General features: G+C 35.2%; 15 protein-coding genes across 24 annotated transcripts; 11 read left to right on the top strand and 4 right to left on the bottom strand.

The window, feature by feature from the left end:
• The first annotated feature begins 3122 nt into the window (after positions 1-3122).
• Positions 3123-5265, top strand: LOC120250114 (thaumatin-like protein 1). The gene is made up of 3 exons (XM_039258894.1): positions 3123-3433; positions 3525-4227; positions 4587-5265. Exons 1-3 carry the CDS (start codon positions 3379-3381, stop codon positions 4756-4758), a joined length of 930 nt encoding a protein of 309 aa, XP_039114828.1. The 5' UTR covers positions 3123-3378; the 3' UTR covers positions 4759-5265.
• A 7832-nt stretch (positions 5266-13097) lies between these two features.
• On the top strand, positions 13098-16097 carry LOC120249263 (receptor-like protein EIX2). Its single transcript, XM_039257771.1, has 2 exons — positions 13098-13393; positions 13538-16097. Exons 1-2 carry the CDS (start codon positions 13098-13100, stop codon positions 16095-16097), a joined length of 2856 nt encoding a protein of 951 aa, XP_039113705.1.
• Positions 16098-19646: 3549 nt separating this feature from the next.
• LOC120283471 (thaumatin-like protein 1) lies at positions 19647-21473 on the top strand. Its single transcript, XM_039290164.1, has 3 exons — positions 19647-19748; positions 19888-20575; positions 21019-21473. Exons 1-3 carry the CDS (start codon positions 19700-19702, stop codon positions 21194-21196), a joined length of 915 nt encoding a protein of 304 aa, XP_039146098.1. The 5' UTR covers positions 19647-19699; the 3' UTR covers positions 21197-21473.
• A 6062-nt stretch (positions 21474-27535) lies between these two features.
• On the top strand, positions 27536-33506 carry LOC120283470 (acyl-CoA-binding domain-containing protein 3-like). Of its 2 annotated transcripts, XM_039290163.1 has the most exons (5): positions 27541-28920; positions 29918-30023; positions 30121-30239; positions 30349-30410; positions 33029-33506. In XM_039290163.1, exons 1-5 carry the CDS (start codon positions 27671-27673, stop codon positions 33073-33075), a joined length of 1584 nt encoding a protein of 527 aa, XP_039146097.1. In that variant the 5' UTR covers positions 27541-27670; the 3' UTR covers positions 33076-33506. The 2 variants fall into 2 exon arrangements, 1 of the variants encoding a protein (XP_039146097.1); XR_005543283.1 differs by lacking the exons at positions 30349-30410; positions 33029-33506 and having other exon boundaries at positions 27536-28920; positions 29864-30023; positions 30121-30163.
• A 448-nt stretch (positions 33507-33954) lies between these two features.
• LOC120250158 (20S-pre-rRNA D-site endonuclease nob1) lies at positions 33955-37442 on the bottom strand. The gene is made up of 5 exons (XM_039258942.1): positions 37005-37442; positions 35344-36220; positions 34867-35035; positions 34580-34699; positions 33955-34352 (listed from the first exon to the last, which is right to left on the bottom strand). Exons 1-5 carry the CDS (start codon positions 37330-37332, stop codon positions 34206-34208), a joined length of 1641 nt encoding a protein of 546 aa, XP_039114876.1. The 5' UTR covers positions 37333-37442; the 3' UTR covers positions 33955-34205.
• Positions 37443-59342: 21900 nt separating this feature from the next.
• Positions 59343-63260, top strand: LOC120250459 (vacuolar cation/proton exchanger 1a-like). The gene is made up of 12 exons (XM_039259278.1): positions 59343-59893; positions 59989-60056; positions 60144-60172; positions 60265-60461; positions 60560-60778; positions 61278-61406; positions 61979-62095; positions 62181-62234; positions 62331-62447; positions 62541-62634; positions 62725-62793; positions 62901-63260. Exons 1-11 carry the CDS (start codon positions 59549-59551, stop codon positions 62784-62786), a joined length of 1431 nt encoding a protein of 476 aa, XP_039115212.1. The 5' UTR covers positions 59343-59548; the 3' UTR covers positions 62787-62793; positions 62901-63260.
• Positions 63261-67679: 4419 nt separating this feature from the next.
• On the top strand, positions 67680-70173 carry LOC120250295 (protein STRICTOSIDINE SYNTHASE-LIKE 3). Its single transcript, XM_039259094.1, has 4 exons — positions 67680-68077; positions 68151-68426; positions 69263-69430; positions 69570-70173. The coding sequence occupies exons 1-4, from the start codon at positions 67743-67745 to the stop codon at positions 69970-69972; spliced, it is 1182 nt and encodes a 393-aa protein (XP_039115028.1). The 5' UTR covers positions 67680-67742; the 3' UTR covers positions 69973-70173.
• A 753-nt stretch (positions 70174-70926) lies between these two features.
• On the top strand, positions 70927-72835 carry LOC120249824. The gene is made up of 3 exons (XM_039258493.1): positions 70927-71332; positions 72007-72148; positions 72583-72835. Exons 1-3 carry the CDS (start codon positions 71043-71045, stop codon positions 72664-72666), a joined length of 516 nt encoding a protein of 171 aa, XP_039114427.1. The 5' UTR covers positions 70927-71042; the 3' UTR covers positions 72667-72835.
• Positions 72492-74479, bottom strand: LOC120249823 (protein AUXIN RESPONSE 4). The gene is made up of 3 exons (XM_039258492.1): positions 73291-74479; positions 72851-73184; positions 72492-72730 (listed from the first exon to the last, which is right to left on the bottom strand). Exons 1-2 carry the CDS (start codon positions 74395-74397, stop codon positions 72915-72917), a joined length of 1377 nt encoding a protein of 458 aa, XP_039114426.1. The 5' UTR covers positions 74398-74479; the 3' UTR covers positions 72492-72730; positions 72851-72914.
• A 15060-nt stretch (positions 74480-89539) lies between these two features.
• Positions 89540-96255, top strand: LOC120249842 (protein TIME FOR COFFEE-like). 3 transcript variants are annotated; one of them, XM_039258516.1, is made up of 13 exons: positions 89540-89934; positions 90040-90408; positions 90516-90688; positions 90801-91089; positions 91202-91592; positions 91674-91725; positions 91800-91889; positions 91980-92193; positions 92279-92357; positions 92453-92528; positions 92628-92987; positions 93083-95504; positions 95643-96255. In XM_039258516.1, exons 1-13 carry the CDS (start codon positions 89835-89837, stop codon positions 95684-95686), a joined length of 4659 nt encoding a protein of 1552 aa, XP_039114450.1. In that variant the 5' UTR covers positions 89540-89834; the 3' UTR covers positions 95687-96255. The 3 variants fall into 3 exon arrangements, with proteins under 3 accessions (XP_039114450.1, XP_039114451.1, XP_039114449.1); XM_039258517.1 differs by having other exon boundaries at positions 92628-93002; positions 95672-96255; XM_039258515.1 differs by having other exon boundaries at positions 92628-93002.
• Positions 96256-99028: 2773 nt separating this feature from the next.
• On the bottom strand, positions 99029-103096 carry LOC120283658 (ribosome-recycling factor, chloroplastic). 2 transcript variants are annotated; one of them, XM_039290367.1, is made up of 11 exons: positions 102982-103096; positions 102761-102911; positions 102608-102677; positions 102430-102525; positions 102072-102169; positions 101888-101999; positions 101028-101069; positions 99783-99839; positions 99634-99684; positions 99423-99479; positions 99029-99199 (listed from the first exon to the last, which is right to left on the bottom strand). In XM_039290367.1, exons 1-11 carry the CDS (start codon positions 103061-103063, stop codon positions 99182-99184), a joined length of 834 nt encoding a protein of 277 aa, XP_039146301.1. In that variant the 5' UTR covers positions 103064-103096; the 3' UTR covers positions 99029-99181. The 2 variants fall into 2 exon arrangements, with proteins under 2 accessions (XP_039146301.1, XP_039146303.1); XM_039290369.1 differs by having other exon boundaries at positions 102761-102908.
• A 3345-nt stretch (positions 103097-106441) lies between these two features.
• LOC120249890 (sugar transport protein MST4) lies at positions 106442-110684 on the top strand. The gene is made up of 5 exons (XM_039258588.1): positions 106442-106726; positions 107724-108046; positions 109238-109362; positions 109451-109739; positions 109836-110684. Exons 1-5 carry the CDS (start codon positions 106594-106596, stop codon positions 110538-110540), a joined length of 1575 nt encoding a protein of 524 aa, XP_039114522.1. The 5' UTR covers positions 106442-106593; the 3' UTR covers positions 110541-110684.
• A 13672-nt stretch (positions 110685-124356) lies between these two features.
• LOC120249702 (sugar transport protein MST4-like) lies at positions 124357-130815 on the top strand. Its single transcript, XM_039258301.1, has 5 exons — positions 124357-124614; positions 125246-125568; positions 129478-129602; positions 129687-129975; positions 130072-130815. Exons 1-5 carry the CDS (start codon positions 124482-124484, stop codon positions 130699-130701), a joined length of 1500 nt encoding a protein of 499 aa, XP_039114235.1. The 5' UTR covers positions 124357-124481; the 3' UTR covers positions 130702-130815.
• Positions 130816-130994: 179 nt separating this feature from the next.
• LOC120249703 (cycloartenol-C-24-methyltransferase 1-like) lies at positions 130995-136435 on the bottom strand. Of its 6 annotated transcripts, none has more exons than XM_039258305.1 (13): positions 136417-136435; positions 135309-135418; positions 133995-134061; positions 133785-133858; positions 133572-133656; positions 133403-133458; positions 132878-132932; positions 132726-132773; positions 132550-132633; positions 132222-132422; positions 131422-131547; positions 131244-131341; positions 130995-131160 (listed from the first exon to the last, which is right to left on the bottom strand). In XM_039258305.1, the coding sequence occupies exons 2-13, from the start codon at positions 135389-135391 to the stop codon at positions 131100-131102; spliced, it is 1038 nt and encodes a 345-aa protein (XP_039114239.1). In that variant the 5' UTR covers positions 135392-135418; positions 136417-136435; the 3' UTR covers positions 130995-131099. The 6 variants fall into 6 exon arrangements, with proteins under 6 accessions (XP_039114239.1, XP_039114240.1, XP_039114236.1 ...); XM_039258306.1 differs by lacking the exon at positions 136417-136435 and adding an exon at positions 136090-136209; XM_039258302.1 differs by lacking the exon at positions 136417-136435 and adding an exon at positions 135880-136083.
• A 4436-nt stretch (positions 136436-140871) lies between these two features.
• Positions 140872-141387, top strand: LOC120250193. The gene has a single exon (XM_039258984.1). The coding sequence runs from the start codon at positions 140911-140913 to the stop codon at positions 141319-141321; it is 411 nt and encodes a 136-aa protein (XP_039114918.1). The 5' UTR covers positions 140872-140910; the 3' UTR covers positions 141322-141387.
• The last annotated feature ends 398 nt before the right edge of the window (positions 141388-141785 follow it).

The following is a 141785-nucleotide window of genomic DNA, read 5'->3' as shown; positions in this document are numbered from 1 at the left end:
GATCTCGGCGGCCGGTTCCAGCAGGGTCGGCGATTTCATCGAGAAAGAGTCGGCGACCTTCTACCAGCCAGCAACGGCCACTGCATCGTCTGATGTCCTCCACCGTCGTAGCCATGTATCATCAGCAGCGGCAGACTCGATAACTGCATCGGCAGCCCGATGGTGTTGCTATTGTTTCATCGTCGGACCCGCGGTGGAGACGAGGCGATATTGTTCTCCTCTTTTTCGCAAGTCTCTTGAATGTGGCCGCCTTGGAATGACCTTCCCGATGATGTCGTCGTCGTCGAAATTCGACGCCTCGTTCAGTCCGGGTGGTTCGATTCTTTCGAGGATGGCGCGGTAGGTTGTGAAACGTCCTTCCGGCGCCTCCACGCGGCGACAAGCGAGAAACTTCGATCGTCAATATCGGCGTACTGCGCTAAGAGTTGCGGTGACATCTTAGCCCGAATGTCACGGTGAAAGTCCGCGGTCGGAGGGGCTGCCGTGGTCGGGGGCCCCATCGTTGTCGTGGTAGGGGTTGTTGCAATCTGCCGGGGTAGGGGAGGGCTTCTCCGCGTCGAGGAATGCGTCGGCGTGGTGGGGTCGGAAGTAGGAGAGCAGGCGTCCAGCTAGCGCGATGAAGCTGCCTCTCGTCACGCCTTGAGCAGTGGTTCGGGAGCGATGGCATCCATCAGGTCGGTTGGCGCCAACAAATATTTCTTCTTGACGTTAGCGGAACCATGTCGAAACTAACATATATAAACCAAACAATTTCAGTGAGATCATTCATTTTAAACTATAAAAACTATATATTTAAAGCGTTATAGAATATAATTAAGCGGAGAACAAAAATATTTAAAGCGGTTATGAATAATAGTTAAGCGGTAAATACTAAAGTTAAACGCTAAATAAAATGTTTAAACATTAAAGACTTATGTTAGACATTGTCCATGATTTATTACCTCTTTTTCCATCGAGCGATGACAAGCTCGTTTCTCTACGTCGCTTGCTTCCGGTAAGTACTTTCACGTAGTACGACATCCTTGGGATCTTCAGAAAGCGGACTTTCTTCCCCGTTCGGTCATCTCGTAAAAACCAGGGACGTTAAGCGCGATCGAAGCAACCCTTAATGTACCACATGTTGGTCTTCTTCGCGCATCTATCTTGCGCTCGGGCGGCTTGTGGAATATCCTCCATAAGCCAGCATGTGCGTCGCCTGCGCCCGTGCGTATCGCCCCATGGGTCGGTAGATCATCGGCGTAATCAGCGATCCGATTCGGAACCGAGCATGATGTATTTGGGAAGAGGGATCTGTCCCCATGAGGTACACCATCGGGAGTTTGACAAAATTATCTTCTTCTCCCTCACGTCGAACAAGTTGCACTGGAGTGCTCTTGATGGAGTCTCCGTGTCTCTCGTAGGGTCTTTGATAGATACCCAGCCCTCTGACGGCGACCGGTTTTTCTTCTTCGAAAGACCAGCTGCGTCGCCATCGCATACTGAGACCAAGAACGAGGGCCACATCTTGAGGTCTCGAAACTCGGCGAGCTTTTCCCGATCCTGAATTTATTGGTGCGACCATCGTACCTTTGCAAAAGAGAATCAAGAAGGGCCCTACTCTTGGTATATGGCTTCAGCTCGATGAGCAGCTAGACGGTGTCCTTCGAATAATCTCCCGAGTGTCGAGGGGTCATGTTAACTTTCAATTCGGCTAAGGTCTCCATGACCGGTGTCAAATAGCAGCGCCCATTAACTAGGTTGACCGCCATAATCACAAGCCTGCAGTATTGACAAAAGTTTAAGCGGAAATATAAGGTTTTAAACGGTAAACTCTCGGTTATTAAAGCAGAGATATAAAATGTTAAGCAGAGACCCATTTTTTGTTAAAGCAGAGACGAGAATACTTAAAGCAGAGACAACAAATGTTAAAAGCTGTAACATCTCATTTCTTAAAGCGTCGACCTCGTTTTGTAAAAGCTGCAACCATATCAAAGCGAAGCGGGAAATGTACATTATAAATATTACACAAATCATAACAATTGAAAAAACTATTTCGATAGTGTATACAGACGAAAATGCAAAACAAAACAAAACCCTAGCCGAGAAATCTCCCTGAGACTAACAAAAACCCCAGTAGAAATCCCCTCGAGACTTGATATCTTCCAACAAAAAGCAGGGAGCACTGAAAAACAAAACCGAAAAAAATCTTTCTTTCATAGTGAGCAGGTTAACATAAAAACCATACTCAATACCTTAGATTGCAAGCGATGAAATGCCAACTAGTTCGCTGGGGGACTTCTCCTTCGAGATCTGAGGTGGAAAGGGAAAAAGTCGATGAAATGCCAATTCAGAGGCTTGCGGGTAGAGACAACTTTCGAGAGGCTGGAAATGGAAAAGGCGAAGGCGTGAGTTGAGAAAAAAAGCAATTAAAGCGGCTCGATAAATTGCGTCTCTCGGGGTTCCCCTACGGAAAAACCCCCACTTCCTCTCAGATCGCCGAGATGGTGCAGCCCACGACTCCCCATGCAAGGGCATTTTTCGTCCAAAAAAATTTGAAACTCACTCCGTTCACATCCGTTACTGGGGTTTGGGGATTTGAAAAAAACATAGACTTTTAAAAAGGAGGGGGTTTTTGGGGATTGCAAAACTAACGGGGTGTTTTTGGTAATTTTACAAACTTAAAGGGTTTTTTTGGCAATTTCCACTAAAAAAAAACCTAATACTAAACAAATAGACTAAATTTTTTTAAAAAGTTCGGAACGTATACAATAATAACTAGTATAATTTATTTCTCGCTGTGTAGATGTAGATAAGTATTAGTACATCCCCATATATATAATATACGTAAATAAAATAATTAAAAATATTATTAAGAATTAGATGGGATGGGGCAACAACCAACCGTTCGGAGGTTCACTCACCCCACGACCAAGCTCATCAAAGTTCTTCTCGTATACCACTGAGCACACCCTCTTTAATTTATTCTTAAAAAAAGAAATTCACGAAACTGTAAATTTATTAATTAATACAATAATAATCAATTCACTATACAAGCGAGGCCAATTTAACACGGCAGCATTGAAATCATCAAAAGGCATTAAACAAGTCCAAAGACCCATTCCCAGGGGTCATTTATGTTGGAATTCAATGAAATCCAGCTCTTGGGAATCACCAATCCATACAAATTACATTCTCTAGAGCAGTAGCAATTGCAGTGGGTGACGCAAGACGGCAAGAGCTCTCGGCGAAGCTGCCGACATTGCAACCCCCCCAACGTCAGTTTTTATATATTTTACCGTGGGCCCTCACTCCCCCCCGGTTCATAGATCTTCTATATATATCCCATCTATCCTCCTCTTCCTCTCCCAAACTCCTCCCCCTCAAACCAAAATCCACTCGATGGCTGCAGTTACATATCTCCTCTTCTTCTCTTCCCTTCTTACAATGATTTCAGGTGAGTATTAACCAAAACCACAATTCACATGAATTGAGCAATTGAGGTAACAAAACTCTTAAAGTGTTGCTCTGTTTATGTGTGTGTGCAGGGGGAATGGGTGCGGCGACGTTCACGTTCAGTAACAATTGCCAGTACACGGTGTGGCCGGGGACACTATCGAGCGCAGGCAGGGCAGCGCTCGACACGACCGGATTCGCGTTACAGTCGGGTGAGTCACGAACCCTCAACGCACCGACATCGTGGTCAGGCCGGTTCTGGGGCAGGACACTCTGCACCACGGACTCTACCGGCAAGTTCAGTTGCGGCACTGGAGACTGTGGGTCAGGTCAGATCGAGTGCTTGGGCGGTGGCGCAGCCCCTCCCGCAACGCTAGCCGAGTTCACGCTCAACGGAGACCAAAACATGGACTTCTACGATGTGAGTCTCGTGGACGGGTACAACGTGCCGATGCTGGTTGTGCCACAAGGCGGGTCAGGCGGTAACTGTAGCACAACCGGGTGCGTTGTGGATCTGAATGGGGTTTGTCCCACGGACTTGCGTGTCATGTTGGCACAAAGTGATGGTGCGAGCGAGAACGTGGCGTGCAAGAGCGCGTGCGAGGCGTTTCAAACGCCACAGTACTGTTGCAGTGGTGCTTACGGGAACCCGAACACGTGCCGGCCTAGTTCGTATTCTGAGTTTTTCAAGAATGCGTGTCCTCGTGCCTATAGCTACGCCTACGATGATGCAACCTCCACGTTCACTTGCGTCTCTGCTAACTATCTCATCACCTTCTGTCCCTCCACCACAAGGTCAGTTTCCTTTTTTTTTTTTCCCATTTTATTTATTTTTTTATTTTTAAATTATTCGATGTTGCTTTCAAGTACCTTGGGCTTGGAAAATTAACCACTTTACAACCTAATAGCATTGATATGAACGCGGCAACGCCGGCTTGCGAGCTGTACCACGCACCCACACACACAATGATACAATAATTATATATAGCTTAAACAAAAAAAAAACTGAATTCAATGAATTGAACCAAACGAAGGCCCGTATGCATTCTGCTTTCTTTCCTTGTCCTCTTGTCAAAGGCGGTTCTTTTTCCTCTTGTTGATAAGTATCCATATTTTAATAATTAATAATAATTAGTGATTTTTAATGTGTGCAGTCAGAAATCTGGGGAGAATCCTCAAGCAGTGCCACCACTGACAAACGACACAATGGTGTTTCTCGGTGGAGAAGAAGTTGGCCAGATGTCATTGGCCGCACCGCCCCTGGCCACCACCGTCCTTTCCCTGGTGGTTCCGGCATTGTTTTGGCTATTGCTGAGACTCTTTTGAAGCCATAAACAGATCACTACTGTTACATCATCATGTGTGAACTAATTTGGCAACATTCATGCAACGCCAAGTAGATTTTCGTCAACAGCTTGGATGATGACAAAAGGCTGACAAGAAGAGGAGAACAAAAGAAAAAGTTTCTCTGGAGCCGGCTCCTTTTCAAAATACATTATCTTGTCTTTTATTTTTATTTTATTTGTATTTTTTTAAATTCAATAGGTTTATCATTAGTTAGGTGGTTCAATTTTCTTTATTAAGTTAAATTTGGGTTTATAGTTAAATTTATTAGTGATATATATAAATATTTAATTACACAGCATCCGTTGAGTCATGTCCTCCTCAATACCCGGATTTGGAAATTTGTGGTTGTATAGGAAACAATGTCCATGATGGGATTGAAGTGAACCGGCTGGGAGTGCTTCAAAATGATAGGGATTGATACTATTATGTATACATTTGATGATTTTTATTATTTCAAATTTGGCTCTCATTACATTTGGTTGGCTATTTTTATCTAATGTGGAGTGGCATTTTTTTTTATTTTAATTGCTTATGTGGCGTGTGTTTTGGAAGTGGTCAAATATTTTGTGGTTGATATTGCTTCTGGTCTTTCTTTTATGATTTTAATAATAATATTTAACAATGTGTAAATTAATAAATGAAATAACCATCAAAGTTTATAAACAAACAAACAATGACCGGTGGCTTATTCCTTGAAGAGTTATGTTTATTCGAATCAATTAAATTTTATATTTATTTAAATGTTCCAACATAAAATATTAAAATAAGAAAACTATCATAACTCTAGTACACATTTCACAAATGGAACGCTACCAATCTTTCATAGTTTAATGAATTATATAACTCTTGTTTTTCACACCATACCATTGCCAATGTTTGGTGAGCAGGTTAGATTTGAACCTGAATTTCTTCTTTTCTAATTTCTAAATTAAATAAAAAAATAACAAAATACACATGTTTGTAGTAGCTTGAACATGAATCAATTTCAGCCATTTGAAACCCTCATACCCTATTGTTCCTAACTCTAAAGACCTATACAGAAACATATAAAGAGAAAAAGAAGGAACAGTTTATAAATGCAATAAAAATATATTTTTTTATGAAAAAAAAATAGCCATCAGTTACCACATGGCATGCTTAGCTCTCTTCTTTGTATCATCAGCCACATGGATATATAAAGAGGAAATTAAAATAGACGCACCAGCTAACCGGTTGGCATCACATGCACATCATGGCCTATCAGTTTGGACTCACTCACTTGCTGACGGTGGATCTCAATTGTATTAAAAAATAATGAGTAATCAAGTATATATATTTTAAATAAAATAAAGTAGATAATGAGATTATATTTGAATGCCACGTATGATTTGAAGTCCTAGTTTATAATTGAAGATATGCAGATAGTGGTGTAGGGAAGAGTGGTAGAACCAAGTGGTCCAAGGCTCCAAGCAATATATCTATCTTGCCAAACAGAGCAGTAGTTATATAATTGTTTGAAAAAGTTAAAGAAAACAGTACTTTTGTTGATAACAACCTTCATAAGATTATTGGAAATGTTTGACCTTGTTTTACTTACTTCCGGGATGACTTTTAGTTGCACCAAGTGAGTATCTGTTATTTTTTTCTTTTAAATAAAAAATTTTCTAAAATAGTTTAAGTTCAAACAATTTTACATGGCTTGAATACGCTCCATATCTATTAGATCACACTCATTATTTTGTGCATAAATACATAAATAAATAAATGAAAGGTGTGGAAGCAATGGGAGGCATGAGGTCTCATCCATAAATAAAATTTATTGAGTGGCAAGAACTGTCACAAGAGAATAATGTGCAGGTCCATGTACAGGCCACTGACACAAACTCTGAAGCACATCACATGGTCCAGAAATCAGGCAATAAATGGTCCCTTTTGCTCCCTTGGAATATCACCAAGATAAGGTTAGCATGTGGTATTCCACTGCAAACATTGTTGAAGTGAACCTGACTAGCATCTCCCACACACATCACATTTTTTTTTCCCTTAGTGTAATAAGGTGTCAGTAATCATTCATATACTGTATTAAATTGTGCTTAACAATACTCAATATCTTTAATAGTACCGAAACACAGTAATTAATAATAATTTTATAACTCACTTTTATAAATAATAACTGTTAAATAATAATTTAACTGCTACTATTAAATATTTCTTAATTTTTAAAAATAAAGATGTATACAAGATATATTATTTATATAAAGTTAGCTTAATAATACATCACATCTCTCCCCCTTTTTTTTTTTTTTCTTTTATTGTATGCAGAGCTCTTGGAAAACAAGCATGTCACATGTGTTTCTTCTTTGCCATTCTCAACGACCAAATATACCCGTGATTTTGGGGATAAGTAACACTATCTGATTTTGCAAGTGCACGCAGATGCACATTTGCCGGCCAACTTGAAAAGGATTGAGCATGTAATTTTAAGTCTGCCTTTTGTGTTACACATGTGCTGTGTCTCTTGGGTATTATTCTTTTTAATTAAATGAATTAATGCGGAATGGATTCTAATTTTCTAGTAAAAAAGAAACAATTAGAAATAATGACCCAAATCAATGGGCATTTTTGGCATCCCTTTTTAATTAAAAATTTTGTGATTTTTATATTATTATTATTTTTTTATCTTATGTGTTATGGAGGTGTTTTGATACCATTTTACTTGAAATTGAGAAAGATGACTTAAAAATTAAATAAAAGTTTTTTTAATTGATAACTTTGCCTTCATCTACATTCTATTTGTATTAATGTATTTATTTTATTTTTATTTTAATAATATGTAATTTATCTAAAAAATCATAGCGGTCGGCAATACGTGAACGGCAATTCTACTTAACATTACAAGCATTATACATGCGAAACTATTTGAGGTCAAAATAAGATAACAAAATTTTCAAAGATTTATGACAAAAATCAACAATGCATTTAATACCTAAATCTTGATCAAGTCTAAATATCCACCTAATACATTTGATAGACATGTTATTGCGTAGGCTGACCAAGCTTTTACTAATCAGAGATTACGACAACTACACTATTTAAATTTTCAACCATGTGTACCTTGTGCCTTATTCTTGTTTGACAAAATCACTGAAACTAATTTCAGTTGGTCAAATAAATTCATAAGTCAAATAAAATGTGGAATTTTGATTAAAGGTGACTGGATTCCTAGTATGCAGTGATGGGACTACTATATATATATAAGATTCAGTACATATATGTAACTATTCAACTTATTAATGGGTCTCCTTAACTTAGGCTGCCTACCTTTAGGAGAAATTAAACAAGGTTGATATTAGACTTTTATTAAGGAAATAAAAGGGCTTATGGTCAAAACATGAGGGTTTGCTTATTGGACTTTGTCTGCCATTAATTAGTGCTGACTGGGATTTATATTATTTTCTGAGGACTTCTCTATATATCCACTTCATAGACGCCAAGTGTCAACACTTATTCTCTATAATCTCATGCATGGAAATTGGAGAAAGGAAATTAGTCAAAGAACTCAGACAGAACAATAAAAAAGAATGAAGATTGGTCCCTTTTTTTTCACACTTAAATAAGTTATCATAAGTGGAAAGTAAACTGCCTGATTTTATGTAGTTATATCACAAAGAAATTAACTAACGAAGACTATTTATGTATATACTGTAGCTTGTTGATATAAATCATAAAAATATATAAGACTAGAATATTTGTTCTTCAACTATTAAGTAACTTAATTATCTATTAATTAATTACAATTCTTCCAAGAGTTACATTATACCTTGTCACTTAAGTTTTGTTTATTAATTATAAAGTTAATATAAAATCTTAAGCTAATTATTTCATGCATGCAGCGTAGTTTCCTAGAAGCTCAAGACATTTTAGTGCTCCAATATCTTAGTGTTTATATATATATGCTTCTAGACATTTCAGTGCTCCAATATCTTAGTGTTTATATATATATATATATATTATAAGTAAACCTAAACGTGCTTAAACATGTAACTTGCTCTCCTAAAAAGAAAAGAAACAAAGAAACTTGTACCTTGCTTGAAGCAATGACAAAAGCTAGCTAGAAGATATACTTCAATTGTTGACCTAATCAAGAAGAAAGAAAAGGTAAAACATGCATTAGATTGTATGGTCAAATTAAAGTGAACCAAATAGAGGAGACATAAAGAACCTCCAATGTCTTGAGACAAAAAACAATCCTACCAACTACCTTATAAATCTTTATGTCTAGTGCCCTAACTAAAGCCTTGACTCTCTTAAGAATTTCCATCTTATCCAACTTAAAGAACTTTTGCTTGCCATTCTTTGTTCCCATCCATGGAAAGCTAGATAAAGATTTTGAATATCTAAAAATGAAAAAGCAAGTGGATAACAAGAGTATATAAAGATGATATGTTTTTGCATGGGATTTCCATGAAGGAGTGGATGTAGTGGAGGATGAGCTCAAGCTTTTGTAAAGATGATGATCAAGATTCAAGAAAAGGATTGCTGAGATGGAGCCTAATGGAAAGCTTAGTCTTTTATCCACATTGCATGCACTTTCCACTTCACTGATCTTGGAGAAGATGAATGTTTATCTACTCACATGGTACATACAGTTGTTTTATTGTTTTTCACATGGCTTACTTATGGATATAGTAAAAAGCATCTCCTTTTATATGTTTTTTTTTTTTATAAATTACTATAAAAACTTTATTAAGATTTTATACTTTTGGATAAGCCACCGGTGGGCTAATGTAATTGTCATAAGATAGTGATGGGTAAGATGCAAGTTTGAACTTGCTTTGAAATACTGTAATAGCATTGTTCATCACTATTATTTTCGAGCATATATACTATTTATGATATCATCCAAATGGGTCCAGTGGGTCTCTCGTAGGAGATATTATATCACTTCCCTCCATGATTGCATATCTCGTGGTAACAAAAATGTATTCTTCTGGGGTATATCAATATTCAGTCTCTGATTCGTATTTCGTCGACCAATCCTTCCTAATTCACATCTTTGTTGAAAAAATTTCTTTTGTAATTCCTTACATAAGGACTCAAAAAATACGGGATCCCCGCCTACACAAGCAAATTGTTGATAAAACTCCAAAATAGCATTTTCTTTTGACCCAATCTTTTTTTTTTTCCTTATCATTTGGGAAAGACAAGAAAATTTCAGGGTAACAAACATTTATATAGTAATGGTTAATTTGTTTGGTTTAGTTTCTAAAAATATTTTTGGTGGTCATGTAATATGACTTTCATCACTCTATGTGATACATGACCAAGTTAATAAATTTTTATATGATCAATAAACCATCATAATTGACTGTCTCTTGACGGTCATATCCTTTATTTGTGCAATGCTTGTGGTCTTTGTTAAAATGCAGGCTCATGGGAAGACTAATGTAGGAGTGTAATTAAGTTGTGAAGTGATATATTAGAATTGAGTAAAATATATTAGTAGGGATGTGATAGATATTCAAATTAGTTTCCTATAAAAAGTTTTTCCAGCAGTATATATAAATGATCAATGAATAATTTGCATGGTGATTTTGCACTAAATAATTACATAAATTTTGTCAAATAATTCATTGACATGAACCTGTAATTTTGATATGGAGCCTTTTTATTTGGGCCCATTTGATTTGCCCAAATTTTAACTTGGGCCACACTGTAAAAGGCTAAATATTGGTATGCAAGGTTTTGAATTTGAGTTTTAATATTGTAACTGAAGTTCACTTATAATATTTTAGATTAATGGACAAAATTTCAAACATATTTTTATTCTTTATAAATTTTTTCCATTAATATTTATAGTCTTTCAAATATCATTAATATTACTTATAAATTTTATTATTAAATTAATTATTTGATATATAAAAATAATACATGGCATAACACTTTTGATACAAAATATCACCCAAATAAAGAGAAGACGAAATGGTTATATAGTTATATTCAACAACTCGATGCATAAAAGTGTTTTAAAGGATAATTAGCGGCACTTGACATGCTTAATTTGTATGCGTCATTAAATTCATTACACCTTGTGGAATGAACAACATGGTTAGCATTAGTCTCAAAACCTTGGAAGCTGCATCATCCGAAGAGAACTATGGAAAAATAAAATAAAGTTAATACCAATACTATTACCCAAAGACCTCTAATAAGCAAATAATAATAATGAGATTCATTAATGTGTAGTTTTGTTAAACAAGCATAATTGTGTGTGTGCGTGTGGGCGCATGTACAAGCACTTACACACTTTACACACTAAATTCTTAACTATATTAGTTGATGATCTTCTAGTTAACTGACACTTGGGTCCTATGTGAGATCACTTCACAGTTGATGAGGAATTGATTCTCCTGACTGAGGGTACACGTTTAAGAATTGTGAGACAGTGAGCATGAAGTATGAGTGGTCCTTGCACCATTCTTCCGGATGATTGAGGGCACTTTAGTAAAAAGTCCTGCGCTTTATAAATCCACCTTAATTCTTTGGCAGCTTAATTTGCTTCATTGTGACTCAACCGGATATAGTGCTATGTAATTAATACATGTGATTAGTCAGTGAAATGAAGAAAAATATTTTGATTAAAGATGTCACCAATGCTGTAATTATGAAACCAAACTTTGAAAAAATGATCACAATTGTCATTATTGTAAGCGCTTGCATCCGTATTTCTCACTCTGATAGTGCTTCTGGTATGGTTTTTCCTGATTGGTTAGCTTCTTATTTAGTCCAGATCCTTGACAGTTGTTACCAAAAAATCAAAGGGTCCGGACAATTTTTCTTTTATTATTATACAAATATTTTTATTTTAAAATGGTTTTTTAATATCTATTTTATAATTACAATGGCAACTTTTGTATAATTTTTTTTAATTTGAAACTGAAAATAAAATTGAAGAAAAAAAAAATTACCTTATATATATAGATTGTTTTTTTTAAAAAAAATTGTATAAACCTCATGTATTAAAAAATAATAAAAATAAACAGTGAAACTTGACAAAGGCCAATAATAGCAAGACAACAATATAGTACAACAATTATCCGCAAATATAACAAAACAAAATAAAAATAAAAACAAACATCAAACCTTACTTGCCTACCTATTATTTCAATTTTATACAAGTCTGCTAATATGCTGCTTTCTTGGCTTTCAACAGATTTAGAGAACCTTCATCAGGATACCACTGAGGCCACTCAGAGGATCAAGCGCTCCCTCAACTTCCTGGGCACTAGACCCACTGATTTCATCGGGGATTCGGTGCACACTGCTGATCAGGAGTAGTCCTCCTATCACTGTAGCTGGGCAGGCATGTGTCTCCAGACGGTTGACTTCGCCGTCCCAGCTTGTCTCATTTTCTCTTTTTTCCTGTCTTGCTTTTGCTCACTGTTTTCCTCATCCCTGGTGAGGATTTCAGTATGTTATTTTTTTTTAGACTTTTTTTGTTCGCGACCTTTTCTGTTGTACTCCTCTGTTTCCTTCTTTTTAATAAATTGGTGATTTATCTACTTTATTCAAAAAACAAAAAAACAAAACTTAAGAGAAAGCAAGACGAGTGCCCAGGCTTAAGGAGACCTAGGGTACTACTAAACAAGCATGTCATCGGGCTTCTCTTCTTACGATCGTACTATAAACACTATTTAATATTTGTTGAAGGTTGTTGTTGAAGTTAAAGAAAAAAAATCAATTATAAAATGGATGTTGGTTTTGTAAAAAAAATTAAAAATAAGATAATAAATATATATATTATAAATAAGTCCTTTATATGTTTAGAAATGACTGCTATATATGCATGTACTTAAGTATTAAGCAACATATAATTCTTAAAACATATTTTTTAAAATATTTTCCTCCTTATTTAAACATCAAGTATTTCACTGATTCAAAAAAAAGTTCCATCCATCAAAATGTACAGAAAAAAAATTTGCTTATAGACGTCAACATATGATGTAAATAAAAAACAAAACCAGATGTAAAATATAATCACAATTCCTTTTCCAAGTACTTGCATGGGAAGTTCTCAGTCTGGTAGTGCTTTCTGTACGTCCATTCCTTATTGGTTATCTTCTCAATTACTCTGAATCACTGGTCAGCAAAAAAAAAAAAACAATCACATTCGTAAATTGATTGACCATGAGTCAACTGCAAAACCTCACCAACCTCGTCATTAATAGGTACAGTACTTTGGAAAATGAGGACTTGGAAACTGCCATTAAATTCCTCATGTCACCATTTTAATACTCAGTTGCATGGAGGAAGCCTTAATTCTCAGTTAGTGTTCAACAATGGCTGCCATGTTTTCTCTCCTTCAAGTGCTACTACTAGTGCTTGCTTTACAACACAGTGCAGTTGCTACAAATTGTAAAGAAAGAGAGAGACATGCTCTTCTTGAACTCAAGAAAGGCTTCAAAGATCCAAGCAAAAGGCTCTTTTCATGGGAGGGACAAGATAACTGCTGCATGTGGGAAGGTGTTCAGTGTGACAACAAAACTGGAAATGTCATTGGACTGGACCTAAGGAACACAGTCTCATACTACCAAGAAGTTGGTGATCTCTATATTATATCTTCAAGGCTTGAAGGGTCCTTGGGAGGTGAAATTTCTTCATCTTTAATTCATCTTCAATACTTAAAACATCTTGATTTGAGTGGCAACTATTTCCTTGGAAAAACCATTCCATCATTCATCAGTCAGTTGAAGGAGTTGAGATAACTCAACCTCTCCAGAGCTGGCTTTAAGGGAACCATTCCTTCTTGTTTGGGGAATCTATCAAGTTTGCAAACTCTTGATCTATCAAACAATGGAGTTTATCAATATGAACCTTCTCATCAATGGCTTTCTCATCTTACTTCATTGCAGCATCTTGTTGTGAGTGGTGTCACCTTTAGCAGCAACTCATCTACAAGCTTACTGTTAGCTCTTAACAAGCTTCCTTCCCTGGTGGAGATAAGTTTGTCTGATTGTATGCTTGAAAGCATTCCTCTTTTTATTCCCATTCTCAACTTCTCATCTCTCTCCATTCTTGATCTCTCTGAAAATAATATAAATTCCTCTATGCCTGGATGGTTTTTCAATCTCTCCATACTTGAATATCTAGATCTCACCAGCAATGACTTTCATGGCAGAGTTTCTCATAACTTGGTCAACATGACTTCCCTCAAGAGTCTCAACTTGGGAGTTAATGACTTCAGTGAAGATGCTATACCTGAAAGCATAGGCAGCCTATGCAACTTGGATACTCTGGATTTATCAAGGTGGAACATCAGCAAGAGATTTGCTGAATTTGGTGGTGTTTTTTCAGGATGTCTTAGGAACAGTCTCACTCATTTGCATCTAAGTTCTGCATCTCTGAAAGGAATTATACCAGATTGGATTGGAGACATCAAGAACCTGCAGGTTCTTGATCTGTCAAACAATTTTCTTTATGGTTCTGTGCCTTCATCTCTTGCAAGATTGTCTTCTCTTCAGGAAATGATACTTGTTTCAAATGAGTTGAATGGGACTGTGCCAGAGGATATTGGAAAACTCTCAGAGCTGGTAAATCTAAATCTTGGTGAGAACCACTTGAATGTTGTTTTATCTGAAACACATTTTACTAAACTTGAGAAACTGGAAATATTATTTCTCTCCTACAATCCCTTGGTTTTCAATGTGAGTTCTCATTGGAATCCTCCTTTCATTCTTAAAACATTGAGAATCAGCTCTTGTTCACTGGGAACCCAATTCCCAACATGGCTCCAAACACAGCATGAACTGCATGCGCTAGACATGTCTGATGTTGGAATTGCTGACACAGCACCAATCTGGTTTTGGAACTTAACTACTAAGCTTTTCAGTTTAGATCTTTCTCATAATCAGATTGAGGGAAGCATTCCAAAAACTTCTAGTTTTAGAGACAGTTTCAGCATTGATCTCTCTTCCAACCGGTTTTCCGGAACCTTGCCAGAGTTTGGTTCAATTACCCGAATATTGGATCTTTCAAACAACACATTCTCAGGGCATATTCCTGCAAGCATTGGGGAAAGAATGCCGGACATGTTCTACCTATCTGCATCGATGAACAAGTTGAGTGGCAGAGTTCCTTCTTCACTCTGTCAAATGAAGGGAATGGGAGCTGTTGATCTTTCCAAAAACCAATTATCCGGTGAACTCCCTGATTGTTGGCTCAACTCTTCAGCACTGCAAATTTTAGACTTCTCAAACAACAATGTAATTGGAGGCATACCGGAATCAATTTGTGATATGCCTTCTTTGACATCATTGCACTTGAGTAATAATAACTTGTCTGGGGAGTTCCCTGTTTCTCTAAAGAAATGCAGTGGGTTAACTGCACTTGATCTCAGTCACAACAGTTTCACTGGAAGCATACCAACTTGGATAGGAGAAAGTCTGTCAAGTTTGGACATTCTCAGCTTAAAATCAAACATCTTTCTTGATCACATTCCACCAGAAATTTCTCAGCTCACAAGTCTTCAAATCTTGGATTTATCAAGCAACAATCTTTCTGGTCCTCTTCCCCGGACTTTGGGCAACTTCAGTGTAATGCAAGTACCTCAGAAGATTGGCAAAGGACTGAGGAATGTACAAGATTATAAAGAGAGTTTGTTACTCATCCTCAAGGGAAGAGAGGATGAGTATAATATAAAGCTTCTTTCACTTCTGAAAGTCATAGATTTTTCTGGAAATCACTTGTCTGGTGACATTCCTGAAGATCTAACAAGTTTGTATGGTTTGCAGGCTTTGAACCTCTCAGGAAATTACTTAGAAGGTGAGATTCCAAACAAGCTGGGTAGATTGCAGCAATTGGAAACACTAGACTTGTCAAGAAATGAGCTCACTGGAAGCATACCTTGGTCCTTCTCAAACTTGAGTTTCTTGAACCATTTGAATGTGTCTTATAACCACTTGACAGGAAGAGTACCATCAGGCAATCAAATGAACACCTTCACAGACCCCTCCATTTACATTGGAAATGATCTTTGTGGATTCCCACTTGGAGTGGAGTGTGCTAAAGATGGTGAAAGAAACAGGGAAGGACCAAGTGAAGAAGAGGATGATGAGGAGGATGATGTGATGTTATGGTGGTACATTGGATCAACGTCAGGGTTTGCAGTAGGATTTTGGAGTGTTTGGGGTGTTCTTATCTTCAAGAAGAGTTGGAGGTATGGCTGGTTCTATTACACAAATATAGTTTGTGGCATGATCTATGTGGCTGTTGTTTTGAGCTTTGCAAGGATCAAGAAGAAGATGATGATGCTGATGATATTCAGGGGACGTGAAGGTTAACTACTAACATAAGTTTGCATCAGCATGTTTTTTTTTGTTTTTTTTTTGAGGGAAAGAGCCACATAATGGCTAATTTATTAATGATAAAAAATGTTCAAACAAACTGACACAACAAACTGAAAACAAACAAAAACACCAAACCAAATGCTAAACCAGCAAGATACAAATCAAATCCAAAAACTAAACAACAAAATCAACTACCGCAAAAGGAAAAACCAGATTGGTTTAATAGCTTCATGAGCCACTTTGGAATCTCCATGCCACGATGAAACAAAGAAAGCTGGGGAGCATGCATGGCACGAACGGCCAGCACAGCAACAACATGATTCCAGCGATGAGGAATGGTTTCAAACTGAGGCTGATGTAGACAATTGAGCAACTGTAGGAGAGCTGCCGAAGATGCACACTGACGCCACGAGAGCAGATCATCCTTGAGAAAGAGAAACCGCCATAACTCCTCAGAACTGGAATAAATATTGGAATAATTCTCCCTCGCATTCACAAGACATTGGAGAGCCCAGCAAAGAGCCTGAATATCCAATTCTAATTTGACAGCCAGCTGAACAGGACAACAACCTGCAAAACAGATCAAAGCATTACAATCAAACGCAATGAAACCCAACCCACTCTTACCTGTTGCATTGTTCCACGCAGATGCATAAAAAACACCCAAGAAACCAGGGCGGGGCCGATTGTTCATCATGTAGTTGCGCATCAAAAGGTTAGCAGAACAGGTAGAAAAATCTTTAACATGGATCATGATCAAATTAGCAATTTTTGCAATATCAGGGGAGTCTTGCCGAAAGATCAAGTTGCACCTGTTAATCCAAATTTGCCAAAGGGTAGCAGCATTAATAGATGCTAAATATTTAGAATTACCTTGAGCATTGAAATCAAGCCACTCACCAGGATCCAGGGCATTTAAAAAAATAAACTTACAGTTGAGAAGAGATTCAACCATCTGCCAAACTCTACTAGTAACATTACAAAGCCTAAAAAGATGGTCAGGAGATTCCAGGATTAAACCACAAACACACAGGGATTAGGAGGACCCAAATTAAGGCGATAAAGAAAGTCATATGTTTTGAGTTTACCATGCATCAACAGCCAAATAAAAGATTTAGCTTTAGGAGCAATGTTGAGTTTCCAAATATTAGACCAACCACACCATTGTTGATCCACCCAAGAATTTTTATTAAGAAACTTATAGATATTAGATGAGAGCCTGTTGCCACAAGAGGCAGGAAACCAAACCCAATGATTATCAGTCTCATGGCAAATACTACCAAAAGAGATAACATGAGAGTTCCAGTTGAAGCCAAAGAGGCAATTCATGGCCTCCAGATTCCAGCTACCATTATCAAGCAAATCACTGATTTGGAGGTCATCCACATTAATACTCATGTTGAGATACACTGGTTTAAATGCCAGAGGGGTATCAAATAACCACGGGTGGTATAAGAAAGAGGTAACATCAGGATTGAGGCAATTAATCCAAAGGAAAGGCTTAAGAACATTGGCATTATAGTACAGACCTCTGAAGAAAGCAGAGCAATTGGCAGGAGGTTTCATGGAGCAAAAATTAAAATCCCCATATTTCAAATGAGCAATATCCACCCAAAAAGAATCATGCTTATTAAGAAAATTGAACAGGTTCTTAGCCATAAGTGAGTGCTTGACCTTGAGTAAATTGCGAATACCTAAACCCCCCTCAGATCTACTCGATGTGATAATATCCCAATTCACCAAGGGCATACCACTGCCATGATCAAAATTAGCCCAAAAAAATTTCCTAGCAATCGTGGAAATCTTAGCCAAGATAGAATCAGGAATGGGGTAAACAGCAAGGTAATAAATGGGAGTGGACATTAGAATGTTGTTGATCAAAACTGATTTCCCAGCCTTAGATAATTTAATCTTACCCCAATTGGCCACCGCACGATTAAGCCTTGTAACCATAGAATCAAATTGAGCAAGGGCCAGACGCTTGGGGGAAATGAGAACACCCAAATAAAGGAAAGGAGTTTTTCCTTGATTAAAATTAGGGATATTACAGATTCTGAACGAAACCCTTTTATTAAACCATTGGGGAAAGAAAATCTCAGATTTCACCTGGTTGGGCTTTTGACCAGAAAGGTGGGCATAAAGGTTAAGGCAAAAAACAATGTTTCTAGCAGCCCTTCTAGTCGCCGAGGTCAGATGTTTTCTTCTACTGTAATTTTACTGGAGTATGACATATCTGAGAATAATAATAATAATAATAATAATAGTAATAATAATAATAATAATAATAATAATAAGCGAAGTATTTTTACTCACATTTTCATCAGCAAGCTTACCATATATTTGGTTAAATCAGTGAATAAATTAAACACCAATTTTTCTGCAATACGGATGGTTTTGGTCCATGGAGTATTTGTTATTCATGGCATCATTAATCTCTTATTGTTGTTCTTATTTGGACTTCAGTTTTAATGGACATTGACAATATATCTCTTATTTAATCTCCTATTGTCTTATTAATTGTTTTATTTGTTTTCAATTATGTTTTTTTACATTATTGTATATTTTTTTTTTATGTAGTAGTGGTTTATTTATTTTTAATAATAATAATAATAATATACTTGTTATATAATTTAGGCCACAATGTGATGAAAATATATATATATATATATGACAAACCGTAAATCGCTTAGTCCAACGGTCTTTGGGTCAATTGTTATCGGGTCTTTTGCGTAGAGCGTTCGTTTTGGGAAGGACCCGAGATCGAACCTCATATCCTCTACAAGGTGAGGGCACGTGGGTCGGCATTGAGCCTTGCTCTCCACACGTGCATACCCCTGGGTTCTGATTCGCTTTTCTCCAAAAAAAAAAAATCGCAAATGTTAGCCAAACATCGTCGGGGAAGCAAACCAACAAGAGAGAATAGAGAAAACAGAAATAGAAGACAGACATAGAAAAAGGGGGAGAGAGAGTGTGTAATAGTAACATAACCAGAACCAGTGTTGATCCCATTGCACTTGTAGCTGGGAGGATGTGAGTGTTTATTAATTTTTCTTCCAGGGGTGTAAAATACTAAAATTAGTTTGGATGGGATGGATCAGGTGGGTACTGTTTGAATCAGTGATTCGATGGTTCTGGACGCCTCACACGCTGCATATTATTATTATTTTTTATTGTTGATAAAATGATACGGTTCATCACATTTTCGTAACGTTCACAAGTTTATGCACTGTTTATATATCATCAACCATTCGATTTTTATTCAAAGGTGGATCTTGTAGGTGACCGGTCCTATATATATATATATATAGTGATTTTGGTTGTATGTGAGTTGGCAATATATGTTTTAGAGCAAACGCAGTTTAATAAAAAAGCTGAAAGAGAAAGCCAATAGAACATGTAAGATTGAAAAAGAAAATAAAAAGAAAAGGGTAAATTTGTCCATATGCTTTGTATTAACTGGTTTTGAACTAATAATTACATAATTAAGGATTTCAAATGATCCTTTAGTCAAACATATATATATATATAAAAATCAAATGCCCATTCCTCCCCCTTCCCCAAAGCACCCAAAGCTATGCTCACCCATCTCTCTTAACATGCATCCTTCTCTGCTTCCTCTGTTCCTCTTCCTCTTTACTTTTCCAGGTAAATCATTCTCAATCTTTTCTTTTCTCTTAATTTTTTATTTATTTATATGTATATATATATATATATATATATGATATTATTTCATTTTGATTTCAATTAATAATACTTAATTTACATGTACCAAAAATAACAAAAGAATTCAGTACTTCATCAACAACCTTCACTTTTGTGAACAAGTGCAAGTACACAGTGTGGCCAGGCATCCTCTCCGGCGCAAGTAGCTCACCATTAGCCTCCACCGGCTTCGAGCTCGCCACTGGCGCCTCCCGCTCCTTCCAAGCCCCCATCGGCTGGTCCGGCCGCTTCTGGGCCCGCACCGGCTGCTCCTTCGACGACTCCGGCAAGTTCTCCTGCACCACAGGCGATTGCAACTCTGGCCAGGTGGAATGCAGTGGCTCCGGCGCGACCCCACCTGCCACCCTTGCTGAGTTCACCCTCACCGGCCCCTCCGCCGTCAAGGACTTCTATGATGTGAGCCTTGTGGACGGGTACAATCTTCCGATGATTGTGCAGAGCCATGGCGGCTCTGGTGATTGCGCTACGACTGGCTGTGTGGTTGATCTTAATCAACTTTGTCCGGCGGAGCTGAAGGCTGATGGCGGCCATGCTTGCAATAGCGCTTGTGAAGCGTTTGCAAAGCCGGAGTTTTGCTGCAGTGATGCTTACTCTAGTCCGGCGACTTGCAAGCCTTCCAGCTACTCCGAGATCTTCAAGTCAGCTTGCCCTAAATCTTATAGTTATGCCTATGATGATGCTACCAGTACCTTCACTTGCTTGAATGGAGATTACACTATCACCTTCTGCCCTGTTTTCACTCTCCCAAGGTATCATCTTTATTCCAATCCTAAATCTTCTTTTTAATTTGCTTGTTTTAATTGTGTTTTTGATTCATTGTTTTTATGTCAATTTCCCTCAAACTGTGAAGAGATTGATGGAATTGTCTCTTGTTTTCTTAAGAGAAAGTTGGGATTGATTCAATATTAATGTTTTGAGTATTGAGTTTTCTCTGCAGAATTAAAGAAGAGGAAAGGAAAAGAGAAAAAGAAGGCGTTGTGTTACTTTGCTTTTGCTCTTCTTTAACTTTCTCTCCCACTTACTATATTCTTTTTCTTTTTTGTGCACCATCGATGGTGCTTATTATGCCTTCTTGGTTGGCCATATTCCAATTTTGTTTCTGCTGTGCTTTTCCTTGTTTTTGTGATTGATTAGATTGTATATGTGCTTAGTCATTTTACATTTTTTTTTTTTTCATGTTCTGAAATTACAGGATCAAACTATTCTTCAGAGGTTATGCAAATGTCACAGAATTGATATCAGAAAATGAGTCTTGGCTTGCAATAGCAGCAGCCATGGGAGATGCAAACACATTCAGAAGTGTCCCATTACTTTGGTTTGGTTTCTACATGGTTCTCATCACTTCATGCTTCATCCTGAAGTTTCTATAATATTTCGCGTCGTCAATTCTTTCTTTACCTTACCAAGGTTTTGCAGCTCTTGCTAATGTTTCCTGTTTTCTATCCAAGCTAAAAACATGTGGTTAAAATGATTTGATGATCACATTTCAGTGTCACCATTATTGCTTTTATGATGATTAGGACTACTAGTTATGAACTTTATGCAAAAGCAACAATGAAATGGTGAGCTGTTCACTTGTCCATTTTGCTAAGTTTTGAAGGTTTAATATACTGAATGCTATGATCTCTTGGGTCCATGTTACATTTATTTCATTTTGTTATTTTCTCAAATGCATCATTGCTTACAATTTAAGATCAAATTCCAGTGTTATCAGAATTGTTTTTATTATTATTAGGACCACTGATTATGAACTTACTGCAAAAGAAGAATCAATGCTGATCTGGTTTTCTGTCTATTTTGCTTCATTTTGAAGATGTCAATTATGTTGTGATTTATTGGGCTGTGTTGATTTCAAAGAAGTGTATAGGAAATTAGTTGAGATTTAACTGCCCATTTGGCATGATATCATATCATATGGCATAGTTCGATATGATTTTTATCAAGTTCTTGTGATTTTTGCTGTCTTCTTGGTTTATCATAAAAAAAAAGAAAAACTAGGTAAGCAGCAGCAGCACCATTTATCTCTGTTATACATTTAATCCTGTTTGATAAAAATATGATGAAGACTTCAATTAGTTCAGCATGAATTGATTCTCTCATTCTTTTTAAATTTGAATTTATGCAAAACATATAGTTTGTTGAGTGTTTCTTTCAGGATTTATAATTTAGAGTGTTTATCATGGATGAGATGTGAGTTTGATTGTCTTGTCCATGTGCATAGAATGAATCGCCTAAATCACATAATTATTGTGTTTGGACAATTATTGAAGTATCAGTCCAAATCAATTAATGAAGTCATATCCCTATAGCCTGAATACTGTTTGACAAAATGTATTTGGATTCGTCTAACTAACTTGGCCTGTTTCAAGCCCTAGCACACCACCAACACTATAATATATTTTATTTAATATTTTATAAGATAATCACTAGTTTTATATATTATCAAATATTATGAAAAATAGTTATTTTTGGAGATCCAAATCATGGAGTTGGAACTTCCAAATTCACCCAAAATCAATGATAAAGTATTTGCAACTACAACATCTTTTTTAAATCCCTCAAACCAAACACATGATTTGGATAAATCATGTAATTCCAACTCCCATGATTTTTAAATCCACCAAAACATCTTTTTTATACGGCGCAAAAAGTACATATATACCACTTTCAAAATAGTCTTTTAATCCATAAAAAAATTTGTCAATTTATACAATATATATATATATATATAACAATTACAAAAAAACTGTCTACAAAATTCCATTTTGATTGCTTTTAAAATAATTTTTATTCTTATAAAAATAAATTCCAACTTCAAAACTCCTACTCAATCAAGCCAAATTATTTAGAAAAGAAATAAATGTACAATTTTAAATTTTTTGTTAAATTTAAAATTGTTAATTAGACTGATATAGCTTGAACTAAAAATAGTTGATTTAGTAAAGTTCATGTAATTAAAATTGATAATATTAAAAAGGCCATCTATGCAAATTTTAAATCCGAAAATTATTATTCCATAGTATAAGACACAAAACGAATCAAATTAATGAAATGAAGCATATAAAGATTCATTTGTTTAACTTTTGTAAACAATCTGAGTCACAACAAATAAAATAATGGTTAATGATGTATAAGCCATTAGTTGATTTACTTATTAGTTAAGTAACATCTATATGTTATGACTTTTGAGGGATGATGTAGTTGGATCATATGCATATTTCACCCAAGGTTCCTCTTTAGATTAATAAATTGGAAGTGATATCATGCCACTTATTCATTGCTCTTATTGGTGGCCATTGTTTACTTTCGTCTTCCACTATGAATTAATTTAATATGTTCATTTTATATGTATTAAGATTATATAGAAATTTTCATATTAGAAATTAAATATATAGATCCCTGCATTTTTTTTTTTGAAATTCCCTGATTAATATTTATGCATTGTTCTATTTATGTTTAGACTTTTCATGGTTGAATCAGTTATCTTGGTCCAAACCAAGAAAATGTTGATTTTGTTAATTTTGAAATATTTTTATTTGTGGTATAAGATAGTTGTTTTTTTTTAAAAAAAAATATTTTAAAAAATAAAAAATACCAAAATATGCATGTTATGGGTTATTTTCCAGAATGCGTATTTTTTTGGGGAAAACCAGAATGCTCGTTTTTGGGGGAAAGCGGGAAAATTTTTTCCTGTTTTCTCTTATTTTTTTTTTTAAATATGAAACTCTAGTAATTTTTTTAAACAAAATAAATAAAAAGTGAAAAACGGGAGATTCCCGTTTTGCATTTTTTATTTAAAAAAAATAGAAAATGGGAGATGGTCCGCTTTTTCGTTTTTCGTTTTTTGTTTTAGATATATATATACACACACACACACACGTTAGTTACCCTTCTAACGCCCATAAAATTTTTTTTACCAATGCATTTATTTTATTTTATTTTTTTATATAATCCCCACTTTACACTTCATACCACACATCTCCATTCTCATTTTTCCCCCATCAAATCCTATCTCAACTTCTAATTGTTCGGTGTTTTATACTTACACATTAACAGGATTTTTGTTAATAATTTTCAATGGCCTTCATAAGATTACAAAGTAATCACTTTTCATTCATTTTACAGGAAAAAATAATTTTTTTATGCTAAGTATTGATTGGAGCAGATTTAACTGTTCGATTTTGTGTTAAGTACTGACCGGTGCAAGTTTAATCATCCTACTTTGTACTAATTAGTGACTGGTGCAGGTTTGACCGATCTACTTTGTGTTAATTACTGACCTGTGCAAGTTTGGCCAACTACATAGGTTTGTCTGTCTACTTTGTGCTAATTATTGACCGGTGCAGGTTTGACCGTCCTACTTTATACTAATTACCAGTGCAGGTTTGACTAAAGGTGCAGGTTTGACCGTTCTATTTTATACTAATTACTGATCGGTGAAGATTTAACCGTCATAATTACTGATTGGTGTATGTTTGACAGTCCTATTTTATACAAAGTACTTCATAATAATTTTTTACCCGTGCAAGTTTGGCCGTTCTATTTTTTAATATTTTAGAATTTTATATTTTTTTAAAAATAAAACATAAATAATAACTTAACTATTATTTTCTAATATAAATTTTTTCTTTAACCGCAGCATGCTTGGTGGTTAAGAATTTTTTTTAAAAAAATGAAAATGGGAGTTCCTGTTTTCTAATTTTTTCTTAAAAAAATAAAAAAATAAAAACAGGAGAAACTCACTCGTTCTACCTTTTTAAATTAAAAAATTAAAAAAGGGAGATTTTCTATTTTTTAATTAAAAAAAATAGTGAAAATGGGAAAACTTTTCCTTTACCCCCAAATAGAAGAAAATGTGTATTTTGGTAAATTTTTTTTCAATATTTAAAAAAAAACCGTGATTTGTCCATATCTATATAAAAAAAAAACTAATTATTGTTAGAATTTCTATTTCTCTTATGTAAAGCTCTAATATATATATATATATGACAAAATATAAGCTATACAAGTCAAGGGCATGCATAAGTATGGAGTTATTCTCTTAACACACATGAGTCCTTGCTATATGTAAGCTAAGATTCAAACTTGTCTTTTCAACTGTGCAATGACGAATCTTGACGCTAAATCTTAAGGAGGATAAAAAATTTAACTGTAAATAATAAAAACATTGGGGGTCAATTTAAACATTTTAAATATAAATATATACATAATACATACATATTAAATATACATTTTTAAAATTTTTAGGGCTATATATATTAACTAAAAAAAAAAATTCAACTTCTTGGGGGAGGGGCTAAGGCCAATCCAAAAGTCTACTATGATTCCCACTATCAAGCAGGACATAAACATTTTACACAGAAAACCCAGTATCAAAAGATTAAGAAGTTGTTAGCTATAATTATATCTAAAGGAAAAAAACCTGAAAGTTGTAGCTTAGTAATGTGTAATCATCTTGAATAAAGTTGACAAGATATTGTAGTTATATAATGAAGGTGGTAGAAGATAACTTGAGTGTGACATAAGGGAGACTTGTAAGAAGCATATGAATTTGAGAAGAAAAAATGGTGCAAGGCCATCATGCTTTTGATGCCCTCTTTTTTCTTTTCTTAGCATTCATATCATTAGTACATATTAGAAAGAAACAAGTCATTGGAGTAATGAGGTTCTCTCGTGACCATTAGAATTTCTAATTCATAGGAATCCAATGAGCTAAAACTGAAAATTAAATGAAAAAGGAGCATCTTATCTCATGTAAACGACCATGTAAAGAGAAGGCTATTATGTTAGGCAATCATTCTCGTAAGTTCAATGATTATTATAAACATGAATTTATCATAATAGTTTTTTTTTTAATTTTTGAATTAGTTGCATCAACATCATAATTGAATTAAATATAGTTAAGCCACCGTCGCAATACCTGAAGGATTAAAATATTTGATTCGAATTATTTGTTTTAAACATAAATTTAAAAAATTCAAATTATTTAATTTTGAAGACTATGGCCTCCATTATTACAATCTATGAATAATGTAAGAAGATGCTATTGAATTTGTTAATTTTGTAGTAGTTCTCTTTAAAGTATGACCAAATGAAGCATCTCATGCATTATTGAAGAATAAATCATTGGTTTTAATTTAAATCATTTGCTTTATGCTTAAGTGAATACCTATTATTTGTAATATAATCACAAGTTCAGAAATAATTCAAACATTTGAGAATTTCATCATTATAGCTCTCCATCAAGTAATAGTTATGCACGAAATAATTGTTTTATTTTATTTGAAAACCATTTGGGAAATATACATATACCAATAAAAAAAAAACAACAACAAAAACAAAAAAAACAAAAACCAAAATATTAGGTGATTCCCATGAATATCCTATTTTTCAAATATGTACTCCTCAAACCATTCATGTATGTAAATATTTATGGGAAACGTCATTACAAAAATCATGAATGGTAGATTTTTTTGAAATTAATTATCTACGTAACAAATTCAAATTTATTAATTTTACTTTAAATTATAAATGTTTCCCATACTTAATTAGGATATAATTAATTCTTCCGTCTCAAAAACATTTTTAAGAAGAGTTTTCAAAATATTTTGACCTTATGTATGTGTGTGAACCATTAGTTTTAGCATACGATTTAAATAATATGTATCTTTTTGTTTTGGACCATCTAAATTTCAAGCCAGCAATTGAAAATGAAAGGCATAACTCTTAATTTAAGACAAAATATTTTCTTATTATATTTTTCATAAACTATCTTTTTTCCCCAATTGACTTCATATTATAAATAACAATCGAGGGAGATTAGACAAGAATTGACAAATATATTTTGTTACAATACGCTTGAAGGGTGGTAGGGGATTTTTTGATAAATGCGAAAAACATATGTACAGTCAGGGTATTCACTTGGACCGAAAATTTGATTTTTTGATTATCATCACTGTGTCCAACAACACTTAAATTTGAGCTCTTAAATCCCCACACCAACATCTTTCGTAGCGATACCAATACTACTGGAATATGAATCCTTCAGTTTAGAAAACCATGTTTAAAGTTTAATTTTAAAAATAATAAATACTTATAACCAATATATATATATTGCTAATTAAATATTTGAAATTAAGTAAAAATAAAATCTCTGAAATTCTCATTGGATTATTTGATTATTACTTACCTTTCGCTTCAATTAATCAGAAAATTTTCAGCTTAAACAGATCTCCAAAAAAAATTATTTGCAAACTAGCTCCCAACTTATTAAATGAATTAATTATCATTTTTAAGTTATTTTCATTTATGATAATACAAAAAAAAATCCAGATTTTTTAGCTCATGATTTATTAATTATTTAACAAAATTTATGCGTGTATATATATATATTACATTATAATCAAATATTAAAACAACACATTAAACATATCCCGTAATGACATCATCATAAGAATTCCTTATTCCGGACGCCTAACTAAATATTAGTTTAGGTAAACATTTTTTATATAAAAATTAAAAAAAAAAATAGAAAATAGAAAACTCAAGAGGCACGAGTTTGTCACGTGGTGAAGTCGGCCTAGTGGTTGTAGGGATTAAAGATTAACTTGAGATTGTTGCCGCGTGTAGTGGGGCCAGAACAAGACATAAAAAAATAAAATTTAAAAAAAGAAGAAAAGAAATTAGATACTCGTTACTCACGATGCCGAATATGCCCTTTCGCGCTCTCCTTCTTACATCACCGACCACCCTTCAACCCTCTCTTTACTTTTCCTTTTCTCTTCTTCTTCTTCTTCTTCTTCTTCTTCTTCTTGTTGCTTGGAGTGCAATCCAAGTTACTGGCCATGGACTTCATCTACGATCTCTTGTTAACCGCCTTCCTCTCTGTCCTTCTTGCTTTCCTCGTTGGCAAGATCTTCTCCATTGATACCGATGAGCATGATGAGAACCAAGGTGAAGGCGTTGGTGAAGACAGGCAGCAGCAGCAGCAGAAGGAGGAGGAGGAGGAGGAGGAGGAGGAGGAGGAGGAGGATAAAGGAGATGGTGGTTTTGAACGATCGGTGGTGGCTGAGGAGAAGCGGGAGGGGTTGAGGGAGAGTTTTGGTGGAGAAGCTCGAGTTGGTTGGGAGGCTTGCGATCTGGATCGGATCGGAGATGATGGAGTTGGTTTTGGTGTGGGAAAGGATGAGGGAGAGGGGAGGAGGTCTCGAGAAGGTGATTTCTTGAAGGAAATGTCTGGGGGTGTTGACCAGGGAGTGGTGATTGGAGGGATCAATGTGGTTAGAGAAGAAGGAGAGAGTTCGGAGGAGGTTGGAGGCGGTTTTGTTAGGGGGGATGAGAGCAGGGCAATGGTTCATGAATTTTGCTTGGCTGAGGAGGTGGGAGTTGGTGAAATTCAAGTGGAAGTTGAGAGATTTGGAGTGGATGATGAGGTTTATGGGCGGCAAGAGATGGAGCTCGTTAGGACCAATGATGATAGGACCGTTGAGCTTGAATTGAAGAACAGGGAGATTGAAAAGAGATCACAAGTTAGAATTGAAGAAAAAGAGGAGAAGGTGGAGGAAAGTGAGCAAAATTGTGCTGCTTTGGGTAGGGAAGATATGAGATTGGGAATGGACGAGGTTGGTGTGGATGAAGAGATGGAACTCAAAAAGGAAACTCAAGGTAGATTAGACCGAGACTTGGCAATGGCAATGACAATGGCTGAGAAGATGGAGTTTGACAAAGTTAATGAAGAAGAAAGATTAGTAGTAGGTGAGGTTGGAATAGAGAGGCATGTTCAACCATTTGAAGGAGACATAGAACAGGGAAAAGGGCACGATTGGCAGATTGGAAAGGAAGTGAGGGTTGGAACTAAGGAGGTCGGATCGTTGCTTGATGGTGAAGATGAATGGGAAGGGATCGAGAGGACTGAGCTTCAAGAACGATTTGGTGACGCCAATGCATATGTTGGTAGTAGGAATGGTGTTGATGCAATATCAAAGCTTAGCGGTGATGTGCAGATGCAGTTGTATGGACTTCACAAGGTTGCAACTGAAGGACCTTGCTTTGAACCTCAGCCATCTGCTTTGAAGATTTCTGCTCGTTCTAAGTGGTACAATGCTACTACTGTTATCTTTCTCTACATCTTCATGAGTTACCTATTTGCATCATATGATGGGTTGGGAATTTTAAAGTTGATTTTTTTTTTTCCTTTTACTATTTTTGTGCGTCTGATGTGGGAGGTAGTATGTTAGGTGAATAACAATGGCATACACGTCCTAGGAAATCTAAGAAATTGAATGTCAATATCTGAGTATAAGAAGTCTAAATCCTAGATAGAGAATTATGGATTAAAATGTTAACATTACCTGCTAACCTGTCATTGTTCATTCCTTATCGCATTAGTGGAAGCAGTTGGTGAAATTTCACTAAAAAATTAAAAAAAAGAAAAGGCATACCAGGATTCAGATTTATGATTGGAGCATAATTTTATTATAAAATGAAAATTTTTTGGTAGAAAACTGTTATGTCACCTTAGGTTGGATCCAAAGATGGTGTTTGATAATGATATTTCCTCTGGTGAATAAATTTCCAGGAATAGTTGTGTACTATAATAATACTCTGATGTGTACATTGATAACTCATTTACCAGAAGGAAAAAAATACGGAATACTTGCTGAAGAAACACCTTGCTGCTTTCTTTCTTCTGATATCATCCTGTTGCTTTATACAAAATGATTACCAGGTTACGCTCCTAAGGGTTTTAGCAAGATGCAGATGATCTTCTATCGCTTTTCTTGTCCACCTCTGCCCATAGTATACAGTACACAGTACATATTGTTATACATATGTAGGCCTCTGAGATCATATAGGTGATCTAGGCAGTTCTCTTATATGAACAAGATGAAATTTTCAGGTTTCTCAATCGGAAAAAAAAAAATGATAATTACAGGACATCTGATTATTTCAAGACCTGTCTTAGAATTGCAGGAAACCTATGGGCCTATAATTCATTAGGATATAGGGTGTAGTTTGATTGCTAGTTATAATAACAGGGTAGAGAGCTGCTATGTGTGAGTGATGGACAGACACTGGTTACGTTGTGCAAGGCATGCTTGGCAAAGACTGGGGGACATGAATCCCGAGATGGCAATGGAAAAATATATGGACCTCCTTTCTGAGCAGATTCCTGGATGGACAAGAGAAACAATCATTGTGAGTTATTTCAGTAAAAATGTTAACCTTTTAATTATACTTATATTTCCTTAAATAAGTGGTGGTAATATTGTCTGATTTTCATTATACTTGCCAGGTTGAAAGCAAACAGGATGGAAGCAAGAATGTTGAAGTGGCAGAGAAATCTGTTGTTGAGCCACCTGACCAAAGTTCACCTTTAACTGAGATGCCATATCAACTCCCTGAAATTAGAAGGTATTAAAGTCTTATCCATCTGTGTCTTTACCAACAATGTAGACGTATGAGATTTTTGACATTTGTCTTGTTAATGCTAAGTTCCTAATCAACAATGACTGGCCTGCAGTGAGCAGGAGAATACTTGCACTGAAGGGAATGTAGCTGTTGGTGCAAAAGTTAACGAGCCAGGTTTGCTTATTTTATTACGGTGTGGATCTAAATAAAATATGTTTTTGTAACAATGGGTGGATTTTTCATTTATCTTTATCTTTAATTAGCTAATTCACATAAATGAAAGATTGAGGGGGTTCATGTCGGGGAAGTGGGGGGGGATGGGGGAAAGTGCCATTTCTCTAAGTTGGGGAAGTGATATCACTTCTGGTGCTTCTGGTGTTCATTTGTCAAAAAATGATAATGGAATTAAAAAATTCTAGCTTTGGATAGACCGTAGAATGGCTCACTTTCCAGGGGCATTCATTTCGAGGGAAGTGGGGAGAAGTGGGGGAAAGTGGTGTAATGTCCCCTATTTTTCGTGTTCATTTGTCTTGAAGTGGGAAGCACTTCTCCCACTTCCGTCTAAAGTGAATTTTGAACTAAACTCATTTCAACATTTTTTTTATTGAAGAGAGGGGAAGTGAGCCAATCTATAAAAACTCACTTCCCATCACTTACAAAGTCTTTTTTAAACTTATAGAACTCTATGCAACATCTAAATTATCCGATTCTATTATCATTTTCTGACAAATGAATACCAGTAGTACTGGAAGTGATATCACTTTCCCCATTTCACACTTGAGAGAAATAACATTTCCTCCACTTCCCCACTTTAGATCATTTTCCCTAAATGAACGCCCTAAACTGAAGTGAGTTTAGTTCGTGAAGTGAGGGAAATCGCACTTTCCCCTACTTCAGGACAAAAGAACACCAAAATTAAAGGGAAGTCGGACCATTTTCTCCCACTTCCTTCCACTTCTTCCGAACTGAACACCCTTTGATTTGGCCTTTATTATAACATGTCTGCTTTGTTATATTGTAGAACAAAGTAATGTCAGCGGATACCTATTAAAAACTTCTCGTGATGCAAAATATATTTAATGTTAGTTAAATAATTTTTCTAAAGTTTCACAAACTATGTTAGAAGCTCAATAAGGCACTATCATAAGTTACAATAACCAGCCATTGATTTATTCTAGTTTGACTTGAGAAAAATGTTGGTGGTTACTATAACCACCAACATTTTTGTCAACCTAAAAAAAATTGATCTTCTAACATTTTTCTCATCATTATGTAAGTGTTAATGGGAATTTCGCTAATCAATGTAACTTTGGGCCCAGAATTCTCCATGTGAAAGAAGCAGGTTATTCATTTATTTAGTTTGTGTATATTCAATTGAATATATCCAACCAACACCTATTAAGGCTTGAGATAGAGCCAGTGTTCATCTTAGCTCACTGGAACTAAATGAGATCTGGCATAAGTGAATCCTGAGTAGCTCATGCTCAGCTTAGATTGACTGTAGGCAAGTCAAGCTTGAGCCTCTGATTCCAGTTTGAAAATGTGTTCTTCCTCAACTCGAATCGGTCATGTGTTGTTTTAGCATGGTGGTTTACGGCCCTAACTAGAGCTTGGTCTAAAATTGAATTCAAAAGTTAGGGCTGGAGCATTTTTCAACAGGGTTGAGGTGCAATTAGTCAGGATAGTCTAATGTGAGGAGATAATAGCAAGAGTAAGAGTGAGGTGCTGTGTCTTATGATGTCATGGAAGGGTGAAGGAAATACTTAAAAGAATCAAATTTTAAAGGGATACAAGCATACATGTTAACTTTGTTATTATGGATATGCTGCCTGCTATGAAGATCAAAGTCATGACTTGATCCTAGTTCTAAATCAGACCTTGATTATGGTTAAATTAACTGTTAATGGTGAGAGTGCAGTCTTGCATCAGCAGTTCGGTAACAACTCAGTTACCTTCGAAAATGGTCAACTTGGTTGGTATTGTGTCGTCCTTTATGGTAGTTGTCTAAATCAAATGGTTTATCAGTAGGTAATGTGGTTTTATGAGTGTTTAAGGTTGCTGAGAGAAAGGACTTGAAGACTAGTAAAAAAATTAATGACAATTTGAAGGAATAGCCACAGCAAATTTCAACTCATCGACAGGTAATTCTTGCCTGGTGCAATGCACAGGGCGAATCAGGGATGGCCACATGGCAACTAATTAACTATAATTTTTAAAACAAAGCTAGCTTTAGTTAACCTGACAAAAAAAAACAAGAGAAAAGCTTTAATCCTTAGTCGTTTGGGAGCTTCTTCGGGTCATGAAAGAAGAGGAAGGGAAAGGGAGAAACAGGAGCCTGAGCATCAGCTCCTCCACCTCAACAGCATACTGACCCAGTATGTAATTATCATATCACATTGATTTTCCATTAAAAGAATGTTATTTTCATTTGTCACATCTTCCAGATGGATTTATAGCAGTCAAGTCTTGATAAATCTATCAAGATCATCTAGGAATGCAGATGACATAGGTGTATAAGAGGCTGGCACCTGCCAGTGCTATCGTCTCTCTATCCGTCTAGCATAAAGCCTCACCATTCTTGCTCGCTCATGACTTCTTAAAGAGCCAGTGGGATGTATCCCAAACTGCCAAGGCTGACATCTAGAGATTAGAAAATGTTAGTAATTTAGAATTATAGTTAACCTCTGAATCTATGTTGCCATAGATATTAATGGTTTTTTCTCCCCACTAGTTGTCACTTTGCATATTAGCTTTTCTGGCTTACTTAGTTCTCTTTATCATTCATCTTTCAGGGCCCGGTAAGGTGGATGACTCGCCGCATGCTCCCAAACCTGAGTGATACCACCACCTTCCTGACGAGTAGTCAAAATAAGCTGCTTAGAATGCTGACAGGAGAACTTCGCAGCTTCTTCTGTAAATAAGGGCTTCATTGTTCATAATTTATGGCTGGTATTGTCTTTTGTATTGACTGGTGAAACTGGCTTGGCGGATATATACATATACATACATATATATATATATATATAAATTTAAGTGCAAAACTTATATGTCAGTGAGCATAACTAAGCACAAATCTCCAATTCGTCAATGGCATTGCCTTCTCCATGATGAATACTGCTTGGAATTTGCATTGCGCTCATTTGTTATATGTTGCAGTGTATGTAAGACTTGATTGTAACCTATGTGACCAAGAAGTATACAGGTCATGTGACTCATGTCCCACCGTTAATTTGTGCATTAATTTCTTACATGTTTCCTGCACACTGCCTTGTTAATTTTGCTTAGGAAATAAATCATGTCTTTGCCATGTCTTTCCACCAGAATATTACAGAAAGATTATAAATGTCTGATTGTAGTTATGTCTAATTTTTATTCTCTTCTTGTAACCAAAAATAAATAAATAAATAAATTAACATAAGGAACAATCAAAGTTTCATATGATAAACAACAAATTCAATGATGTTTCATTTGAAGAAATACATTTAACATATGAAATATCACCAGCATCTGAGTTTCATACGAACCTTATTTTAGCAAACACGAAACTAGTTGTACCAACTAACAATGAAAAAGCCAACAATTCATCTTAACAAATACACAGACGGATGGCTAAAAATTAGTTTGTGAAACCATGATCAAATCATACCTGGAACTAATCCCCAGGTATCATAGCAAGAGCACATCAAAGCAAGTCAGCAAATCTGCAAACTAATTACAATATCTTGCAAAACTGAAGGCTAGAAAAAATAGGATGTATGCATAAATTATTCAGCGCTCAAATACATTAAAGCTAAACAACATGAAACAAACTCAAAACTGCTGCTTCTACATTAAGCTTAAAAAATACTTTTGACAGCCGAGCTCGAGAGTTTGGTGGTTATCACTAATGTATATTTGGGGCATCAAAGCCAAGAGAGAATATCTCTTAACTGTGTCATAGTGGATTACAGATCACGACCAAACCAATTCTCAATTCTTGGGGCGAGAATAATGGTTATCATTTGGATTTCTTTTCCCACTGAACAGAGCCATTGTTTTTCTCACAGGAGGCCTGAATGGAGCTCTGCCTTCACCAGCATGTGAAAAAATATCATCAGAACTGAAGAAGACGTCCTCCTGAAGCATGCAGTTATTGACTATGTAAGCAAAGATAATGCTAGCAGTAAAGCACAGTTCAATGAACAGCACAAAATCATGGGACAGACAAATTAGGTTCAGAGGAGTTGATCTATGCTCATTTGGGCCCTTTGCATAGAACAAGATGTGTAACATTGCGGATGATCCATACAAAAAATATATACTCAACAAGGGTTTATAAAATGCGGTATAACAAGGTAACAAACCTTTTTGTTTGATTTCTTCTTTGTTTTAGGGTAAAGAAGTTTGCGAGGAAGTTGATCTTCACGTAAAATAGGGTTCTTTGTGATTGCATCTCTTCCACCTTGAGGCAAGGGAAGTGAAAACTGCAGAATTGAAAATTTCATCATGAAATTTAAAATGAAAACAATTGTAGATTAAAAAAAATAATTAAAAAGAAGAAACACAGAGAGGCCTAATCAACCAAAAAAAAAACATAGCTAATGACTAGTCAAAAAATAACCATACCCCCCAGTCAATTAAAATCACTCACTTTAGTGCCACGAAGGATAAAACGTTGCCTTCGAGCAGCTAGAACCATCCCATTTTCCCCAATTGTGACAGACACCTTCCTTAAGGTGCCACCATTACCGCACTTTGGACAAAATATCCTCCCAACCTCCTGTGTCACTTTGTTGCATGCATGACATTTTAGTACCCACCTGTGACAAACAAATATGTCAATTCAAATCATAGTGAAAACATGAATATCCCAATTCAAAGGTGACGGACAAGTTAAGATGCCTTTATACAGCAACAGGAATACAGGATACCATGATAGTTATATTCTTCCAAAGTCAATGAGGAACAGAAGTTAAAGCAAATTTGGAATAATTGGCCAGGAAACATGAAGGCACAATCAAAGGAATACGGCAGATATTCAAAGGATATGTATCACAATAAAAATAATAAGATAAAAGCAAGCATACCATATCATATGCTCAACGTTCAAACTAAGTGATATGAGTACCTGTGCAATTGACGAATCTGCATCCCACCAGGTGCCAGAAGACGAAGTCCAATCTGTAGGATAACATTTTGCATGGCATAATCACTGGTAACACAAGCCACAGATGAATCAGACAGCGATCGTAACATCCAACTCTGTTCACTGCTGGCATCATCAACAGAAGCCTGAGTGTTGGCTTCATCTAGAGCATCAGGCCCAATACTAACTTCATCTACAACAGCAGCCTCAACGCTGCCATCATCTGCAGCATAATTCTCGATGCTTCCTTCAGTTTGGCTTAATAATTCTAGCTCATCCAGTTCAGTTGTGCATGCATCAATTTCAGTAGAAGCCTCACTACATAACTGCTCATTTCTCTGTGCATCATGAAATGCACGTCTTGCTTGTCTTCTTAAATATCTTCTGTGGGTGCTACGGCTGACAGCAGGCCGCCAATCATCAGCATTGTCCATATCTTGCCCTTGGGAAGCATCTATTCCATCTGAAACCATTTGCTTCCCGTCAATTTTAATCTCCTTCTTTGGATACACAATTCTAGGTTTGGCAAAAGACTGTTGTTGTTCATCAGATCCACAAGCAGTAATGACATCATTGCTCAAGTCTTTCAATGGAAGAATTCGAGATCCATTATCTGCACCTCCCTCTCCATCTTGGTCCAAAGCTTCCCATTCTGCTACATTGCCCACATTGGAACCCCAACCTGGCATTTCTGCCTCATGTAGGTTTTTGACATTCACCGCATGAATTGGGGGTGGGCTTTCCCTTAAATGATGGGTCCCATGTATTTGAGATTCTAACATATAAGTTAAGGCGATGAGCTTAAGATCAACATCTGAAAGTGTTTGCAAATCCCCAGTTTCTCTTGCAAACTTAACAACTGCAAGTATAAGGCAAAATTTCTAATTCCACATAAAAGCCACAAAACAGCATTAAAAAAATGAAAACAAAAGAAAGTGGCAGATGCAGGATACCGAAACCATATCACACTAATGGCAATTTATCAAGTTCCATACATGATATGCCAAGAAATTTCAAATAGTTGAGAACATGTGCCATCAAAACCAGAATCAACACTAGATAACAGGTTTTCCAAATCGTAACTGCTTAATGTTTAGCCTCTACTATGAAACATTTGTCAGATCAAGTTATTTTTTTGGTTACCATTACATATGAATTTGTATTAAGTTTTTCATGCAAATCATTTAGGGCAGCCTGCAAAAGACAAATAGCAGAGGTTGATGGTGATTATGAACAGAAACAAATTAAATTATCTCCCTCCTCTTCAACCAAGCAATGCCGCCTTTCGAATATTTCTTTACACTTAAGAACTTCATTTTAGTAATGAATGTGGTAAATCTTAAAGCAAGCTAAATACAAGCGATTCCATGACACTAAAACTTCAATCATGAGAGGAACAACAAACCAAGATGAACATAGGAAACAAGAGAACATATAACTCTAAAGTCTATAAATATCATGCGATGTATATGTGATTCCCCAATTCCATTGGCAAAGTTAAAGGGAAAAGCTAATGTTTCAAAATCATAGAAGTAGATCAAAGATCATGTCAAGAAAAAAAATAATCTTTCAGTTTCATACATAAATAAAACATATTCGATTAGTTCACAGTAATAACCAAACAAAAACCCTAAAAGACTCACCTTTCTTGATTGACTCCGGGGATGGCTCCATGATATCAACATGGAAGGGCAGGAACGCAAGCCTCTGACGGGACACCGGGTCCCGAACCTCATCTAGGACTTCGCGAACCGAGACGAAACTATCCGCGCTGCCAACGAGCTTATCACCATGGATGATAGCATTAGCATCAACAACGGCGACCGAAATTCCCTTGTTCGAGTTGCAGTTTCCAAATATCCGACTGGGGATGGGTTCTTCAGCCGCAGAGGCGGAAGTCTTCCGGATAACTGCGCTCCAGCACGGCAGCGAGGGGCTTTCGGTGGCCGGAGGAGGTGGCGCAGACTCCATTAGCAAGAGAAGCCCAAATCTCTGGGTCTAGGGTTTCGTTTCTGATTGCTGGAACGGCGGCGAGCGGAGAAACGACGAGGGTTGCTGTGCTTTTATTCACGGGCAAAATTGTCCTAAAAATAAAATGATATTATAAATTTTTTTTTTAGAATTATTAGAATTATAAAATTTTAAGTTTTGATTTATCTATCTATAGAGGAAGATTTTGAAAAAAATATGGATCAAGGTGTAAAATGAGCCCTCCCAGTTGGCGGCCCATTTATTTGTAATTTTTATCTAAAATAAAAAAATTGAAAATCTAAAAAAAAAAACCAAATTTTCCCAAAAAAAAAATTTAATAAATAACTAAAATTTGGAAACATATTTACAAAATATCTCTTAAATCAATGATGCACATGAATATCACTATCATAAATATTAGATTCTATTTTTCAATATATATATATGGGAAAATTACTGGTTATCCCTCGATAATTTCAAAACTTCTCAAACAACCCCTGTGAGTTTTGAATACCTCAGACATCCCTTCCTTTATTGTTTCACTTCCTTTTTGCCCCCTGCAGGTCACTAGGATTGGTTCTATGTTATGAAATTCCATCCTTGCCCTTAAAAATTGTGGAAAAACAACCGTCCAATCACATCATGTTAAACCTTTTTGCATACATTTTTACATTCTTTTTGGTTTTCTGTTTAAATAGAAATGTTTCCATTTAAATTTATCAAGTCTCTATCTAAAATGTTATGTCTCTGTTTAAATTTATCCAGTTTCTGTTTAAACAGAAATGATTTTAGTAGGTATTCGGATTCTACGAGCGTATCCGTTATACCTCAGGGCCACCATGACGGTTTAGTAGGCCTTCCTTACTCGTTAGATCAATTTAAAGTTTTTGTCATTACATGTCGGATAACGTTTTGTAGGCGCTAACCATTTAAAAAACTCACTTCACTACCATGAGTGCGGACACAATCGTAGATCCCACAAAGAAACTGTCGCCAACTAAGCATAGAGGACAACTTATATTCGTTACATATGTTTGCCACAAACTATCGCATATTATTGTACATTTTGCTCGTTATTTATGAAAATCGTTTCCATAAATAAACGCAAATTTAAAATGAAACAATGATATTTAAACAGAAATATAGTTGTACAAGTTAATTATTGAATAATTATCCCAGATTCTGCTTAAAACTTATGTTTTTTTCTAAGTTATCCTTGCCATGTCCCTGTTTCTGTTTAAAATTATATAGTTTTTTGTTTAAACAGAAATGTTTCCGTTTAAATTTATCAAGTTTCTGTTTAAAATGTTATGTCTCTGTTTAAATTTATCCAGTTTCTGTTTAAACAGAAATGATTTTAGTAGTTATTCGGATTCTACGAGCGTATCAGTTCCACCTCAGGGTCATCCTGACGGTTTAGTAGGCCTTCTTTACTTGTTAGATCAATTTGAAGTTTTGTCATTGCATGTCGGACAACGTTTTGTTGGCGCTAACCATTTAAAAAACTTACTTCATTACCACGAGTGCGGACACAATCGTAGATCTTGTAAAAAAACTGTCGCCAACTAAGCATAGAGGACAACTCATATTCGTTACATATGTTTGCCACAAACTATCGCTTATTATTGTACATTTTGCTCGTTATTTATGAAAATCGTTTTCATAAATAAATGCAAACTTAAAATGAAACGATGATATTTAAACAAAAATATAGTTATACAAGTTAATTATTGATTAATTATCCCAGTTTCCGCTTAAAACTTATATTTTTTTCTCAGCTATCCTTGTCATGTCCCTGTTTCCGTTTAAAATTATATAGTTTTTTGTTTAAACAGAAATGTTTCCATTTAAATTTATCAAGTCTCTATCTAAAATGTTATGTCTCTGTTTAAATTTATCCAGTTTCTGTTTAAACAGAAATGATTTTAGTAGGTATTCGGATTCTACGAGCGTATCCGTTATACCTCAGGGCCACCATGACGGTTTAGTAGGCCTTCCTTACTCGTTAGATCAATTTAAAGTTTTTGTCATTGCATGTCGGATAACGTTTTGTAGGCGCTAACCATTTAAAAAACTCACTTCACTACCATGAGTGCGGACACAATCGTAGATCCCACAAAGAAACTGTCGCCAACTAAGCATAGAGGACAACTTATATTCGTTACATATGTTTGCCACAAACTATCGCATATTATTGTACATTTTGCTCGTTATTTATGAAAATCGTTTCCATAAATAAACGCAAACTTAAAACGAAACAATGATATTTAAACAGAAATATAGTTGTACAAGTTAATTATTGATTAATTATCCCAGTTTCCGCTTAAAAGTTATGTTTTTTCTCAGCTATCCTTGTCATGTCCCTATTTCCGTTTAAAATTATATAGTTTTTTGTTTAAACAGAAATATTTCCGTTTAAATTTATCAAGTTTATGTTTAAAATGTTATGTCTCTGTTTAACTTTATGCAGTTTCTGTTTAAACAGAAATGATTTTAGTAGGTATTCGGATTCTACGAGCGTATCCGTTCCACCTCAGGGCCACCCTAACGGTTTAGTAGGCATTCCTTCCTCGTTAGATCATTTTGAAGTTTTGTCATTGCATGTCGGACAACGTTTTGTTAGCACTAACCATTTAAAAAACTCACTTCACTACCACGAGTGCGGACACAATCGTAGATCTTGCAAAGAATACTTTACAAATCAAACCAGAAAGAAACCCACAGATTATCAAAACAAAAGGAAACTACACAACATCTTCAACGACGTCCACCTCGCCTCAATACCTTGGAGCGCAAACTAATGAAATGCCGAAGAATTGAGCGGGAGTTCTCCTTCGAGGCAGTGGTCCAATCCTACAGAAGATGTCCAAACAACGACAACTTTGAAAAAGAAAAAGCTAAAGAGATGAAGAGAGAAAAAAGAAACCAGCGCCAATAATGGTGTTCTCTGGGGATTAACCAAGAAAAAAAACTGCTTTCTCTTGAAGAGAAAAAATTATTGCAGCAAAGGGCGTTATGGTCAAACCATGTCTCATTTGCCACAACTTTCTATGCAAAGGATAATTTTGTCCAAAAAATTCAAAACTAACTCCATTACATGCTTGGGGAATTTCAAATTCATTGTATTCAAAAGGAGAGGTTTTTTATGGATAATCAAATTTAGAGGAACAATTTGTACATATTGCAAACTTAGAGGGTATTTTTGGTAATTTCCACTATCTATAACCTATCTCAAAATTTTAGATATATATATATATATATATATAGAAAACTTAAGTAAAGCCTCATAGGTGTAGCTCGTATGGTTTACCGTTGAATTTTTTACACTTATTTTGAGATACATAATTTAATAAAAAATAAGGGTATTATGTATTTAATTTTCATTTCAAAAGTTTAAGGACAAGTGAAATATTTGCATTTCAAATATAGTTTAAGTCATATCTATTTTTAATTATATATAAACTATAATTTCATATTTTAAAATATATGTGGTATAAATTTTTTCACATATTTATTTAAATTTTATTTAATAAAATTAATTTAAAACACCTTTATTATTCACTTACATATTTGTATGCATAACAAATATTCTCACATATTTTATTAAAAAATATTTAAATAAGATATATATAGATAAATATAAGAAAAAATTACTTTTTAACCCCCGATAGTTTCAAAACTTCCCAAATAGCCCCTCTAACATTTGAATTTAGTCAATTTATCAGATAACTTCTCTTTTTCTAAACACTCCAACTCACTCCGTCAATTTATACTATGTTACAACATGCACTTCCCGTTTAATAATTATAGTTTTTTTTACATTGTGTCTTTATGTGTAACTAAATAAGTTTTCTCTTAATATGTTATTTTTTCGTTTGATATTTATTTTTTTATTTAACATCTAATCTTTCAGTTTAATATTATTTGTTTCCGCTTAAAAAACTGAAGGTCATTTTTATCAACATTAGCTATTTTTAAATTAGAGTTATTTCAAAATAAGCTGTCAGAAAAAATTAAACATTTGAAATTATCTAAATTTAGAAGACGCAAGTATGCATGAAGAAAAATTTGGCATCGGGTCCCTTGCGTAGGGTGTTCACCTCGAGTGTCGAGCGTGGCTCCCCGAGTTCGATCCTCATCTCGCGCAAGGTGAGGGCACGGTTCGATGGTGAGCGCGGCTCCCTCCACGTGTTCGTCTGCGGGTTCGTGCCATCGCGCTTTTCTTAAAAAGCGCAATTACCAGTAAATAAAACTAAGAAAAAAAGGATTTATTAATGAAATTATATTTATTGAAGAGGCTAGTTATGAGTCACCTTCGCCCGCGACCCACTAGTCTAACACAATTAATTGTTCCGTGCATTATTCCCATGCTAAGCTAGCCCAGGTCGCGTCGACTATACAAACCCATATGGGTGGCACTGGCCAGTTAACATGTTAAGATACGGACAAAGAACAGGATTGAAACTTCAATTTTGAGGTTAAAAAAAAAATAATTTCAACTTTTTTTTTTTTTGTTTTTGCCAATATATATATATATATATTGCAAAGAAAATAAAATATCAACTTTACAGTTTTTACTATTTGCAGAGTTTACTATTAATAAGTCATGGGATTTTATAAATTTAGGTATGAATTCCAAAAAAATAGTGCATATTCTTTATTTATAATGTATTTTTTAATTAGCAAACAATTTTTTTTTGGTTAAATTAATGATAAATAACTATCATAAATCTAAAGAATAAAATTCAGTTTTTTAAATATTAATTATGTTAATCAAATAAATATTAAATTTTACTTTCAAACAAATTTAAATAACCAACTCGAAGTGCAAACTCATCTAACTCAAACACAAATTAACTTGACTAGATTTCATTAATATTATTATAAATTTAATAAAATTACTCCAAATTTATCATTGTGACTAAGGGGTCATAGTCCAACAACATTAGCCTCTATTACAAAAAGCATTAATATAGAACATTTACAAAATGTCCCAAGTTCAAGTCACATTGGACTCGGTGGTGATAACGTGACCCAATAGATACACTTATCACTTAAAATTGAGTAAACAATAACATAAAATTTCAATATATTGGGTCTCTTTCACAAACCCTAAAACAAGTATCGGACAAAATAATAAATAAAACTAAAATGATTACAAAATACTGGATAAATAAATGAAACTAAAATAAGTAATAAAACTAAGATAATTATAATATGTTAAATAAAAAACTACTTTGAAGTTTTAAAATTAAAATCATAAAATCATCATGAGATTTCTTTCACTATGTTGCATCATACAGCTGCTCTTGTTAGAAACTTGACCTTAAGTTATGATCTTGGCAATTAAACTTGTAATTGAATATTTCATCAAATTATCACCAATCATAAATTTGAATTTCTTGATTTTGGAATCATTTCATTTAGTAGCTTTCTTTCTTTTCTTTTTCGAAGACAACCTTAACCTTAACTTGGATTCTTTGTGAAGCTCAGAGAAATCCTTTTCATTGTATTTTTTTTTCTTTCATCAACACTTAACCAATCAACATTTTCATCCTTTTCCTTTCTTTTTAGAAGTGTTAGTAGAAGTCTCTTTCTTGATTATATTTTCACAACTTCCACAATCAACAATGGCACTTACCACTTTACTATTAATTGGTGCATAGTGTTTTAAGCAACTGATGGCTCTGAATCTACTCTTCATGCTTGGGAGGTGGCATTATCCACCTTGTAAGATAAGCTTGCCTTTCATCTATTTCATATTCTTCTTCCTCATCACCATCTGGCTCACAAATAATCTCTTCATTCATTTTACCTTTCTCTATAGTGTTCACAATTTTCATCAATGGACATTCGTTAATTTGACTTGTGTCTCGATTGATTACATTTGAAACATTTCCCTATAGTAGGTTTAGCATTTGGATTTTTTGTTCTCCTCACTTCTTTATCTTTACATATTGTCTCTACTGCCTTGTTTCTTCTATATTGGTTGTTATTCTTGTTGCTACGATCTTCATACTCTTCTGTCGTCGTAATTTCTCCAACTTCACGCTCCTTTTGCATTAGCTCTGCCTTTAAAGTCATATTCTTCGTCTCACCTTATATGAAGTTCAGATAGCTTGCACCCCAATTCTATCTCCGAGTGTTGGCCTCAATCCTTCCAAATACCTAGGAACTTATTGCCCTTCTAACTCAAGGGAGGTGTTTCTTTTAACTAGTCTCATGAATTTTGCTCCCTAATTCTCTTCTATACTGATCCTTTCCGGCCACCACGCAGATGCTCCCCATTTCAACCAACACGTTACCAAACAAACTTGCTTTTTTGGAGGAATTTCCATATAGTCAAAAACATATCAACCTCTCAATCTCTGTAATCTAATCTAAAACTTCTTCTATAGCCGCGCTTCCATTGAAAAATAGGATATCCACATTTAACCGGAAATCTCCAGCATTCCTTTCAACATACCCATAATTATCTCTCACCCTTTGGCCTTCATATAGTTGATGTCAATCAAACCGATTTGGTTCAAAATCATCTTCTTCCTCTGAGTTATCATCATAGACAAATTGTCTACAAATAGGAACATGAACACACATCTGGCCACGAGCCACCGTCTCCTACGTGCATTAATTCCTAGAGCATCTAGAAAATTCATAATTAACCTGAGATCTATCCGTTGCTCCAATCGTTGTAATACATTGTCCCCTTGCAGAGGGGCTCTAGCCTCTTGATCACCGTCACAAAGACCATTATTGTCGTCACCAGTAGGGTTGCAATTGAGCCGAGCTCAAGCAGAGTCTATTTCGAGCTTCTTTTGTTAAACTTGAGCTCAACTCACTAAGGAAATATCAAGGTCGAGCTCAACTCGGGTAGCTACAATATAGTAGCTACAATATATATTGTACAATAATTTTACTACAGTAATGCAAGTACACTACATGCACTACAATATTTTTAATCACTATAACATAACTATAGTAACAATTTAAAAAATATTTAAATTGCTACAGTATCATATGGTACAGTACTGAGCTTCTCACGAGCCTTAACGAGCAGAGCAGTATAAGGCTTGAGCTCAGCTCAATTATCTACTCGAGCTCGGTTCGTTTGCTTAATAAACAAGTTTTTTTTTCAACCAAGCCTCAAGTAGCTTGCGAACGGCTTGGTTCGTTTGCAACCCTAGCCATCGGTTGGCATCTGTATGACGCAACTCAGTTTTAATCAAAGAACTTGAGTAAACAAGAACATAAAATTTCAATAGATCTTATAAAGACCTAGACTAAGGGGAAAATTAAAAATAAAACTAAAATAATTACAAAATACTAGATAAATAAATAAAAATAAAATAACCAATAAAATTAACATGATTTTAAAATATTAAATAAAAACTACTTTGATGGTTTAAATTGAAAATCCTAAAATCATTAGGTTACTTGTAACGAGTCCCTGGTTGTGGATGCAAATTTATAACTTGTATCCCACGTTGCCAAGTGATGACACAAGGGCTGATGTTTAATTTTTGACCCCTGCACACACCCCTAATACTACTGATGCTGCTAATAATAATAATAATAATAATAAAAATCTTTGTCATTCCTTGACTAATTATTCAACTTTGAAAGACACTAACCTGACAATTTTTCATTATTATTATTGACATTAGAAGATTACTCCAAAATTTCATTATCACTGTGATTTTTTGACTTGCCCAACTTAAAAACAAACTAACCTGACAAATTTTCATTATTATTATTGACTTAAGAAGATTATTCCAAAATTTCATTATTATTATGATTGACTTAACACTATCAATCTAGATTTAACATTTAGTCATAAAAAATCTAGATTTAACATTATGATTTTTTTTACTAACCCTACTCAAACAAAATTAACCTAATTTGATTTAACAAGATTGCTCATTTATCAATGTAATTCTTTGACTAAAACCTAAAACAGCATCATTGTTAAAATAAAAATACTGGCATACTTTATATTGACTAATATTTGAATGATGGACTTGTGGAATACTTTTTAACTTTTAGAAATGTAAGTTCCTAAATTCTGCATGAACATCATGTTTAAAACAATTAAACTAATATATAATTTAAAAAGAGCTTACAAAAAATGGAATTCCTTTGAAATAAGACGTAAATCACTAGCATATAAGGGAATAAACATTTTCATTCATTAATTTTTTTTAAAAAAACTTTTGCTTTAAGATTGCCTTTAAAAAAATAATATTTTCATTAAATGTAGATAATCTAGCTAAATGTCTCTTTAAAAAACACCGCCAACCTCGTAATCGTGTCACCTGGTTGATTCAATGATTTCTACTAACCTTTGTGCCACCTATTGAGTTCATAGAATAACCCAATTAGATTTAGAAACTAACATCTTACCTTGTGGTAGTTGATGTCCATTGTTTAATTCATATTAATTGACCATATTAAACATATATATTTTGGATTATGAAGTGCTTCTTATCTAAAGGTTTCAATATTTAGTTTGTTACGATTTATTAGATTTTTTTAAAGGCTATCCATTTCATAGATTTTAGTTTGTTTTTATTTTTGGTTCGTTCTCTCTTATGTTCTGTTTTAGTTTTGAGTAATGCTATATGAAGCGAAACAGTCACACGAACCAGCCACACGAATTACGTGGCTGGTGACGTGGCTGTTTTTTTCTCATTCGTGAAATCAATTTTTTTTTTTTTAAAATCAATTGATTTATTCCCTCTCTCTCTCTATCACGTGGCTGGCCATTCCTCTCTCTATCACTCTTTCTCTCTCTCGTGCTCTCTCTCTCTCTCTCGGTTCCCACTCCACCACCAGCCCGACGCTTCCTCGCCACTCACCCCTCCTGTCTCTCCTGCACCACCGATCCCGGCGCCGCTTCTTCTCTCTTGCGGGCACGAGCGATCGACAGTCGCTCCTCGGCAGCCGTTTTCCACTCTCTCGTCTCTCTCTTTCTCGTGTCTGGTCTCCCCTCTCTCGATTCCTGGCTCCAGTCTGCCACATTCTACAATCCTCTCCTTGCACCAACGATCCCAGTCATCGTTTCCTCTCTGCTGTGCCCCCGATCCCTGACTGTTGTTCCCCTCTCGGTTCCCAGCTCTGGTTCGCTGCTCCCCTCTCCCAGCTCTGGTCCCCAACGATCCCGGCCACCGGTTCCCTCTCTGTTGTGCCCCTGATCCCGGCAATCGCTCCCCTCTCCCAGCTCCCGTCCACTGCTCCCCTCTCGACCTGGTGGTATTAAGGTATAAAATATTTAACAATCATGAATTTAAGGGGTTATAATTTTCACAAATCCTATTTTAAGGTTCATGATTTTCAGGGGAAAAATATGAGTCAATAAATATTATGTGAAATCTTAGGGTATTACAGAACCCATTTCATGATTTTTTTTTTTTTAATTTGTGGTATAATGTTGTCTGATCTTTTAATGCATTGTTAATCTTTTTTTATGTGGTAGTTGTTATTTAATTTTGTAACATGTGGCATAACCTAATTAATATAATTCAACCAAGATTATGAATTAGTCATTTCTTTCAATTAGTTGTGCTAGATATCAATTAATGAATTCTTTCACACGCTTCTTTCATCCAAGAATGAGTGAAATTTATTTTAAAATAAATTATGAAATCGTATTAAACTCATTTAATGTCCAAGTTACGTATTAAACTCATTTAAATTTTTTTAATGATTTGTTGGACTATAATATCTTCTCTTAGGTGAATTCAAATTCTATATCGATTAATCTGGATATGCATCATAGTTCTTCTCTAGGTTTTACAAGCCAATGCAATGATCCTTGATTGAGGTGAGTTGTAAGATAATTCTTTGTGATTATGATTGTTGTTGATAAGAAAAAACTGAAAATTTGTGTTCATTTTTGTGTTCACAGGGTTTTAGGCTTGACAATGTGGAAGGAGAAACTCATTACAAGAGTTAATTGATCACAAGGTTAATTTTGGGATGAAAAAAATTGTTGTGGCTTGACAATGTAGTTATTTTGTTGTGGTTTTGAGTATGTGTTAATTTTGTTCTCATGTTCTATATTTGCTTTGAAAACACTTTTATGTTTGAAGGATGATGAGTGGTACAGGTGATGGATATAATGAGTGGTTTTGAATTTGTGTTAATTTTGTTGGGTGCAATAAGATAGTTGGTGTGTTTTTGTTGGCAATGAAGGTCTTTTAGTTGTTTCTCATGTTCTATATTGGCTTATGTTTGAAGGATGATGAGTGGTATAGGTGATGGATATGATGAGTGGTTTTGAATTTGTGTTAATTTTGTTGGTTGCAATGAGTTATTTTGGTGTGGTTTTGAATGTGTTAATTTTGCTGGGTGCAATGAGATATTTCGTATTTTTCTTAATGTTAATGATTAGAGTTATTTTGTTGTGGTTTTGAGTATGTGCTAATTTTGTTGGGTGCAATGAGATAGTTGGTGTGGTTTTGAGTTTGTGTTAATTTTGTAATTCTTTTTCCCACAACGGATAAGGAAAATCTGGACAGATCAGAGAAATCTGGGCGAAAGTAAAAAAGCCCAAACAATGGATAAGAGAAATCATAGACCTGTTCTAATAGTGTGAGCTTTAACATCAACAATTCCAGAGTCAAACTGTCCTTCACTACATGCATTATCCACAAGCACATCAAGAGTACTAATAAAAAAATTCAAAAAGTTTGAAAATTGGCAAAGAAATGTCAATGAGTATTCTAAACAATAACTTCTAACCAAACTATGGAACATGAAATCAAGTCATAGACTTGTTCTGATTGTCAGGAGGCAACCCTAAAAGACGATTTAGAAAACGACCAACATCATGCATATCAGAGTCCACTGTCCGACCAGAAACCTTGCCAGCATCCTTTCCATTTCCTGCGTCAATGCACATGTTATCCTTTGACTTGAAACAGAGAAAAGAATAATCTTTGAAGACACTAGGAAACTCCCTCCAGTGCCTGATATTCTTAGGAATTCCAAAAGCCAAAAACAAATTCATAAGATGTCATGCTCTGAATAGATATAGTGTAGATAAGTGCAATTAATAGCTGAAAAATATCAATATTTATCCATGCTCTGAATAGATATAGTGTAGATAAGTGCATTTGCAAATAAGTTAGTATCAAATTTATACAAGTGATTTAATCAGGCATTAAAATCATATGTCGTCTGCCTTATATAAATACCAAAGTGACACACAACATAAAATGTAATACATGTTAGTTTAAGTTTTTCCAAATTAAACAAATAAAAAAAAAAAACAATCATCATAAGGGTCCTTCAACAAGAGTATTCTAAGCAAAGATCAACTTCTGAACCTGCTTCATTATCCCCCTATACATCATCATAAGGGCCTTCTTCCCAAAGTAGCTATCATAATTAAAAGCTTTCATGATTCTACCTGGCCTAATAACATGAAAATGTCACATTAGCATAAGAATCCAAATGAAATATTAAAACCCTAAAATTTTAGGCATGGTAAGTCGATGGTCATCCAAAGATTCCACCATCTCATTCAACTTTCACAATAATACTCCAAAATAGTTATACCACTAGGAAAAGGCATTATTTCAATAAATTGTTCCATACTAGTCTTCATCATTAAAAATATGCAGAACTCTATTTAAAATCAGCATGACCTTAATACATCAAATAGATTTTAGAACAGCCTTTATTTGCATTAACAAAAAAATTGCTTTGATTGGGCCATCATGGGGAAAGAATGCACTCAATCATTAGAAACAAACTTTTATGTTAAAAAATATTATATCAATGATAGGTTGGGAAACTCTACAACACTTGACAACAATGCAAAGAATGAGAAAGTTGTGAAATAAAACAAGTGCCAATAATTAACCAGGTACCTACAATTTTGATATAACTCAGAATACACATCCACAAATTATGCAATCATCGAGGCATGAACCAATGCACAACGTGCATAACTCAAGTGGGAATATTTAGAAATAAACCACTTAGCAATTTGAACTTATAACTCCAATTGGCAACCATATAAACATATTAATTTATCACAATGTTTCATTTACCCTGAAATATGTAAAAAGTGCATACCTGCTCCTGCTTAGAGAACTAGATCATACTATATTTAAGACAAGAAAAAATTCAGATAATGAACATCATAGGCTCAGATCTTGCCCTCTATTCATTCACATTGATAAATCAAGGGCTGCAACTGATGTTGCCACGCCACCCAATCTCCATATTCTTTTATAGGGCAAATCATCATGGCCACAACAACATCTAAAAGAGTAATGCTATATGAAGCGAAGCAGTCACAAGAACCAACCACATCGAAATGATTTATGCGAATGAAAAAAGAGGCTCAGATTGGAAATTTTCTCCCACCCTTCCCTCTCCTTCTACAACAATAGGAGTAGCGGTTGCCTAGTAGGCCATCCAAGCTACTACGCCATTGTAGAAAGATGAGGTCACGAGAGGTTTTTTAGGGCATCATCATTGCCTCTGTACCTGATTTCAAGGCGAGCCGACCCTCTCGAATAAGGGCATCGAGAGGGGAGTAGCGGACCGAGCTGGAGCCGAGGAGGGCGGCAGTCGAGGGATCGGGGGCACGCGAGAGGAAAGCAGTGGCGGATCGACTGGGTGCGAGGAGAGGATTGTAGAATGTGGCGCTGGAGCCGAGGGAACGAGAGGGAGACCCGGACACGAGAAGAGATACGAGATAGTGGAAAGCAGGCGTCGGGGAGGCGATGCCGATCGCTCGTGCTCGCGAGAGAAGAAGCGGTCGCGGGATCGGTGGTGCGAGAAGAGACAAAAAAAGGGTGGCGCGAGGGTGAGCGGGGGAGCGACTACGGATCTCTTGGTTCTGGCTCGCCTGAGATCGGTATAGAGGGAGCGGCGGCGGCGGCGGCGTGAGCTCGCAAATGAGAAGATTAGGGCACACACACGAGAGAGAGAAAGAGTAATAGAGAGAGGAATGGCCAGCCACGTGATAGAGAGAGAGAGGGAATAAATCAATTGATTTTAAAAAAAAAAAATTGATTTCACGAATGAGAAAAAAACAGCCACGTCACCAGCCACGTAATTCGTGTGGCTGGTTCGTGTGACTGTTTCGCTTCATATAGCATTACTCTTTAGTTTTTCTTCTAGGATGTTTGGTGTTTTACTTAAGAAATATTTTGATGAAATTTAATTGATAAAAAATTAATTTTTAAAAAAATAATATTTTTTTTGTTTAGTATGCATTGAAAATTTTGATTAAATTAATAAAAAAATAATATTTTCTACTAAATTTTCCATCTACTAAACACACCCTGAATAAACAGTCTTTCAGGCTACTTTCATTAAATATATGTTTATATATATATATTCCAAATATTCCCAAACCGATGCCTCTAGTTTTTTTATTCTGATATTAGCCATTAGGCTATCGTGGTCAATCAAGAACCTATCAAGAAGCAATTAATGTCCTTCAAACTTATTACTTTATATAGTCCCTACACTTGGCATGAATCTTTCAAGGACTCCAACCACCATATATAACCAAGTGTAGAACTCCAACCACCAAATATAGCCAAGTGTAGAATAGTTACCATAAATAGTACTAAATAGCAAAAATATCTAGAATTTGGTTTGGATCGAATGGTGAATTACAAATTTCATAGCGATCTTGAGGTACCTTTCACTTAATATCATTACTCAACTAGTACAAACTTTGAATTTCATTACTCAATAATATATTTATTAAAATCGAGAAAAACACTTATACACTTAGGACCCGTTTGATCCGTGAAAATATGAGAGACTTGATAGCACAAATCTTTTTGTTTCTTGTTTAATTTGCAAATGTAATTAAGCATAGTACAAAAATATATTGTAGTACAGCACAAAAGAGCAAAAAATCTGTCTCACCAAATCCATGCTACAAATTTTAAGCTATGGGACGGGACATCACAAACAAATATCAAATTCTCCCTCCCCCATCAAATCTTAATGGAAAAATAAATGGCATCAATAATGGAAAATTTAATAAATTTTAAAATATATTCGGGTAAATAATTAGTAATTAATGTATCTTGAAAATAAAAAAATATATATTTACACTAAATAATTTTAAAATATTATCTTTTACAAATTCTTTTTATTAAAATATAACATATTACTCTAAATGATGTTACAGTAATTTCACAATTTTTTTATCATCTTATGTTTAGTTATGCATATCATACGCTAGATTTAGTATTTGGCTTTATTTATTCATTTATTTTAACCTATTTTTGTGGTAATTATTCAACACAGTAAAGAATTTAATAAAGTTAAGATATGAAGCATGTGGGGGATATTATACATACTTATAATTTTTTCAATAAATGACAAATATTATTATGAAAATTTTGTAATTGAGTTGTATGAAAATCAAATTATATTGAATTATGTTACAACATGTGATTTAAAATATATTTTGGTTTAATACATTTTCAAAATTTTAAAAATATATTTATGGTGAGTATTTAAATATTATTTTTTACCAACATAGTATTTAAAGAGTATTATAATAATTTTATATTTATTTGTCTTGTACTTGCCCCAATCAAATGAAGAACAACACAAAAAAATTTGTATTGTCCTTTGAATATCAAACAAGCAGTTGTGATATACTACAACCCCTTATGTTGTACCTCTATGCTAATCAAACGGACCCTTATGGTGAAGGGAAAAAGGCAAAATATGCAAAATAAGAAAAAAAAATATTATTATTATTATTATTATTATTATATCATTATACAATCTGATTTATTTTTAAAAAAGAAAAACACAGAGTATAAATTATAGGTGGAAGAGAAAAAATTAATAGAAATATATATTGTTGGCATTACAATGGACTTTTCTTACGATACCGAAACAATAATCAAAATTGGTAAATTTAAATTTTAGAAGAATTGTGTGTTTGTGTGTGTATTTATAATAAATATTAATTTATAGATGAACCTATCATTAAATATGGTGTTTGTATATATAATTTTACAAAATTCTATTATTTACGTATAGATAATAGGATTAAAAGTCGAATTATTCTTTAAAAACCATTTTATTGTCAAGCTCTACCTCCTAGTTTACATGAGATCTCTACTACAAAGTCTGGTTTACATGAGATCTCTACTACAAAGTCTGATTTACATAAAGATTTTTTTTTAACAAGGGCAACAAAATGCATTTACTGTTAGGGACGGGCACACGGTCAGAAATTTATTGTCTAGTTATGCACCCTCATTTGGCCTGTAAGTGGTTTGGACTGCGAGTCCACTCACAACCAGAGATCCTATAGGATTCATCATGTCTAGCGTGTTTTGAACTGAAGCATTGAGTTTTCCACAACAACACTTTTCATGGTGGGGTGGGTGCAGTTGGACTAAAGACTTTTTTGTCAAGGTTATTTTTCTATAATAGACAAATTTCAAAACATAACGTCAAAAAATATTTAAAGAAAAACATCCCATCCAAAAATATTATCATCCAAATTTCATCATTCCATGTGTTGCCAAAAATTTTAAATAATGCATGTGATAAAAAAAAAATCTAAATCTGGAACCAGAGCATAGCCCAACAATACCCACCTAACATTAGTTTTGAGAGGTCTTGAGTTCAAGTTCTTGAACTCATAATGCTCAAGGCCTCTTGTAGGAGGTCTGTGTGAGGAGCACTTTATTTCTATTCGAGAGTTGCATAACAGAGATTTATCTTCAGAAGCTTTGTAAGCGACCGTAACTAGTACACTTCCGTACTTATATGTCACCCTCTCATTAAAAAAAAAAACAACAACAACTATATCTTTAGTCTTAAATGATTTTTTATTAACGAAATAACTGAATGATAATAAACACTAGTATATTCTTTTTGTTTTTAACATGTGATCAACAACACTAGAGATAATTCTCATGTCTCAATTAATTTGAACAATTACCCTTAGTAATTGGCTAGAGTTTCTCGAAATTATATTGCAAACTCAAGTTATAACAACCAAAAGATAACAAAAGTCATCATTTCATAAATATAAATAACTAAAATAGAAACTTAAATCAAGTACGTCAACCATGTACTTTGATTATTAGCTCAGCTGAATATTTATACTGTCACTAAACTCTTTTGATTGTCCCCTCACTTGATCAGTTAGTTTGACCTATTCTAATATTGACTTAGATTCCAATTTGACCATCATGCTCAATTTTCCTTCTAGCAAGCTTTTCTTCACTCTCTTCTTCACTTGCACCATTAGGAAACTAATATGCATATTATTTACACTGTTATATATATATATATATATACATATAAAGAAATATAACTCCTTATGAGGATATATATATATTCAAATTCAAAACTTAGAACCTCTTATCCTTTTGTCATTGTACCCTCACTACCCCATGCACCCTAGCCCAGTTCAATATTATATGGAATTCTTGTATGTTCCCTTTCAACGGGTTCAACGGAGAACCTTTGTCCGTCCTTCCACCTAGCAGGTTCAAACGTGTATTGATTTTAGTGATTTGAACAGTATTAAATTTTAAAATCAAAAGTTTTAATTTAGTAATAAATAAAAAAAAAGTTTATCTAAAAAACTATTAATCTAAATAAAAATTTAAATTTAAATTATTATTTTTTAAAATATCACTACTTTTTAAGATAACCGTAATTTAGTAAGATCTTAAATTTAAATAGTTTATAAAAACTAAAAATTTAAAAATTATTGAAGTAAATTTAGAAAAATTATTAATTTACATATGCCAACCCATAAATCTGTCAAATGAATTTTTTTTAATTAAAACACTGTTCATGTTCCTATGGTTATAATTATAAAAAATCTACATTTAGATAAAAGTTTTTATTTTAAGATAATCATAAATTTTAATTAATTAATTATTTATTATTTAACAATAATTTACTATATTGAGTGAGAAATATTTGTTAAAATTAATAAAAAAATAATTTTATAATGTTATCCAAAAGAACCAAAACATATAAAATCAGAGGATTCAGTTCTACTGTCACAGTTATTAGTATTTTTATTTATTTTTTAAAATATTATATATATATATTGTATTGTTTAAAATTTTTATTTATAAAAATTTTAGTAATTAAATTTTTTTTTAGTTTGTAGTTCGTCACTTTTTTACAATTTCTAGCTCCGCCCATGTCTCTGTGGCGTGTGGTTAAAACCAAAATACCTTGATATAACATTTCAACTTCTCCACATCATGATAAGCATGTGAGTGAAGCCACTTGACAGTAACATTTCAAAAGCATGGAAAACAATGAAGTCAACAACAACAATGAAGCATCCAATAACATATATCAAATGAAGGAATGGCGCAAAACAACAACTTGGGCAGCTATCTTGAGAAAAATAATATACAGCTGAAGTCAAACAAATCAAATCGGAACAATAATAATCAGAACACAAATAACATTATATTATAAATATACCCAATATCACATGACAACAAAATATATGTCTTTTTAACACCATGCAATTCTTTATATCTAGTAGATATATATAGTTTTAGGGTATCCTAAACCATAGAGAAGTTTCCTAGAAATTTCCCTACAGTGGACAACACATACAGCTCCACACCACCATACTATGCCATGACCTAACCACTTTATGCTTGAAACTATATGTCTAAGCATTCTCTTCATCCTTACCAAGTATACGCCACTCCAATTTGGAAATAAATACACCATACATGCCAAACATACGTGTGTGTATATATATACATGATATTTTAGCATAGAATGGAATCTGTTATGTATGTTAAGTTTTATTATTAATCACTATCTACATTTCATAAGGCATAATCTATATCTCTTAATTTGCCAATGATATTTTAATTTATTGGTAATGGATCTCAAGTCATAAAATATTTGAGTCATGCTGAGGAGATGGGTTAAATCACCAACTCATATAAAGTGAAAAAAACTGATGGGTTAAAATAATAACTATATATATCACCATGACACCTATGTTGCGTAAAAAAAAAAAAAATCTATCTCTTGTGGCTTAAACTTTATATTATGGTCACTATTAGATTGAGTTGAGACATTGCCAAATGCAGGCAGACCCCTCTTGTGGCTTAATCTTTATATTATGGTCACTATTAGATTGAGTTGAGACATTGCCAAATGCAGGCAGACCCCTTATCAATGGTCCTGTGACAGGATTTATTCCGGACTTATTCACTGAATTATTTGTGATGATATTGATCTATTAATTGGTACGCAACAGAAGATTTAATAGGATCCATGACACTTGAGTGTGACTTGGTTTTCAGATATTTTTTCTTCTTGTACTGAGCATCTCATGTAATTATTGATCTTTGCAATTGTTTGTTGTGTGGATTTTCAATCGTTCGCAGTAAATATTGTTATGAATGATCTTTGAAAAGCTTGTTATGTTGATTGGGTTAACTAGAGGAAGGATTTTAATTAGAATATAAATTATATTATTAAACAGTCTGTAGATATATCAGTTTTGTGAAGGGAAGACTAGAGTCATGCATGCATGTTCAGAATATATATTTTCGGTGTTCTCAATTTACTGTCATGTTGTTGTTTCTATACGATTGCTTTAGTAAACAACAAGAATGATATCAATCTTAAAATCTATCTTGGTTAGAGCACAAACCATTTTATTCAATGTATTATGCTTTCATCATTATATTTTTAGATATTTAATAGGGTTCACATATGTTTTCTATAATTTTACTTATTCTCAAATCCCAAGAAAAGCATAATTGAAATGTATCTATAGATATCTCATTCATATATTGAGGCAGTGTGAAATATTCTCGAGCTAACACAATTATTGGCATGACCTACCTACACAAGCAAATATATATATATATATATATATTTTGAATAAATTAAACCACTGATTTATTGGGAAAAAAAGTTAAAAAATAAACAAAATACATGAACAGTAATCCTAAACACAACATAAAAATAAATGATCTTTCATGGATATCATCCATCTATGATGCCATAATAAATTGAGTTTTTTCCTATGAGTTTGATATAACTTGTTCCCAATAGGCAAGGTAATCACATGAGCTGTTTAATAACGATAACTGCGCTAGTACCCTTCTGCAAGTCTGGTTTTATATTTCGTTTTTTAAATAAATTTATTTAAAAGTATATTTCATAAAATTCATATATATATATATATATATGAAAAAAATGTAGAAAATCATATGTTTTTAATAAATTCAAATATATATTTTTTTAATAAAGTGGATAAACCACAGCTTTATTAAAAAAGAGAGAGAGTAACAGAGAACACCAAGTACAGAAGAAAAATTAAAGTACCAGACATAAGAAAATATAAAAGACTGTTTTCCTCACCAGGGATGAGGAAAACAAATTAGAACTAAAAGAAAAAACAGAAAAGACAAGGAGAGAAAAGATAACAAGCCGGGCTGGCGAAGTCAACCATCAGGAGACACAGGCCTGTCCAGCAACAACGAGAGTGGATTACTCCTGACCAGAGGTGTGCACCGAATCACCAGCGGGATCGGTTGATTTAGATCTCAGGAAGTTAAGGGAGCGTTTAATCCTCTGAACAGCATCAAAGGGGTCCTGCTGATGGTCCTCCGCATCTGCAGAAATCCAAGAGAGAAGCAAATTAGTTGTTTTATAGAGAGTAGAAAAAATGGGAGACTGAATTTGATTAAAAAAACGGTTGTTGCGTTCTAGCCAAATATTCCAGAGGATGGCTCTAGAACAGAGATCCCAGATAATCCTGGAAGTAGGATTCAAAGAGGGGATCCAAATGGTCCAGATATTAGAAACATAGGATCAATATCTAATAAACATTTGAAGTAGGACCAGATTCTTTCTGAGAAAATACAGTCAATGAAAAGGTGGTCCACTGTTTCTGAGTTGTTATGACATAGTATACATGTGTCAGTGGCATTTGGATTACAACCTTTTTTAAAAAGATTCTCAAGAGTCAGAATTTTATTGTCCTAGGTAAGCCAACAGAATAAAGTTATTTTACTATGTGATTTTATCTTCCAGAATTTGGAGTAAAGTTGACTGCGAATTCCTTCATCGATAAGAAAGTTGTAGTATGATTTGACGGAGAAGGCTCAATTTCCATTTAATGACCAGATAAAGGAATCCTCTTGGTCATTGGGACAATTCGGTATATAATTTTGAATTATGTCAAAGTCATCTGTGGAGGTTGTTCTGAATGTATTACCACTGGAGCTAAGAATATGAATAAATTGTCTTACTGTAATCCAAGGAAACGAACATTCCAAAAAAAGTGATGGCCACCGCTCTTTTGGAGAAAGACCCTCTAACCATCTGTCAAACCAGAAAAGTGTATTATTACCACTCCCAATTGATTTGATTATACATGATCGAAATGAGGGTAGAATGGCATTAATTCCCGACCAGAAGAAAGACTTATTTCTAGGTGGTTGATGAAATAAAATGCCAGGCGAGTCTCTAATCGCGTAGTTGGCATTGATTATCTTGGTCCAACAGGAAACCGGCTTTGTTATAATTTTCCACCACCACTTACCCAGTAGCACGTTGTTGAAGACATGTAAATCCAAAATTCCCCAACCACCCATGTTACGGGGTCGACAGATTCTTTTCCAAGCAATTAATCTAATTCCCTTAGATCCTAGATCCGGGCCCTTCCAAAAGAAGTCTCTTCTGATTTTATCAATCTCATGAATGACCCAAGCTGAAAGTTTAAATACTGACATCCAGTACACTGGGAGTGATGAAAGTACAGAATTGATAAGGGTAAGTCGACCCCCCAAGGAAAGGTAAATTGCTTTCCAGTGTGAAAGCCTATCACGGACGGTATCAATTAATCTTGTCCAATCTTGTCGCCTAGGACGTCTACCAGAGAGGGGAACACCCAGGTATGTAATGGGTAGACAATCCCTTTTGCAATTGAGAATTCTAGCTGAAGATGAGTGAGGTTGTCTTAATCCATTTATAAATAGAGACAATTTGGTAATTTTCAAACTTTATAAAAAAAAAATTTATAATTTAATTTAAAATTTTAATAGGAGGATTTTTTTGGTTTTGAAAATTATAATTTTTTTAATCCTTTAATTTACCAAAATATTTCTAAACCTTTATTGGTCGTCCAATGAGATTATTAAAATATATAAATTTTTTATATTTTTCTCAACCAAAAATTCATATAATATTATCTTCCTCAATTTTATCTTCAGTGAAAGAAAATGCCATCCATGGAGCACAAAACTATAATTACTAATTAAAAAACATTTTATTCTTTTCATCAATAAATATTTTCTTTAAAATTATTATTTTCATTGGAATGGTAACTCATCTTCCTCGTGCTCTCACAACAATGGTTAAAAATTATAATTTATTCACCCTAGAAAAATAAATAAATATGCGTGTAAAAATGTATATATAGATTCTTTACAAAAAATTTGTAAATTGAATTATATTAATCACTTTTTTTCTCTCTTTTCAGTTTTAAGGTAAGATTTCAAAAACAAAGTTTTCCAAGTTTGATATTTTATCCTGAAATTATCAAAATCTTCAAGGAGTTATTCAGAAAGAGATAATATGATAAAATTCATACGAAAATCCGAAAGAAAGAGATAAAAGATGCCAAAGCCAGTGCGCATTGATCTTGATAAACTCGATAGAAAAGTGTGTCCGTCCAACGTAACGTAAACTGACGTAAACCAACACAAATAGCATTTTGATGTACACATTATATATATATATAAACCCCCAAAGCCTAATAATAAAATAAATAATAAACAAAGCATTGATGAGAAATGAGAATACAAGGGGTGCATGAGGTGTACAGTTAATATGCCACCTGGGCCTTCCAAATGAGTCCTTCAAATGGTCCCACGAAGCTTCCGGGAAGCAACCTTTCTATGATCCTCTTCCTTTTATGCATTTCTCATGTGGACTTCTATATTTATATATATATATTTCTATATATATATATATATAGAAATATATTACCCAGTGACCGTAACCTCAATCTCCATCTCCGTTGTTGTGCATGATAAACCTCTCTCTTGATCAAGTGAGTTTGGCATGGTGTACGGTGCCGTAGCGTGTCAGTGTTGTAGCAGTAGCCGAAGAGAAGTTTCATAGAAGAAGAAGAAGAAGGAGAAGAAGAGAAACCTTCTGTCTTCTTGCCATTGAAGTGTGTACAAGTGAGATGGCCTCGATCACAACGGGGCATGATCATGAGTCCAGGCTTTTGGAAGAAGCTGCTGACCCTCATGCTAATATCTACAACAACAAGGGTGGCAGCCATGGTGGTGCTGGTGGTGCTGGTGGTTTGAGTAAGGATATGCGACACGGGCACGGTCGGACTGCTCACAATATGTCATCGTCTTCTCTTCGGAAAAAATCTGACCTTTCCCTTGTTTCCAAGGTTCGGTGCACCGTGCTCAGAGGCTTTCTTGCTACTCTTCAAGAGATCTTTCTTGGCACCAAGCTTTTTGTGCTTTTTCCTGCCGTTCCCCTCGCCATCGCCGCTCATTATTACCATCTTGGTCGTGTCAGTATCTTTTTTTCTTTTTTTGGTTGATCTTTGGCTTTCTTTTTTTCTTTCTTTTGGAGGTTTGGATTTGGATTTATATGTTGTTAATGTAGGCATGGGTTTTTGCTTTGAGTTTGCTTGGATTGACACCGCTGGCTGAGCGTGTTAGCTTCCTCACTGAGTAAGACTTGCCTTCTTTTCCTCTTTGCCAAATTTTTTTTTGCCATTGCTGGCTAAGTTTCTCATTCTCATTATTATTAATTGTCAGGCAAATTGCGTTTTATACTGGACCAACAGGTATGAGCCATAATATTATGCTAACATGCAAATTATTTCTTTAATGATGATGATGATGATGATGTATGAGAGTGCAATTTTGATGAATATAGTGGGTGGGTTGTTGAATGCAACATGTGGCAATGCAACGGAGCTTATAATTGCATTGTTTGCGCTTCGCCGGGCGAAGATTGAGGTCGTGAAGTGGTCTCTGATGGGTTCTGTACTGTCCAACCTGCTGCTTGTTCTTGGCACTTCTCTTTTCTGTGGCGGACTTGCTAATATTCGGAAAGAACAACTCTTTGATCCGGTATTGTTTGCCTCTGCATTCATCTCTTTCTTGTTAATTAATGTTAATGGACTAATAGTGAATGAAAATTTAGTATATGTATGTGTTTGTTACTGCAGAAACAAGCAGAGGTAAATACAGGGTTGCTGTTGTTGGGTTCACTTTGCCATGCTCTGCCCCTCATGCTCCGGTACTCTGTCAGCTCCGATGAGCAGGGGGCAGTGGCTGTGCCTACCTTGATGCTTTCCCGCGTCTGTAGCATTGTCATGCTCATTGCCTATGTTGCCTACCTCTTCTTCCAGCTCAAGACTCACCGCCGTCTCTTTGAGGCCCAGGAGGTACTAGTTTTTGTTTTAGTATTAACAATATGCCATTGCTTACATTTTCTGTTATCTTCCAGTCATGTGCTTTTATTCTGTTGTGTTTTTCACAAGTCATTCCTATGATTTATCTGTAGAATGATTCATTCCTCTGATCATTGGCACTCACCAACCACAACACAATTAAAAAATTGCTGATTGAATATTTGCTTGAATTCTTAACTATGTGTTCAGCTACACCACCTCTTTTCTGGGGCTGCAGGCTGCAGGATATTCCATCAATTCCAACTCACAACCATGATAACTGTAGTCATGCTTGTACATTTTTAGTACTGGCAGCATGGTACAGAAACACTTGCAGATGCTCTAACCAGTTTTGTATCTTTAGGTTCTCACTAGTGGGGTTGTCTTGTGTGATGGAAAGCCATGTGCATTACTCTTTTAATACTTCCTTGTTATGTTGATTGTTTTGTCAATGTAAAAGAATGTCTAATACCATTTGCTGTATTCTACACAGGAGGATGAAACTGATGATTCTGTATCTGAAGATGCACCTGCGCTTGGTTTTGCAAGTGCCCTTGCTTGGTTGATCGGAATGACTGTTGTGATTGCAATTTTGTCTGAGTATGTTGTTGGCACCATTGAGGTACATCAAACTAATCTTCTCAGTGACCATGATGGTCAGTGTTTTGTCCGCAAATACTGCTTGAACTTTAAGCTTTATTGACTTGAATGGATGCCTTCTTGCTGTAATGTTTGGTATAATAAGATAGAAAGTATTTTTAATCATCTAGTTCCTTAAAAGTTCTTCATGCCAGGGCACATGTTTATGAGTTGTGTTAGAGCAAGTCAAACATTATAATTAACATTAATAGAAAGTTTCATCAATTGGATGGTGGAGTCTGTTTTTATTTTTTCATCTAGCTAGATGCCATCCCACTTTTGAAAATGAATATTTAGAATTTTTTTTCTTTTATTTCAGTAAACTATACGCTTCTATTTTACTTTTTGATTATTCTATGAATAGAGACAAGTTTTTTAGAGAAGTACCTCTCTAGAAAATGCACCATAAGCCATTTCTTTGAGTGGAATTAGATTGACTGTTGAGTTACAAAAACTACCTTAGTTCTCTGTCCAATTTTCCCGCCCATTTGCATTGATGATTCTCTCATGTTAAGTTCATTGTACTAATTGCAATTATGATTTCTTCTTATGCAGGCTGCATCTGAATCATGGGGTATATCGGTAAGCTTCATCAGCATTATATTGCTACCCATTGTAGGAAATGCAGCTGAACATGCCGGTGCCATCATATTTGCTTTTAAGAACAAACTGGTAAACACAAGCTTAATCAATCTATTTGCTATGATCTCTAAATCATAACTGTTGAATTGCTTATGTGCTTGCTTGTACATTCCAGGATATCACTTTGGGTGTTTCATTGGGTTCTGCAACTCAAATATCCATGTTTGTGGTAAGATGCAGTTTGCCTAATATGTTCACTATGTAATTAGTTATTTTTATCATACATGGTATATTTATATGTGATCATCTTCTTTGACACAATTAGGTTCCTTTGAGTGTGATTGTCGCATGGATAATGGGTATCCAAATGGATCTTGACTTCAAGCTCCTAGAGACCGGATCTTTGATTATAGCAATTCTAGCAACCTCATTCACTCTGCAGGTAAAGCAAGAATCAATCCAAAATAAACTGCAGTGCTGATCTTGTTCCATGATTTACTTCAGTTGTTCAACTGTCTGAGTGATTTTTTTGCAGGATGGGACTTCACACTATATGAAGGGCTTTGTTCTTCTGCTCTGCTACATTGTCATCGGCTCGTGTTTCTTCGTTCTGAAGGCACCACCATTAAGTACTTATCACTCACACAACCAAAAATCACTCTTTTTCGAAATTTATCGCTCACCGACACGTATTCTAATCCTGTGACTTTGTGTATCAGATGAAGCACACAGTGTGAACTCAAGCTCTGCAGTTGCACCAAAGGGAGTCATATCGATCTAGCTCGCAGGCAAGCATTTGTTTAAATTTTTTTATGTTATGAAGATGAATGTGTTGTCTATAGATATGCATTCTAAAATTACTGTTACATTGTATTACAATGATATTGATCATCAGGTTGTCTCCTGAAGACTGCTAGCTAGTTGCAGAGGTCAAACTGACTGGATAAGAGTATTGTCAGTTGGAGAATCATGTTGACCATGTACCTCTTTTAGTTTGGTTTGGTGGGGGTTCCTTTTCAGGTATTGAAGGGTGGTGGTTTGGTGTGACAATTTCTTTTTGTTTTCTTTTTATTTTTATTTTTTATTTTTATTTGGGTGGGAGAAGGAGTTGGGGAAACCATAATTGGTAAAGGTTAATGGAACATCCCTTATATTTCTGTATCTTATATAGACTGGTTTTTAATTTGCATTGAAGCTTGCAGAAAGGTGTAGCCAAATAAATTCAAGTGCTTATGACATTGTTTTTCTTTAGTTATGAAGCCTCTATGGTGAATGTGATGTAAGAAATGTCTTTATTCAAACAAAGTCAAATAGGGAGTTGGCAATTTTTTTTTTTAATAAAAGTGGATTTATTATAATTTAATTAAAATAAGAAATTATAAAATTTGATTAGAAAACATGAGTACAACAAACAGAACTAAAATAAACAGTGACTTACCAACAGAAAAGCAAAAGAAAATGAGTCCACTGGGGTTAAAAAAAAAGGAAAAAAAACTATAAAAACAACGGGTATGTAGCAGAAGCGCTTCTTCTAATTTGTTCTTCAAAGAGCTAATGTTGTATTTATCTACATGATAAATAAATGACCAATTTTGTATATAGCTGTAAGAAATGGAAGTGTTGCGTAAGAGAAAATATGATTGTTCCGCTTGGTCTAGATGGGTCCCGTAAATTGCTCGAACAATGAGGTTTTTCAAACCATGTATTCTGAAAGTATTTTTAGACATCATAAGGCCTAGACCTTTTTGAGAGTAATTGGGGTGTTTGGAATGTTAAAATTTCGAAAAATGAACTCAAATTCTCGAAGCAATTGAAAATTTTAGGAGCAGATGGTTCTCGATTTCTATAATTACGCGGCTAGAAAATGCTATTGGTCCTAAAGATTTTTATTGCATTCACATTTTGCTAAGTTATCCATAATTAGGTTCTTATCATCCACAATAAGCTAGGTGAAAACTTTGAGTTTTGAGTGGGGCAAACTCCTCTCCAAAGAGATTTGTTAATAAAACATTTGTATCAAAATCATTTAAAAATTTATAGAACCACTTGACTAAGAAAATTAAGACCATAAAGGTCCTGCAGCTATTGTAAAGAGAAGCGGCTGAAAATTTCATTTTAATATCATTTCCATTCAAGGATTTGATATTATGATTTCCTTATATTTATAAAAAAAATTAAAAAAAAAACCTGCCAAATTTCATGGATAAGCATAAAAAACAAAAGTAGTGTTGTTTTTTTGGCAAGCCAAAATGAATTTCATTAAATCCCAAACATCAACATATACAAGGTTAAGCTACCATCACATTCACTTAAACTATAGACAACTACATACAATCGTCTCACTTGGAAACACTCCATTCACAAACAAACCACCATCTACATCATACCACATCACCAACACCACAGGCAAATAGCTAACTCAAACAAAAAACACAGACAAGATACACTTAATTCATCCATATATCCATACATTCTTATATTCCATTGCAAACGTCACTAAAAAGCATCACTAGCACTTCTCGGATTTCTTTGAACACCTTGTCAGAACTAAATTGTTTCTGTTGAAATACTAGACATTTTCTAGCCTTCCATATCATGTACATACATGTTGACAGAGCTACTCTTCTAACTCTTGAGAGCATGGATTTATCACGAGTCTTCCCCTGAAACCAACTTATCTCTCTTGCCCACTTGAAAGGTCTTCTATGCACCTTGATCTCTTTCAAAACTCTCTCCCATACTTCTGCTGAAAATCTGTATTAAAAAAATAAGTGACTAACCTCCTCCTTAGCATCATTACATAGCACACACAGCTCAGAATCTATAGCCCTCCAACTATACAATTTGCCTCGCCAACGACCTTCGGGTCTATTGGTACACGGGTCGCCGATAGAGCTCTCACCGAGTGGTGAGAGTTCGATTCTAGCGAGCACATTTCGGGAGTTGTGAATAGTGGTTGTCAGTACGGGTGGTTCCAGCTCCACGTGGTGGCCCCGTCCCCCACTTGTTCCACCGAGGCATGCGACGTCCCCCGGGTCTCTAGTGGGTTCGCCCCGCTCTTCTTTCCAAAAAAAAAAAACTATACAATTTGCCTCTTGTAAGCAACCTGTTCTGCACAGCAAGCCAAAATATAAAAGCATATCTTGGTACTGATTGGTACATGACCCTTTGCCAGCACCAATAGAGCCCATTCAACTTTCTGATCATTTTGTGTCAAGATTTTACATGCACTAGCAATACTAAAACCCCTCTTATCATACTTCCAACATATAATGTCTCTACTACCCTCATCAATGATAAAACTGTATTTTATAAAATCCCAAGCTAGCTTCAAATCATATCTCTAATAATTAGGGAACCTCCACCTGGCATTCCTCCATAAATCTCTAACCACATCTTCCCTTAACATATATGTATTGCTAACATTAATCCAAGGAAAAAGATCTACTAAGGATGACCTATGACACCAAGGATCGTACCAAAATGAAAATGTATAGCCATCTCCAAATTTATACTCAAAGAAGTCTTTAAAGACATCTCTTATCTTGAGTAACTGTCTCCAACTCCAGCTTGAATCAACTTTTTTTGTAATACCCCAAAAGCTCAGCTTCCTGAGTTTATACTTAATCACCCAAGTGGCCCATAGAGTAGGCTTAGATTGAATTAGCTCCCATATATGTTTTGCAAGAGCCGCCTAGTTCCAAATATGAATAGACCTTATGCCTAGTCCGCCACAAGCCTTACTTTTACAAACAAAAGTCCAACTTACTAATCCTCCTCGTGTACTTTCATTTGATCCATGCCAGAGAAAAGATCTACAAATTTTTTCTACTTTTTACATTACACATATTGGCAATAGGAACAAAGAACTTCAATAAGAATACATGCTTAATAGGACCACATTAATTAATTGCAACCTTTCTGCATATGACAAAGCCTTAGCTGACCAATTTAAAATCCTTACTGAAATTCTGCTAATCAGCTCTTTGCAATACTCCTTTTTAAGTCTAGATGTGTTGTTTTTGGTGTAACAAAAACTAACATATGGCACTCCAGATTTTGCATCAATACAGTTATTTTACTTGAAAAAGAAAAATAATCCTCAATAAATATGTGAGCAAAATCAAAGTTTGGATAATAATAATAAAATCAGTCCAATAGTCTAAAATTTGTTGCCTTGGAAAAGTATAAAATTTTCCATAATTTTTCAATTCAAATGTCACCTGGAATATCTTAAAATCTTTAGTCAAAGTGACGTGGTTGGCATGTGGTACATCCTACCCTTCTCCAAGTCAAAAAATTGGAAAGACAGATACAAGATGGTTGGTTAGACATTACTTTATTGCACATTAGTCAGTTTGGAGAATAATCAATTAGCAGACATGATCATCTATGATCTTTGAACTATGCTGAGAAGTACGAATTAATTTCATTTTCCCCTCACATTAAACATTATTTATTTTTAATTAACTAATTACTTAAATTTGAATAAGATGGACCAACCATTCAATTTTTTTAGAGAGTTGATTACTCAACCTTTTTCACTCATTAATTTTTACATATATTTCACTAAAATATTCATCAACGAATTTTATTTTTACAATTACTGTTATGTTAAAGTTTAAACATATTTTTAATTTCTTCATTTTATCTAAGTAATTTTAAATTATCATACATTCATAATCAAGCACCATTGCCATCATCCAATCAACCAGTCAAAGATATCCTATCAATTTTCTTATTAAAATTTCTACTAAACATAGAACAAATAAATAAATAAATAATGTTAATATTTTAAAATTATAAAATTCTAATAAATATTAATTAGGTTTAAAAAAACTAAAGTATAATACCCGAATTGGTTCCTCTACTTTTCTCTCTCTTCTCTTTTGGTCCATCTACTCAGAAATGTTCCCAAATAGTCCCTCTACTTTTGAAAATAGTTCTATTTAGTCCATTCTATTCTTAAATAGGTCAATTATTGACTGTATTTTTCAAAAGTAAAAAGACTATATGAGAATAGATTAAGGGGTCGTTTGGTTCGCGGTAATGTAGAAAGATTACCACGTGTTACGTGGTAATCTGAAAATATTACCACGTTTGGCATTACACAAGTGGTAATCTAGATGGTAATATCACATTCTACCAACTTATAAATATTACCAGAAAGTGGTAATCCCATTACTGCAAATTTGGTGTCTATCTTGGATTCACAGTGGTAATCTTATAACTTTATATATTTTAACGAAATAGATTACTATGATAACCAAACACGAGAATGTAATTATTCGGTAATAAGAGTTTCCAACCAAAACGTGGTTATATTAAATTACTACGATATTCCCAACCATATAACATTCTCACTCATATTACTAGCTGGAATCTCGTTACGTAGTAATACGTCATTACTGCTGAACCAAAGCTGCACTAGGGGTAGAGATTAAATTGGGTCATTTTTTTTCAAGAGTTGAGGGATTAGTGGAGCACATTTCTGAATAAAGAGATTTAAAAGTAGAGGAACCAATTTGGGTATTACTAATGCGTTGAACCAAGCAAGCATACCTCAATAACATTTTAAACAATAAATAAATTATTATTGTTTGAATGAATAAAGTAAGAAAACATTGATGACTCTGGCGGTAAACCTACCGCTACTTGTCTTCATAATAAGCTCACCTAATTCCCAATCTCCCAACTCTCAAAGCTCTCTCCTTTACCACTCTCACGAGCCAAGACCATGGCCTCGACGATGACGGTGCTCTTCGCCGTCGTGATCGTGTTGGCGGCGGTCTACTGCGGGATTGACCCGCTGCGGCATAGCTCCATGGCGGACTTCCCGGAGTTCGAGGCCTACAAGGTTGAGCTGCCGGCATGGTCCGAGGTCCCCAAGGTGAGAGACGAGCAGGACTTGCTTCAGAGAGCTGAGGTGAGGTTCTTCGGCCAAATTCAGGGTCCTGAGAGCGTCGCCTTCGACCCTCACGGCCACGGCCCTTACACTGGCGTTGCTGATGGCCGTATACTCTTCTGGAACGGCAACTCTTGGTCCGATTTCGCTTTCACTTCCCCTAATAGGTTTGGTTCTATGTCTTGGGCTGCTTTTGTTCTGATTGGTATGTGGATTTATTGATGATGATATTGTTTGCAGAACGGAGTTGTGTGATCCGAAGCCTTCGGCTTTGATGTATTTGAAGAATGAGCATGTTTGTGGGAGGCCATTAGGGCTTCGGTTTGATAAGAAAAGTGGGGACTTGTATATTGCTGATGCTTACTTTGGATTGTTGAAGGTTGGGCCTGAGGGTGGCCTGGCAACACAGCTTACAACAGAGGCTGAAGGTGTTCCTTTGAAGTTCACTAATGATTTTGATTTTGATGAAGATGGGAATGTTTATTTCACTGATAGTAGTTCCAACTACCAAAGAAGGTATGCTCAAAGTGTCAATTTTGTGATTATGTTTTTTTTGCTTTATTATTTTGGAGATTTGATTTCTGGTCTGTGAACTTTTTAGATGTCAAAGTTGTAGTCATGTGTGTTAAAAGCTTGTGCCTGTTTATGTGCACCCAATTTAAACTTGAACTAATGGAAGCCTGTTCATCTCTGAGTCTTTTTAATGGTAAATAGTGAACTGCATTCTTTAATCAGGAAGTAGTGAGACTAATACAATTTGCAAAAGCACAAGTTAATGAATAAGGTGAAAGTGTGATGCTAAAGTTATTTATGTGATTTCTCGTGTTTATTGGTGTGTTTGTATTCATATGATTTGAATTTAGCATGTTTTTTTAATTGGGGGAGACAATCCCATAATGTCAAAGGGATGATATGAGAAATTCATAAGATATTCTTGGATTCTTCAAGGATCATTTAACTAGATAAAGCCATACATTTGTATATTGCTTCTTACTTTGGATCATTGTTCAAACTCAATGAAAAGCCCATTTGTACAACCAGGGACCTTTTTTTTTTAATATGGAGAAACATAACATAGATTGGAAATCAAAGGCAAACTCTGCTGTGCATTATGTGCATATATCTATGGACTTTCTAGATTCTCTTGAGCAGGAATAATATGGTAGACCTGGTTTTGCAAGTTGCCCTTGCTTAGTTCACGCAAGACTTACATAACTTTCTTGATTTTATGCCTTTTTTTTCATGTATCGGTGATAATAACACTCGCCAAACATGCAAAGTTTGTCAGGCATCTGGATTGTGTTTTGCCATCAAAATAAATGCATTCACTGGTTCTTTTCATTTGCTTTTAGGAACTTCATGCAGCTGGTTTTCACTAGTGAGCCTTCAGGGAGGCTTCTAAAGTATAATCCAGTCACAAAAGAAACAACAGTTCTCCTTAGAAACCTTCAATTTCCTAATGGTGTATCGATGAGCAAAGATAAATCATTCTTTGTCTTCTGTGAAGGATCACGGGGCAGGTATAAGTTCATCCTTGTAAATTCTATATGTATTTTTCCATTCCAAATTGTTTAGGTCCATATGCTTTATTATCTGAAAGCATGAACTACGAGACAACTAAGATCAATCTTGTTGTTCATAAATGTGACAAAAATCTAGGTTGAGCCGGTATTGGCTGAAAGGCGAAAAGGCAGGAACATCAGAGGTTTTTGCCATCTTACCTGGTTTCCCTGATAATGTAAGAACTAATGAGAATGGTGAGTTCTGGGTTGCAATTCATTGCCGAAGGACTGTATATGCTCATGTTATGAGCCATTATCCCCAATTAAGGAAGTTCTTCCTCAAACTCCCAATCCCGGCTAAGTATCAGTTCTTGATGTTCATTGGAGGCAGACTTCATGCAGTAATCGCCAAATATAGCCCTGATGGTGAATTATTGCAAATTTTGGAGGACAGGCAAGGGAAAGTTGTTAGAGCAGTGAGTGAGGTGGAAGAGAAGGACGGGAAACTTTGGTTAGGATCTGTTCTTATGCCTTTCATCGCCGTTTACGACTTGCATTGATACATTAGCACACATTTCACTCTTCCAAGGAAATGGTATAACTTATGATGTATTAATATTATCTGAAGTTGTGAGAGGGACATTGTTGATCAGTTTTTCCCATTATCATCCATTAATAACTGCTGTCTATATAAACACTACATCAGTTGAGCTTTGGCAGAACGAATATCCAACATGAAAAATGTTGCTTCTATTTATTTATCTTTGCTGAATATCCAGCATGTTGCAAAGGTAGCCATACTTATCAGAAGTACAAGCTTCTGGGGTCCCTTCTATGTGTGGATATTTATTAGGTAGTTCTGAACTGCTGGTTTGGGCCTTGTTCTATTAAAGAAAAACGTTTTTATTTTCACCTCGAGCTATACAGATTCATTCAAATTTATTCATTTTGGGTTTTTGAATTAATGTTGGCATGTTAATTGTTTAGGTGTTGGTTCGAAAGGTACAATAATGTTCATATATTTTTTTTTTGTTTTATGTTCAATTATTTATATATATATATATATATATTTAGGCCTTTGATTTAGGAATAGGGGGACAAGACAGTATCAGTTTTTGCAAGAGGGTAGACCTCTAACTGTAGTCTAACAACAGATGTTTTCTTGAGATATAGTTAAATTCAAAAACTACTTCATAACCTAAAATTTTATAAAAAAAAATCAATACTCTCACTATAAATATGAATAATGTATTTAAATAAATCAATAAGATTAAATGTAGATAACACTTAAATTAATTAAACAAACAAATATTTTAAGCCATAAAAAACTTCTACAAGTGAACATTTACAATAAAAAAGAAGAGATGGTTTAAAAAATTTTACAAATAAACATTTATAATGGTACAGAGATAGTTCTCCGTAAATTCATTAAAAAAAAACCAACAATGTATAAATAAAATTTACATGTATAATAAAAGCAACATTTGACTAATTTCTATTTTTTTTTTTAATTTTTATTTCATATATCAAGGTAAAATGATGTTGATTCAAACTCATCCAAAGTCCATACCAGCCATGATAAGGCAAATAGGATTGTGCAACTGAGAATTGATAAAAAAAAAAATTCAGAATGGGATCTCTAGGTTCCCTCATCGTCTCTCTAACGCCCTTACTCCCACGCCCACATCTCATCCCACCAAGACCTCATTTTTCTTCTTCCACTTTGCCCTCCTCCTCTTCCTCTTCCTTTTCCTTCTCTTTCAGTCCTTCTCCTTTGCGTCTCCGTTCTCTTGCCGGCAAAGGCGCGTCTTCCGACGAATCTCAATTCTTGGATGAAGATGGAATGGTTGAAGACATGGATGGCTACCTCAATTACTTATCTCTTGAATACGAGTCCGTTTGGGATACCAAACCCTCCTGGTGACCTCCTTGAACCACATAGTAACCCTAACCTCTCTCTTTTTTCTAGCTTTTAATTTTTACATAATCATCTTGTCTTGCTTTCATGATTGATGTTTGTACTAGATTCAATTTTCTTTTCTAAGTCTTTAGCAATGGAAAGTCATGTGTTAATAACTATAGTGAGATTGTGATGCGCTTGAGCTGGATTCAATGAATATTGGAGTCAAACATATATACATGTTCACCTGATTTTTGTTAGGTTAATACTTGTCCAAGACGCAATCTTTAATTGCATATATCCTTCAAGATTTTTCCAAAACTTGACACTTTTTGAATTTTGAGTTTGAATGCACTGTTAATGTTCCTACAATTCACTAGAACATGGATGGATCATGGTATATGGCTCATACTTTGCTTCTATTAAACCAATATGAAGGTTTATAAAAGAATATGTGTGTATATGCTATTCTTGCATTTATCATGTCATACTATTCTTTCTCATTAAACTTGTACATTCTCAGTACTCGGTAATTTCCTCTGAAACTGAAATGGTGGAGGGTGAGGACTTTTAAGTTGATTTCTTGAAGTACTTGCATTATTGTAAAATCATCCTCCTTTGCCACATTGTTTATTAAGTTTTAATGCTTATAATTATCAAGACTCATGGGACATTTCTATTTGTTCATATATAGGTGTCAACCATGGACTATATCACTCACTGGAGTTGCAGTGATTGCTTCCAGTTGGGTTTTTCTTCACTCGCCAATAATTACCGCTGGGGTCTCATGTATAATATGCATATGGTGGTATATTTTTCTGTATGCATATCCTAAGGTATGTGATTTATCCATATTCGTATATTATTTAGATGAAATGAGCTCATTCCTTTAGCAGCAAAGAAGTTGAAGTAACTAATTTATCAGATAAAGTTAGTTTGCTTGATGTGGTTGATTAATTCATTAATTTATCCTTAAAGTGTTCATTGACCCTCAAAATCGTTAAGTTACCCCTAAGAAGTCTGAGCTGTGGCTATGGTATCTGTTCTTTTATTTTGAAGATGGAGTTAGTGTCATGAAACATGACTATCAAAAATAAGAGTATACTGATTGCTTAGTGTTGGGCCTGTTGGCTGGAGCTAGCCTCTCCTTGTTATACTCTTTATATATATATATATATATACTGACAATGCCACAATGTGTTTTACTATTATCAAAATAGAATTGCTTGACAAACTTTGACAAAGTAGTCATTATTTTACTGCTTGCCAGGCCTACTCCAATATGATAGCTGAGCGAAGACAAAAGGTAGCTAGTGGTGTAGAGGATACATTTGGTATCAACAAGACCCAGTGATTTTGACCGGCTCATTGATGTTCAGATGTTACTGAATGAGTGTCATGAATTTTCTGCTCTTTCCCTGCATTAACATGCGTTCATTCATTGTCAGATATTTATATCTTGTATTGAACTGAAATTTGAAACCATGTATTTATGCTCTTAATCAAAATCCAAATTTCAAATCGATTGGTCATATTACCATGAAAATATTGCTGATGCTGGATGCTCATCCATTCATCCAAAATAAAAGCAACCTATCATTCTCAATTCCACCATTCTTGACCAAGCCCATACATATCCATGTGACCATTAACATAGTGCTGTTGCGGCTGCTGCTGGTGCTCACCGTACAAGTGATCATTATCATCGTTGCTTCTTTCAACCAACTTTTTTTGCGTGTGAGCATGCTCTACCTCCACCTCAACATCCACCGCCACCGCTAAATCTTGGTCTTCATTTACCTGCCTAATAGACTTCGGCAATGATGACACAAACTCTGCTATCATTCCAGCTATTTCATCTCCTGCATCTTCCTGAATTCCCATTCACAAATCATACATCAATATTAAATAATAAAATCTAATACATACATATATTTGTATTTATAATTTGAAAAATAATGAAGAAAAAAGGGAGTACCTGAGGCCATCTCCCTCCAGAGTGATAACTAAACTGAGCCATTGGAATAGCTTGAGCCACGCGGCGACCTTCATCAATCCATCGATCAGACCACATGCTCGACCAGAGAACCAGAAATGGCAGGCTTCGGACACCCTCCGATCTCGCCCACTCCCCAACATCGAAACTCTCATTCAAACCCTTCGCCAATTCCAGCACGCCTTCCTTCCCACCCTTCTTCCTCAACAGAAGCCTGTGCGCCTCCGCCGCTGACCCTTCCACACTTCTCGAGCAGCATAACCTCAGCAACCCGGCGAACAAAGTCTTTGACCGGAGAACCATTTCGCCGAGCACTGGCACTCCCAGCAAACCCCATGGGAAAGCTGGTAACCCCGTCGCTGAATCGATTAGCGTGACGCTGCGGACCGATCCTGGCGTTCTCGAGATCCAAATCGCGCCGGCTTCTAGGGCTGAATCGTGCAAGACGAGATGCACGGGAGCTAACCCCATCGACTCAATCACCTGCCCGATGATCCTCCCTAGATCTTCCGATCCGACAGCGGCGCTGTTTCTCTCTGGCTTCTCTTCGAATGGATTGCTCCCCTTCTCCACCATCTGCTCGAATCCCCAAAACAAACCCTTCTCTTTGATATCACGACAAACTCCTCGAATCCAGTCGAAAAATCCACCGGATCTGTGACCCAGACCATCGGAGAAGCCAGCGCTGGGGAGATCGACAGCGACGGCGCGGATGGAGCGGGAGCTGAGGGAACGAATGACGTGGCGGAAGGAGAAGGAGCTGGACGCGAGACCATGGAGAAGAAGCACAGTTTCAGAGTCTCTAGGGCCATAATCGGCGGCGAATACGTTGACAGGCGGCAGATGGGGAGCGAGGTGGGCCTTTATAGGCTTGGAGACGGAGTAATGGGAGCGGAGATCGTCGGGGAGGGAGAGGAACCAGGAGTGGGCGGAGGGCGTTGAGATGGATGAGAGGAAGAGGGCAAGAACCGAGACGAAGACTGTGAGGTAGCCCCAGAATCCCATGGCTTTCCAGAAAGGGCTAGTAGTGCTCACTTCTGCTGCTCCTCCTCCTCCTCCTCCTTCTTCGTGCTCTGAAGCTCCCGCCATTGTTGTCGGTGATGAGACATCCAAAACAACCAACAAGTGAAAGCCTGAGAAAAAGGTCGTTGCTTTTTCTTTATTTATTATAATTTATTAGAATCCTTATTTTTTTATTTAATATATTTAAAAGGGAGAATGCCTTTCTCTATCTTTGGGTAACGCAGTGATCGAGACATCTGGATCTAGATTTTGGAGTCGCTTTACTTGGGTTGGGAGTGATAATTAATTAATTAATTAGTTGTAGTGGCTGATTTCAAGCACTGCAAAAGTTTAAATTATGATTATTACTCCGTATCAAATAAATTAAATATATAAATTAGTTAACTTTTTATTTAAAAAATAAAAGGAAAATGATTAGGAAGAGGTTACAACTGAACTTACAAGTTACAACATCTCTAGGAAACTTGAAATGGCATCCATGTGGGGGGTGAGAAAAGTGAGAAAAAAAATAAAATGACACTTTGAAAAGTATTGCTAGTTGAATCCAGAAATACAAAAAATGGCATCAAATCAAGAGTTGATCACATGTGAGTGTCTACTAGGTCTTTACCTAACACAAGATAGATTTTCATCACTTAAGTCAACCTCTTTATGAATTTATTAAAACTTTAAAATTATAAATTTATTTATTCAAAATAAATAAATAAATAAAAATGTAACTATGTGAGTGTCTAGTGAAGAGATTAATTATTTTATCTGGCCTACCTTCACCTTTATGCCTAACTTCAAATTTGTCAATACTCCAGCGTTAAATTTGATTTTTAAAAAAAATTAAATGACAAAATAAACTACAAATAGTAAATAAAAATATAAAATACTTCATATCTGTGAGATGCTTTCTAGAAGATGGTGAAAGACATAGTAATTATACACAGGGACCCACACACAAAGGAAGGTGCTCCTAAATTTCCATTTCCCCTCCGCACAAACCCTCACCCACTGTCTCATTCTTTGTCCTTATTACTCTATTTCAATAAAGAATTACTCCTTAGGGCCTAAGTAACTTGACTTTAATAATCCAATTCTTCCACTTACTTTATAAAACCAATAAACAAAGACAGGTTTATATATAAAATGATGATGATATATATATATATATATGAGAAGGTACATGCAATGCATGTATAGATAAGTAACCAAACGGTGTTGCATTCAATGAAATCTTGAACACAAGAGGAGAGACCACCTTGTAAATCAAGCAAGATAAGAAGCATGTGGAGCCACAAAGTACAAATGGGACATTGTTTATTATTATCAATATTAATTGAACACCAATATGATAATAATAAATGAAAAAGGTAAGGGCCCTGCATTATTAATTAATATTAATATATTTTTATTTTTAAATATAAAAGAAGAATAAAAAAAAAAGGTGACACGTTGGGTAGGCAGTATTGCTTCTTAGTTCGTGCTAGGCAGGCATTGACGAGAGATGCATGGGCCGTAGACCAACAAGATCCAGTTGCCGTGCATGGACTGGACTCTCAAGGTATCTTCATAACGTGATATAATTAATGCAATGTTTTATATGTTTTACATCATGTCACTACCGAATGGCAATAATTTGAAGGACTAATTAATTAAACTGGAATGTTAAAAAGGGGTACTTTTAGGACGGAAGTTTTTAAGCACGGTTTTTCTATTAGAAATTATTAGTATTATTATAGCATTAGTATTTTTATAATTTCTTATAAAATTAAAATAGCTCATGTCGTAGATGATTTAATGTTGTTAGTAATAATAAATCTCACAATTTAAAAAAAAAAAATTATTCTAGCTTGTTTTATGATTATGCGTGCTTTTCTATTTATATATATATTAGATTAATTCTCATGTGTTTACATTTTGCAAATGGATGATAAAATATATTAATTGCCGGGAATCATGTAAATATATTTGATTTTAGAGACGGAGATATATAATATTAATAAGTAAATAGGTGCACATATTTAATTGTGGAAATTGTCAAAAACACCTTGTAAGTTTGCAATATTGTCAAAAACACCCCGTTAGTTTTGCACTCCTCAAAAACCCCTTCCTTTTGAATACAATGATTTTTTAAACCCCCCAAACATCTAATAGTGATTGATAGAGTTAATTTGGAATTTTTTGGACGAAATTGTCCCTTGCGTGGGAAGTTATGGCAAGTGTGACAGGGTTTGACTATAATGCCCTTTGGAGTACAATGAGTTTCTATTTGAAAATGAAAGCTTCTATTTAAAAATATGAGGGTATGAGGTTCGTTTAAAAAAATGAGTTTCCTGTTTAAAAAAATGAGTTTTCTATTTAAAAAAATGAGTTTTTTTGTTTAAAAAAATTGAGTTTTCTGTTTAAGAAATGAGTTTTTCGTTTAAGAAAAAGAGGTTTCTGTTTAAAAAAATGAGGTCTCTGTTTAAGAAATGAGTTTTCTGTTTAAGAAATGAGGGTTTTGTTTAAAAAAATGAGGTCTCTGTTTAAGAAATGAGTTTTTTTGTAGTGTATTTATCACCCCCAAAATCTCTTTATTGCAGGTTGATTTGGGGCCAGGTGAGACAAAGCATGCGGCTCACAATCACGATCACGTTGCATGAAAAAAATGGGATTTCATGTTCGAGAGAAAAAGGTCGCGACCTTTCGATGCCTTCGCTCGACGACAAGGAGCATACGGTCTTCCCCGAGGTCAACGACGAAGAAGATGAAAGACATGAGGTCGACGACAGGGAAGACGATGAAGACGAAGACGGCGAGATCGAACCCTCATCGGCGCCGCTTCCTTCCTCCGTTCTCGTCACCGACTTAGGCACCATGGATCGAAACCCGGAATGATCCCTAACCCTAACCCTATTGCTATCCATGTTGCGGTCTTCGCGATCGAGAATGGTTCCGTTCGAGTTCGACTCGTCTTATCAGACGTCGCCAGCGAAGACCTCACCACTCCGACCGCCGAGGAGCGTCGCCAACCGGATCGCCAACGCCGATAAAGATTTCTCCTTTAAGACCCCACATGAGCGGGGCCAGCTCGAGATCGCTCGCCCGGGATCCGGAGCTCGAGCACTCAGCGTTCGCGAGATCGTGACGATGAGATACTCAATGTCCCTACTCAATGAGGGTCTCTGTTTAAAAAATAAGCTCTCTGTTTAAGCAATGAGTTCTCTGTTTAAGAAATGAGTTCTCTGTTTATATGCTTGTTTGTCTTTGTTTAACTATCGATGTTTCTGTTTAATATATTGCGTTTACGTTTAAAAAAAGTGCTTAAATATCGTTGTTTCTATTTAAATATGTACGAGTGCAACCTTTCGATGCCTTCGCTCGACGACGAGGAGCATACGGTCTTCCCCGAGGTCGACGACGAAGAAAATGAAAAGAGATGAGGGTCGACGACGGGGAAGAGCGATGAAGATGAAGGCGAAGGCGGCGAGATCGAACCCTCATCGAGCACCGCTTCCTCCCTCCGTTCCCGTCACCGACTTAGGCGCCCATGGATCGAAACCCCGGGAATGATCCCTAACCCTAACCCTATTGCTATCCATGTTGCGGTCTCCGCGATCGAGAATGGTTCCGATTCGAGTTCGACTCGTCTTATCAGAGCGTCGCCATCGAAGACCTCACCACTCCTACCGCCGAGGAGCGTCGCCAACCGGATCGCCAACGCCTTGATAAAGATTTCTCCTTTAAGACCCCACACGAGCATGCCACGCTCGAGATCGCTCGCCCGGATCCGGAGCTCGAGCCTCAGCGTTCGCGAGATCAGCGACGATGAGATACTCAATGTCCCTACTCAATGAGGTTTCTGTTTAAAAAAATGAGGTCTTTGTTTAAAACATAAGCTCTCTGTTTAAGAAATGAGTTCTCTGTTTATATGCTTGTTTGTCTTTGTTTAACTATCGATGTTTCTGTTTAATATATTGCGTTTACGTTTAAAAAAGTGCTTAAATATCGTTGTTTCTATTTAAATATGTACGAGTGGCCAAGATTAATTGGTTTTATATCCAGGATTAATTTATCATGTAAATATTTGTTTTTCTGTTTAAATATTAATGTTTTTGTTTAAAAAATGAGTTTTATGTTTAAAAAAATGAGGTTTATGTTTAAGAAATGAGTTTTCTGTTTAAGAAATGAGGTTTCTGTTTAAGAAATGAACTCTTTGTTTAAGAAATGAGTTCTCTGTTTAAAAAAATGAGCTCTCTGTTTAAGAAATGAGTACATGCAAAAAGGAATGCAAAAAAGAATGAAAAAAATGTATGCAAAAAGGTTTAAGGGCAATGATGGAATTTCATAATGCAGGGGTAAAAAGGAAGTGAAACAATAAAAGAAGGGTTGTCTGAGGTATGCAAAACTCACAGGGGCTGTTTGGGAAGTTTTGAAATTATCGAGGGGTAAACAGTAATTTTCTCTATTTAATTTTAGTAACAAAGAAATATAATATTAATAAGTAAATAGGGTACATGGAAAATTTTTATTATATAAGAATTGATATTTTATTCTCTTGTATTTAAAATGATTTTAAAATAAGGGTTGAAAATTATGGTTTATTTATATTTAAAAAAAATATATATATAATAAATAGAATAAAATTTTAATAAGAAATAGAAATATAGGACCACTTGATTATTATCAAACCGGACATATCTACATGTTAATGAAGAGCATAAGCAAACAAATCCATCGTCATGGATTACGTTTCTTTCTCAACATATCCAGTTTGTCTCCAATTAAGGGCTAGCTCTTGTTATTTTGGTCCAACAAAAACCAAGAAAATTTTCAAAAATTGTGTGGAAAAATAAAACACCTAAAGTAAGATACTGTTTCACCAATAAATTCCCCTCCAATCAATTCATTCATTAATAACATGTCCAACTATATTTCTCTATTATTACAAAATAATTAAACAATAATAATAATAATAAATTAGTTCAACTTAAAATCAAACCAAATTAAAATAAATAAATAAATAAATATTGAAAGAAAAAAAAAAAAGGAAAATCATGGAGCAGTGACTACGTTGGGGGCACATGATGATGATCGGAGGGAGGAGGCAAATGTTCAGAGGAAAAGAAGAGATGGAGGGCCCCACCATGTGCATAGCGGTACATAGATGAGGTGGGGCCCATTAAGCCAAGATAGCATCCAAATGTCCAATGGCCGGTCAGGATGGTGACACTCTGTGGGACCCCCAAACCGAATAGTGTAAAAGTTGGTAAACCAGAGGGGTCAAATTTTCATCAAAAAGGACCACCCAAAAATATATATATATTTATAAATGAAATGTGGGTCCCAATATAACCCCACATAACATACGGACAACAACAACAACGTATCGCTTTTATTATGTCATCCATCCATCCATTCATCCATCGATTCATTCATCCATTCATGCATCTAAGGGTCCTAATTAGACCCACGTAATGAACTCAGAACCCTTCTTTGAGTTGTCTATATGGTCCCACTTTCAACTACTTATCTTGATACTGTGATACACATTCAACTTATTATTATATAACAATAATAATACATGTGGAGTACTAATAAATAATGTTTTTTTCTTCCACGATAATAATAATAATTATTATTATTATTATTATATCAAATGTGATTATTTGGAACTGCAGGTGACGTAGAAGACAAACAATAAAATAATAATATTATAATTGTGATTATATAATCTAGTCACTTTCTCACTTCTATTGTTTATTTGCAGATATAATTTGGTTTAATTATCAGATTAGTCCCTCTAACATAGTGAAAGTGCTCTTTTAGTCCCCCTATTATTTTTTGTCCTTCTGCGATCCTTCTATTTTACCATTTAGTGAAATGAAAATCCCTCTTAGGGATCTTTTAGGAACAAATGATATAAAAGAGAAGAACTTGTATTTCACTAAATGGGAAAATAGAAGGATCCCAGAAGGACAAAAAATAATAGGGGGAGTGAAAGGGCACTTTCACTATAATAGAGTGATCAATCTGGTAATTAAACCATATAATTTACATATTTTTTTAAATCTACTGATTCATAGATCATTGTTTATTATATATTTATTTACTGTCGTTAGATAGATGATGATTCAAATGTTAATATTTTATATAAATAATATATAAATTTACTGTTTATAATTATTGTGTATCACTGTATAAATACAATATTAGATTTCAATATGTACGGTAGATATCAAATTTATTTGAATATTGATACAATGGCTACTATAAATTTTTCTAAATTTTAAACCTACAAAAATTTAAAAAAACTCATGATGAGTCCTCATGTGTATATAAATATATTTAAGTTGAAAATTATTTATCTAAATGACTCAAATTTTTATTATTAGGACCAATCTTATTAATATTAAAATTAATTTCTCATCCTAATGTATTTAATAAAAAACGTAAATATTATTTTATAATACTTCATAAGTAATTACATATGTTAAATCAAAATATATCTACTAGTTAAAATTGGTCTAAGTGGTAAAACTTAGGTTATTTAAACAATTTTTTTTAAATTTAAAATTTCATGTATACAAAAATATATGTATTTTTTTAATAGAGTTTTCCATATCTCTTTCCATACTAGGTTTGAATCGATATTGTATTTATATTTTCTTTTTATTGAATAAATGAATATTGACTGAGTCAGACATCTAATAAGGATTTTCTGAGCTTGATGTGTGTGAAAAGACAAGATGTCTTGTTAAATAAATGATGTCCGGAATTTAACAAACCAAGTTAGTGAAATTGTGAAAGTTTTTACTGTTTATAGGTGATGTTCGTATAATAGTGTGCTAGAAAATAAAAAGAAAAAAAAATAAAAAATAAAAAAACAGATAGGTGATGATCGGCAACCCACTACTATGGCTATTGCAGATCGGGCCACTGAGTAGGATATTCATCTCGAGTGTCGAGCATGACTCTCAATCCCCATTTTTGCGTAAAATGAGGGTACGGTTTGGTGCTGAGTGTTGTTATCTCACGTGTTCATCCCTGGGTTTCGGTGCTTGTTGTCTTAGAAAAAAAAATAATAATAATAGATGATGCTTGCACATTGGATTGGAATTTTTTGTGGGAGTGACTAGAGAGGAAGGTAGGGAGTGAGTGAGAGAGAGAGAGAGAGAGAGAGAGTGGAGGTGTGGGCAATGGGGCAATGTATGTATGTATGCATGTGGCCAATGGAGCACACAAGTCACACCCTGTTTTTCTAGTGGATTCTTTGTGGACAGAGATCACAAATCACTTATCTAATAATTCAGCTTTATCAATGATTATGGCCCCTTTTTTTTCTTCTTCATTTAAAATATATTTTATATATATATATATATATATCCATGTTTTTTTCTCATTGGTATCTCCTGAGTGCTCAAAATGGCATAAAATATGACATCAAATATCATATACATCTTTTCTTTGTTATTGTTTTTTATCGACAAAGTGAATAAGTTATTATTAATAAAAATATATATGCAAAGAAATTATCATACACAATTAATTTTATCAACAAATAACACGGTCTCACCTTTCATGTTGTGAGAAAATTAAATTTAATGAGACCTTATATTGTTAGGTTTAGCATTCTTCGTTTTTAATTGATTTTTTATTTTATTTTTTTCAATCGAATAATTGTATATATTTTTTTTATATAAAATAAAATATGGTTTACTTGGTTAAAAATATTTAACATGTATTGACCTATTACATTGCACACCTGGAACAAAATGAAAATAATACTATTTCTTAACATGATTTTAACTTAGTCTTTTTATGTTTAAAATTGTTGACATATAACTTAATTAGTTTGTAATGATTAATAATAGAAGAATGGTATGGGAAAGTCTAACAGAAAAAACTATTTGTATTACATGGAGATAATGTAGGAACATTAAATTAAATGTTTACAAAATATGAGAATATGACCTCATTATTATGCCGCTGAAGTAATGTAGTATAACATCCCTGGATAAAACCTCATATACGTTGTTTTTCTTGGTATAATGAAATTTGGTCGAAATTTTTACTATGGCCGTGTTATTTACGAGAAACCATTAATAGTTGAATAGTAACATCACAAGCACGCAATGAGATGAGGGTTTGAAAATTGCTCTTGTAATATTGCTTATCAGTATTGCTGACACACTTTATATTATAACTAAAGTTATTTATCAATGGTGTTTATTGGTACTATTAGATGTATTCTATATGATAAATAGTGTTTTTCTCATCCAAAATTATATAGTATAAAAATTTTATTTTTAATGGGTTGATAGACCATGATAACTAGTGCACATTTACTTATTATTTTAAATTATTTAATAATAACATATTATAATTGAAGAATCAGTATTTCATTCCTCTCTCTGGTTAAAAATAAACTGGTTGAATTAGTGATTTCACCAATTTTTTTTATAAAAGAAAATTCCAACAAAGAAAAGGCAAAAGTGGACACATATAAGGTTTTATTTGAAAGATGCATTCGAATATACATACAATTAGTTTTTCACACACTTAAATATGTGTTTTTCACACATATTACTGTCATTTTTATATACATTTTATACTAATAAAATCAGTATTTTTTCTTCCATGTTGTTAGTTCCTCCGGTGTGGTTTGTGGGTATTAACTAACACTTAAGCACTCATAGAAGTTTCACACAAACTAATAAAGAAAAAGCACACAAACAAACACAAAGAGACACACAACGTTGGTAACCCAGTTCGGCGTTCACTCGCCTACGTCTGGGGGGCCAAGCCCGGAGATAAATAATCCACTAAAAGAGGTAAAAAATATATGAGTACAAACACTTGTCACTCACACTCTCAACGATAAAGATCACTACCCTCACTAGATTGTTTGGTGCTCACACACTCTCCTCCAAAAGTCACTCAAGAGTCACACCTACAATCTACGAGCAAGGTAGCTTATATAGACGCCTCAACGTCCCAAATATAGCACATACCTCTTTTTAGAATCTCCATGCACTACTAATTTAAAAACACGTCGAAATTAGTCATTGCGACTCCCGTTAGTAACATAAGTTGCAACATGGCACTCGATCACGACTTGACCGAGTTCAGTTACATTGCAGGGACGACCTCAAGACCCATCAACCTCCCGGTCATGCTTTAGTCCGAGTCGATGCGACCAAATCTCCCGATCCCGACTGCGAGCAACTAGCCTACCTCCTCGACTCCTCATCGCGAGTCCCCTCGCAGGCGCTGCGTCCTTGTGCGTTTTCACGAAACTTGCCAAATTTAGTCTTCAATCTTCCAAGTTTGGTCTTCAAAGATTCTCCAAACTTAATCTTCAATTCACCCAAGTTTGGTCCTCAAATCTTGCTAATAATAGATCTTCAATCAATCTTCATCAAGGATCATATCTCCTTCATGCCATAAATAGATATTTTTTTAATTAAGCTCCACCATATTTAGTCTTCAATCAAATCACCTAAATATGGTATTGTCTTCATGTTTCCAAGAATAATTTCACCAAGATCTTCAAGATAGCTTCACCATGATCTTCGAGATATTTGGTCCCCATGTTGTGAGCATACTAAAAAAATAGCTCCATAGAGATCTTGAGATGTTTGTCTTGCACTCCAAGTCTCCTTGCCATGTCACAATGCTTGTCACATCATCAAGTATGCTTTGTCACCTTTGTTGCCACGTCACTTGGTCTAGGTGTCAAGTCATGCCAATAAATAATGCGGTTGTAGTAACACACGTTATTATTTTACTTATATGTCAAGCACCAAGTTTTTTCCTATGAAAATGAATGAATAAAAATACATTAAAAAAACGAGACAAGTACAAATACAAAAAAATAATTAGTTTAGAAACAAATAATTATAAACTAATAAAAAATAATCATATCCAACCATAAAAAAATAATTAAGGTGAAGAATAATTATCAAAAATTATAAAATAGATGTACCAATATAGTTAACAGTCATCATAAAATTGTCTCTAGTGAGACTATCCATCCAAAATAACACATTACCTATCAAATTCCAAGGTATATTCATCGAACGGGGATATATATATAAAGTCTACAAGTTAAATATATTAAAATCTAATAAATTCAACAAGAATGGTATTTGTGATTAAATTAGTTCAATGTGCAACTTGCTTTTTTTCTATTTTTATAATTCAAAGCATCTGTTTGTTTATCACGAGAGAAGAGTAGGTAGGCGCTCTTCCCACATGTTTTTAATAATAATAATAATAATAATAATATTATTATTATTATTGTTTTTATGAATAATTGTAAATAAAGCACACACATAAAATGTGAGTGACTTGGTTGGTTAATTTTTTTGATAAATCACTCAACTTTGTCGAAATATCAGTTTGCTCACTAAATTTTGGTTTGTTTTGAAAATCTTCACTAAAAGTCATTATCAGTTTCATGAAACAAGTCACTCGGTGGATTAACATTGTCGTTAGGCGGCGTGGAGACTGCGATTGGGTTTTTCGAGCCACGTCGATGAATGACGATGTTAATCCAGCCGATGACTGTTTTGAAAATGAATGACTTTTAAATGAAGACTTTAAAACAAAGCCAAAAATCGATGAAGAACCGATATTTCGAAAGTTGAGTGATTTATTAAAAAAATTAACCTGACTTGGTTCATGCACAAGTAAATTTAGTAAGGTTATTTTTGGGGAAAAAAAATTAGTTACCGGACATTGCCATCCAATTCCGTACGAGACCTGTGAATTGTCCACATATGCCGAGGCAGTGGAGATGGGTCCAAGAATCTTATATATATTTATTTTATTTTTTAGCCTTTTATTTTGGCTGCCATATCCACATCACTCTGTCATTTTTTTTTTAATTTTAACCTATTTAGCGTCATATTCACTAAAATAATTTTTTTTAACTTTAATCATTATTAACTGGTATAATACCCGAATTGGTCCCTCTACTTTTCTTTCTCTTCTCTTTTGGTCCCTCTACTCAGAAATGCACCACACTAATCCCTCTACTCTTGAAAATGACCAATTTAGTCACTCTAACCTTAATCCTTTCTCATCTAATCCCTTTACTCTTGAAAAATACAACCAATAATTGGCTTATTTTAGAGTAGAAAGGACTAAGTAGAACCATGTTCAAGAGTAGAGAGACTACTTGGGAGCATTTCTGAATAGAGAGAACAAAAGAGAAGAGAGAGAGAAAAGTAAAGGGACCAATTCGGGTATTATACCTTATTAACTCTACCTCAGAAAATAAAATTATCAATCCTATATTAATTTTTTAATAATAAAACATAATTGTATATTTTATTCTCAATTTACTGCAGCTTAAAAATAAGAAGATTGATAGGAACAGAGAGTGAAAATATGATAAACTCATATACAAAAGATTGAAAATTTATTTATTTATTCTAAGTTATGAATAAGAATTTGAGATTGTGGCAGAGAAGAGTACTACCTTGTCAACATTATAATATATATATATCTAATTGACTAGAAATATAATAATTGAGTGATTTTTTATTTGTCAAAAAAAAAAATAGTAATTAAGTGATTTCGTGATTACATACTGGACTACATAACTACTAAATCACAATAAATAATTAAAACAAAAGTAATAAATAAATAAATAAAATAAAATAAAAATATTAAAAAAAAAGGAAAAAGAAAAAAAGTGAAATGCTTTTGATATAATCTCTCGTCAAAGAAATTTAAGGAAGCATGATGAAGTAATAAGACAAAGGGACCTTATTAGTTTGTTTGTGGGTCGGAAAGGAGTGTGGCCCGTGAAGTCGTCTTCTTTCCGCGTCGTCATGCGCGTGGGTCCATTCAATACGCTCGCTCAATCTCCCGCCCCAAAAAAATAAATAAATAAATAAATAAATAATAATAATAATAATAAAGCCAAAGCCGTTTCCCTTACGTTTTAATACCCAACTTTTCCTATTTTTTTTCTTTCTTTCTTTTCAATTAAATATAATATATATATAATATTAAAAAAATATATATATAGGCTTTTTTCTTAGTCAAGGCCCAGGTTGGTTTTCCACGGAGATTTTTTACAGCGTGTGCCAGTGAAAAAATGCAGTAAGCTTTAGATCGTATCTCTTTGTTTTTTTTTTTTCATTCTAATTCCTGCTGGTCATTCGTGGGAAACTGGGATTTGCTTATCCTCAAATTTATGGCTAATAACCGTACCCAAAAAAACCAAAACATGGAAACTAGAAAAGGAAAATGGGATAGCAAGATGCACAGTAACCAGATGTCCTCTTTGCCAGATGGATGATGCCATCCATGCGTAACTTTCTCAACTCATGATCAACACTCTAATTTTTCACTTTTTTAATTATTTTTTTCAGTTAAAAAAATTTATATGTAAACATTAGTGAGATGCATGTAAAGTTAATAGTATAATAAATTTGCACCATATTATAAATAACATGATATTTAAATTTATCTATTTGATAAAGATAAAATATCCTAGATACAAGATCCTGTAGTAATAAACTAAAAAAATTAATTAAATTTATTTTAATTTTTATATCACACAAATGAAATGAACTCTAGATAACCAGTTATTTGAGTGATTTTGTTTTTCCATAACAATAATTTTAGCCATTCATTTTAAATTAACTGTATTTTGTATGTTTTGGTTAATTAAGTGGTGTCTTTCATGATTAGTGGACTTAGTTTTTATTATTAAATTTCATTTATTCTCCCAGCATTTTTCTATTGTAATTTCTTCTTCATTCTAATTTAAAATCATGACTGAATTATCACTTTTTAATCCGGTTAATATAATAAGAAATGGTAATTACGGCATGAGTCCACATCTACCGGAAAGACCATATTATTTATAAGCATACATCTTAACTCGTCAAACCATACCATTCCTTTTATTATTATATATTATAATTCACTAATTTATGATTATATATATATATATATATATAAAGGATGAGAATGGGATAAGAAGAGAAGTTTTGGGGTTGGCTCACTTTTACTTAGCACCATATCGTCCACGTGTAACCTGGAATGAGGGCCACGAGCGCCAGCAAAGGCAAGCATGCCATCCACGCTTTTGTCTTCATCCAAAGCTCGGATCTTGTGATCTTGAATTCTTCTCCTCTCCCTTATTATTATTCTTCTTCTTCTTATAGTCTAATACTCATTAACTTAACAAAACACTCAAGACCCACAAACACACAAACACACACACTCTCTCTCTCTTTCTTTTGTGTAAAGTTAGATTTTAAAAATTAATTTAATAATAAATAAATAAGAGGGAAAATATTAAAAAAATATATTAGAAAAAAAAAAACTTGGAATGGACCATCTTTGCTAATTATTGAACTACCTCCTGCTAGAAGAACCTTATGATGGAGATCATTAATATTTTTTTAATAAGATTAGGTCAAAATAATACGCCTATTTACAAATCAGTCATTTGTTTAATGCCTGGTTCCTTGTATTATGAGATGGGATTCCCTCCCTCAGTACCATATTCAGACAATCAGTCCAATTTTTTACTGATTTTTAAATTAAGGTTTGAGAGAGAAGTGCCCAAGGAGCTCTAGCATGCTCTCTCTCTATGGAGGAAAAAAAAAAAATATATTTTTTTTGAAAAAGGGGAAAAAAATTTAAAGTAATAAAGAAACAAAATTCTTAATAAAAAAAGTGGAAAGACCACTAAGTTAATAGCAAGAATAGAGAAGCGACCACCACCAGCACCACCACCATCACCACCACATCTTGTTTAGCTGCCTTCCATTAACCTACTAAATATAATATAATAATAGGGTTAGATAGAATATAAATATATTATTACATATATATATATATTATATAATGGGAAACCCGATGAAGCAAAAGTGGTGGTGTATTAGTTAATTAATTAATTAATTATTACTGATTCACAATTATATTAATTAATTTTATTTTATTTTTGAATGAAAGGATAAGTAAGTGGTTTTATATTCGCCTTTGGGCCTTCCCCACCCAATTCGATGTCGTTATAATAATCATGCCGCCCTTCTTTTTATTCGACGGCTCGGGCCCCACCCATACCACAACGCCACGTCACCAAAAGGAACGTGGAGATCGATACACGTGGCCGTTCACTTCCCAAACCTGATCCGGAACCCAAGCTTTGGAAAGAACACCCCCGCGTGCGACGATGCCCACCCAACCAGATTCAGGCCGCCCCTCCCAACCGGGCCCCACCTCCGATTTGCCCGGTGACGAGTTCACCGCTACATTTATATATTATTATTATTATTATTATTTGTTTTATTTTTTTATAAATAAATAAATAAATAAATAAGAGCGGTTGGTTGGGACTTGGGACCTGACTGTAAACGCGGCCGAGCTAATCCACCGATCCATCCAAAACCTCCATCTCTATGATAATGTCCTCACAAGGCTGCCACGCGGGGGAAGTGGCCATGAAGTCACGTGCGACATGCGTGACGTCGGAGATTGGAGTTTTATTTATTAAGGTGAGATGACGTCATTGGCCACGTGGTTGCCTTGACAAAAAAGTCGCGCGAGGAAATGAGAGTCGTATTCGTTCCGGAAAGAAGCAGCTCCGGAAGGGGCCCACACTTTGCTTAGGAACTAACGTGAGTGCCTTTGGACCGTTAGATGAGAAGGATGAACGGGTGAGATGAGATTTCGGGTATGGTGAAGGTTAGGCCAAATGCCAGTTAGGCTAGGAAAAGATTGGTATGATGAGGCTGGGAGCACGTCGGGAGGTGCTCTTGCCACGTAGGATGAAGATCTAACGGTTGTGCGTGGTTCACGGGACGAATCGGAGGACTGTGACCGTCGTTGTGGGTCCCAGTAAACAGTTCCAGAATATTTAAAAAAAATAAATGAAGGCCATATAATGCGCTGAAATAATGAGTTTTGGACTGGCCCACTGATTACCGGCTACAATCAGTGTATCCAATGGCACGTGTCAGTGCCGAAAGCAACGTTTGCGGAGAAGGAAGCGATATTTTGTTAGACACGTGGAGGTTTTTTACCAGGTGGAGGTAAGGGTCTTAGCTCTCTTTGCGTATCAGACGGACATTAATCTCGCCACGGTGGCACCTCTGTGGTGAGCCGTCGGATCTGACGTTAAGATGGGAACTGATGGACGATCTGGGCCGTTGGTTTACACTGAAAGTGGGGGTGGGGTGGGGGGTTTGGGAAGTGAAAAAGCCGATAAGGGTATCAGATTGAGAAAAAGAAGGGAACAAACAAAGAAGGGAGAGGAGCGCAAGAGAGGCGAGAGAAAAAGCTTAGGAGAAATCCCCGATTGGAGATCTCTCTCCGGCGAAGAAGGCGACCGGAGATCTGACCATCGGAAGCTCTCTACCTCTTCTAGGCTTCCTTCATACACTGGATCTGCCGGAGAACTCTTGAATCGTAGTTTTTTTTTTCCGGCAACAATCTGATCGGAGCGGTGCTTGGTAGACGGGCGATGTGTTTCTGATCCGGTGTATGAGAGAGATCGGGAGAATATGGAGAGGAACCGGGAGGCTAGGAGAGGTTCCATGCCGGTCATGAACGGCGGTCTCCCCAGACGGAGGCAAAGGAGTAGCAGCTTGAGAGATTCTCCTGGTCTGAGTCTCTTCCATCACAGATCTCTTACCCTGCATCTCTAATCTTTTCTTTGTGACAAGTTCTCTGATTGTGGGTTTTTTGCTTCTTTTTTGACTTTTGCAGAGGAGGATGGGGCGATAGACATGCAGGAGACCGGGAGGTTGCGGGAAAGAGCGAGCAAGAAAGAACGGGACCGAGAAAGGTTGAGCCGGAACAAGAGGAGAAGAGGGGATCGGATGATGCACGGCAGTAATCGGGAGGAAGGAGCGGACACCTCTGACGGGAGCCTTGACGAGGACGATGATGAAGAGGAAGAGGAGGCTCCGAACGTCAGGCTTCCTCCGTCAGCTCCCTCGATGCCGGCTTCCTCTTCTTCGCTCCCACCGAGCAACCACCTCAGGAAGAGCTTTCCAGCAAAAGTTGTGCGCGCGCCGGCGGTCTGGAAGGCCGATGAAATGATCGGCGTTCCGATTCCCAGGAAAGCTCGCTCAGGTGAGGAATCAACAAGCCGAAAAGAATTTCTACAGATATCACTCAACTCTTCTTTACAGCCACGTCTTCACATCCTGATTCCTTCTGTCTGTGAATTCTTCCTTCAGGGACCGCGAAAAGATCACATGACTGCTGGGCTTCTGGTGGAGGCAGCGGCGGAGGAGCAAGTGGAGAAGCGAGTCACCGGCAGCCGCCGCCGACCTCACCAGCGAGGCCACCGCATCCGTCGTCGGGTCCGATGTCTCCGTCGTCATCAAATGCATCTGTTCGGAAGAAGATTGTCGGTGTCTTCTTTGATCCGTCCTTCGTCCATCTTTTCTACTCTTTTCTCTGTTTTCGGGTTTTAAAGTGATTATTGACCTGGGGTTTTCTTCTCCTTTTGATCACTTTAGAAGCCGATCAGTGGGAGCAAGCCGCAAAGACCGCCGAAAACGGCGAAATCGTCATCGATCCAGGATCTCGAGATCGAGGTTGCAGAAGTTCTGTTTGGGATGAACCGGCAACCGCAACCGAAATCCGAAGGTCATAAGCTTGATTCCAAGGAGGCTAACGGGTCTGGTAACGATGCCAAGTCAAGGGTCTCATCGCCGATCTCAAACTCTCAGGCTACTGGATCCTCTCAGGCACCAGCTCCGACGTTGCCGAATTCGAGCTCAAACCCTGCGCCGATGGCGGTGACTGGTCGGTATTTCATCGGCAGGAGAGCCTTGCTTATTCTTGTTTTTTTTGGCCTTTTTTTTTGTTTTTTGACTGACTGGTTACTAATTGGTGAGTTTTGTTTGTTTCGATTCAGCTCCGAAGAGGAAGCGGCCGCGTCCTGTGAAATTCGAAGATGAGAGCTCAACGAGCCCCGTAAGCTCAACTGCCAACGCTAGTGTTCCGCCGGCTTCAGCGACGAAGCCGGATTCGCAGGTCGTGGTCAAAACTGAATCTTCATCTCCGAGAACCGAGAAAACCATGGCTTCTCCGATGAACGACAACGCTGGTGGTTTGCTTGACCATGGCCTTCCTCAGGTCGCACCCTCGGTAACGTCAGCTGATCGCCTGCAGGAGTCTTCAAAGCCGGACGCCGATTCGGTTGCAGACTCTGCTGGTCGGGACCGGATGGTGGTGACAGACGAAAACGTTCCTCTTGTAAAACAGCCAGCTTTGGATGTTAATCTTGACGATGTCCCGGAGAAAGAGTAGGGATCAAAATTTTTTTATTTTTTCTTTGCGTTTTTTGGCGGGGGGGGCTAATTTTCTTCTTTCCTCCGTGTTTACAGCGATCCGGTTACTGAGAATCGAAAGGAGGAAAAGTTCAGCATAGATCTGATGGTGTGTTGCTGTTCCGCATTTTGTTTTAATTTATCGACGGTGATGGGTGCTGATGGGTTGGATTCATCTTGTAGGCTCCTCCTCCTGGAAAATTATCACCGGAAAGGGATGGATTTCCAGATCTTTCGTCCGACTCCAAGCCTGTGGACTCGGAGATGAAGTTGGTGGGCGTTCAGATTCTCTGCTTTTTCTTACTTTTATCCAATTATTTGTCCTTTTTCTTGTTCATATTCTCTCTCTCTTTTTTTGGGTAGAAAATGGAACTCTCCGGTAGACAAGAGGAGAAGAGGGAGGTGAAGCCGGAATCGACGGAAATGCTTCATGCGGGCAGGAAGGAGAGGACTCTTGATCTGCAGTTAGACCTTGACAAGCATGGTAAGGAAGTCGCAAGCTCTAGCAAGCAACAAGGTCAGAAGCAGCAGACGAAGCCTTCTGGGAAGTTGGAGGCCAAGCCTGACAGCAAGCCTGGTTAGTTTTTTTGGTTTTTTTTAAGTTATCCTGGGTAAATTTGGATCATTTATTGATCCTGTTGCCTTTTTTTTTGGGTTCTCAGTGGCCAATGCCAATGCCAGTGGCTCGGTGCCCGTGCCATTGCAAGTTGGAACCTGGCCGAGTAATGTTCCTCCATTTGGGTACGAAAATATAAAGTTAATACTTTTTTCTTTCGGAAATTTTGTTATTGGTTTATTAATTTGATGGGTTTTTTCTTCTTGTTTACCTTCTCAAGATACATGGGTCATGTGCCTCCCTTGCCAGCAGTTCTTCCGATTGATGGGAGTTCTGGCTCATCAAAGACCATGCAGGTACCTCTACTTGTATATTTATCAACTGTAACTCTTATTTTGAGTCTGATTTTGCTTTTTGGAGGGGTTGTCGTTGACTTTGTTTGCTGGACTATGCAGGCTCCAAATTTCGCATCCGGACAATCCCGGCCAAGTCGATGTGTGACACATTGCTACATCGCCAAGAACATTTTTTATCACCAGCAAATTGCAAAGATGAATCCGTTCTGGCCTGCGGCAGCTGGCACAGTGCCTTTGTATGGTGCTAAACCTTATAACCTCAACGCAATTCCGCCATCAGAATCTACTTCCATCCCCGCCAACTCTCTGCAGGCGAATTTCCCAGGGAGAAACTCTGGTGCCTTGCCTGACAAGGGTTCCCATCCTTCCCGTGAGAAGAGCTCGACAGCAGCCAATACGCAAATTGACTCTGCCCAGAGAAAGCAGCATCCGATGCAGCAGTTGACCCCGCCTGCATCGGTAAATAATCTACTCGTACGTATACTGTGGTTGCCTCCGCTTCTTTGTTTGGATTCAATCTTGTTTCATCAGCCAAAATCTATTTCTTTCTGCAGCATGGTCCGGCCTTCATTTTCTCGTTGAACCAACAAGCTGCTGGAGCAGCTGCTTCTGTCATCAGATCTGCTGCTCCAAAATCTACACCTGGGATTGCCAGTGCGGCATCATCTTCAAGCACTGCAAACTTCGGGGTTGCAAATTCTGGATCTGGCGGACCAGCAGCTACTGTGAACTTTAATTATGCAATGCCAGTGAATGAAGCTCATTACCTTGCCATTCTTCAGAACAATGCCTACCCATTCCAAATTCCTGGTGCTGTTGGCACGCCCCCTTCCTACCGTGGTGGAGCTCCAGTCCAAGCGTTACCCTTCTTCAATGGGTCCTTCTACTCCTCTCAAATGCTTCATCCCTCCCAGCTCCAGCAACAACCACCGCCTCAGCAGGCCTCTCATACACAGCATGGACACCAGAATCAAAGCACATCCAGTGGTTCATCATCCTCACAGAAGCACCATCCTCAGCAACCGCAGCAGCGGGTGACAGCTGGAGCTGCAGCTCCTTCTACAGCAGGGTTGAGTACTCCAAGTCATCCTAGTTCCAAACCTAAGCAGCACCTTCTACCACATCAATCCCGTCACCTAGAGGGTGAGACTGGCTGTGAAGACAGCCCTTCTACTGCTGACAGCCGGACTTCACAAGCTGGTCAGAAGGCAGTGCCTGGGCAGAACTTCGCCATGCCTATTCATCCTCCAAATTTTGCTCTTATTTCACCTGCTGCTGCAGCATTAGGTGGCAGTGTGACTCACACTGATAAGCAGTCATCACAGCAACCACCCTTGAAAGTTGAGCTTAATCCGTCTCAAACTTTTGGGATGTCATTCACCTCTTTGGGCGGTAATGCAGTTGCTGCTGGTGCTCCTCCATGTCTGGATTTCTCTTCTTTGGCACAAAATCATGCCATCTTCCAAAGCCTACCTGAGGCTGCCAGGCATGGCTACCAGATCAATGCTGCGGCTGCAGTTGCTTCTGCCCAAGCTGCCCAACATCTGAAGAAATCACCGCAAATGCTAGAAGAGAGGAGAACTGGTGGGGAATCAACCAGTGCAATGGTTGGTGTGGAAGAGGATAGGAAGGCCCTGGCTACTTCCAAGGTTATGAATGTTCCACAGCAGTCACTCAGTTTCTCTCGACCAGATAACAATTCCTCAATGCCCTCCATTCTTGGCAACAGTGTCATTGACAATTCCCGGACACTGACCCTCATCTCTACTAATGTCAATGGTGGTGGAATTTCACATCGGGTATCGAATTCTGTTCTTTCATCTCCACCTGCCACTGGTGCTGGTGGTTCTCAGCCTTGTCAGCAGCAGCAGGCGTTCATAAATATTCAGAAACAACAGCAGCTACAGCACCATCTGGCTTCTCGCACCAAGTCTCTTTCATCCAGCAATAACACTGGCATATACTCAGAACGGATGCCTTCAGGATCAGCTGTGTCCAAATTCCCACCAGCCTTGGCGGGATTCCCTCAAGCTCTTATGCAAAGCAGTAGCGCTTCTCATTCCGCCCAATGGAAAGGCTCCACAAAATCAACTACAAATGCGGCTTCTTCCTCGCACCCTGCCCAATCTTCAGTGAAAACCAGTATTTCCCAGCAACAATCCCGGATTTCGCAGCAGTCTGTTACCCCTCAAGTTCATCAAACTCAGATATCTTTTGGGGTGAACTCCCCCAAAATGGCAGCGCCAGCTGGGCAGCAACTCACTGGAGGAAATAGTATGTCTTCTTTGTCATCTGCTCCCACTAGTATTATGGTTGGGTCACCTCAAAACTCCGCGGCTTCTAAAGGCAGTGCTGGTGGTAGCCCCAGAGCCTCTGCAAATGCGAAATCTGGACCACAAATGCCCACCACCAGTCTTCCCCTTGCCCAACAGGCCTCATCCAAGGGCTCTCCATCAAGTTCGAGCAGGAAGTCTTCTCCAGTGAGTAACAGGAATGTGCCTTCTATTCTTGGTCAACCTCATATCAGCTCTTCCCAAAGCTCGAGCACAAACAAACATCAACATCAGCCACCGCATCAGAAACAGCCCTACCCCCAACCTCAGCTCTTTTTCAACAACACCTACATGCCAACACAGTCTTCGCAGTCGAATGCATCAGCCGCTGCCGCTGCTGCTGCTGCTGCTTCGGCAGCTGTGGCTGCTTCCTACTATCATAGACGACCGTCAGAACAGCAGCCTGTGCAGGGGCCAAACTTGGTTGCGTCTTCCACCGGAATGCTCTCACTCTGCCCATCTACATTGTCATTAATTGGCTCCCCGGTGACTGTAGATCCCACAAAGGCTGTGGCTGCTGCTACAAATATGAAGGGGCTGCAGCAAGCAGGGCTCTTGCAGCACCCTGGGGCTGCTTCATTCCCTTACATTCATGGCATGCCTTCAGTTTCCATCAAGCCTGCTGAACAGAAACCTGCTGCGGGTACTTATATCTCTCACTTTTGCAATCTATCATTTTATTAAAGCCACCAGGGGGTTGACAGTTGAAACACTGTGAATTATTTGTTAGAGCATGGTGTCAGTCGTGCAAGTCTCATTTTTATTGAACTTTCTTTCCCAGGTAATGATAATTTAAATGCCTCATGGCAGGCTGAGAGGAGATGACAATGGTGGGAAACCAGTGTTGTTCTTCCATGCACTGCTGCATTGGTTGTACGGGCGCAAAATCTTGACTATCAGCAAGCTTTGTCAACACAGGTTGAAAACCCACCACCCTGAGCTAGACGATTTTGAGGAAGAACACAAGGAACGGTGTCTTAAGTCGTTCCCTCTGTCTTCCTTTATTGGTTGTTGTTGCTTGTGCATGCATGCTGGATGATGTTGTACAGGCGCTGGAAGTTGGGATCAAGAAGACGGTGATACAAGATGGACTGAAAACAAGAAGAACAAGAAGACGGTGTTGTTCCATGTTTCTGTGACGGTGAGCTGCTGCCTGCTGCCTGCTGCCTGCTGCTCTCGGACTCACTACTCAGCCTGGTAATAAATTGCCTGGTGTCTTCCTTAGTCTCATTCTCTCTAGTCTCTCTAATCTTTTACTCTTTCCAATGACTAAAGTTAACACTGGCTTACAAGTATCACAGAACATGCTCTGGCAGTCTGGTTTTAAGGATGTAGAGAGACAGAGTGGGAGAGAGCTTTTGTCTGAGTCACTGACCTTTTGTGTATGCTTTTGCCTTTTTATGTAAAACTCAACCCATCTTTTGATCTCTTTCTCTTCCCGCTGGCTGTGGGATTGAGAACCATCTTTCTCTGAGTGTCTATTAATTTGCTTTACTTAACCTTAATCAAGAGGATGATTGATCCCAATCAATTTCTTTCTGCTAGTGAATTTGTATTGCTGCTGTCCATATGTTATAATCATCATCAGCATCATCATCATCATCAACATCAATCTCTTATGTTGTATTTTTGGGTACACTGTAACAGTATTAGTTGTATCTATCTTTGTTGTTTCAGTTTCTCTCTGATCACTTTCAAGCTGACAGGACCCCAAGACTGTGTAGGACCTTATTAGGCCATTGTCAACTTCATGTTAATTAATTAATCTTTTAATTAAATTATTTTCTCATTAATCTTTGCTTTTGTTTAGTCCTTTATTTTGGAATAAATCAACAACATGTTCAATCAATCATGCCTTCATCTCTTTCTGACAATGAAATTCCCACCAAACCAAGCAAGCGTCATTCTGTAGTGATGACTTAGAAATTGCATCATTGACAGGGAGAAAAATGGCAACATATCTGTGTCTTTAATGGCGCACTCTAGGAACTGTTTCAAGTTCTCTAGGGCCCCAACTCTAAATAAAATCATCAAGAGTGACAGGCATTTCCAAAGGGCAGACAAAGTCAAACTATCTAGATATATTATATATATATATATAATAATTCCGCTTTTATAGAGCCCTCTGGCGTCGGCAATTTCTCTTTATAAAGTTTCACACGTGCGCCAATTAAGACAGTATTGGGGGACCTATTTAGTTTAATTAAAAAAATAACTAAATGTACGATTTTAATTATACATTTTTCTTATTTGACAATATAGGTTACTCCCTACCATTTTTTTAAATTAGTACAGAAGTGTTTGTCCCATTAACAATGGAAGGTCTTCAGGCATCTTTCACAATGTTAAGTTTTTTTAATGTATTAGTTTATATTATCTCATATAAATATTTTATTCTTTGTGCTCTAATTTATATCAGTAAAATATATGTATAGTACCTAATACTTTAATATATCTTTAATGATTTTTATATTCCGTCTGAAACTTGTGATTAAAATATTATGCGGTAGAGACAAATCATGTGTCTATGTGTTATTTGTTTAATCCATTCGTGTCCCTTTTCTTTTACCATTTAAATAAAGAGATTAATTAAGAGATGCTGAATGAAAACTTAGTCCGATTGTCCACGTGGCACTGTTTAATCAATATATTCATTATTTATCATTAAAGTAATAATATTTTTTTTAAATATGGATTTATTAATACTTTAAAATTTAATTAAAAACGTGGTGGGACCAGCAGAGCAATAGCGGTAAATCAGGATCAACATCTAGTAAAAAAACCACACTCAATAAAATATTAAGCTACCATCCTGTATTTCATATATATATATATATATAAACATTATTGTATATTTAACAATTATTATCGCTAATAAATAAAATAAATATTAATGAAAAAGATGAACGGTCCAATTCCAATCCACGGATCACTTGAAATTGCGTGTCGTGTTTGAAATTTACTCTCATATCATTGGATCATATGCATATGGGATTAGGTTGCCTTTGTTTACTAATGCTCTCTCTCTCTCTATATATATATATATAAATATGAATATAGTAAGAGAGGAAACAAGAGAGGCCCGTAGCTTTCATGGCTGATATCCCTATCTATAGCTCGGTCCTTTTTACTTTAATTTTGTGGCATTTGTGAGCTCATTTATATATATAGATAATATTAATATTAGTACTTAAATAGAGAGGTGGGACATGAAGATGGCTATGGATTTTTCTTTTTTTGCTTGGACTACGTGGCGGCAAGATGGGTCGCTCTCACACAGACTGGAAAAATATCTTGCTTTTTTAATTAATTAATTAAATTATTATTATTATTATTATTTTAATATTAAAAAAGAACATGGCCCACAACGCACCCACACGGGTCAGACAGACAGCCTCGTGAGATGCTTTTGCTTTTGTCTCACTGGCATTCAACAATTATTAACATTAGATGTGATTTTAGATCCATCTCATTTTGGATACTCCCTCTTTCAAATATTTCGTTTGTTTTCTTTTTTTTATTTATTGGTATTTTTTAAAAAAAAAAAAAATTGAAGTAAATAACACATTATGGTCCCAGATGTTCAGCTCTGGTGTTGCCACCGACCATGACTAACAAGATCTTGGAAGATGGATGGAATAGTCATGGGTGGGCCCTTATAATTACGGTTTTGCCACGTGGACTATGTAACAGGGTTGTTGGTCGGGAAAGTTCAAGAGTGGGACCTAACATTGAACCAGTCCAAAATTATAATATTAGTTAAAATGATTAGTTGGTTTTTCAAATATAAGATTAAATTTTTTTTAAAAAATTAAACTTAACAACATATCAGCGGTGTTTTATTTCTGCACGTTTATATGTCCGACTGTCCGAGTCTTTAAGAATTAATTGGTTATGCATGATACTTGTCCTATTTTGGCACAAGTTGATTAGTCTAAGAATATTCTCAAAATTCTAATGAAAAAGAGGTTTATTTTTTTGGTGTAATCACCAAAATAGTCCCTATATTTCCCTTTCTCTTTTGGTCCCTCTACTCAGAAATATTCCCGATTAATCCCTCTATTTTTGAAAATGTGCCCACTTAGTTAAACATGCTCTCAATCAGTCCCTCTACTTTTAAAAATGTGCCCACTTAAAAGGACCAACTAGGATATTATCATTGTCTCATGATCAACTTCAGAATGGTCTCATTGTGAATAAGGAAAATATTTGACATTGGAACCTATTCAATCATTTTTACATTAAAAAAAAACTTAGTAACTCAAAAAAACAAACCAAAAAAAATACATTCACCGATCTTTTGAGGGAGTATCCGAAGATTTATACTGTCAACAATTCCTGAAAACAGACAAACAAGTTTTAGTCAGGGAAGGATGCAAATCACTGACTAAATAGGTGAAAACTATGAAATCAGCAAAGTTATATGACATCAAGAAAATGAAATAAAATTGAATGTGGCATTATTTGACAAGGGTGTTGAGAGATTCGGATCTTGTAATGTATGGTGCATGTTCATGTTGAATGAATGGGTGAAATTTAAAGATGAGACACTTTGGCATACCTTCTCCTTTTGTTTTTGGATGGACTCCATCTTTTTCATATATTCATCAGTAACCTTCTGCATGAAAACGAGATATATTAGATCCAGCAAACACAAGATCAAGTGTGAAACAATGTATAAATAAAAAAGAACACTAAAGTCATAAACTTGAAAGACATAAGAGGATTGGTAGTTGGCACAGTTGTCAGTTGTGGTGCTTAAATGCCTTCACCTGCAGATCACTTGACAAATCTTTCACATTGTCTTCTGAAAGCTTTTTCTCCTATCAAGGACAACATAAGCCAACAAAGCCACTTTAGACCAAGGACATCAAGGGGGGCCCAAAGAAGAAATGTCTATACTGGTATTTTCAAGACAAACCTTCTCAAGCTTTTCATAGGCTTTTATTGCATCCCTTCTTATATTTCTTATGGCAACCTGAAAGATTGTTCACTTTAACTTGGTGAAACTTACTAAGACCTCCAATAATAGGACCAGAATAAACTTTATAATTCAAGTAATAGCAGTGCTCCTATAAACTAAGCAAATAAATTCCAATACAGAAATTCTGATTAACTCCATTGAACAACAGAAGGTCAATAACTTAAAACTAAGAGGGTCATTATGTTTTTCTGATAACAGCTAAACCACATGGAGGTTTTTCTGATGTTGGATAATAAATTTAAGGATTACTTTTATAAAGAAAAACTCGGGAAGGGTTTATTTACAGTGAGAGGGTTTCTCTCAGTAATTCTTTTTTTTAAAAGAGTGACTTTGTACCTAGTAAGGACAACACAGCATAAGGTCTTTTAAATTTTAGAGAACTTCAGACTTTTTTTGTGACTTTTCTTTTCTACAAAACTATCCAAAAACTAACTGCTGAGTTGTTGCTATTGACATAGAAAAAGGGATGTACTGCAAAAATAATTATTAAGGAAACACTTCTCAATAACAATCAAAACAAAAAAATTCTAACTTTTTCTTTGTAGATAAATCCTTGTGTCATTTTCTAGATAACAGGTAAAACTAACACAAGAAAACAATGGTTCAGCCATATCAAGAAACAATCTTCAGATATAAACCCTACAGTGATTTGATCAATGTTGAAGTATCAAACAAAGCCATAGGCATAACTTATGATAGGCGATAGGCATAGTCCGAGTTTCAACTGGACAAGAAAAGGAGGTATGGTTCATGTTAAAATATGAACAACGGAGACATTACCCTCTAATTTTAACTAAACAAATAGTAAAACTGGAGCAGGAAGACCAAAGTCATATATACCAAAACAATGGCTATGACTTCATGCAGCGTCTCATTATCTCAACACCACAAGATCAAAAAGGTTCACGGTTTTCTAACTTGGACCATTTGACACATTAAAAACTATCTAACTCTAGTTTTTCAATTCTGTTTCATTGAGGATAATCTGGATATATGAATGACATTTTACACTGATTACACAGTCTCATTCATAGATAATTTACAAAGTGATGCATAATGTTTTTCCAGTTTTATTATTAACTGCCCAAGGATACCCCAACCACCAATGAAGCTGGCATGCTAAAACAATTCCAGTTAAATTTCCCCGTTGATATCAGCAAGAGAAAAATGGAATATGTTTACCTTTCCCTCCTCAGCTTGTTTTGCAACAATCTTTGATAACTCCTGAAATCCAAAATAAGAAGGATAGTTCAAGTAATTGTTGGGATTTTAGCACATAAACATAGGCTAAGAACTCTAATATGGTAATGTAAATTGAGTGAGAACATACATAATATTAGATCTTTCAAACTTCAATTATGTGGAAGCTAACCAACATTTTTACAACCACTAATTTCGTAGGAAGCTGACATAAGGATCGATGCAGAGGCTTTGGGTTCAACTCTTGATAATTAAGATTTGTTGATAGAAAATAAAATAGATATACATAAAGATCTAGTTCAAGTAAGGGTGGAAGAACAATTAAGAGTAGTAAGCAGATGAAAAGGAATAAAACTCATGACATGAGGGATGACCAGATATTTATTGGGAAGAAAGACCCAAACTAGGCTCCAGCTGAACATTTTGCGTCTCTGAAAATCATGTGTATAGTGATTGTTGTACCAAAAGATTTCAATACAGTCAATTAATGTATCCAGCATGTTGAACCAGTAAAAGATGGAGAGGCATTTAGATGGCAAGGCATTTTCATAGATAGACAAACAATTGAGCCTCTACACTGATCTTAAAGCCAATATTGACAGGATAGTTGCTGAAAATTATGAAAGTTGGACTATTTCAGGTTGATGCATAGGCAAATTAGAGCAGGACTGGTATATATATATATTATTGCTTAAACAGTTTATGCAAGCAAAGCTAAAAAGCAAGTTATCCATGATTATGGAATTAGAGCAAGCATTGTTTTCAGTGGTAAGATACATTCACATTCAAACTAAGAATAATTTCCATGTTGTGCCTGTTATGGAGGAGTCATGGGAACAAACCTTCCTTCGCTCAGCAGTCAACTGAGGGATGCTCAGTCTAATCACTTCTCCATCATTGTTTGGTGTCAATCCAACATCAGAATTCACAATAGCCTTCTCAATGGCCTTCAAGCTGTAAACGAATGGGATGCATCAGAAGGTTGGAAAAGCCTTGAAAGTGGCTGCAGAAGTGAAAATAACTTACGAAGATTTGTCATAAGGCTGGACAAGAAGAGAGCTGGCATCTGGAGTATTGATTTGTGCAATGCTTTTCAAATTCACTGGACTTCCATAGTACTCAACCTGGAAGGTAGACAAAACGAAGTTTATTCTAGCAAGAACCATTATCACCTTTTTGGCCCCAGTAATTAGATAAAAACCAAAGGAGGAAACGGAACTATTAGATTACAGAAAAAGCTTTTTTAGTGGCTGTGGTCATTATAGATGTCAATTTGAAACATGAAAGCAGCGATGTACCATAAGAAAAGATTGCATTTTCTATATCTTTGTATAAAAAAAATCAAAATTTTAATCATAGAGATTAAAGATAACCAAGTTAGTACCTCAATTCGATCTAGCATGGACGGGTTCGCTCTACCCGTCCTCACAGCATTGAAACTCGCCCTAACCGCTTCAATGGTCTTTTCCATTCTATCTTTCTGGTAGTGTGTGTGTGTGTGTGTGTGTGTGTGTCATAATTCAGTAACAGGATTATCAAAATAAATAAACAAATTCACATACAGCTTCGTTCTCGATAGCGGACTTCTCAGCCTCAATTTCCTCAATAGTAGCACACCTAAATACTCCAGCTCTGAAGAAGAAGAGAAAACAATGCTTGAACAAACAGAAAAACCCAGGCATTTACCAAGAGAGGAACAAGAAGCTGGAACTGGCCTCCAAGCAGCATTGGGCTTAGTACGCAATTGACGGCGAGAGAAAGCGGCAGAGCCTTGCTGTATGGTGACATAGCTTGATGACGAGCTCCATTTCAGAGCATCAGGAAGGCGGTGTTTCAAGTGAGTATGTAACCCTCTCCGGCGAGCTTCTGGTGATGGACTAGGGATTGAAAGAAAGGAAACAGAGAGGAGAAACCGGAATGGATGATTGGAAGGTACCTGGAGTGGAAGAGACGAGGAGGAGGGATGAGGGAGCGTTGAGCTTGGCGTGAGTGAAGGCCTGAATTGGCGCCGTCGCCATGGATGAGAGCTGCTTGCTTGCCTGCTTGCTTCTTGTTCATTCGTGCGTGCTTCTTCTCTATTGGATAAGAGACTGATGGGCCGTCTTACGACTGCACGGGCCGGCCCATTTCATGTCAACTGGCCAAACCCAAACACCTGCTTTAGTTTAGTGTTAACCGTGTTTGGTTTGCGGAATAAGAACGAAGTAAGTGAGATTATACGGAATGAAAGTGTGGTTAATGAAAATAATAGTGTTTGGTTGGAAGGGATGGAAATAAAAATAAAAAAATAAAAAAAAATGTGGTGAAATTATTTTTGTCTTTTAAGATAAATAAATGATATTGTATAAAATAATTAATGATTTTTATGGCAAATAAATTATAAAATAATTTAAATAGTTATAGTTAAATATTTTGATTAAATAAACCCCCTTAATTTTTATTCTTTTTAATTATTATATTTAAATATTTAAATAAAAAATTTACGCAACTATTACTTGTTTTTGTAAACTAAATTTATTTGTTTATTAAATAATTTAAATAATAGTTATAATTAAATATTTTAGTTAAATAAACCCTTTAGCTATTATTTGTTTTAATTATTATAATTAAATATTTAAATTAATTAATTGATGAATAATGACAATGATAATTATTATTAATTAATTTGAATTATGTACTTTTTAATTATTATAATTAATTAATTAGTTAATTACTAATTAAATAATTAAAAATGCTAAAATTATTGAATAAATAATTAAATTTAAAAGGACAAACCAATTATTTTTCAGGGGGAAAACATTACTGTAATTTTAAGAGAAATGTTATTAGCTCAAGTGAGGGAATTTTAAATTTTTTCCCCATAAAAATACTATAGTACCTTAAACTAAATGTAGATAGGTATATAGTTACGAATTAAATTTATTCTCATTCTAATAATGCCTTTCCCGCAATCCAAAAACACCATTAAAGTGATGATTCCATGCAAAACACGGGGATAATAAGAAAATTATTGGGATTTGGAAACTAGGGCAGATATATTCCCCATTGTTGACTATGGACGGAATATTAAGAAAAGCTCAATCATTTCTTAGACTAACAATCTTTGTTATAATTTTTTAATTTCTCAACTTCGATTTAAATTGTATATTAATCTTATAATTTGCTAATGTGGAATTCATTCATGTCTTTATATATATATATATATATAACAATAAAGAGTTGGCCAAAGTAGTGGAGATACTTAAATAAATGATTTTAAAATTAAAAATTTATGTATATAAATAGAATATGTAAGGAGAAATTTATCATTATATAGAGGTTTTAGTATCTCGCCCATATAAAAAGCCAGTTTACGGAAAATATATATATATATAATTATTTCTAAAAAAAATAAAAGAAAACTTTCTTATATAGCTTAAGATTTTTTGGATTTGTGTTAATTTGTGTACTATTGGTCAAAATAAGTGCAATTTGGTTTGAAAAATACATGGATACCTTTTCCTTTTTTCTATCACCAACTCCATTATATATTGTATTGCCAATATCTTCAACTTTTCTTCCTTCTACTTATTTTATATGTTTTTTTTTCCCTTTTGAAATAATTATAAGAGTGCCGGAAAAATTGAATATAAAAGCATTCTTATCATCTTATTCTGTTTCTACCAATAATTTCAACTTCCAAAAGATACATACAAAAAGTTTGTTATTTTCTATTGCCACAAACATGACTTATAACAGTATATGAATTGTTGACGTATATTTAAAAGTCCAAAATACAATTTCACCAAAATACTTAACTTATTTTTCCATACCCACTCTGACGTTAATAAAATCATAAATTCCATACACACAATATGCTACCCTTCTATTTTTGTTCTTGTCACAAATCAATGTTCTTTTTTTATCAGTCATTTTCTAATATAAAAAAATATTTATTATTTTTTTCTAAAATTATCTTTAACATTCTATTCAACTTTCTTATTTTTTTATTTTTTTTAAGAGATGGATGAACCACATTTATGAGAAAGAAATGTGGAGATATAAATTATGAGTAATTTTAAAAAAATAACTAATTTTTTATAAATTTTTTTTGAAATAATTAATTTTTTTTTACATAAAATTAGATTAATTATGACAAATAAAAAAAAAACGGCTCGGGTAAGAAAATCACACAAACAACAGCAAACAAAATCCAAATTAACATCTCTAACTCATGACAAAAAGTCAAAACCCATAACTCAGATAAGTCAAAATCCATACCTCATTATACTTCCTGGATCAAAATACATAAGTCATCACATTTGAGATTGTGTGCATGGGTTCAAAATAAAACTCTTCAATTTGACTGGTCTGCATAATATTCTAAGTTTTTCCGGTCAAATAAAAGTTAAACCCATTCATTTAATTATCATTAAAAGTGGCTTTATTATTTGGTGTGAACCTTGTGAAGGTTCATGTTCATATTAATGGCTATGTCACCATTGTACACGTGACTCATTATCCTTAACCAAATCCAATTTATCCACAACCTAGTCTGACTCACAGCAAGATAGACTCAAGCCACCTTTTTCATGTTCCCACGAGCCCGGTACTCTTTTTGAATCAAAAGAGAAGTGAGTTATTGTTAATATACTCTTCTAAAAATCATATTTTATTTATTTATATAATTTTTGTTGTTGTTAAATGGTAATTTAAACAATTTTACAAAATCACATCTTATCTCTTTAATTGATGAAGAAAAGTATTTCATTATGGTTTGTTCTTTTTATGAAATTTAAGTTCTCTTTAACACAAACTTCTATAATTATGTGTTTATTGTAATTTAATAAAAGAACATCTTTTATTAGTCAAATTAATTAAGGAGGATGCGTAAAATCATGGGTATAATTCTTTTAAGAGTATTTTAGTTATTTCATTTTTTCTAAAAAAAATTGAAAAAAAAAATTAGCATTATTTTTTTACAATATTTTGTGTGAAAAATAGTAGTTAATTTCAACATTTAGAATATTTTTTCAATAGTAATGGAATTTTTTTTTTCATAATTGTAATAATAATAATAACAACAACAAAAGTTGGATTGTTACTTGTAAAAATCTCTAATAAAATTTCTAAAAAATATAAAAACAAATAATAATATTTTTAAAGCATAGATAACTCCATGTGATTTTCACAACACATATTAGCAATTACATATAAATGTAGGTACACGCAAGCAAAAAAAAAAAACATTTAAAAAAACACAAGAGCCGTTGATTGACTGGCCAGCCGTCTAGAAAATCCACCGTAAAGATGATGACACGCGGCAAACCCACGGCTTTGACTCTGCAATCAATATAACTGGAACCCAAACCATTTCCTTAATGACTCTTATTAGCTAGTAACTCATGCATTATTAGTACTTCTTTTCTCTATAAAGACATGAACAAGTAGACTTGAACCTTGTTCTTCTCTTCAATATTCCATTTCTCTTACTTTCCTTTTATCATCATCTTCTTCTTCTTCTTCTTTCTCTTGTGAGTCATCTACTTCTTCATTCACTGGTCGGAAGATGGCCGGAGGGTTTGCGGTGTCGGCCGGCTCCGGCACACAGTTTGAAGCCAAGATCACTCCCATAGTGATCATGTCCTGCATCATGGCTGCAACTGGAGGTTTGATGTTTGGCTATGACGTTGGTATTTCTGGTGAGAACTTATTCTTTTTGTGATTAATATTATTGTTTTCATTGATGTATGATTGTTTAATGAACATGTCTACGTGTTTCACTGCTTTCATCCATTCTATTTATTTATAAATATTATTTTAGTAAAGAAATAGATAAAGAAAGGACCACAAGTAACCATAATATAGTTTAATATAAATCATCACATATTTCAAACTTCAAAGTCCAGCATAAACTTGGATTCTGTGAAACTTGATTTTTATTTATTTAAACAGATGCCAGTTCGTTTATGATTATTTATTTTGATGTTTGAATTTAATACATTTATTTATTGTGATTTAATTGTTTTAAGTTTATGTGATGCACTTAATAGAGAAAAACGGCGCTTGTCGTCTTTCTAAAAAAAAATAATAGTAAATAAATAACTTAATAGAGAAAAAAAACCCAGAAAATATTGGAAGCCAAACTGTTTCTATGTATTGATGAAAAAAATTAATAGCCAATACATGATTTTAAACTCTTCTTCCCAAAAAAGTGACATCTTTTCTTTCTTTTTAGCTTTGTTTTAATAAGATACATGCATATATGGTTTGCTTCATCCTTTTACCTTTTTTTTTCTCTATAAAAGATAAGAGGACATTAATTCACGTGCTATAACTGATATGCAAACCATCATATTTTAGTAACTTTTATATTTTCTTTTCCCTTTGTTCTCAAGCATCATCCCTCTTCTGCTTCATAAATATAGAACTTCACAACAAACTTTAGGCAAAAAGAGAACTTATGATTATAAAATATTTGCTTTGAAGTTGCTAATCAAGCACCCTGAATTTTATATGGTCCACCATTTCATATAACTATTCTAAAATTAACATGATTGTTTTCTTAGTGGATACCTATTCATGTGCCAGTTGGTAAGTTTCTGTTTTCATTTCCAATTGACCTTAAACTCATTAATCAAAATGAAAGTCAAGTCTAATTTATAATTAATTAATGAGCAAATATTTTAATGATAACAGGTGGCGTTACATCAATGGATGATTTTCTCCGAAAATTTTTCCCCAAAGTATACCGGAAAAAACAAGAAAAAGGCCTGGAGAGCAACTACTGCAAATATGACAATCAAGACCTACAACTATTCACATCATCGTTATACTTAGCCGGACTAACAGCCACATTCTTCGCATCCTACACGACTAGACGGCTCGGCCGCCGGCTAACAATGCTCATCGCCGGAGCATTCTTTATCGCCGGAGTTATTTTCAATGGTGCAGCCCAAGACCTCGGCATGCTCATAGTTGGTCGAATTCTACTTGGTTGTGGTGTTGGCTTTGCTAATCAGGTCAGGTTCACTGGTTAATCACAACCCAATTATTATTGATAATTTTAGGTAGATTTATATATGTTTTACTTGTATATATATATATATATATAGGGAAAACATCATCTAAGTAAGTCCATAGATTTGAAATCTAGGGACGTTTTAAATCTAAGCCGTTGGATCATCATCCGATGGTTGATTGATTATATAAACATTGTACACTTTTTTACTGCTCATGATCACTGCACAACACTGTAGAACGCGGTTTCTACTGTTCATAATGATAATAGCCGTCAGATTTTCATCCGATGGCTACTATAGACATCTCTAGATTTGAAATCTAGGGACGTCCCTAAATGATTGGTTCTCATATATATATATATATATATATAAACTAGGACGTTTACCAATATCATTCCATACATGTCCGGTGTCCAAAACTTATGGTTGAATTGATGCCGTGTGTGATTGTTGAGCTTAATCATTATACGAAAAAAAAGGTCTAAAAATAATAATAATAATAACGACTAGTAACATTGCTAATATCTTGTGGGTCATGCTGTATGGTGTGGGCTTGCTCAAGTTAGTCAATGAGAGAATCGAATCCCGGAATAAATGGACGCGTCCATTTCATTGATGCACATGTTTCAGTGGTTGAGGTCCATTAGTCCATTTCTTTTTTTTGTGGTTTACTTGTCATTACCCAACTCATATCTTGTTTTATTTATTTATTTTTATAATAGTAATAATAATTGAAGGAGTTATGTGGGATTATATAAAACATACCCAACTCATATCTTGTTTTATTTATTTATTTTTATAATAGTAATAATAATTGAAGGAGTTATGTGGGATTATATAAAACATAAAACAATATTTAATATGTAGCCTTCATTTATTTATATATGGAGAATGACTGATGATAAAACAACAAGACTGTGACATTGGGTTAAGTTAGTCAAAAGTGGTACCTTGTTTAAATTATTCAACATTGAAATGGATGGGAAATTCTAACCTTCACTAACATACAAACCTCAGCGTTTGACTTGTCTAAGTTTCCGTTTCATGTCATGGCCTATGAAAACTATGCATCAAGAATTATTGATAATATTCATGACTGTGACTAATAATTTAACCTGTTGTGTTTGTCACATATAACAAATCAAAGCTTAGAAAACAAACTAACATGTAATTACGTGTTGCACTTGGCAGGCTGTCCCTCTGTTCCTATCAGAGATTGCTCCAACAAGAATCCGTGGAGGTCTCAACATCTTGTTTCAGCTCAATGTCACTATTGGCATTCTGTTTGCCAACCTCATCAACTATGGAACCAGCAAGTAAGTTCATCCCATTGATTTAATTTGTGTTATAATCAATGAAATTAAACTAAATACATGACAATTACTGATGGATTAATGCATTTAGAATACACCCATGGGGATGGAGACTATCATTAGCACTTGCCGGAATCCCAGCTATTCTTTTGACAATTGGTTCACTGGTGGTGGTCGACACGCCGAACAGTCTAATCGAGCGGGGCAAGCTCGAAGAAGGCAAGGCCGTGCTCAAGCGCATTCGCGGGACGGACAATGTCGAGCCTGAGTTCAATGAGATCCTCGAGGCCAGCCGCATTGCCCAACAGGTCAAGCATCCTTTCCGTAACCTTCTCAAGCGACGCAATCGCCCCCAACTCATTATCGCCATCCTTCTTCAGGTACTGCTTACCGGCCATTGTTTATGTGTATATAAAACGTATTTCAAAAGTATGAAATCCATTGATTTGTTGGTTTGTCAAATGCAATGCTTGCAGATCTTCCAGCAATTCACTGGTATCAATGCTATCATGTTCTACGCACCTGTGTTGTTCAACACGCTGGGATTCAAAAATGATGCGTCATTGTACTCGGCTGTGATCACTGGAGCCGTGAATGTGCTATCGACCGTTGTGTCCATCTATTGCGTGGACAGAGTAGGCAGGCGTGCGCTGCTGTTAGAGGCTGGTGTGCAAATGTTCCTTTCTCAGGTGATCATTGCCGTAATCCTCGGCATCAAAGTGACTGATCATTCAGACAACTTGAGCCATGGCTACGCCATTCTGGTCGTGGTCATGGTCTGCGTCTTTGTGTCATCCTTCGCGTGGTCATGGGGGCCTCTTGGATGGCTCATTCCCAGTGAGACATTCCCGCTAGAGGTACGATCGGCCGGGCAAAGTGTGACTGTATGTGTGAACCTCCTCTTCACCTTTGTCATTGCTCAGGCATTCCTCTCTATGCTCTGTCACTTTAAGTACGGCATCTTCATCTTCTTTGCTGCTTGGGTGGTAATCATGTCCATCTTTGTCCTCTTCTTCCTCCCCGAGACCAAGAATATTCCGATTGAGGAGATGACTGAAAGAGTCTGGAAGAAGCACTGGTTCTGGAAGCGCTACGTTGATGATGATGATGATGATGATGATATTGATTACAATGAGCCTAAGAAGAACTACAGCAATGGCGCTACTGAGCTGCAGCCTTAATTTGTTCTGCTTATAGTTATAGTTGTATCATTCTATCTCAGATGAGCATGGCATCTGCCCCTCACAGTCCCATAGTAATATAGATATGCTCTTTGTTTTGACGGTACTGAAAATTATTAACAAAGGAAAACCAACTTATATTAATGTGATACAGCATAAAATCATCGCAACTAAAAGACGGTTTACAGAGGAAATGTCAATTGTAACAGTCATAAAACATAATATTCAATGCTATCCGCTTAATCCAATCGCAAAGAACGGCTAATAATTTCTAATTGAAGATAAATCAGTTGCTTAGCTAGAACTTTCATATGTTAAGAATCTTGTGTCGAGGAATTTTGCTCAGAATTATGTTGCTCAGTGGAGAATCCTGTTGATGGCTATGTTTGGTGTCTGATTAAGTGGAGTTAGTTGACTCCTATTTTGTCATCTATCATTATATTAATTATGTTTGTTGTTTTATGAATTTCACTGTTTGTAATTGATGATGTGTCTACATCTAAACAGATTGGCATCTTTGCATTCTCTTTAGTTTTGAAGCTGATCGCAGTGTCAGTATGTATGATAATTAATTCAGTGAGTGTTCAACTAAAGAAGTGTGTGTTTTGTTCAAGTGTGTGTGATCTTGAAAGCTTGGTACTTTTTATTCTCTTTCTCATAGTGGTATTAGAGATAATGGCAAATGCTGGAGGCTCTAGAAGTTCTTCTACAAATGTGCCTTACTTCGATGGTGAAGATTACAGTCTTTGGAGTCTAAAGATAGAGACTATGCTCCTGTCCAGAGATCTCTGGAGCATAGTTGAAAAGGGTTATAAAGAGGATGAAGAAGATGAACACAAGATGACTGAGAACATCAAAAGGAATGCCAAAGCCTTGTTTTTTATTCAACAAGCATTAGACAAGAAGGTGTTGATCCGAATCTCACAAACAAGGAATGCAAAGAAAGGTTTGGACATCTTGAAGAATGAGTTCCAAGGATGTTCAAAGAGCACAACAGCCAAGCTTCACACTCACAAGCAAGAACTTGAGAACATTCGCATGAAGGAGGATGAGTTTGTGCAGGACTACATCAGTCGTGTCTTAACTGTAGTGTATCAAATACAGTCACTTGGTGAAAAGTTTAGTGAGCAAGATATTGTTGGCAAAATACTGAGAAGCTTAACATCCAAATTAGGGATGTCAATGAGCCCCAGCCCCGATGGGGAACCCGATTCCCCGACCCGTCGGGGCCGGGGTCGGGGAATTTTTTCGGGGGTCGGGGCCGGGGTCGGGGAATTTTTATTTTTTATATTATTTTTATAAATTTTCATTTTAATCTCTTAAATGTTTTTAATTACATTTATGTTTTTAATTACCGGTTATTTACACTTTAACCCTACATTTGTTTTGTAATTATTTCAATAATTTCTTTGTGGTCTATTTTTAAGCCATTTTTTAAAAAAAATTGTTATTTAAATATGAAACATTATTTGAAATTAGAATGGAATTATTTTAAATTATTTTATTAATAACAATATTATTATTATTATTATTATTGTTATTATTGTTAATAATAATAATATTATTAACAAATAACCCCGGCATCGGGGTTACAACCCCGATGCCGGGGTTACAAATAACCCCGGCAACCAGCATCCACATTATTTTCAAAATATTAATAATATAATAATAATAATATTAATAAAAATAATTTAAAAAAATTCCCATTTTAATAATTACCAATAATAATTCTTATTGAGTTATTTCAAATAATGTTTCATATTTAAATAACAATTTCTTTTTACAAAATGGCCTAAAAAAAGACCACAAACAAATTATTGAAATAATTACAAAAAAACAAATGTGGGGTTAAAGTGTAAATAACCAATAATTAAAAACATTTGTAATTAAAAAAACATTTAAGGATTAAAAATACAATATGACATTCATCTAAACAACAAATAAAAAAACACAACATCATACTTGTTTCATGAACAACAAAAATAAAAATACAACATGATATAATACTTGTCTAAACAACAAAAATAAAAATACCAACAATTCATTTGTCCAAACAATAAAAATAAAAATACAACATGATAGAATATTTGTCTAAACAACAAATTAAAAATACAACAATATAGCATTTCAAAGCCGATAAGGCAAACAAACAAAAACACATCTCATTATATTAATTAATTATAAATTATAATTGAATTAGGGATTATGAGATTAACGAGATGAGATTAGAGAAGAGAGGATCTTAATCTAATGAATAAAAAGAAAAATTATGTATTTATCTTTAAAAAAGTTAAAAAATAATTTATATTAATTAAAAAATAGAATTGATTAGCAATTAGCAATTTAGCATTTCAAAGCCGATAAGGCAATACCTAGATGAAATAATGAATAGACATTATAGATTGAATAAGATCAATGGAAATAACAAACTATTTTTTTTAATAACATAATTAAATTTGAATTATAAAAAAATCAAATAAACAATGGATATAAAAAAAGAATATATTTGGTTCATTTGTAAAAACTTTTATAAATAATATTATTAAGTAAAAAAAGAATATAATGGATATAACATAATTAATAAGTGCGAATATATTTATATCCTAATGATATTATTAAGTAAAAAAAGAATTTTTTTATATGGATATAAAAAGAAAAAAAGAAAAAAAGTTAAAGATCTTTCATCTTTTGGTTCATTTGTAAAACTTTTTAGAAAAAAAGGTTGAAAAATGTAAAAAAATGTGAGAAATTTTTGGATCTTTACCCGTTAACCCTGAATCCAACATCTACCTTTAGCCTCTTTAGTCTTTACTATATTCTCTAAAAGCAAATACCCGATCCATCATCATCTAATCTTCTCTAAAAGCCCTAGACATCACCATCTTTCCTCCAAAGTCTGCCTCATCAGTCATCACCATCTCCAAACCTTGAACCCACCGGCGGCTACACTTTCACCATTAAGAACTCGATCCCCTTAAGAGTCTACTACCCAAGGTTGCTACTCATGCTTTCACCATTAAGGATGATTTAAATGAAGTATGAATGGGTGGATGATTTAAATGAAGTATGAATGTAGTCTTGTTAGTTCTTATTGGTGGATTAGATGATTTGAATGAAGTATGAATGTATGATGTAGTTTGATTGATAATAGTTAGTATATAATTTACTTGGATTGGATGATTTGAATGAAGTATGATATACTTGGATTGATCCATGGAAGTTAGAATTCTAGATTTTTTTATTGGTAGATTGGATGATTTGAATGAAGTATCATATATTTGAATTGGTCCATAGAAGTTAGAATTCTAGTTTTTTGTTTTTATTGTTTTATGAATATAATTTACTTTGAATGCTTTTAATTTTGTTCATAATGATTAGTATATTTTATCCATTTTGGTTGCTAAGTTCTACTTAAAACAATTAATTAACATATGTGCATATATTTTGTATAGAGAAGTGATGGCATCTCAAGGTGGTAATTGTTCTACTCCGGTTGGTAGTAGTCAATCCGCTATAAGAATTGATGGCTCACTAACTCCACTTGATTCTCCTATGGAGTCACCAAATGAGTCACCTATAAACATTTCTACTGAAGTTAGTGAAGAAACAACAGAAGTTGGTGAGAAGAGATTGAAATCAATTGTTTGGCAACATTTTAAAAAAAGATTAAAGTTGGTGATTACGATAAAAGCGGAATGCAATTATTGCAAGAAATTGCTTGGTAGAGGGAGCAAAAATGGAACAAAAACATTTGCATGACCATCATAAAAATTTGCAAAAATGAGGGCCTTTCAACAACATGAGACAAAAAAACATTAGTGCAACAACAATGGAAGGCGGATGGAAAAAAATGTGTGTTAGCAATTACACATTTGATCAAGAATCTTCAAGAAAAGATCTTGCTAGTATGATAATAATGCATGAATACCCAATTTCAATGGTTGAACATTATGGGTTCAAGAAATATTCGACAAATCTTCAACCAATGTTCAAAAATTCCTTCTCGGAATACAATTAAAAAAATGATATAATGAAGATCTATGTTAATGAAAAAAATCCAAGATCATTGACCTTTTTGAAGAAGAATTTAAGTAGGGTTGCAATAACTACCGACATGTGGACGGCTTCAAATAAAAAAAAAAAGGATTCATGGCTATCACGGGACATTTTATTGACAACAATTGGAATTTGCAAAGTTTGGTTTTGAGGTATGTTTAATTTATTGACATTCTAGTAGTTTATTTTACTAATCTTATTTTGCATTGTTATAATTATGAAAGTAAGCTTATATGCTATTATATTTCTTATAGGTATGTAATTTTTCTTAACTTGTTAGGTTCTCTTATGTGCCTTGTCCACATACATCGGCCGTTCTCTCTAAAGAATTGTTGAAATGCATATTTGATTGGAACATAGAAAGAAAGTTGTCCACTTTGACGGTTGATAATTGCACTACTAATGATGCTATGGTTGATATCCTAGTGTCTAAGCTCAATCCTAATCATCTCTTGTTGCATGGAAAATTGCTTCATATGCGTTGTTGTGCACATATTTTGAATTTAATTGTTCAAGATGGGTTAAAAGCTCATGGGTGATGGAATAGAGAGGGTTAGAGATAGTGTTTCTTTTTTTGGACGGCCACACCAAAAAGACTACAAACTTTCAAAGAAAATGTGCAAATTTTGAATATAAATTATTCCAAACAATTGATGCTTGATTGCAAGACTCGATGGAATTCTACATATTTGATGCTTAGTGTTGCTTTGGAATATAAAGATGTTTTTTATCGTTTGCAACAAACGGACCCACATTTTAGTTCTACACCAACCGAAGAAGATTGGATGTTAGCCGAGGAAATTTGTAAAAAAAGTTGCATGTATTTTTATACGGCTTCAAATGCATTTTCGGGGAGAAAATATCCTACATCCAATGTTTTCTTTCCATTGATGTGTGAGATTAAAGTTTCTTTAAGCACTTGGGTTAAATCTCCTAGTGAAACTATCAGAAATATGGCCACAAGTATGTCAATAAAGTTTGACAAATATTGGGAAACGGTTCATGGAATCATGGGAGTAGCTACCGTGCTTGATCCAAGATATAAGTTGAAATTAATGGAATATTTTTTTCCTCATCTTTATGGGCATTTAGCCGATTATGAAATTCAAAGGATTACAAGTTATTGTTATGACTTGTTACATGAATATGAAAGCTCTACACAAATTAGCAAAATTACTCGGCAAACTTCATGTAATGAAATAAAGGAGAATGACATTATTAATTCAAGCTTCCTTGATGGTTTTGATTCCTATGTGAGTGATTCAAACAAAAATATATTAAAGTCGGAGTTAGATCATTATTTGGAGGAAAAAGTCTTGCCAAGAACTCCGGATTTTGACATTTTAGCTTGGTGGAAAAGTTGTGGACTCCGTTATCCGATTTTGCAAATGATTGCCAAAGACATCTTGGCTATTCCAATTTCTACAGTGGCTTCAGAATCTGCTTTCAGTACTGGTGGTAGATTGGTGAGTCCTCATCGTAGTAGGCTTCATGCGAATACTTTGGAGGCATTGATGTGCACGCAAAATTGGTTGTTGAAAGATATTGAAGGTAATCAAATTTATTTGAAAAAAATTATAACTTTTATTTATTTTGTATTAAATGAATATTATTTTGTTTTATAGGTGAGTGTTCCAAAAAAGAAGATACATATGGCACTATTAATGAAGATTTTGAGAGTGAAGAAGAGATGGAATAAATAAAGGTATATTTTAATTATACTATGTGGTCATCATGGGTGTTGCATTTATATGATTGACCTTGAATTATAAGATCAAGTATTATTGTGTCTCATCACAATTTATTACTAATATATATAAATTTGTTTCTTGTTGTTTACTACTACAAAATGGTACTTGCACTACAACTGAAGAGTGCTCAATGAATCCAAGTTAAAATTACTAATGCTACCTTTCCATGTTTTCCTGCAGTTCCACATTCTGTGCAATGACTTTGGTGTGTGAACTCTAATGTCAAATTCCGCATGTCAAACTGTTTCATAAATAGGTTAAGTGTGGTGGACAGGTGAATTAAAGATCAAATGTGATGAATTCTGCTCCAAAGCCAATTTGTCATTTAATTTCAAGTCCATTAATGTATGTTTTATTTGCATCTAATGGAAAATTATTGATATAGTCATTTCATATTTATGAGAATTTTATAATATAATATAAATTTTAAATTAAATAATAATAATAATTTAATTTATTAGTCGGGGTCGGGGAATCCCCGAAACTGAAAAATTCCCGCGGGGACGGGGACGGGGAAAAAAAATCCCCGTATTCGGATTCGGGGCCGGGGTCGGGGATAGGGGTGGAAAATCGGGGCCGGGGCCGGGGAATGTATCCCCCGGTAAATCCCCGCCCCGTTGACATCCCTAATCCAAATTCTCTCATGTTGTATCCTCAATTGTTGAAGCTAAAGACCTGTCATAGATGACAGTTGATGAGCTAAGTGGCTCTTTGAAAGGTCATGAAGGTCGACTTGACATGTATTCAGATAATGTGGAAGTAAAGGCTCTCCAAGTGAAATCTGAACTAATAGTAGGAAGGAGCTCTACAAATCTCACAAGAGGTCAAGGGAGAGGAGTTTTTAGAGGTCGTGGAAGAGGTAGAGGCCGTGGCCGAAGCTCAGAAGCAACTGAAACTCAGCCTGAGTTTAGACAAAACATAAGTAGAGTGCAATGTCACCATTGTAAGAAAGTTGGGCACATAAAAGCCCATTGCTGGTTCAAAAAAAAAAGCTTTGAATGTGACTGAAGAAACAAAAGATTTGAATGAAGGTGTATTTTTCATGGCAAGTGTTGATTCAAAGAATAAAGTTGGAGGTATTTGGCTCATTGACAGTGGTGCTCCAACCACATGTCAGGGAACAAAGCACTCTTCCACAGTATTGAAGAAGGTCCTCATCAAACCATTAGATTAAGTGATGGTAATACACTCCAAGTTGCAGGAGTTGGGACTGTTTTACTTCAAGCAAGCTCTGGGAAGAATCATATTCTTTCCAATGTCCAATTTGTGCCAAATTTGGCACATAACTTGTTCAGCGTCGGGCAGCTCATGTCAACTAGTTATAATGTTGAGTTTTCAGGTGGAGAATGCTTAATTAAGGAGTCTCGAACAAGCATGTCGGTGGCCAAAGTTCGCTCGATAACTCATAGGCTTTTTCCATTCAATGCAAATGATGTAGATTCAGCTCATATTGCACATGGAGCTAAAAGCACTTCAAAGTTGTGGCACAGGAGGTATGTCCACTTAAATTTGAGAAGTTTGAAACAGCTATCAGCACAGCATTTGGTTGATTGTGTACTAGCCATTGTACATACATCACCATGTGAAGCTTGCTCTATTGGAAAACAAGCAAGGTTGGAGTTTCCAAGAGATCAAGCTCAGCGGGCAATGGCATCACTCGAATTGATCCATGGTGACTTAGTTGGACCGATGAAAACACCTTCTCTCGAGGTAATCGGTATTTTTTTTTCTGTTAACTAACGATCATTCGAGGTATAGTTGGGTGTATTTTATTCAGAGTAAATCTGATGCTCTACGGATCTTTAAAAGCTTCAAACTTTTGGCGGAAAATCAATACTCCTTATCACTAAAGTCTCTCCGTACCGATCTAGGTGGCGAGTTTACTTCAAGAGATTTTAAAACCTTCTGTAACGCCACTGGCATCAAGCATCAACTGGCGGCTCCCCGGACTCCTCAATAAACGGCGTGGCCGAGCGCAAGAACTGTACTGTCACGGAGATGACCAGAACAATGTTGGCGAAGATGAAGATCCCTATTGAGTTGTGGGCTGAAGCTGTTGCTGCTGCAATTCACATTCTCAACAGATCTCCCACGAGCGCACTGAAGAAGATCCCAAGGTTGACCATCTGCGCGTCTTCAGATGCATCTTCTATGTTCTCATTGACCCACAAATCAGAAAAAAGCTTGATGCCAAGTCGTCAAAGGCAGTTTTCATTGGCTGCACGGAGGATTCTAAAGCTTACAAATGTCTGGACCCTATTACCAGACGTGTCCAAGTCAGCAGGGAGGTGAACTTTTTAGAGAATCTTCGTTGGGACTGGTCGAACTCATTTGACTCAGCAACACCAAACCTCACACCTATTGCTGATGTGGAGGAAGATGTTGAAGCTGATCAAGAAGGAATTTCTCAGCCATTAGATCAAATAAATGAACGGCTTGAGATCTCCCCAACTTTCTCAGCTTCAGACTACTTCCAATGGAGAAGATGAGTCACCAGTAAGATACCGAGACTTGAATGATATCTACAACACATGCTCTTTTGTATTAATCTCTGTAGACCCAGTACTTTATGAAGAAGCTATCAAAGATGAAGGTTGGCTAGCTGGTGTGCAAGACGAAATGGAAGCTATAAATAAGAACAAAACTTGGAAGCTCTCTCTCTTACAAGAAGGCAAACATGCTGTTGTTTGAAATGGGTGGGTGTACAAGACGAAGTACAATTCAGATGGCTTTGTGTTTAGGAAAAAGGCAAGGATTGTTGCCAAGGGGTATTCACTATAAGAGGGTGTTGATTTAACTGAAGTTTTCTCACCAGTAGCTAGAATGGAGACCATTCAAGTCTTCTTTGCTCTAAGTGCACAGAGAAACTGGTGTATTTTTCAGTTAGATGTCATGACCGCCTTCTTGAATGGTGAATTAAAGAAAGAAGTTTATGTTTTTCAACCTAAAGGTTTTGTTGTGAAAGAGAAGGAAGATTATGTCTATAAATTACAGAGAGCCTTGTATGTGCTTCATCAAGCACTAAGGGCATGGTACAACTGCATTGATCAACATTTCCAGCAATTTGGCTTCACTCGAAGTGTCAATGAACCCACTGTTTATAAGAAGCTCAAAGGAGATTCAGATTTATTGTTGTTGTGTCTCTATGTAGATGATATTATCTACATGGGATCATCATGTGAAATGCTACTAGAATTTAATGAAAGTATGATGAAGAAACTTGAAATGACTGATCTTGGACCTCTCAAATATTTTCTTGGGCTTGAGGTGAAGCAATCGAAGGGATCATTATTTGTGTCATAGCAAAGATATGCAAAGGAGTTGCCCAAACAGTCTGGAATGTTGAATTGTAAACCAACTTCTACGTCTATGAATGCAAATGAAAGTTGCAATTGAAGGACAATTCAGGATGTGCTAATCCCTCTCGGTATAGAATGATGGTCGGAGGTCTACTCTACTTAACCCATATGAGGCCAGACATCATGTATGATGTTGGTATTGTCTCTAGATATATGCAAGCTCCATCTATGCACCACTTGGGTGTTGTGAAAAGAATTATGCATTATATCTTTGGAACTTTGAGTTTTGGGCTTCATTATTTCCATTCAATTGATTGCAAGCTCAGAGGTTTCACTGACAGCGATTGGAGTGGATCATTAGATGATAGAAGGAGCACAACTGGGTGGATTTTTTCTCTCGGTTCTGCAACAATTGCTTGGTGTTCGAAGAAGCAAATGATTACAGCTCTATCGAGTACATAAGCTGAATATCTTTCAGCTACTTCAGTTGCTTGTGAAGCAGTTTGGTTAAGGCGTCTCTTGAAGGATTTGAGTGAAGAATCATGTGAACCTACTGCCATATTTTGTGACAATAAATCAGCCATATCAATCACTAAAAATCCTTCTATGCATGGTCGCACTAAACACATTGATACTCGATTCCATTTTATTCGAGATCTTGTGAGCAATGGTGAGATAGATGTTGTTTATTGCAGCACCAATGAGCAGGTTGCAGATGTCTTTACTAAGGCTCTCTCATCCAGCAAATTTGAGTATTATAGAGAGGCTTTAGGACTGAAGAATTTCTAAGCTAAGGGGAGGATGTTGAGGAATTTTGCTCATAATTATGTTGAGTGGAGAATCCTGTTGATGGCTGTGTTTGGTGTCTGATTAAGTGGAGTTAGTTGACTCCTATTTTGTCATCTATCATTATATTACTTATGTTTGTTGTTTTATGAATTTCACTGTTTGTAATTGATGTTGTGTCTGCATTTAAACAGATTGGCATCTTTGCTTTCTCTTTAGTTTTGAAGCTGATCGCAGTGTCAGTATGTATGAGAATTAATTCAGTGAGTGTTCAACTGAAAAAGTGTGTGTTTTGTTCAAGTGTATGTGTGATCTTGAAAGCTTGGTTCTTTTTATTCTCTTTCTCACATCTTGGAGACTTTCACTAGATGGAGAAAATGCTCAAGAATCCGATAAGGTCTTTTGGACCAAAAAGAAGTACATATGTGTGAAAACTTTTTTCCTGCAAATTAAATATATTTTTTGTTGTTGGGGTTTTCAGGTAATGCAACAGTGAAAAATTTCAGCGGAAGTCACACTTCAGCCAACAAAGTACTGTAGTAAAATTTCTGTTCATTATACTATTTATTGGTACTGTAGTAAATTATCAATCATATGAATGATGGAAGACCATCATCTAAGCCTTTTTTGTCAATTACTCTTTTGGTCTCCAAAAGTTGACATAATTTTTGTTAACTTGGGCCTTGGAGACCAACCATTATTTCATCAACCCACCAAATGGGTTGGACTCAACATTGTAAGCAGTTTTCAAGTAACATATACAGCTTAGTAAGAATGCGAGCCCAAAATTAATTAGCATACCTTCCACTTTCCACAAGTCCTTCAGCGGCTTTCTCTAAGAAAAACGAAATCCATCAACTTCCGACGGGTGCAAGACCCACAAACTCTACTGTTTTGACCTATGGCTCACAAATCAAATTTTAGTACACTAAACAAGCAAGCACAACCAACTTGGGAGTGCATGAGCTCAAATGTACCATGGTTCATGTGATATTGAAATGTCCAAATGCTATCAAACGGAAGCTAGTTATGAAGAACCGACTAGTATAAAGTGGCAGATACCAAGTCACTGGTGAGTCTGCTGTGAGATCCTTCTCCCAATCATGTACAGTGCACTAAGCTAGTATTTGGTAATTGAGACATGACAAGTATCGAACTGGACAGGACAACTGGACAACACTCGGTAGATCATAACAAAATTTTTTTTTTATCTCTTCTATTTGATGTAAAATGTACAAGACATTACACTTACTGTTGTTTACAATTGGTAAATTAAACTATAATTGAATCATTTACATAAACATCTCCAATAATTCAAATACATCATGCCAAAGTCCGCTGTTTTCAAGCTAGTGTCTTCATTTTAAATTTAAAGACATTGTTTTAATTTAATTTTTTGAAATTTAATCTTATTAAGATCTGAATCATATCAATATTTAAATAAATATATTGAATATTTAATAAAAATAAAATTAATTACTAAGATTATTATGATAGCAAAATTAAAAAAATATTACATGGCCTAAACTAATTAAATCAGAACGTCTTTTAGGATATAAAGCAATCAATTTAAAAAATGAAGGGAATAATAAGTAAAACAACTCATTAAAACTACGTTCACGAAATATCCGGTGTTTAGTTATGTTCCATCGGCACCGAAAGTGTTATGGGTTGTTGTGCTCTCTTCCCTTTTATCCCATTTTGAATGTAGTCTAATACATATATGGACAATGTATTTATTTAACAAAATTGAGTTTTTAACTAAAAATCCGCCTATTTCAAGGCTTCGAGACAATGATCACGCTATTTCGGAGCTCAATTTCGGGCTTAATAATAATAATAATAATAATAATATTTTATTTTATTTTTTTTTGAGTTTCACAATTGGGGGATCATAATGATCAGTCATGCACCATTCTTCATGTTGAGTCAGCCTCCATTTAGTGGGGCTTAACTAACAAGTGGGAAACTAAAATTTCACATGGGGTTAAAAGCTCTCATTTTGTTTGGATGAAAGAGGCGTGTGATCATGATTGCATTGTGTGTGTGTGTGTGTGTGTGTGTGTGTGTGTGAGAGAGAGAGAGAGAGAGAGGAAGCCATCAGAAAAACCAAGTGAAGAAGAGGAAAAGTGTGAGTTAGGACAAAAAGATCAGATGCCAATACTGTGGATCTTACTCAAATTTTGGGTGGAGGACCTTTACAAGTAACTCTACCTATTTGTTAGGTTTAATCTTTCATTTGATCATTACTTGATGTTTGTTTGCTATCCATGATGATGATGATGTTGCTGCTTGTATCATTGACACTCTCTTAGTGTATGTTTGTTAGCCATTGGGCTTGTAATCCTCTAGTGAGTTAGAGAGAACTCTCATAATCCTTTATTGACATAGTGGAAAAAATTGTTAAGTAGCTTTAGGGTCATGTGGTTTTTCGCCCCTTGATTTAAGGGGGTTTCCACGCTAAATCGTGTGTCTTTGAGTCTTGTTATTGTTTGATATTTCTATTGTATTGATTAGATATAAGTTTTGTACTCAAAGTGGGGAAGAGCAAGAAAATCTAGAAAATTCAAAGGGACAGTGATCATGCTTGGATCGTGTTTATTCCAGAACTTTAATTTTCTTCTAGTGCTACAGTGCATGTGCTACAAGGAAAGGAGCACGGGCATGCTTCACTCCGTGATTATCTCAAAATAATTTGGTTTTAAAGATTTCTTCATGGGCTACAGTAGTATTATAGCTACAATACATTTTCTACAGTGTCTGAGCTACAGTAGCATTGGTACAGTGCCAAATTCACTGGCGTACTTCAAGCAGTGATTTTCTCGGGATAGAGTTTGGTTTCATAACTCTATTTGTAGTGCTACAGTAACCGTTCGCGGTTGCTGCAGTATTTTATTTTATTTTTTAAAAAGAAACTCCGTCTCACACTTCTGATCGTCCAGCTCCTCCTCAACACTACAATATCCTGTAAATCTCCTAATAGCATACCAGCTGCACAGACCAATAACACAGATCATGACTACATTTTAGTAATAAAAAAAAAATCAAGAATGAGTGCATGATATTAAAAACATATCACAACAGTTAATACAAAAAAAAATTATAGTCACATTCTATGTCAGGTGCACGGCATATCACTTTGATTGCATGTATAGCATCATATATGTTGTCGGGAAATGGCCTTTTCATTAAATCACTCTGTGTTATTGAAATCATAACATTAATATAAAGATAGTAAATTTAGCTTCAAACTTTTTTTAGGTGGACATAAAGACTCTATACATAAAATTCAATATCAATAAATTATGAGCTCGGTGGTTTTTATAAATTTTTTTAAAAATATAAAAATAAATAATAATATTTTGAAAGGATAGATAAGTCAATTACTACCCTAAAATTCTATTCAAAATATAATAAATAAATCTATAAATTAATTTTTGAGTCCTTCAACTTTTTGATTCTCTAATCCTCACTTTTCTCCACTAAAGCCGTAGATCCAATTGATCTTGAAGCTCTATAGCCCCCAAGAATTTAAATAAAAGTGAAAAAAAACACAGCCAGACATTTTGGAGAATCCAAATAAAAATTGAAAGGCCAAACAATATATTGTAACAAATATTTTTTTAAAAATATAGTTTTTAATATTTTATATACCAATTTATAAAACTGTCATGTTTTTACAAATATTTTTTATACAAATAATTTTTTTAAACTATATAAATAAATTTGTAAATAATAAAAGGGTGAAACAATAGATTTCTGAAAATATATTTCTTTAATATATATATATATATATTTTTAAAAAATTATATATATATATATTAATTTATAGAAATATTTCACATTTAAAAAGTGGGGCCGCTGGGATCCTTCTTCGCTAGGAGGAACACCCTTGGGCCCAAGAGCACTGCGTTGACCCCTCATCCCTCCGCCAATGACTTCAGCCTTGTTCTTCTCTTCATTCCATTTCTCTTGTTTTTCTTTCTATCATCACCATCTTCTTTTTCTTCTTCTTTATCTTGAGATTCATCTTCTACACGGGTGGGAAGATGGCCGGAGGTTTTGCAGTGTCGGCCGGCTCCGGCAGGCAGTTTGAAGCCAAGATCACTCCCATAGTGATCATGTCCTGCATCATGGCTGCAACTGGAGGCTTGATGTTTGGCTATGATATAGGTGTTTTTGGTGAGAAGAACCTTTTTTTTATATATAATTTAATTTTTAGGATTAATATTATTGTTTTCATTCATGTATGATTGTTTAATGAACATGGGCTACGTGTTTCATTGCTTTTTTAGTTTCATCCATTCTATTTTGATTTTTAAATATTATTATAGTAAAGAAATAGATATTGTGGTATAGTTTAATATAAATCATCACATATTTCAAACTATTTTGATTTTTAAATTTAATAAATTTATTTTGGTTTTTGAAAAGTCTATGTGACATACTTAATTATTAAAAAAAAATCATTAATCTCTCTTCTTTCTGGCCAGAGCCAAAAGAAAAAAACAATGGAAGCCAAACTGTTTCTACGATGTATCTATGAAAAAAATTAATGGCTAATGATTTTAAACTCTTCTTGCAAAAGGGGGGACATCTTTTCCTTTCTTTTTAGCTTGTTTTAATAGGGATAGTATGGTTTGCTTTATCTTTTACCTTTTTCCCTCTAAAAGATAAGAGGGCATCAATTTACATGCCTACTGATCAAAAGTAGGCCATCATATTTTAGTAACTATTATATTTGCTGCCCTACAAAATTAATGTCAAGTCTAACTTATAATTAATTAATGAGCATATATTTTAATGATAACAGGTGGCGTTACATCAATGAATGATTTTCTCCTAAAATTTTTCCCTAAAGTATATAGTAAAGAAAAAGAAAAACACCTAGAGAACAACTACTGCAAATTTGGCAACCAAGGCCTACAACTGTTCACATCGTTGTTCTACTTAGCCGGACTAATAGCCACATTGTTCGCATCCTATACAACTAGAAGGCTTGGCCGCCGGCTAACAATGCTCATCGCCGGAGCATTCTTCATTGCCGGTGTTATTTTCAATGGTTCAGCCCAAAATTTGGCCATGCTCATCGTTGGTCGAATTCTACTTGGTTGCGGTGTTGGCTTTGCTAATCAGGTCAGGCTCAGTTATTAATCACAATCTAATTATTATTTATAATTTTAGGTACATATATAGTTAGTTTCGGAGGAGTGTTAGTGGTGATTTTCACTCAATCTGTCATGTAGAGTAAACACACACTCAATGTAAAATCAAACACACAGGAGAAAAGAAACACATGAATTGGTTACTCATTTCGGTACAACATGCCTACGTCTGGGGGTCGAGCCCGAAGATCAACAATCTAGTAAAAGAGATGAAAAACAATGAATACAACTTTCACACTCATCCTCACAAAGATAAAGAATAACCCTCTCTAGATTGCCGGAGGGCCACTCTCACTCACCCTTACCCAAAGGACTCTCTCCAGTGGTTCATCCTAAATCTCAGAGCATGGTCTTAACGTCCAAGATAACACCTCCCTCTTTTACAATCTCTGCGTCTTCCTAACTTAGACACCTTTCAAAGTTACATTAAAATCCTGTTCTACGTTGAGTACATGTTGGTCTAGTCCGCTAACAAAGTAAGACACAGCATGAATTACATTGTTAACGGAAATAATACTAAGATTATTTAGAAAAGACGATTTTTAAATACATGAAGGAAACCATAGCCACTCGGAAGTAGGGTTGTCAAAAATCTGAATGTGAATTAGCATTTGTGAATTTGAATTGCCCTCCTCAAATTATAGTTGAACTGTAACTGAATCACGACAATGTCATACAGTTTACCAAAAGGGTCGTTGGTGATGTTCAATCGATTTGAAATACAAGGGATTATCTAACTGCCAAACATATAAGCCTCTCTCAACCTATGGTGCAGTAATGAGGAGTCCGGTATGGGAATCCATATTGCACGTAGCCGACAGAGATGTGTATGTGATGATCGCAATTTGTAGATCACACTGTCACCGATGTAGAACCAGACAGGTCACCTGAGAGCCGGAAGAGGGGAAAGGAAATGAACCCGAACACCGCATCCTGACGGGTCTAGTGCCTTAGAGAAATATTTTTTACATTTATCAAGAAACTTTGAATAGCTGGAATCAGGTCCAGCATTGCATAATATAATAGCAGGAACACCACCTGGGATCTGAACAGGTTTCCCGTACTTACAGTTTGACTGCTAGGCTTGATGTGCACCAATTAACTCCTTCAAGTGCTTTAGCTTGAGATACTGAGGAGCGACGTCATCAATCACATTGTACATAACATCATTTCGGAGCGTGTTTGCATTGAAGTCCATGTGGCCACAGATATAGTTATGGGGCCAAAAGACCGAGCCCATGCCGTTTTACCAGTTCTGCTCGGGCCTTCTAATATCAAACTCATTGGCCGATCAATATCAGTCCTAAGAACATAAGTGTATTTTAAGCTAAACCCATATTAGCATTGTTTTTATTAAAGTGAGAGGAAATGAGTCACTCTATAAAAACTGACTTCCCTGCACTTCCAAAGTCCCTGTTTTGTATTAATAGAACTCCACTCAACACCTTTTTTATTCGATTCTATTATCACTTTTTTGACAAATGAACACAAAAAATACTGAAAGTGATATTACTTCCCATGCTTAAAAAATGTAGCAGTTCTCTCACTTTATATCACTTTTTCCATTGAAATAAATGCCCTCTCAATGTCTAATATTGATAGAAAAGTGATATTGTAAAATATATATATATATATATATATATAGACGAGAGACAAGATTGAGTAAAAAAAAAAAGTAAAGCTCATAGGCAAGTTACTAAATATTTATATGTATATTAAACGATTCATATTAATTAATATTATTTAATTATTCTAACTAAATATTTAAATAAGTCCATTTATGTTAATATTTATTTATTATAATTATTTATTTAAATTATTGCTTTTTATTTAATTAAATCTTTACCATAGGTAAAAGTATCATTTTTTTTTAAAAGGTGGATAAACCACTTCAATTAAAACAAGAACAACATACAAATTCCAATCACAAGAAGTGGAACAAAACATATATAAACCAACATAAAAGCACAAAACGAGGCTAAACAACCGCCTCAACCTTCCCCTAGGAACTCAGTCGACTAGTCAGAATGCGAAGATAGCCCTGCATCCGAAATGGATGCTACAACCTGCTCCTCCCACATCGAGCTCAGAAACTCCAAACTGCGCCTGATGGTAGTAGAATGCTCCTCCATCTTTGCTCTCGATCTGCCACTAACTGTAGAAAGCCAGGATAATAATATTCGATCAATCTTCACAATTAGAGCATGAGCAGACATCATAATATCATTAAACATGCAGTCATTTCTAGCAAGCCAAAGATTTCACACAATCGTTTTCCCCACTAAGACCCCTAACTCTCTACAGGCCGGTCTGACAGATAATCTCCAAGCCCCCAAACCAGATGAAGGCAATCTGGCAGATCCGGGAGACCGAGCAAACTATTGAAGTATCTTCACACCTGCTTTGCCAACGGGCACTGCAAGAAGAGATGATCCACCGTCTCAGTCGCCGCATTGCACAAGACACAGGTCGCCGTCGGTAGGCGGTTACATCTTCTGATTTCTAAGTTCTCCAAGGTTAGAATCATGTTTTTTTCCAAGCTAGCCAATTAAAAATGTTTATTTTCTTCGGGCAATTACTTTTCCAGAAAAATTTCGCCAAAGGGCACCGCAGTCCACCATTAGTCAGGAATGTGTAGAATGATTTCACTATGAACACCCCATTCCTAGTAAGACGCCACCTTTTAGAGTCTTCGATCACCCCCTCCTGCACTTGCCTCTGATCCATAAAAGTCTTCACTTCCTTCTCCTACATGAATGGGGACCGTGACAAAAGAAAAAACAGGTCACTAACAGTTCCATTCGGTTCCAAAGATCTACCAAATTCCTCCTTCCAAATATACATCAGTGCTCTACCACTTAACCAGCTATCTTTCCAAAATAGCGTCTCCCTCCCATAGTTAATGTCATGCCCAATGCAACTTCGAAAAGCCGGAAAACAATTTAACACCCCTTTCCAAAAAAAGGAAATTCTCCCCGATTGCCTAGGGAACATATTCCAACGGTCCATACCATAGTTGAACTTAATTACCTCGGCGCCACACCATGAGCGGTCCGACATAAATCTCCACCACCATTTTCCCACTAACGCCTGATTGAAATTATGTAGGTCCAAAATGCCCCAACCCCCTTGGTCGCGGTCACGACAGATATTATGCCAGTTTATGAGTCTGCAGCGCGGATGAATCAAATCCGTCCCAGACCATAGAAAGTCACGTCTAATCCGGTTTATTTCCTTGATAACCCAACAAAGTAAAAGTATCATTTCACCATAAATAGTATTTCCTACATTTCTTTTTAGTTATTACATTTTAGAGGTCTTCTCTGTTTTTTTTTACTTGTCACATTTAAAACTTTGTGCAGTATTAAATAATTTTTTTCAAATTTATCCTTTAATTTAATATACTTGTACAATTTTCAATAAATCATAATCAACTAAATATTAAATTTTATACTCCACTAGTGGAGTTTTAAATAAGGGTAGTTTTGGAAAATAATGGATTTTTTTATAAAATATAGGCAATCAACTAACTTTACCTAACTTTTCTTAATCGGTGTAAATTATGTAAATATGACAAGTAAAAAGGAACGGAGGAAGTATTCATTACTCCCCATTCTCCGTAATTTTGGGATAGTTCAATTCTTTAACGGTAAATAATTACATTATCTACATAACTTATTTTCATTCTAATAGTTATGTATTCAAATATAGGATTATATTAGTGTATATAATCAATGTCATTCATATGGTAGCCATTCTTTGGATCCAAACACCCTAAAGGTTAGCCGTCTAATATACATATTTTACTATACTCACATCATGAAAAAGCTGACCCCTCCTTTAAATGTACTGCATGTAAATTACAAAATGCACTTGGCAGGCTGTCCCTTTATTCCTATCAGAGATTGCTCCAACAAGAATCCGTGGGGGTCTCAACATCTTGTTTCAGCTCAATGTCACTATCGGCATTCTCCTTGGCAACCTCATCAACTATAGAACCAATAAGTCAGTCACATTCATAGAATTCTTATTGTTATCAATGAAATTAAATTAAATGTATAACAATTACTAATGGATCAATGCATATAGGATACACCCGTGGGGATGGAGACTATCACTGGCACTTGCCGGAATCCCAGCTCTTCTATTGACGGTAGGCTCACTGTTAGTGGTCGACACGCCTAACAGTCTAATTGAGCGGGGCAAGCTCGAGGAAGGCAAGGCCGTGCTCAAGCGCATTCGCGGGATAAACAATGTTGAGCCTGAGTTCAATGAGATCCTTGAGGCCAGCCGCATTGCCCAACAGGTCAAGCATCCTTACCGTAACCTTCTCCAGCGACGCTATCGCCCCCAACTCATTGTCGCCATCTTTCTTCAGGTACTGCTAACCTGCAATCGTTAATGTATATATAAAACATATTTCAAAAGTATGAAATCCGTTGATTTGTTGGTTTCTCAAATGCAATGCTTGCAGATCTTCCAGCAATTCGCTGGCATCAACAATATCATCTTCTATACGCCTGTGCTGTTCAAAACACTGGGATTCGCAGCTGTGATCATTCAAATAGTGAATGTGTTGTCCACTGTTGTGTCGATTTACTTCGTGGACAAAGTGGGCCGGCGTGCGTTGCTCTTAGAGGCTGGTGTGCAAATGTTCCTCTCTGAAGTGATCATTGCTGTGGTCTTCAGCATCAAAGTGACTGACCATTCAGACAACTTAAGCCATGGCTACGCCATCCTGGTTGTGGTCATGGTCTGCGTCTTTGTGTCATCCTTCGCGTGGTCATGGGGGCCTCTCGGATGGCTCATCCCCAGTGAGATATTTCCACTGGAGGTGCGTCCGGCCGGGCAGAGTGTGGCTGTATGCGTGAACCTTCTCTCCACCTTTGCCATTGCTCAGGCTTTTCTCCCAATGCTTTGCCAATTAAAGTCCGGCATCTTCATATTATTTGCTGGTTGGGTCGTAGTCATGTCCATCTTTGTCCTCTTCTTCCTCCCCGAGACTAAGAATATACCGATTGAGGAGATAACCGAAAGAGTCTGGAAGCAGCACTGGTTCTGGAAGCGCTATGTTGATGATGATGATCCATTAAGATGGGCCTAAGAACTACAGCAATGGCGCTACTGAACTGCAGCCTTAGTTTGTTCTGCTTATAGTTATAGTTGTCTCATTCTATCTCAGATGGACATGGCCTCTGTCCCTCACAGTCCCATAGTTATATTAGACATGCGCTTTGTTCTGACAGTACTGGAAACTATTAACAGAGGAAAACCAACTTATATTAATGTGATACAGCAGAAAATCATCACATCCAAAAGACAATTAACAGAGGAAATGGCAATTGCAACAGTCATAAAACATAATATTAAATGCTATCCACTTAATCCAAACGCAAAGAACGGCTAATAGTTTCTAATTGAAAATAAATAAATCAGTTTCTTAAGCTAAAACTTTCAAATGTTAAGAATCTTGGAGATTTTCAATGGATGGAGAAAATGCTCTCAAGAATCCGATAAGGGCTTTCGGACCAAAAAGAAATACATTGGTGTGAAGATCTCCTTCCTGCCAAATCAAATATATTTTTTGTGAGCAGTTTTCAGGTAACACACAACTTAATAAGCATGCGAGACCGAAAATTAACACACCTTCCACCTTCCACAAGTCCTTCAGCAGCTTTCTCTAAGAAGGATGAAACCCGTTCACTTCCTGCGGGCGCAAGACCCACGTACTCTAGTGTTTTGACCTGCAGTTCACAAATCAAATTTTAGTACACTAAACAAACAAGCACAACCGACCTCGGAGAGTGCACAAGCTCAAATGTACCATGGTTCTTGTTACGAAACGTCCGAATGCTGTCAAACGGAAGCTAGTTATGGAGAACCGACTAGTATCGAGAGGCAGATACCAAGTCACTGGTGAGTCTGCTGCGAGATCCTTCTCCCATATAACCTGTAAGACACCAATCATTTACAGTGTGCTAAGCTAGCGTTTAGTAATTCAGACAAGATAACAAGCATCAAACTAGACCTGACAACACTCAGCAGAAATAACAAGATTTTTCTTCATCTCTACTATTCTATATAAAATGGACAAAACAAAACACTACACTTACTGATGTTTACAATTAATAAATTAAGCAATGATAGAATAATTTACAAATATATATCCAATAATTCAAATACTCATATGCGTTTATTGTTTCCTACTGTTTTCATTTTAAATTTCTAAACATTGTTTTAATTTACTATTTGAATTACCTTTTAGTCAATTTAATTTCTTCAAGATTTGAATCATATCAAATACTAAATATTTAATAAAAACTAATCCAATAGCCAAGATTATTATCATAGCCAAAAAAAAATTACATAATTATTACTAGACTAATTAAATCATAACATCATTTAGGATATAAAGCCATTAATTTAAAAGATGAAGGGTATAAATGAGTATAACAACTCATTAAAACTATGTTCAAGACAAAAATCTGGTTCTTAGTTATGTTCCACAAGCACCAAAAGTGTTATGGTTTGTTGTATTCCCATTTATCAGTCATTCCAAATGCAGCCTAATACAAATATCAAGATTGTTGCCAATGGATTTAATTAACAAAGTTAAGTTTTTACCTCAAAACCAGCCTGTTTCAAGGCTTCGAGACACTGAGCTGTTGATCTCACATCTGGTAGGCCGTTGCCGAGCTCAATTTCGGCCTTAATTTTTTTATGAGTTTCATTATTGGGATCATAATGATCAGTCATGCACCATTCATAGGCAGCAAAACACTGGCCAGGCTTCAATACTCTGTAAATTTCCTTATAGCATCCCATCTGCACAGACCAGTAACACAGATCATGAATACATTTCAGAAATTAAAAAAAAAATCAAGAATGACCATGTGATATTAAAAACATATCACAACAGTTAATACCAAAAAATATATATATAATCACATACTGCATCAGGTGCATGGCATGTGGCTTCGATTGCATACACGGCATCATATGTGTTGTCAGGGAATGACATTTTCATGAAATCACCCTGCATTATGGGAAATAATAACATTAATATGAGGATAGTAAAATTTGTTTGTCCATCTCTGAGTATAACAAATCGTCAGATGGTAATTGTACCTTGACAAAGTCGCAAGTGTTGTCCAAACCAGCCACACGGTTTAATTCCTATTGAAATTGCGATCATCTAAGTTTTAAAATCTCACAGTTTCAAACAATGGAAACTTGGTGCTAAAGCTTTGCAATGTCAAGAAGAGAGTGAAGGCACTTACTATTCCCCTTGATATCTGGTATTCATTGTTATTCAATCCGATAATAGATGTTGAGCTGCATTTAATGGATAAATATACCCGTTAACAGCCATTGTAATTCAACTTAGTTTGCTTAAAATTCCAACAAGAGGTCCAATGTAGTTAATTTTGGCATTCTCATCTTTGTTATTCCATATCCCTACTGAATACTGAAGCTTCAAATATTAAGAATTACAAATACAACTAAAACAGGGAAGGGGAAATGTTGAAAGGCTTTCTCCATAAAAGTTTCTTATTTGACACTGAAAAATGATGCATGATACAGTAAAAGAAAGAGATTCTTCATTCTGACAATTTTCATACAAAAACATTCGGCAGTCATCACATCCGAATGTTTCAACTCAGTGTGTTTTCTTACATAAACCACTATCAGAAGTGATCATCAAGAGATGTGCCTTAGGATATAGCTTGACAATTCAAAAGACAAAAATTTTCATGTAAAGGTTCAGTGAGACAGTGCAAAGTTAGGAAAAAGATGGGGATTACCTAAATCTTGCAATTTCTCGTAGAGGTCCACCAATCCCACATCCCACATCCAACACCTAAAATAACAATGCAACAAGGTAAAAAAGTTATTCGAGTATCAACACATGACGCAAGCTCAAAACGATACGTAAATGCCAAAACAACAAAATAAACAAAAAGAATTACGAACCTTCATTCCTCTTTTCAAGCCCAACTGCAGGGCAAGAAAGTGTTCATGACGCTTAATACTCTCACGTAAAGACTCTCCCACCCATCTTCAAAAGTTCAAACTTTAACATGAATAACTTCATTTTCATTGTCAAAACAGAACAGTGCATCATTATCATGATCACATTTACCTTCAAAACAATAAATTTCTAAAATTTTACGGTCTGGAACTTACCTGTGAGCAAAGTGAAAAGACTCCCCCCAACCAAATTCATAGAAGCTGGTGGCCAGGTCATAGTATTTATTTACCTGAGGCACCATATGATTGACTCCGCATATCAGAATAAGACACTAAATTTCATATTGATGAAAAGAAAATTGAAAAGCAGATATATTTTACGGTGAAACATAGTCCAGGAGAAGAGGTTTATAATTCTTTTCTCACCATATCACTGTAGTTTGTTTTCCGGGTTTCCTCATCCCCTCCAAAACAGACATGATATTTCTCATACCTAGTTGACAAACAAAAAACCATGAACAACTTTACAAAATTATTTCATTGTGGCAATTAGCAGTTCTTGCTTCTTGATACAGCTAAGAATTTTATTTCATAAAAAAAATGATTAGGAAGAGTGGAGACACTGCTTATCCGGAGTTGGGAGTAACAAAAGCATGTGCTTCAAAGAAAGGGCCAGCTAGAAAGATTCCAGTGAGCAATCTCATAGAAGAAACGGGAGATGCATATAGAATATAATTATTGATAGAGATTGCTAGAAAAATACAAAGCGTTGCTAGTTCAAAAGATCCATAATATAACTGATTACATAATAATGCACAACACTGAACAATAACAATTGAATAAAGCACATTTTTCATGAAGATGATACTTAAATGTAAAGGTTGATCAGTTAGATGTCCATGCATTAATGGTAGATAGAACACATGAGTTCTGACAAGAGGGACAAACGTTTCTGGCTGTATTTCATATCTTGAAATAACCAGTAAAATGGCATGTGAACATTGAAGATTTGCATGAGTTTAGAACAGAAAAGATTATGTTAACTTTATAGATATAAAACCATTGTTTCATACTTCAAATCTATAGATTACACATCAATCAATAATGGAATATTAAAATACTAGTATAAAAAAGAGAATTTTAAAAAGTTTATGTAAGCATTTCTCTATTCTAACTAATGTTTAAGGGAAAGACATTCTTGAGAATTCAAACTCCAACATAGTCTGTAAGCTGCAGCCCTGGCAAAAGAATTAGGATCCACATTATAGCTTCCTTTTTACTGTCACAAACATATATAATGACAGAAGCTAGTGAAAGACCACGAGAAGGCTTCAGGATTATTATAATATAAGTATTGCGAGGACATTAGCTATTCCTGAAACAGGGAATTCCAAGATTGTTAACTACACTTGGAGAAATCTTCAGATCAAACCTCCAATTTCAACATCTGAAAATGATAGGGTTAAACTAAACCATCAAACATCAAAACATCAGCAGTACATAGATCATTCAAGTGAAATTAATTTGTTAAGACAAAAGGCCTCATCTTCATGTACTTTTAAACATCGCCACAAATTTTTGAAGCATGAACATTCAATCTCTCAACAAAGATCTTAACAAACAGATAAGCTTTTTGAAGCCATAAATGGAAAAAAAATTGAAGCCATTAATGAATCTAAAAGTGAAACAAAAAAAGAAGAGAAACAAAGGAAAGAGGAAGGACAAAGAAAAAAGCATTACTGTTCAACAGCCGATTGAACTTCCTTCTTGTTGATCTTTCCACCCACTCCAGTGGCAAGATCCAGAGCTCCAGACTTCGACATTCTCCAATCCCACCGTCAAAAAAAAATCTGCCAAAAAAAAAAAACGTCTTTTTATCATAAAAAGGAGAGAGCAAAAAAGAGCACCTCTTACAATCAATGAAAGGAACAAAAATCAAATAAGATCGAATAGAAAATTACAGACAAAGAGGAAATACGAAGAGGAGAGCAATGACAACAGAAGAAAGATATCAAAGGTAAAAGCCGAGAGACAACTGTAAAAGTAGAAAGCCGATCTTCTATTGAGGAAAAGGAATGGCACGCGCACTATCTAAAAAGGACCAAAAGTTCAAAAAGGCCGATGAATAGCACGAATACCAGCAAAAACATCACATAAATCAAAGTAGCCTTACTTCTTTTTCTCAAAAAGGGACTTTTCCCTGTTTTTAAAGAAAAAAAAATGGATTTTTGAAGGCCAGGGATTTAATTTAACAACAATGCGCACTAGAAAAACACAGCAACAGAGAAACAAGATGGAGAGAAGGACTCACACTCTACCTTCGCGAAAGAGAAGTATGGAAGAAGAGAAAGTTTGGATTTTTATGAGAGAGAGAGCGAAGGGTATAAATATAATACGGAATAAAAGGGAAATCAGGGGTTGAGATCCCTGGTTTATAGAACCGATGAGCTGGTTCCAAATGAACAGCACATAAATGACAAAGCTTGCCAGCAAACGCATTCCTGAGCTTATCAATTCAAACCTTTTTCCCTGGCAACTATCGTTGGGTTCAGGATTAACATCAAAATTTGAATTTTTTTTTTTTTTTTCCTCTATTCTACTAAAAAAAAGCTGTGAACTTTTTCTGGTTGTCTAGCTTTCATGTGGCTGGATTCCTCTTTCTAATTCTTTGTGTATCAGTACTCAGTAGTGACCAATCACCATTAATGGATGTTACTTAGAGGTGTCTTTTTCTATGGATCTTTTCATGCAAGCATGTCCCTACATTATCTGCTATGATGAAAACTTTGCAGTAAAATCTATGAAGAGTGTTTTGCTTGTAAAAATTTTAACTTGAGATGTGAAATACCTCAAAGGCTTGCCTCACCTTCTTGGCTTCTCCCCTCTCCTTTCTCTCTGAGCCCATTGTTTATTGTATATATATGGAGTACATAAATTTAAATATCATTAATTAGTCAGTTAATGCAATCATGTGGTTTACAAAGCAAATGGCACTTGTGGCCCGCTTGGCTTGTCAGGCTTTCTGTTGAGGAACAAGTATATTGGGGAAAATAATTTTTTAATTATTATTTAATTATAAAATGTTTTTTTTATATATATCATTACGTGCATAATCACATATATTATATTATTCATATTTAATCATATATTTTACTCCTCATCTTTTTTGCCTTATCCATTTTAACTAAATTATTATATAGATTAAAATATCAATTAAAATTAGTTAATAATCTAAAATTTATAAAAAATATATTAATTTTCCAATAAAGTAATGCTATTTTTACCGGATAGATTTTCCGAATGACGTGGATGCTCACATCTTCATCCATGTCATTTTTTTATATAAAATTTAAATTTAAACCTTAAAAATCCTTAAAATTTTAATTTTAAAAAAAATTATAAAATTATATTTAAAATCTTAAACCCAAATACTACAAAATCTATACCCTAAAAATCTAAAAACTTAACCCTAAATAATAAATACTAAACCCTAAATCCTTTGCCCTAAATAATAAATACTAAACCCTAAATCCTTTGCCCTAAACTCTAAACTGGAAAACACAATGTGTTTTCCAGTTTAGGGTTTAGGACGTGGGTTTTCGGTTTATCAAGTTTTTATCTATTACGATTAAATGTTTAAATTTAGGATTTAAATAATAAAAAAAATTATTTTTTTTTATAAAAAAAAAGAAGATAAAGAAGGAATGACGTGGATGCATGGATGCCAACTTAGCATCCACATCATTCGGGAAACCTATTCAAAAAATCTATTCGGTAAAAATATCATTACTCTTTTCAATATTATCTTTATTTAAACTACTCCTATGTTTAAAAAAAATATGTAGTTTAATATAATTTATTTAAAATTATAAAAACTACAGTAAATTTGAAAAAAAAAAATATTTAATGCTTTACAAATTCTTAAATAAATAAGTAAAAACATTATAGATAAAAAAGATTGTATGGAGTATTTTATTGCTAGGTTGTTGTATTGTATAAAAAAAATATTGATAGAATTATTAAATTGAAATTTGAGTATATCTTAAAATAGTTCATAAATAAGTTCTCAAATATATATATATATAATATAATTTTTTATTTTTTATTTATTTATTTACACATGTTGTATTGCTGGTCGTTGATAGAGTGGTTGTCTTGATCAAACACCGACAGTTATAGCTGATCAAAAACATGAAGTGGACCACCGGAAAAGTTATAAACTTTTTATTTAAAAAAAATTATTAAAAAAAAAAGATAAATTATAAATCCATTAAAAAAATATGGATAAAAAAAATAAAACAAACCAAAAAAACAGCTAAACAAACAACAGATAAGAACGACCAAAACACTTGGGGTCACATGACAAAAAGACAACACGACAAAAACAAAAAAAACAAAATGCAATAACAACAACACGACCAAAACGAAAGAAGAAGCCTGAAGCTATAAGAGGGGAGGGGGTAATTAGAGAGGCACCATAGAAGCTTGCAAGTCGGCAGAGTTCCTGGAGGTTGCAAAACTAAGGCTACACCTGATCATGAGTAGAGACTCTGCTAGATAAAGCTTGGCCGAGTCAGAGGTTGCATTGATCTAAGCAATTAGAAAATAATCAATCTTATCAATAATAATAAAAACATTTATAACATTAAAAGGAAAAATGTGATTGCTGTGTTCCGCTTAAATGACACGATTTTAAAGGTGAAAAATTGAGAGAATATATAAAGAGGGGGGGGAGCATGGGGACGGTGCATCCTAGCTTTTCAAGATTTTAATGATGCCTTCTTGGGTAAATGGTAATAGAAGTCATTTTCATCAATTAGCTTCAAAGATTAGTTTTTGGGATTTTTCCCTCCACTCCCCTTTTCTCAATAAAATCTTTTTTTTCTAACGTGAGATCCTTAATTGTCTTCCCGCCTCTCAAATCAATATCTTATTTGCCATCAAAGATAGTTTTGCACCCTTGTTTGGCACTATTGCTAATTAGAAAGCAAAGTCCCCAAAGACATTTGGCATGACTTATTTCTCTCCTAGTCATTTCCCTGAAATCTGTGTGCATGATTTTCAACATATGCTTATCTCATTCATTAATGAAAGACTTGCAAATCTTCATGCAAGTTTACTAAGATTTTGTCTGATGGAATGGACTACAAAGTGTGGTGCTGGACTAAATAGACCCATTTTTTGCCATATTTTCATTTGCACTGCACTGTCTCATTCTTTGATTAATACTAAAACTAATCATAGATTGTTAGCCTGGATTCTTACAGCTCTAGAGAAAGAAAAATCTAAATTAGAGCAGGCAATCCTAACAATCAAATGAAGTCTCAAATTTTATGGGTTCTTTTAGCTCTTGGCCCAGAGAGTCTGTCAATCAATCAGTTATTGTTGGGTTCATAACCCCATTCTCGAATCTCCTCTCATGATACTAACATTGCTTGACACTTTTGTGCAACCTTTATAGTTTTTCCTTTTTATTTGTTTGCCCCCTGATCCATTCTTTATTCTCCTGTCTCGCTTCTTATCCTATGTGCTCTCCTTTTCTATTTATCCCTCAACTCTTTCTCTAAGTTCTAATAAATTGTAGTTCATCCTTCTTATTTTTTATTTTTTATTTTTTTTAAAAAAAAATTGAAGAGAATAATGTGTGTTTTGAAAAGTCTTGCACTTGAGAAGTTTCTATAAAAAAATGTTCGTTTATTACATGGACTAGTGTTGATGTGGTTGAAACCAGATAATCAATCAATTATTGATTAAATATCCTTTAATTTTCTAACACTTTTCAACATGAATCATGACCACATGTTTCCCACTTCCCACTTCCCACTTCCTATCTCCAAATATCCTTTATCCATCCATGTGTAATGTATAATTAATAATGGCACAAGTCTGTTGATGGTGGTCCAAAGGAGGAAAATGGAGAAAGAGCATGGAGCAAGGTGATCAACATGGCAAGCATGTGGCCTCGTCACACCAACTGGCCGGCCATGTTGGTCTCTGCTGTGTTCTTCCACTCCACGTGCTGTGCATGTTTCAGGCACCAATCACACGTCTCTGATCCACCTTCCATTCTTGTTTGGGGATAAAGTTTCATTCTCTCTTTTGTTTATTCAAAGTATCACAAGAATTAACAATCACGTCTCTAAACAAAAAAAAATAAAAAAATAAAAGAGTTGAGAACATTCAATAGAACTCCTTGTTGTCAAGCATGAGAGAAGCATGATACTGCTGCACCCTTTGAAGCAGTTCATACTTATAATTCAAACATAAACAACTGTGTACTGTTAGTGATCTATTTTATATTCTTGTTTGGGGATAAAGTTTTTATTCTTTGTTTTGTTTGTCTAAAGTATCACAAGAATTAACAATCAAACAAAATGTTTCTGAACTTTTAACAGAACTCCTTGTTGTGAAGCATGAGAGTAGCATGATAGTGCACCCTTTGAAGCATTCTATACTTACAATTCAAACACAACCAAACCAACTCTATATTGCTAGTGATTAACATTAATATTAACATATATATATATATATATATACACTGATCAGAATCTATGGAGATGGAAACAGAGCATTTCCTGGTCGTTTCTTGACCCAGGATGCCATTTCACTGAAGCTGACTTGTGTCTTCCTCCGTGGGAATATGTGCTGAGGAGTTCATCACCTTCAGTGATCTTCTGATAGTGGAATTCCTTTATACCAGATTCAGTGCATGAAAATGAGGACTTGTTTTCCTGCTCTTGATTTCTCTTGAGAGAAGAACCTGCCACCTGCTTCTCTAGTCTCTCCATCAGCTCAGTCTGTTTGCTTTGTTCACCTTTACCACCACTCTCAAATTTATAGTCACTGCTTAATTTTTAGATAATGTAATTTGGATTTCTGCTCCAAAACGCAACTGTTATCTAGTCTCTATGGCTAAGTTTTGTGTGGCTATTATTCAGATACTGCTGCACACTCTGTACTTTATAGACCAAAAAAAAAAAAAGTAGGCTCTTTTCCAGTGAATATCAGGTGTGGCTAAAAGTCTATCAACTCATTATCCTACTTGTGATTTCTCCTAGAATGTCAGTAAAACCTTTTTACTTTCATCTGTTATTCACACAAAAAAAACTTTGTATGTTTTTGGTGGAACGTGAAAGTCATGGAGATTGGAGTTTGTATCCAAACTTATCTTTTCTGTTCAACTCTTGCCAGCTAGATGAAAAATATAGTCATTACCAAGACAAAAGTGAGTAGGTCCACCATTGCCACCTCACAAAGATATTTCTTTGAAGGCAAAAACACTAGTGATATGATAACAAGTTTTTATATCTTCTTCAATATCCATCTGAATCTCTTATTAACAATGGCAATGGTTACTCTCTCCTTCAACTGTAACCCTTTCAAAAACAAACAACAAAACTCTGATCACCTTCTCTCTTGTAGATCCATCAGCTCAAAGACCACAATTATAAGAAGCTCTGTGTCTTTTAGGAGTCCTGCTCCTCCTGGCCCTGGAGAAGATAAGAAAGAAAAAGCAGAAGATGAGGAAAACAAAGGGGTTGAGAAGAAGATGAAGAAGAAAGGGTTGAGTTTAGCACAGCATGTCATATATGGAGAAGTTGAGAAGCTTGGAAAGGGTTTGAAGGAGTGTTTGAGGCCAAAACAAAAGGGAGACTGGAAGGACTTGTTTCTCATGAGTTTCTCTTTTGCTGTTTATGTCTATATTTCTCAGAAGATAGTTTGTGCTTATTGTGCTTGGACGGCCATGCACTAGCTTTTCTTTTTCTCTTGTTTTTTTTTTATTGTTAATATGTACATCAGTTTGAGTTTTTTTTTTAAATGTGATTTAAATAATATATGGCTTATAGATTAAATGGAGAAAAAATAAATAAATCTTCTTGTTGTTGATGATGATGTTTTGAAAAATTGGAGATATTGAGATCTAATTGAGTACCTTCATGTGACATGAGATTAAATGGAGAAAAAATAAATAAATCTTGTTGTTGTTGATGATGATGTTTTGAAAAATTGGAGATATTGAGATCTAATTGGAGATATTGAGATCTAACTGAGTACCTTCATGTGACATGAGATTAAATGGAGAATAAATAAATAAATCTTGTTGTTGTTGATGATGATGTTTTGAAAAATTGGAGATATTGAGATCTAATTGAGTACCTTCATTTTGCATGAGATTAAATGGAGAAAAAATAAATAAATCTTGTTGTTGTTGATGAT

The sequence above is a fragment of the Dioscorea cayenensis genome, chromosome 19 (assembly GCF_009730915.1).
Source record: "Dioscorea cayenensis subsp. rotundata cultivar TDr96_F1 chromosome 19, TDr96_F1_v2_PseudoChromosome.rev07_lg8_w22 25.fasta, whole genome shotgun sequence".
NCBI lineage: Eukaryota > Viridiplantae > Streptophyta > Magnoliopsida > Dioscoreales > Dioscoreaceae > Dioscorea > Dioscorea cayenensis.
This window is presented reverse-complemented; position numbering and strand designations above follow the sequence as displayed.

Coding starts and splice junctions, on each gene's coding strand:
- LOC120249823 (XM_039258492.1), bottom strand. CDS start 74,397: ATGGCGGGAGCTTCAGAGCACGAAGAAGGAGGAGGAGGAGGAGGAGCA. Junction 73,185..73,290: donor CTGGAGGGAGATGGCCTCAG/GTACTCCCTTTT, acceptor ATGGGAATTCAG/GAAGATGCAGGAGATGAAAT.
- LOC120250114 (XM_039258894.1), top strand. CDS start 3,379: ATGGCTGCAGTTACATATCTCCTCTTCTTCTCTTCCCTTCTTACAATG. Junction 3,434..3,524: donor CCTTCTTACAATGATTTCAG/GTGAGTATTAAC, acceptor GTGTGTGTGCAG/GGGGAATGGGTGCGGCGACG. Junction 4,228..4,586: donor TTCTGTCCCTCCACCACAAG/GTCAGTTTCCTT, acceptor TAATGTGTGCAG/TCAGAAATCTGGGGAGAATC.
- LOC120283470 (XM_039290163.1), top strand. CDS start 27,671: ATGGACTTCATCTACGATCTCTTGTTAACCGCCTTCCTCTCTGTCCTT. Junction 28,921..29,917: donor ATTTCTGCTCGTTCTAAGTG/GTACAATGCTAC, acceptor ACGTTGTGCAAG/GCATGCTTGGCAAAGACTGG. Junction 30,024..30,120: donor GGACAAGAGAAACAATCATT/GTGAGTTATTTC, acceptor TATACTTGCCAG/GTTGAAAGCAAACAGGATGG.
- LOC120283471 (XM_039290164.1), top strand. CDS start 19,700: ATGCATCCTTCTCTGCTTCCTCTGTTCCTCTTCCTCTTTACTTTTCCA. Junction 19,749..19,887: donor CTTCCTCTTTACTTTTCCAG/GTAAATCATTCT, acceptor AAATAACAAAAG/AATTCAGTACTTCATCAACA. Junction 20,576..21,018: donor CCTGTTTTCACTCTCCCAAG/GTATCATCTTTA, acceptor CTGAAATTACAG/GATCAAACTATTCTTCAGAG.
- LOC120250459 (XM_039259278.1), top strand. CDS start 59,549: ATGGCCTCGATCACAACGGGGCATGATCATGAGTCCAGGCTTTTGGAA. Junction 60,173..60,264: donor GTTTTATACTGGACCAACAG/GTATGAGCCATA, acceptor TGATGAATATAG/TGGGTGGGTTGTTGAATGCA. Junction 62,235..62,330: donor CTCAAATATCCATGTTTGTG/GTAAGATGCAGT, acceptor TGACACAATTAG/GTTCCTTTGAGTGTGATTGT.
- LOC120283658 (XM_039290367.1), bottom strand. CDS start 103,063: ATGGCGACGGCGCCAATTCAGGCCTTCACTCACGCCAAGCTCAACGCT. Junction 102,170..102,429: donor CCATGCTAGATCGAATTGAG/GTACTAACTTGG, acceptor TCTACCTTCCAG/GTTGAGTACTATGGAAGTCC. Junction 102,000..102,071: donor CAGCCTTATGACAAATCTTC/GTAAGTTATTTT, acceptor ATTCGTTTACAG/CTTGAAGGCCATTGAGAAGG.
- LOC120249890 (XM_039258588.1), top strand. CDS start 106,594: ATGGCCGGAGGGTTTGCGGTGTCGGCCGGCTCCGGCACACAGTTTGAA. Junction 106,727..107,723: donor CTATGACGTTGGTATTTCTG/GTGAGAACTTAT, acceptor TAATGATAACAG/GTGGCGTTACATCAATGGAT. Junction 109,363..109,450: donor ATCAACTATGGAACCAGCAA/GTAAGTTCATCC, acceptor TAATGCATTTAG/AATACACCCATGGGGATGGA.
- LOC120250158 (XM_039258942.1), bottom strand. CDS start 37,332: ATGGAGTCTGCGCCACCTCCTCCGGCCACCGAAAGCCCCTCGCTGCCG. Junction 35,036..35,343: donor CAGATTCGTCAATTGCACAG/GTACTCATATCA, acceptor TGTTTGTCACAG/GTGGGTACTAAAATGTCATG. Junction 34,353..34,579: donor AGAAGAAATCAAACAAAAAG/GTTTGTTACCTT, acceptor TGCATGCTTCAG/GAGGACGTCTTCTTCAGTTC.
- LOC120250295 (XM_039259094.1), top strand. CDS start 67,743: ATGGCCTCGACGATGACGGTGCTCTTCGCCGTCGTGATCGTGTTGGCG. Junction 68,078..68,150: donor GCTTTCACTTCCCCTAATAG/GTTTGGTTCTAT, acceptor TATTGTTTGCAG/AACGGAGTTGTGTGATCCGA. Junction 69,431..69,569: donor TGTGAAGGATCACGGGGCAG/GTATAAGTTCAT, acceptor ACAAAAATCTAG/GTTGAGCCGGTATTGGCTGA.
- LOC120249263 (XM_039257771.1), top strand. CDS start 13,098: ATGGCTGCCATGTTTTCTCTCCTTCAAGTGCTACTACTAGTGCTTGCT. Junction 13,394..13,537: donor ATATCTTCAAGGCTTGAAGG/GTCCTTGGGAGG, acceptor CAACCTCTCCAG/AGCTGGCTTTAAGGGAACCA.
- LOC120250193 (XM_039258984.1), top strand. CDS start 140,911: ATGGCAATGGTTACTCTCTCCTTCAACTGTAACCCTTTCAAAAACAAA.
- LOC120249842 (XM_039258515.1), top strand. CDS start 89,835: ATGGAGAGGAACCGGGAGGCTAGGAGAGGTTCCATGCCGGTCATGAAC. Junction 89,935..90,039: donor CAGCTTGAGAGATTCTCCTG/GTCTGAGTCTCT, acceptor TGACTTTTGCAG/AGGAGGATGGGGCGATAGAC. Junction 91,593..91,673: donor GACGATGTCCCGGAGAAAGA/GTAGGGATCAAA, acceptor CCGTGTTTACAG/CGATCCGGTTACTGAGAATC.
- LOC120249703 (XM_039258305.1), bottom strand. CDS start 135,391: ATGTCGAAGTCTGGAGCTCTGGATCTTGCCACTGGAGTGGGTGGAAAG. Junction 133,657..133,784: donor TCTTTTCACTTTGCTCACAG/GTAAGTTCCAGA, acceptor GAACTTTTGAAG/ATGGGTGGGAGAGTCTTTAC. Junction 131,548..132,221: donor TGAAACAGGCTGGTTTTGAG/GTAAAAACTTAA, acceptor GGTGTCTTACAG/GTTATATGGGAGAAGGATCT.
- LOC120249702 (XM_039258301.1), top strand. CDS start 124,482: ATGGCCGGAGGTTTTGCAGTGTCGGCCGGCTCCGGCAGGCAGTTTGAA. Junction 124,615..125,245: donor CTATGATATAGGTGTTTTTG/GTGAGAAGAACC, acceptor TAATGATAACAG/GTGGCGTTACATCAATGAAT. Junction 129,603..129,686: donor ATCAACTATAGAACCAATAA/GTCAGTCACATT, acceptor CAATGCATATAG/GATACACCCGTGGGGATGGA.
- LOC120249824 (XM_039258493.1), top strand. CDS start 71,043: ATGGGATCTCTAGGTTCCCTCATCGTCTCTCTAACGCCCTTACTCCCA. Junction 71,333..72,006: donor TGGGATACCAAACCCTCCTG/GTGACCTCCTTG, acceptor GTTCATATATAG/GTGTCAACCATGGACTATAT. Junction 72,149..72,582: donor TTCTGTATGCATATCCTAAG/GTATGTGATTTA, acceptor ACTGCTTGCCAG/GCCTACTCCAATATGATAGC.